The sequence below is a fragment of the Cryptomeria japonica genome, chromosome 4, assembly GCF_030272615.1.
Source record: "Cryptomeria japonica chromosome 4, Sugi_1.0, whole genome shotgun sequence".
Classification (NCBI taxonomy): domain Eukaryota; kingdom Viridiplantae; phylum Streptophyta; class Pinopsida; order Cupressales; family Cupressaceae; genus Cryptomeria; species Cryptomeria japonica.
Genome location: NC_081408.1, coordinates 305,666,065 through 305,810,243, shown reverse-complemented (window position 1 = coordinate 305,810,243; position 144,179 = coordinate 305,666,065). Strand labels below are relative to the sequence as shown.

General features: G+C 36.8%; 1 protein-coding gene across 1 annotated transcript; it reads right to left on the bottom strand.

The window, feature by feature from the left end:
* Positions 1–55,882: 55,882 nt before the first annotated feature.
* Positions 55,883–121,180, bottom strand: LOC131052121 (uncharacterized). The gene is made up of 11 exons (XM_057986720.2): positions 120,976–121,180; positions 120,779–120,849; positions 119,344–119,424; positions 119,091–119,202; positions 108,556–108,800; positions 89,265–89,387; positions 89,051–89,095; positions 73,630–73,686; positions 73,431–73,507; positions 57,299–57,407; positions 55,883–56,420 (listed from the first exon to the last, which is right to left on the bottom strand). The coding sequence occupies exons 1-11, from the start codon at positions 121,082–121,084 to the stop codon at positions 56,358–56,360; spliced, it is 1,092 nt and encodes a 363-aa protein (XP_057842703.2). The 5' UTR covers positions 121,085–121,180; the 3' UTR covers positions 55,883–56,357.
* Positions 121,181–144,179: the final 22,999 nt, after the last annotated feature.

The following is a 144,179-nucleotide window of genomic DNA, read 5'->3' as shown; positions in this document are numbered from 1 at the left end:
TGTTTTTGATTCTGTTAATTACATTAATTCTTGCATATCGGCACACTATTACTTTATGTTCTGCATGTTCTGTTTTAAGAAAAACACATTACCGGTCAGATACTGATTCACCCCCCCCTCTCAGTATCTGTGGGAACCCTAACAGTAAGATCTATTTGTAGATAATTGATGAGATAATGTATGGTATGGGTTATGGGATTATCTGTATGCGAACAATGTTGTAATCATATGCAGAGGTTTTGGTTGATCATAGGTGATCAAATTGGGTTTGTGGAAGAGGTTTAAGGCCTTCGGTATTGAGCTTAATCGAGACTGTACTCAGGCATGGGAGATGTTATACTTGCAGTTCAATCTTCATTTTGGATTGTTGTTCGATATTTTCTGTAGTCAGTGACACTCCTTTTGTGATGAGCAGTGTGCTCTAGGTTGTTGGCCTTCCTGCATGTGAAAGCCCCTTATTGTAATATTTATTCATCTGATCAGTGGATAGATATGGTGGGTCTCCAATCCCACTATGGTTTTTCCTCTTTGAGGTTTTCCACGTATAAATCTATGGTGTTATGGTGTTCATCTTTGTGGTTTCATTGTTGCTTATTGTTATATGCTTTTATGTTTACCGGTCACTAAGTTGTTGTATTAATAAGGTTAAATTTCTCCATTCTGGTAGAACTCTGATTCACCCCCCCCCCCCCCCCCCTCTCAGTGTTCTTGGATCCCAACAATTGGTATCAAAGCCTGGTGCCTCCGAGTAAGTCTAACAGCTTGAGGAAGATCATGTATCTGGAATCTATGGAGATAAGTTTAAGGAAGGAACTTCAAGTAGCACTTGAAGACTATGATGTTGAAAGATTGAGGAACTTGAAGCTACAAGATGAATTATATTCTACAAAAGAGTTCATTCTTATCTTAAAGGAGAGGTTGTCATCTGTTCAAGCTAAAAGGAAGGAACTTCTATAAAATCGGGATGATGAAGAGAAGGATGCCCTTAAGGAACAATGTCAGAAGCTGAGTCAGGAGAATATTATCATGAAGAATGAAATGCAAGCTCTAACTATGAGGATGTCCAAGGAGATTGAAGAATGAAAGAAGAATGAATAAAATCTTGTTATATCTCTAAAAAATAGATCTGGGGAATGCATTAGGTTTCCGCATGAGAATGATGTGTTCAGAAATGAATTGGTGCAATCACAAGACAATGAACAATAATTGGAAAGAATGGTAAGAATCCTAAGAGCAGATCTAGATGCTGCAAATGAATACAAAGACAAGTTCAAGGTTAGTTCTGCTAAGCTTGATGAATTATTGAAAGATCAAAGGGACACCAAAGACACTAGAGGTCTTGGATATGATCATGGAGAAAGCTCTAGTACAAGATCATACATCCAATATGCATGATGATTAAAAGGTCAACCAGAATCAGAGGTCACCGGTAAGGCAACCCAATGTAAATATATTTAATGGTAGATGTTTTATTTGCAATAAATTTGGTCATATGGCAAGACATTGTAGAAATAGAGAAAATCAGAATAATAATGCAGTTCCCAGTCAATGTTCAAATTGTAAGAAGTATGGTCATGGGACAGAAGATTGTAGAATGAATGTAAAATGGTATGCATGTGGAAATTTTGGCCATATGGCTAATCAATGCAAGTCAAGGAATGGTCAAGGTTACAGTAAGGCAATTCAGAAGAACAATGTGACTTGTTATGCATGCAACAAAGTAGGACATATTGCTAAATGTTGCAGAAGAAAGAACCTACTGGCAGGAAGTGATAAATCTAATGAGAAGGGAAAGTAGAAGATTGATGATATTCAAAAGGAGCATGAGAAGAAGTGGGTTATGAATTATGAGGCTCAACTAGAAGAATCAGTTGCCCCATATGTTTATTTGGTTGAAGGATATACCCCGGTTACTCAATCGAAAGAGCAGAATGTTCCTACACCGGTAGGAAACTCATCCGGTATCTAAGGCATTCGCCTTAGGGGGAGGCAAATTGATGACAGATCTTGCATTGCCCCTGGTAGTGGTCTAAAAGCCTGGTTCAGATCTTTGGAGTAGTCAATTTGAAGGTTAACCGACAAAGATTTGTTGGATCTTGGATCTAGTTTGGTTTACCGGTAAGTCACTTTATGATTTATAGTTTGGTCATAAATATGTAGTTAAGTATTTCAGAATCTTTGATAGTGAATTGGAAGTTTGATCCTAGATGTGATGAACGGATATTTCTTGGTTATTCTAATGAAAGAAAATCATATAGATGTTATAACAAAAGATTGCGGAGAATTGTGGAAATCTCTAATGTCAAGGTGGATGAGCGGTATAGAGGTCAAATCAGAGCAAAAACCGGTAGTGGAAATGGACTTAACTGAATCGGTAACACCTTTACCAGAACATAATATTGAACCAGTTACCCAGGCAGTATCAGAAAATTCAATAGTAACTAAAGATCAGGGAAGATGAACAGAATGTCAGAAGACTCCTAGGTTGAATCATTCAGAAGATTAGATAATTGGACAAGAAGAAGATTGGCAGCTGATGAGGTATGCTTAATTTCTTTAATCGTATCAGCATTAGTTATTGAAGCTTGTAAAGATGAATGTTGGATGAAAGCTATGGAAGAGGAATTAGATCAATTAGAAAAGGACAACACATGGCCTTGGATGCTATTAGAACTAGGCTTGATTGGATTGCAATTGATATTATCAGAAAGAAGGAATTGATTATGTTGAATCCTTGCTCCGGTAGCTAGGATTTTCATATATTTTCAAGGATTTTCTTGTATGGTTTTTGTTTTATGATGACTTTACACTTTGAGCATGTTCAGATGCAGATTGGGCTAAAGATATAGGTAACCGGATAGGCTCATCCGGTGAAGCTTTCTTTCTTGGAAAGAAACTTGTTTCATGGATCAACAAGAAACAGTCATGTACTTCCTTGTCTATTGTTGAAGTTGAGTATGTTGTTGTTGTTGTTAATTGTACACAATTTCTATGGTTGAAGCAAATGTTGAAGGATATAAAGTTGGATTGTAATGTACTGGTAGTTATTCATTGTGATAACTCTGTTGTTATTGACATATCAAAGAATCCGGTATTTCTATCAAGTATAATTTTCTGAAGGAGTAGATGGAAAAAAAATGAAGTCGGATTGGTTTGAGTAATCATTTGAGCATTTGTGAGATAGGTTGAGGTTTTTTGTCCCTCCAGTAGAGACCTGAGTGATGCTATTTGGCATGAGTCTGGTACGCATTATCAGAGCTATCATTCATTCTGGATTGATGTGGCGATGCTACTACTTAGGGGGAGCAGTTAGTCTTGTGATTCAGTGATTTATGATTTTTCTTTGATATTGATGTTAGATCTTTGGCATTGATGTAAAAGGGGAAGAGATATTGATGTGAAAAGATTGAGTTATATACATTAGGGGGACAGATATTTATACAGAGCTTAATAGAGATATCAGTCTAATGGAGAGATTATTGGCACAAGGAGGAGGAACAGAATTGCAGATTGGTTGTATCCCATTGGGGTAGTTTGGTTCAGGTCTATGGATGGTTAATTGGTACATAACCTCATTTTCATATCATTTTGTGGGAGATTGTTGGTTGTCTTCCATTAGGGGAGATTTGTTTAGCATTTCTTGGAACTTGGATGTTTTTCATCTCTAGCTTTGCCATCAATGCCAAAGGTGGAGATTTTTGGCAATTTGGAGGAATTGCTTATGTGTTGCATTGATGTTTGTCATTGATGTCAACACTAGCTACTTTGGTTGTTTATCGGTATCCGATTGGTCCCGGTAGGATGATTGGTTTCTGGTTGGTAAGATCATGTTCATCTGGTATGCTCTGGTCTTCTTTGGTCTGCAGAATTCATTTGTATTGGTTCCTGATGTGTATCATATTCAGTTGGTTTTGGATTTGATGATCCAGAAGCTATCACTTGTTCTAGTGGTCTTTTTTATTACCGGTAAGGGTTTTACCGGCAGAGCTTTGTTCAAGATCTTTTGATATTATGCATAAGTGGTGTTGGTGCGGCTTCTAGAAGGTTATCCAAATGCTGATGGTTATCATTTTCATGTTCCAGTTGTTTGTGGTGTTTCATTATGCTTATGGTGACCTATTATAGGTCCAGTGGTTATTCTACTAGGTTATGGACCAGTTTATGTAACGTGTGGGCTAATGCATTACCGGTTTGATTCATTAATTGGATTATGTTGTTTTGGTCTTAGGCCCACTTGGTTGATCATTAGATTGTCGGTTTAAGTTGTGAATTTATTTTATTATCTTTTAGGTGGCCGACCTAATTGTTTAGGTCTCAGGTTGGTATAAATATGATGTAAGATCTCTTTGTAGATCGTTGATGAGATCATGTATGGTATGGGTTATGGGATTATTTGTATGCAAACATTGTTGTAATCATATGCAGATGTTTTGGTTGATCATAGGTGATTGAATTGGGTTTGTAGAAGAGGTTTAAGGCCTCCGGTATTGACCTTAACCAGAACTGTACTCAAGCATGGGAGATGTTATACTTGCAGTTCAATCTTCATTTTGGATTGTTGTTTGATGTTTTATGTAGTCAGTGAGACACCTTTTGTGATGAGCAGTGTACTCTAGGCTATTGGCCTTCCTGCATGTGCAAGCCCCTTATTGTAATATTTATTCATTTGATCAGTGGATAGATATTATGGGTCTCCAATCCCACCATGGTTTTTCCTCTTTGAGGTTTTCCACGTATAAATATGTGGTGTTAAGGTGTTCATCTTTTTAGTTGCATTGTTGCTTATTGTTATATGCTTTTATGTTTAGTAGTTGTTAATTTTTTGTATTATAAGGTTATATTTCTCCATTCCGGTAGAACACTTATTCACCCCTCCCCCCCTCTCAGTGTTCTTGGATCCCAACAAGGAATCCATTTGGCTTATGCAGTTGTGTTCAGATATTGGGTTTGATGCGAGGTTGATTACTATCTGTTGTGACAGTCAGAGTGATATTTTCTTAGCAAAGAATCAAACTTTCCATTGCAGAACGAAGCATATTGATGTTCAGTTTCATTTTGTTCGAGATATGGTAGGGGATGGGAAGGTAAAATTGGAGAAGGTTGACACTTTGACGAATGTTGCAGATGCATTGATGAAACTAGCGAGCACATAGAAGTTTAGATGGTGTTTCAGGTCTATGGGCCTCTCGACCCCTTATAGTTGATTTATGGGCTATTTGAAAGGTCTTTGACAAGTGAGAGAATGTTGGGATTAAGGTGTCTCAACCTTTTCTAATCCTAACATTGGCTAATGCATTTATTTATTAATTTATTATTTAATTTATTGCCTACAAATATCTAGTCATCTAGTGGGATCCACGGGCTTGGTGGCATCCAAGTTGTGGGTTGTAGTTGTAGACTCCTGTTGAAGAAGCTAAGTCTTGGCATTATATTGTAAGATTTTGATTACTAGAATACAAAGTACTTTTCTTTTGGAGTGTGGTGTTTTTTACCCAAAAGGGTTTTCCCCACGATATATTTTGTGTTCTTTGAGTTTATCTTTATGCATGTTTATTATCTCTCTATGAATGTGTTTCTATTTTTGTAATAGAAGATTTGAAAGAAAATTTGCACTATCTCCCCCACTAGATTAGTGTTAGGAAGCATTTTCCACACCTTATCTTCCTTTCAATGATCACCTCTACAAAAGTTATAAGGAATGCACGCTTGATAAAGAGTATGAAACTAGAGAAAACTGAATCAACTAACAATAGCTATGACAGTGCATATATATGCATTGGACTTGTAGCTTTTGGATTCCATATGATCAACAACCAATAATGTATTGGCAAAATTTGAAAAAAAAATCATGATGGTAAAATTGATTATCATATGTTCTTACTAAATATCAACAGTTAGGTTGGATGTGTGCAGAAGTGTTGGCTCAGCTGCTTCTTCCAAAAAATAAATTGTGTGCACTCAAGTGTCATCAAGGGCTCTAGAGGATGATTTTCTAAGCTCTTTTGGCTCCTCTGGTCAAGAATTAAGAGAAGCTTCTTCCTCTCACTTTTCCCTATGAATGGGAGTATTTTGTGTGAGGTGGGTTCGAGGTCTGTTGGGGACATTTTGTGTTGCAAATACACATGTCTCATTGCAAATGGGCATCCTCTCTTTTTTTCTCGACTTTTTAGCATAGGTTGTATACTTATTTTTTCATAGCTTGGTAGTAATTTTAGTCTCCAGCTCTTGGGAAGGTAGTGATGTCTTGTCTATCTAGAGTGAATGCATGAATCAATCCATGAAGTGTGGATTTCATCCTTGCTCGAGGGATGTTCAAGTAAGGAATGGGTGAATGTCAAGTTTGGAATTCCAACATTGGATGTTGAAAGGATGAAATGATTTAAGATGTTGTCAAGGAAAAGTTGAATGAAAGGATGCAAACAAATTTCCTAAGTGAGAGATGGAATGAACAAATTTTTTGAAAGATAGAGTTACAATGAAAAAATCACATTTGAGGTGGATTTCCTAACCTCTAAATTAAGTTCTCCCCTCAAAACTCCATGTTTGAGATGTCTAATTCCATGCTGAAATTTTGAAAATCTTGAATTGGAAAGTGAAATTCCTCGTTTAAATTGCTAAACCTTACCCCATCTTAAGTTTTCAATTTTCTATCTATCTCCAAGGCGATGAAAGGTTGAAAATTATATCTTCAAGTTGTGAAGTGAAAGTAAATTCCTTGTCTAAATCTTGGAATACAAGAAATTCCCTTTCCATGTTAGCAAATTGCAAGTTAATCCACCTTCTAGAGGGAAATGTCACAAAATTCTTTCTCCTAGGCTCATATGCGCTTATCTTTCCCTCTCCAAGTATGGAAATATAATAAATTTATTCTCCTAAGTGAAATTGCACTACAAGTTCCTTGCAAGAGATGAAAATGTGCTCACAAAATCGACTTCCAAGTCATGAAAATGTCACAAATTTCTTGTCATAGGTATAAATGTGCTCCATTTATTCCTTCTCCAAGGTGCAAATGCTCTCCATTTATTCCTTCTCCAAGGTGAAAACACACTCCATCATTCCTCCTCCAATATGGAAATGTGCCCATCATTCCTTAGGCAGAGCTAAAACCCACAGCAATCCATGGTGATATGGTAAATGTGCCTATTGTCATTCTATTTATACCAAAACCCACCTAGAGGAATGCAAAGCAATCAGATGACCGACTAGTGTGAAGAATCCTCCAAAAACGTGTCTCAAAAATAATAAAATCTAAGTGCTCAAATGTATAATGCTAGTCAACCTTGAATGGAGGTAAGATGATTTAAATTTAAATTTTAAAAGGAATAATAATACAAAGTTCCCCCACTTGTTGAGAAGGAAACACTTTGCCCCATAGTGCTTATAAATGTAAGATACAGAAATCATTCAACATCAAACTCAATACATATCCAAGAGAATTTAAGCCAGAGATTGGAGCGAATTGCAAGCAGAAGTAACGAAAAATCCTCATTAAAATCAGGTCTAACACCAAGCAAGGCAAATTGTCAAGGGAATTAAGACAAATTGTCAAGGGAATTAAGACAATGCACATCCAGACTTTAACAAATTCTTTCACCGGTTTATGCATTTCAAGATTTAAAGAAAGAATTACAAGTTTTAAAAATGTCATTTCCAGACCTGGAGTCAAGTTATTTAATAGTGATTTTGCATTTCCATATTTTACAAGTGAAAAGTGTCATTTCTAGATTGTGGAGCAATTTTTATGAATTTATGACATTGTTGGTGTTGTTTTACAAGTTTCTTGAAGATTTATTATCATGAAAATTCTTTTAAAGTTCTTCAAGATGAATTGATAGTGCAAGTCTTGAATTCTCATTTTATCATAATTGCTTGCATTTCAATAACATAAGCATTTACTCGTGTTGTGATCTCCCTCGTGATGGTTTTCTCTCCATGCAACGCTAACATCTCTCCCACTGAGGTCTTGAACACTTCTACCATCCTCGTATCGGCTCCTTCTCTTGGATGCCCCCTGTTGTGGCTAGCGGTTCGGCTGGAGGTGCCTGTGTTGTTGAGGCTACAGCCTTGCCTTTTGTATCTGCGACCGGTGTTAGGGGAGTTGTTGATGTCGAGGGTTTGCTTGGCAAAGCTCCTTCCTCTGTTGTTGTGCATCGAGGTGTCAAAACACCCTAAGAGAAGGGTTTGGAAGGAGCTTTAAGTTTACCAATACATATCTTGTTCTCTTTTTCGAATTTCAAATTACAAAATTTGAAAACCTAGGGGAAATCCACAATGCATTCACCTAACTAAAAATTTTCTCAGCAGCTACTTAAAATCTAGATGATCCACTCATCATGGACTAGAGTTTAAGCCCTGGGACTCACTGGCTCAAAATTTGAAAAAAATAACAATATACATCTAAATCACCATAGCAAAAGTGAGCATTAGTAACATAAGCAATTTTATACCCATAAATTACTCCAAAAAGGGGCGAGAAGTTTGTCATCTCAGGTCCAAGGATAAAATAGAAGATATTCTAAAAGTCAAGTTCCACTTAGATGGAGCTTCCAAAAGACATCCTGGACCTACCCTTCTTTTGTTGTGGGTGTTGACGTCGGGGCCGATGTTGTTGGTGCCAAGATCCCTATTGTTGGCAATCTTTTTCATCCGAAACCTCCTCCATTTTCTCTTGGGCGTAGCTTTGTCTGTGTGGCCAGAGCTACTACTCATCTCCACAAGCCATTTTTTCATTTTCCCTGTGCCAAGACTTCCCCTATTGTAGTCTGTGGCCAAGAGGTTGCGGAAAATGTTGAGTTTTATCAACGTTGCGCTTTGGTTTGCAAATTTACTGGGTTATGGCTTTCTCTTCTGGACCTTCATAACTGGGTGAGTGACTCTTGGAAACCTTTAGTTATTCATGGCCTTGAGATTTTTCCTTATGCTAAAGGATTTTTCATTGTTTCTTTTACTTCTACTCTTGATCGAGATTCGGTTTTGGGTAAGTTGTGGGCTTGGGGAGATCACTCTCTTTCTATTAAGCCCTGGACAACTTCCTTCAACCCCCTTATCAAACCTCTTATTGTTCATCTAGTTTGGGTCCGCCTCCCTAATCTTCCTCTCCATTTTTGGGAGCCTTCTTGTTTTGAGGTCATCGGTAACTCCATTGGTAGCTTCTTAAAAGTTTATGATGCCATGACCTCCATGGGTCATTCAACCTTTGGCTATCTGTTAATCGATGTTGACATATCTATGCCCCTCCTTAGGGATGTGTTTCTAATGGTTCGGGATAGGCCATGGACTAAATCAGTGGATTATGAGGGCCTCCCCTTTTGCTATTGAAGATGCTTTTCAATGGATCACTTAGCTTCAGACTTTTTTCTCTCCCGTCACAGAGGTATTGCAACTTGGTGGAAGGATGCTACTGAATATCATTTGATGATTAATCCTTCTAAGTCTTCTTCTATCAACTCCTCTCTAGAATATGATGTCTCCTCCTAAGAATAGGTTCCCCTTACTGTTGATGAAGTTTTTGTTGATGTTACTATTGTCGTGGACTCTTCCATCGCTTTGGCTCCAACTTTTATTTCTCTTGCTCCATTGTCTCGCTCTTCTCTTGGCAATTATGCTCTTGTTGTTGTTCTACAGCAACAGTCTACTATTGTTCTGCAACAGCAGTCTGGTACTAACTTTGCAGGGTCCCCCCCTGCCTGATTTTTCTTTGAATGTTCCTTATGACAGTGTTACCTGGACGATTGTTTGTCACAAGCAGAAGGGAAAATCTACCTCCCTTTCCCAACCTCCCCCCCCCCGCTTTGTCAAGATTTGGGTGTTTCTCCCCACTCTTGAGTTGGGGTGGGTTGTTACAAGTTTGACAGGTGTTTGGTTGTCTGACTTGTTTGTTTTGGGGTTTGTACCCCTGCTCGTTTGTTTGCTGCCTTTGGGTTGTTTTTAAATTTTTTATATCTTTTTGGCTATGTAAAGAGTCAGTGCCCTAGTTAACGTTGCTTTATTAATCAAAAACATAAGCATTTCATTTATAACTATAATTCAAGGTAATTTCTTGCATTTAGGATTGATATAAGAATGTGAGTGCCAGATCAACATTATAAAAGGACTTCACCACATGTGGGAGAACAAGTCATACAAAGAAGTGACAGACTGAATACATTACAACATGAAGAGAATTACAACAAGAATTTTACAATAACCTTGGAACAAAGAAAGGATATCTTAAGACTCTCAACAATGTGAAAGAGGGAAACATCAAAATCAAGGATGCTCAAGACAAAGGAAAGATGACAACATGAAGGAAAGACAAGTTAAAGACATGGCGAGGATGACATAATCAAAGTTAGGGATATCAAACACAAGAAAGAAGATTTCAAAAAATGAAGATGAAATGTGATGAAGGAGGACATTGTGATAGTTTCAGAGGAGTTAATCAAAGTTTGAAACTTAATTGAGATGATGCAATTTAAAAATATAAGCCATCATATCAAATAATTGGATGATGTTCAGAATCAATAGATATTTGCATTGATGTGGCACTTAATCATTCTCAACCAATCAAGTGATGCCACATCAACATGTTCAAGTTCATTGAACCTAAATCATCTAAGAAAAATTAGAGTGGCATGTGGAATTGCATTTAAATATCATACCTTACCAAACCTCACTCCCCATTAGTCTGTTATAAAAAGGGAAATGTGTCCAAAGTTGTGTAATCGTGTCATTTCTCAATGAGGTGATTGTTGTAACTACCCCAATTAGGATTTCATATAAATAGCTTGGTCATTGGTTTCAAATCAATCTAGGCCCTTCATTTGTAATTAAGAAGTCTATAGATATTAGGAGCCAACATAAGAAGTAGTAATAGCAGGAAACTAGATATTGTTGCCAAGACTATATGTCAAAATGAATACATGATTTTCATTTAAGATATGGTGGATCTTTGTATGAGTTTCAACATGTTGCATGGTTTCTACTTGTAATGCCCCACCAGGAACCCTAAAGGAAAACAACACAACTAGGCAACTAAAGGGTGAAATAAAAAAAAATTAAAAATTAAGTGCATTAATTATAACCATTGCACGTCTAATAACACAGCGAAAGACTAACACATGATTTCCTAAGGGTTACCAACAAAGGTTAATTGTAGATTATATTAACACCATGGTTAATCCAATCATCCATTTAATTAGATAAAGTAAATGCTTAAGTTCAAACTACACATACATCTAAATTCCATAATGAAGAAATTAAAGTATTCCAATGCATCCAATTTCCATAAAACATTTAAACATAAGATCAAAGCAACTGAAACAACATTCATTTCACTGACATACTATTACAATATCCATAATTACATGGCTTCCAAAAATGCCACAGGTACATAGTTACAATATCAAGGTTACATAAAAGTTAATACAATGACCACAAGGTCTCAACTGAACAATGATCACGAACATGAGCTGCTACATGAACCACGAACCAAGAAATGTCAGTGAAGTCTTTCCTCGCCTGAAGATACAATCCAGAACATCCAATGGAAAGTGGCACTACCACCCGACCATGTGATCCCGAAATGGAACCACCCCACCGTGCTAGGAGATAGTAGAAAACCCTCAAGCAAGCAAAGAAAGACAAGTACAAAAGAACTATATGACTCCGCAAACATCCATGTGACTCAACTCACAACACTAGTGACGCTAAGGAGAGAGTGTGATCGCATAGCTTGATGGTTACCATGGTAGGCCTCCTAGGTCCCGGCTCTCTGTCCTGGTAACCTCTCTCGGCTTCTGGCTCCAACTAAGTCTCATTTGGACCCTACCAATCCTCTCGTGAAGATAAGGTGGTAAGTTTGCCATTCCAGGACTTCTCGTAACATTATGAGCCTTGTACAAGCACTACACCTATGCACAAGGTACATTATCTTAATTAATATTTATTTCACTCCCCCCCAATATATTATTAGGTTATCACTTTTTAACTGACTTTCGACGGGTTATCCTGTCATCCACTTCGGGCATGGCCCCCGCTCGAAAGCCACTCTCTCTCATAGGACACTAATAGGAAATGTCTCTCTATGAGAACTCTATGGCAAAACAGATAGCCATAACTAATCCTGACAAACCACAGGTGAAGGATACACAATCACTAACCCAAGATTGACCATTTGGACAAAACACACAATGGCTCACATCAATAAGGTTATACAACAACACCTGACCAAGGAGATATAATAACATAGAACTCAACCAGAATTGCAATGGAATTAAGCTTGACTGCAAACACCATTTACACAAGACCCTAATACAGGCAATCTTTTCTTACAACAGCCAAAAGCATAAATAACTTGCAAATAAGGAATCTATAGATAATAAGAATTTACAACTACACATATAAATCAATTTTGTCATTTGTCCAATAAGGATAAATCACTACAAATAATTCACTTATAATTATATTACAAAATATATATATTTAATAACTCAGAATAGAATTTCCACAGTATTAAAATAAAGCTAACATAATATAATACCCATATTAATAAAAAAAAAACTTATATATAAATATAATATATAAATACATACATATATATATTATAAATTAATTAATAAATAACTCAAAATACACAACCCCGGGCACGAAACCCGAAAGTGTTATGTCAAGGTACGCACAAAAAAAAAATATATTTAACCTCTGCCACTGTGCACGGTAGCATATGCTACGCACGGTAGCCCATGCTTCCGCACGGTAGCAAATGCTACCATAGGTAGCATATTACCGTCGGTAGTACTGCTAACGTACGGTAGCCGTACTACCGTCGGTAGTGCTACCGAGGGTTGATTTTTTTTTTTCAATTAATTTATTTTCAGTAAATTCAAAAACATAAATAAAAATAATAATTTTTCCAATAAATTCATTTTTACAAAATTTAATCTTTTACAATATATATATTTTTTTTTGTAATTAAATAAAATATTTTCCCAAAACGTAAATAACCCAATAAATTTAATTTATACCTAGAGTAATTAACAATTTCACAGTGATACAAATAAAAGATTGACATAACCAAAATCAGAATAAAAATAATCAAGAGGGATTGATTTCTCTGATAAATCCCATACCTCTCAAATCTTGCAATTTCCATGCACAACAAAATTCTTGGCAAAATTTGCCATAATAATTTTTCCCAATTTTCTCAAAATTTAATCCACAAACACCCAGAAATAACTTTTTTCCATTAAACTAGAAATTAACTTCAAGTATGGACTTTAGCTAAGAACAGAATTAATCAGACAAGATATGACAATCATCTTAACACACACATCATTCAGAAGATAGAAGAAATAGAAATATTTTCTTAAAACAACAATCAAAAGAAGTCACCCAACCTAGTATAGCTTTCCTGGAAGAAATCTGTAAAAGAGCCCTAATCTTTTCAACAAGCTTCCAAATAAATTTCTTCACCTAAATCCTTGACCTGTTTCCTGTGTATCCTAAAATAATGACCTATTCCCCTTTTTAAACTAAAATTCTAGGTTGAATATCTTTTTTCCAAAAACCTAAATTTAGTAATAAAAGCAATTTTCTTTTCTTTTCCAATTTTCTAACAAAGGGATAAGTTAACATGCAATAATTAAAAATCATTTTTCATTCTTTTCTTTTCTCATGCAAATTAATTAATTTTCTAAATAAAGAAATTAAAGCAATACTTCAATTCTAATTAATTCTTTTATTCATTTATTTATTCTTTTATTCTTTTATTTATTTAAAATTCTAGGAAACAATAAATGCAACTAATCTAATTTATTTTTCCACTAAAATTTAAATAAAATATATTTCTAATATCATGCAGCTTGCAACTTAATTTAATAACTTATTTTCATTAATTAAATTTATAATCTCAATGCATACATAAATCAACTATTAGATAACTCCATAAACTTTAATTAATTAATCAAATCCACTAAAACACACAAACTGAACAAATCTCAAGCAAATACTCATAAAAAGATCAAATGACAAAATACGAAGGTCAAACTAACTGACTAGACGACCAACTGATGACACTCACACGAGTGTAAATGAGTAACATAGGGTCAACTACTATCTCCTCCACTTCCATCGAAAAATATAAGGCACGCTCTAACCTATGAAGCCAGGTGGAAACGATACCTCGTACCTACCCGGTACTTGTACCTGCAATATCCTGCATCACCGAACCACACATGTATATATACAATATAGAAAACACGTCATACACACCGATGAAGGAGAATCGCGACGTTCCATGTCTCACCGAAATGAGGGAAGGAAAATCGTCCCCTTGCATCCAATACACTCTCAGACACACAACATATAATTCCACATTGCATAGATAAAGTAAAGTGTCAGTATATAGCAATAATCTATAAAATGCCATAAATCACAAGTACTGAGATACTGCAATAAATTACTCATCTCATATCCAGATAAAGCATGAAATAATGTCATAAAAATCTAAATAACACATCATGGTAATGTATCCTCTGAACACAAACAATAATAAAATATGAGTCTAATGAGTTCAAACGAGTAGGGGTACTACATTCTCCCCCCCAAAACTAGGCTTACTCCTGGAAGCCTAAAACAAATAAGAATACAACTCTCTCATCTTCGCTGCATCCTCCCAAGTCGCTGAGGTCTCATCGTTTAGGTCCCATAGGACCCTTACCTGGTCGATGGTGCGACCCTTGAGGATCAAATCCCGACGCTGAAGAATGCGCACGGGCTCCATGGAAAGTTGCCTGTCCTCGACCTGCAAAGAGTTCCAATCAAGAGCATGTGTCACATCAGGATGATAAGGTCGAAGAACTGAAACATGAAAGACATCGTGGATGCGGGATAGACTCAATGGCAAGGCTAGACGGTAGGCAACAGGTCCTATCCTCTCAAGGATCTCAAAAGGTCCAACAAACCGAGGTGTCAATTTAGAACCCTTTCCATAACGGATCAGACTCTTCCGCGTATGCACTCTCAAGAACACACGGTCGCCAATAGAAAACTGACAATCTATCCTATGAGCATCTGCATACTTCTTCTACCTATCCTGTGCAGCTACCAAATGCTCATGAATCTGCTCTACCTGATGCTCCATCTCCCGAAGAATATCCGGTCCTATAAGCACCCTGTCCTCTAGCCGATCCCAACTCAAAGGAGTGCAACAAGGATGACCATACAATGCCTGAAAGGGGGACATACCTATGGAGCTATGATATCCATTGTTATAAGCAAACTCCACTAGATAGATATATTCCTCCCAACGCAACTGTTGGTCCATCACATACATGCAAAGCATGTCCTCTAATACCCGATTCACTTGCTCTATATGATCATCTGTCTCTGGGTGATAAGTTGAACTAAAATTCAATTGAGTCCCCAAAGCATGCTGAAGTAAGGTCCATAATGCTGAGGTAAAGACAGGATCTCTATCAGATATGATTTGCCTTGGAATCTCATGTAATCTCACTACATCTTCCAAGAAGACTCGTGCCACCACCGCTGTCGTATAGGAAGCTCGAATAGGAACAAAATGAGAAACCTTAGTCAATATATCAACTATGACAATGATAGCATCATGACAACGCAAAGAGACAGGCAATCCAATAATGAAATCCATGGAAATGATATCCCATTTCCAATCCGGTACCAAATTAGGTTGTAAAAGCCCTGCTGGGTGTTGATGCTCTGCCTTCACCCGCTGACATTCTAAACACTTTGACACAAAATCAGCAATGTCAAGTTTCATACCAGCCCAATGATAAATCTGTCTAAGATCTGCGTGCATCTTCTTGACACCTGGATGTGTCGAATAAGGTGCACGATGGGCCTCAGTCATGATCAAAACACGAAGACCCTCCAAAGGAGGTACATAGATCTGTCCATGGTGACGAAGAAGTCCATCCGCCTCAAGGTTATATCTAGAAAATCTACCTTCTAAAGGCCTTCTAGACTCTATCACCATTCTAACATCCTGATACCAAGTATCCTGAGGAAGAACTCCTAGAATTCTCTCTCTCAAGTCTACTCCAAGGGACAATGTTGAAACTTCATGCCGCCTACAACTCAAAGCATCTGCCACTATGTTCTCTTTCCCCTGAATATAACGAACCTCAAATTCATACTCACGGAAGAATTCCATCCATCTCTGTTGTCGAGCATTCAAGTTCGGTTGCATGAATATATATTGTAGACTGCGGTGATCACTATGCAGCTCAAACTGACGCCCTAACAGGAAATGTCATCATCTAACCAAAGCATGAACTACAACTACCAACTCTAAATCATGAACTAGATAGTTCAACTCATGGTTCTTGAGTTTGCGAGACTCATAAGCAACCACACATCCATCCTTCATAAGTATTGCACCTATACCTTCCAAAGAGGCATCTGTGCCTACCATAAAATCTCTAGATGGATCAGGAACTGCCAAAATCGGAGCACTGACAAGGAGTTCCTTCAAGGTCCTAAAAGTTGCTTCACACTGTTCTGACCAAACAAACTTCTTCCCTTTTCTCTGAAGAGAAGTAATCGGGTGTCCTATTCAAGAAAAGCCTTCAACAAAGCGACGGTAATATCCGGCCAAACCCATAAAACTCCTAACTTCTAAAACGTTGGTCGGCACTGGCCAATCAACAATGGCTTGGACCTTTGAAGGATCCACAGATATACCTTCTCCCGAAACCACATGACCAAGATAGTTCACCTCAGTCTGGAAGAAGTCACACTTCACCAAATTGGCATAAAGTTGATTCTCCCTCAAGCACTGCAATACCTGACGTAAGTGACCCTCATGCTCCTCCATAGATCTAGAATAAATTAGAATGTCATCCAAGAATACAATGTTGAAACGATCAAGGTAGGTGCGAAAAACCCCATTCATTAAGCTCATGAAAACTGAAGGCACATTCGTCAACCCAAATGGCACCACTGTGAACTCATAGTGACCATAACGAGTACGAAACGTTGTCTTATGAATGTCTGCATCCTAAATGCGCAACTGATGGTATCCAGACTTCAAATCAATCTTAGAGAACACCTTGGCTCCCTTAACCTGATCAAAAAGGTCATCTATATGAGGCAATGGATATCTATTTCGGATGGTTACCTTATTCAGCTGTCGGTAATCAATGCATAACCGAAGAGAACCATCTTTCTTCTTAACAAAGATAGCAGGCGCACTCTAAGGGGAAACACTAGAATGAATGAATCCCTTGGCCAAAAATTCTTCTATCTGCAACTTCAACTCACTCAACTCCTGAGTAGTCATCCGATATGGAGCTCTCAAAATAGGTTCTGCACCAGGAACCAAATTGACGCGAAAGCCAATGTCTTGCTTCGGAGGCATACCAGGAATATCCAATGGAAACACATAAGCATACTCCCCTAGAATAGGGTGACTATCAAGAGTGATTTCTTGACTCTCTAACTCATCCACATCCTCAAGAGAAACTGCAAAAAGTTGACACCCTCTACGCATGCACCGCTTAAGTTGCATAGCAAAGATCATACGTAGAGATGTTGGCCTCTGGGTTCCAACAATCTCCACTTCTCTACCAAGGTCATCTAAACATTCCACTGTCTTCTTGCGAGAATCTACGCGAGCACTGTGAGATGATAGCCAATCCATCCCCAACACAACTCCATAAGAACCCAAAGGAATGACTCGAAGGTCAACTAAGGTAACTATGGTTCCTAGGTCCAACTCACAACTGGGAATAAAGGCATCTACAGAGACACGGACACCTATAGCCAACTCTACTGGCCACCTCCCCTAGCTTTCCTAGCCATGACCTAGCACCAAAAAGAGAAAATGGTTCAGATCTACGACAACAATAAGACAAGGAAAATATAAACATTAAGACCTAAGCAAAAAGGTCAAGTTGAATGGGCTCACTACAAACCCAGAGTACCCAGTGTTGAAACTTGGGCTCTGATACCAAATGTAATGCCCCGCCAGGAACCCTAAAGGAAAACAACACAACTAGGCAACTAAAGGGTGAAATAAAAAAAATTTAAAGATTAAGTGCATTAATTATAACCATTCCACGTCTAATAACACAGCGGAAGACTAACGCATGATTTCCTAAGGGTTACCAATGAAGATTAATTGTAGATTATATTAACACCATGGTTAATCCAATCGTCCATTTAATTAGATAAAGTAAATGCTTAAGTTCAAACTACACATACATCTAAATTCCAAAATGAAGAAATTAAAGTATTCCAATGCATCCAATTTCCATAAAACATTTAAACATAATATCAAAGCAACTGAAACAGCATTCATTCCACTGACATACTATTACAATATCCATAATTACATGGCTTCCAAAAATGCCACAGGTACAAAGTTGCAATATCAAGGTGTATATGGTGAAAATGGATAGCAATAAACAACAATATTTGAAAGACTAAAATGGATTCAACCACTAAACCCTAGCCTAACAATGAACAAAGATCCACCATATCATATGGAGATAACCTAAGACAATGCAAATAACTCAAAAATCACAAACATTATACCATCACATGTCCACTAGGGTTTTGATCTCCATTCTTCCTATCTCCATTGATCTTGTTTGATATGCTTGCTCTCAGATTTTTGTATGCACAAGAGCTCAACAAAGAACGGAATGTGGTTGCAAGTAGAATTGTAGTGTAGCCAAGTCCTCCTAAATCAGTCATTAGCATGTGTCATTAGCCATTAGGGCTTGTCAATGAAGAAAGCATCTCCTTAAATAGAAGACACAATAAGAAATGGAGGGTTAAGATTGAGAGGTGTAAAAAGAGAGGTCGGCTAGGATTAGAGGGTAGGTATAAGAAATACCAAAATAATGAAAGGGGTAGGTAGTGTAGGAAATAAGAGATGAATGACATGTGTCATGTGTAGAAAAAGATAATGAATTAATTAAATAAATAAAGATTTATTTAATTAATAGAAGAAATAGGACAATTAAATAAATAAAATATTTATTTAATTTAGGAAAGGGATAATTTAAATAAATAAATGTATTTATTTAAATGAGAAATAAGGCTAGAAGAGGATAAATGAATTAATTAAATAAATAAAAATTTATTTAATTAATAGAAGAATTAGGCTTAGATAATTAAATAAATAAAATATTTATTTAATTAGACATGACAATTTTGGGTGTCTACATTTTGCCCCTCTTTGAGACAATGCGGCTTGTCGCGTTGTTTCAAAGAAGATAAGATGAACTGATACAGAGTTGCCCCAGAATAAGGAATTATATGCCCCCTCGAGAGATTGGATGAAAATGTCTGAAAAGATTGCAGACAATCTCTCGATAAGAAAGATGGAATAGAATGGGTTGAGCGAATAATGTGACAAAGTCACAGGATAAAGAATACTGACTCGGGAAAGGAAGACGAGGGCTAGGCTAGGCTATAAGATAGACCACGGGCAAAAGACATCCTCATTGTCATCCACACCCTGAGAAGATCACAGTGCAGAGCGAGAAAAGAGCAGCAGCAGTCAGCAACGATGGCATTCGTTCATAGATTCGACCGTGTCCGCCGATTCCAGCGACCAGCCGATGCAGGAGAGCCGGTAAGTACCCGAAAACTTCCTCGTACTTTCACGCATTTCGAGTTTTGTCATAAATGCATGTTTAGGAGCAATAAATGCGCTAGGAATAGGATAGTTTAAAAGTGCAAAAACGCGCAACCGCGTCTGTGTCAGCGCCAGGCGCGTCTGTGTCCAACAGGCGCGTCTGTGTCGGGTTCAGGCGCGTCTGTGCCTGGAACCGCGTTTGTGTTGAATGCGGACGCGTTTGTGAAATGCAGATGCGTTTGTGATTTTTAGTAGCGTTTATGTCATGAAGGGACGTCTGTGTTCCCTGTTTGCGTTTGTGTCTGGCATAGGCACGTTTGTGTTCAGAAAACGCGTCTGTGTTGCAGAGGCGCGTTTGTGCAGTCCATAAGCGCGTTTATGAGTTAAAAGCACGTGTGTGTTGAAACAGTGTGTTTGTGTGTTTAAATGCATGGTTTTAGTCTTGTAGGTCAAATCAGCAGTTCTGTGATGAACATACGCTGTCGATTGGATAAGCTGCTGAGAGGATACACTCAAGCAGATCCTCTAGGAAAATTAGGAGAGATCAAGGCACTTTGTGATGAACAGGGAGCACCAAGATAGGCAGCACTTTGTGATGAACAGGGAGTGCGAATGTGAGTGACACTTTGTGATGAACAGGGAATGTCACACACGTAGTACTTTGTGATGAACAGGGAGCACTACTTAGGGTAGATAGCAACACTTTGTGATGAACAGTGAGTGTCACTAGGGTAGATAACCAGATGCATTTAGGTAGCAAGTAGCATTTTGTGATAAACAGTGAATGCCACGATAACTGACAAGATTGATTTGCTTGACTGCAGGAGTATTTGCCGATGTTGGAGTCACGGGAGAGATTCCCGTCGACTCAGAGACTGCGACCAGAGTTGTCTATCCAAGACATGATTTCCATTGAGGAGATGGGTCTTACACATATGCTCTATGTGCCCGAGTTTCGGGCAAACATGGGGTTGCTGACTGCGTTGGCCGAGAGATGGCACTCAGAGACATGCACGTTTCACCTGCCGATGGGTGAGATGACAGTGACATTGGAGGATGTATACAGGATACTACATGTTCCCATTGATGGAGAGTTGATCCCCTACGACCGTGACGGTGACAGAGAGGCCTTGAGACGGGTTTTTCAGGATCCTGAGTTGGAGATGCGAGCAGGTCATGTAGCCTGGGACACCATGACTGCCACAGGATTAGCATTGTCGGCAGTTGTTGGGGGAGTCATCAGTGGATACTTGTGTCCAGACAGGGCCACACGAGGATTGGCAGTGGGTTGGGGAGGGGCCTTGGAGATGCTGATGGCAAAGCACACTAGGTATGCATGGGGGCCATGTGTCCTAGCACATTTGTATTATGAGCTGCATCAGTTTGTATACCATGGATCAGTGGGTTTGGGCTGCGGTGTGACTCTCTTGCAGGTGTGGGCCTATGAGCACCTTCCCATCACACGGCCGATTCACTTCAGAGGCAGAGGACAGGGACAGAGTTTTGTACACCTATATGCCATGATTACATCCCAGCCTCGGATTGGGAGATTGGAGCACTGGAGGAGAGTCATTGATGACATTGACATGGTGATCTGGAGGCCGTACCTGGGTGCGAGGAGTGGGAGGACGACGCATTGGAGCTGCCCTACACCTTCCGGAGCAGGTACCTGATTGGGCGGACGCCCTATATATTAGAGAGACAGCTGGTGGACAGGGTATGCAGGCAGTATGGCAGGATCCAGCGGATGCCACGAGGCTCGGGCATGTATGCCCGTACGGTCAGAGATCAGGTGCAGTTTGGCCCACTGCTATCATATGATCAGGCAGTTATGCAGCTAGCGGAGATGATGCCGATGCCATGGGACATGTGGCCAGAGGTAGATGATGCAGGGATGGACGCAGAGTACTCTGCGTACTGGGCAGAGCATCCATTTCCTAGATTGACAGATCCAGTAGAGCCAGTGGATGGAGAGGGTGGAGGAGAGGATGATGATGGAGGAGGGGATGGAGGCAGGGGCCGGTGGAGGCGGAGGGGAGTGGTGAGAGAGAGATGGGTAGCACCTCGGAGGGAGGGAGGACAGGAGAGAGCAGCTCCAGTGGTGAGAGGACGGGGTGGACTGCCCCTACAGGTGCTAGCAGCACAGGGTCCCAGAGAGGGACAGAGACAGGTGCAGCCAGAGGGACAGAGACAGGTACAGCCACAGGTACCTATACAGGCACAGGGACAGGTGCAGGCAGAGGCACAGGGACAGGCACCTGTAGAGGAGGAGCCACAGGCAGGGACGGAGAGCGGAGACTCTGAGGAGGATGAGGTGCTTAGGCTGCGGGAGATCTGCCAGGGCCAGGCAGATGAGATTGAGGATTTGGTTCGAGAGAGGAACCACCTCAGGATCAGGGTCCGAGACACAGAGCGGGAGAGGGATCAGGCCATCCAGAGATACACCGAGGCCGAGACAGCTCTGAGGGCAGGTAGGCGGGCAGCAGAGGATGCAGGGGCAGGCTACGCATATGTTTTGTGAGCCGGAGAGGAGATCGCCTACTGGAGGGATCTATACTATGCAGCCGTGCCAGCAGATCAACGGGCTAGGAGCTTCCATAGATCGTCGCGCACAGCGACGGCTACGGGAGGGAGCCGCAGGAGACAGGCATCCAGCGGTGGAGTTATGGGGCCTCCACCACCACCAGAGAGACAGGGGGATCCTGGGGCAGGTCCATCTACAGCTCAGACTCCATCGAGGCGAGGCGGCTCCGAGGGAGGGAGTTCCTCATAGCTATAGTGGGCTCCCATTGTATCAGTATATGTACCATTATTGTATTGTAGACACCTGCGGGTGATTCTTTTGTAGCCATATGATTCTTTTGACATCATTGTGTTATGACACATTTGATTATATATGAGATGAGTCACCATTTTTTGTGGCAGCTATATGCATGTGTACCTATGTGATGAGATGTTCTTATGTGATGCTTATGATATGGATGCAAATATGTATATGGTGCAATATATTTTTGTTCTTTTATGTTGTATATGTGATGCATGATGCAAATGTGAATGTATGTGATGCAAATGAATATGATAATGCAAATGATTATTTACATAATGAAAATGTGAGATGTGCTAACATGTGTTGTATGCAGGATGTGATGCAATTGTGATATCTATATGTATATATGAAATGCTTATATGTGGTGATGCAAGTGCAACTATATGAAATGTAAATGTTTTTGGTGTGTCATTATACTCAGTCATGTGATAGCGGGTTACACGGACTTGAGAAGGATGATGGAAGTCAATCAAGAAAGGGGGATGGAAGATAGAAGATATGAACATGAAAGAGCTTCTTGTGCGTTATCATCATTGAGCTTTATTATGGCAAAATAGGTTATGACAATCGAGGCATTTGTTTGACCCAGAAAGTCATTGTACCCGTTTGCATGGAGATAAGACAGTCACAAACAAGGAATGCCCTAGTTCATACCAGACTCACAGTGTCCTCATATCCTTGGACAAGTCATAGCATTACTAAAAGACAATCCACAAACAGCAAATGCAAATAGGTGACGATACCCCATCCTCGCCTTTCTAGTCAAAGACATCCTGGAGATAGAATCTCTAGTCAAAGACATCCTGGAAAAGCTAAAAGACATGTCACCAAAAGGTAAAATCAAAAGAAAACCAAGACTCGACACCAACATCCACTGTAGTCCTCAAGTTTAGTGTCTCTTGTCACTTGTTTAAGTCTTATTCGATTGTGGTCACAATGTTCACTTTCACAAAAAGGATTGATAGCACTGAACCATATGTTGTCTGAGTCTGTTAAAAGATTTGATTTGTTGAAGCCCATTGTTGTTGCTGTGTCTCCTTGGAAACTGACTGAATCCATGAAACTGATACCTTATTGTGGAGAAGACGAAACTTTTATTGTGGATTGTGCGCGGATAGACTGAAGAAAGCTGAAAGAAACTGTACTCCTCGAAACATGTGATGTTCTCAGTTCCACACCCATTACTAGACGTAGGAATTGGCCGTAGTCACAGATAGGATCTGATTTATTATGGATGGAAAAGGGAGTGAAAGGGGAGGGTTATGGATGGCTAACCAATCTTGGGTAGATCAATAACAAGCCATGATGGGAATGGGCAAGTTTGTTGTGGGCGAATAAGTTGTGAGTGTGTGCAAAGTGAAAGGATGAAAGTGAATCCTGAAGGAGGGAGGAGCAAAGTCCCTACGCATGGCGCTGGTGACCCAGTTTTCACCATGGTACTTGCCCAGGGCGCCACCGAAGTGGTTTTCACCGTTGAATGAAATTATTTCTCTTTACTTTTTTTTTGGATTTTTTCAATTTTTTTGTTGTCACAAGGCGCCTGTTTGCCAGGTTTTCACCAAGTAACGATTTTTTTGTTTTTTATAATTTTTTTGTATTTTTGAATTTTTTGATTTTTTTGTATTTTTGAATTTTTTTGATTTTTTTGTATTTTCGAATTAGGATATTCTGAAAAGCTATGTGTAGAACCTGCGAAGGTGCATGTTGTTGATAGGATCCTCCAAGGGTTCACCTTCTGTAGTTGAGAGCTGATATGCCCCAGATCCATATACTGCTGTGATGATGTAAGGACCAAGCCAGTTGGGTTCAAATTTGCCCTTCTTTTCTCTATCTTGCTGATTCTTGGGGTTCTCTCTGAGGACTAAGTCACCTACCTCAAATGTGCGAGGCTTGACCTTGTGATTGTAACTGCGACTCATTCGTTGTTGGTAAGCCTTGAGATGATTAAAAGCAGTGTGTCGTCGTTCCTCCAGCAGTTCTAGTTCTTGTAAGCGAGAGACCCTGTAGTCTTCATCGTTGATTATGTTTCTCAAGGAGACCCGTAAAGAAGGTAACTCGACCTCAATAGGCAAGATGGCTTCAGCACCGTAGACAAGTGAGTAAGGTGTAGCTCCTGTAGGTGTGCGGACACTGGTACGATAGGCCCAAAGTGCGGGATTGAGTTGGACATGCCAGTTACGGCCAGCGTCGTCGACTGTCTTTTTAAGTATTTTGAGAATTGTTTTGTTAGACGCCTCAGCTTGGCCATTACCTTGGGGGTAATATGGTGTGGAGAAACAATGAGAGATATGGAAGCGCTCACAGAGTTCACGAACATCCTGGTTCTTGAAAGGACGCCCGTTGTCAGTGATAATGGAAGTAGGAATCCCGTATCGGCAAATGATGTAGTTCAGGATGAAAGTAGCGATTTGTTTCCCAATAACTTGTGTGAGAGGCACGGCTTCAATCCACTTTGTGAAATAGTCTGTGGCTGTGATAATGAATTTATGTCCATTGGAAGAAGGAGGGTGAATCTTGCCTATGAGATCGAGTCCCCACTGACAAAAGGGCCAAGGAGATGCAAGTGGCTGTAGTTCCTGCGCTGGTGCATGTATGAGGTCTCCATGAATTTGACACTGCTTACACTTCTTGACAAACTGATATGCATCTTTTTCCATAGTAGGCCAGTAATATCCAGTCCTGATAAGTTTCTTGGCCAAGGTAGGACCACTAGTATGCGGACCACATATCCCTTCGTGCACTTCTCATAACGCAATCTGAGCTTCGTCACTCTCTAAACATCTAAGGAGGGTGCCATCTAGACCTCGTCGGTATAGGATATCAGCTAGGATAACGTATCGGGAGGATTGGCGGATGAAAGTGCGGCGTTGGTTGTTCGATAAATCGGGAGGTAAGATGTTGTCGCGAAGGTATGTGAATATGGAACCATATAACTGGGATTCAGGACCAACAACACATATCATTTCCGTAGGAGTGCTCTCATATGACGGAATCAGCAGGTTGTCCACCAGGAACTCATAGCAGGTCTCATTTTGCGGTAGGTCAATGAGCGAAGCAATTGTAGCCATGGCATCAGCAGCACGATTCTGTTCTCTTGGTATCTGCTCAAACTCTATCTTTGCAAAGTGCTGTTTCAGATCATCTACCAGTTGTTTGTAAGGCATTAGCTTTTCATCTTTTGTTTGATAATCATCAGTTGCTTGACGGATGACAAGTTGAGAATCCCCAAAAACACGAAGTTCTTGGATCTTCCACTGAACTGCAATCCTTAGCCCCGTTGTTAATGCCTCGTATTCCGCTATATTGTTGGTGCAAGGAAATGATAAGCGGTATGACTTTGGTATAGAATCACCTTGGGGAGTTATAAAGAGTATACCCGCTCCTGCCCCACGCTGTGTGTATGAGCCATCAAAGTATAGTTGCCATGGCTTTGCAGGTGATATTGTTAGAATGGACTCATCTGGAAATTCTGACTGCAGAGGAACATCATCTATCATGGGAGCATCTGCCAGTTGATCTGCGATGGCTTGTCCTTTTATGGCTTTTCTGTCCATGTATTCAATGTCGAATTCACTCAAAATCATTACCCACTTGGCCAGTCGCCCAGTAAGTGTAGCTTTGTTGAGTAGATATTTTAGTGGATCAATTCTGGCAATCAACTTGGTCTTGTGAGTAAGCATGTAATGTCGTAATTTTTGTGAAGCGAAGACCACAGCGAGACATGCACGCTCAATTGGTGTGTAGTTTAGCTCATATCCCACCAATGTGCGACTGATATAGTAGACTGCTTTTTCCTTGCCGTCAGGTATTTGCTGTGCTAGAAGTGCCCCCAGTGCTGTTGAAGTAGCTGATATGTAAAGTAACAATGGTTGATCTTGAATTGGTGGCATCAAAACTAGCGGGTTCAAAAGATAGTCTTTAAGTGCCTGAAAAGCCTGTTGACAGTTCTCATCCCATTTGAACTTAATGTTTTTGTGTAGCAGGTGCTGGAAAGGATTGCACTTATCTGCCAGTTGTGCTATGAATCTTCGTATGGACAGGAGTCTCCCTTGTAAAGACCGAAGTTGACTGATATTCTTGGGTGGCGGCATGTCCAAGATAGCCTTGACTTTTGCTGGATCCGCTTCTATTCCTCTTTTAGACACAATGAATCCTAGGAGCTTCCCGGAGGTTACTCCAAAGACACATTTCTTTGGATTTAATCTTACCTTGTATTTTTCCAGCCTATCAAAAGCAACTGAAAGTATGTCCAAGTGTGTATTTCTGTCTATTGATTTAACCAAAAGGTCGTCAACATAATCTTCCACCGTTACATGCATGAGATCATGGAAGATTGTAGTCATGGCTCGTTGATACGTGGCACCTGCATTTTTCAGCCCAAAGGGCATGACATTCCAGCAGAAGGTTCCCCATGGACAAGTGAATGATGTTTTATGTTGATCTTCAGGTGCAATCCTGATCTGATTATATCCAGAGAATCCGTCCATTAAAGATAACATCTCATGGCCTGCTGTGAGATCAACAATTAAATCAATGTTTGGTAATGGGAAATTGTCCTTCGGACAAGCCTTATTGATATCCCTGAAGTCTGTACATATTCGGATGCTGCGATCTGGTTTGCTGACAGGTACTAAATTGGAAATCCATTCAGGATAATCAATTGGGCGTATGAATCCGACATCTAGTAATTTCTCCAGCTCTGCCTTGACTAATAATGCCACTTGTGGATGCATTTTCCTCAATTTCTGTTTTACTGGTTTTACCCCTGGTTTGACTGTTAAATGATGCATTACTAAATCGGGGTCTAGTCCAGGCATATCAGCATAAAACCATGCGAAGTTGACTTGTCGTTCCTTAAAGAAGCTTATGAACCTTGCTCTCTCGACCTCTGTCAATGATTGAGCCAAAAATATGTTGTGTGGAACCTCTGCTGTACCAATGTTGGTCTTTATAGTCTCCTCTACCAACATGGATGATTTTTCCTCGTATGATGCTGGGAGAATGTCAAGCCTTCCATCTTCGGGCGCCTCAGAGAGGTTTTCACCCTCAGATACGTCCTTTCTTTTTACTTTTTTAGAGTCGGAGAGCGCCACAGTGTGGTTTTCGCCATAAGACCCTTGTTTTGTTTTTATTTTCACATTTTTGCGACTAGAAGGCCCGACACCCTCACCAAAGTATGCCATGTTATTTAGCTCTATGACGTATCCTGCTTTATGGTCTCCAAGAGGAAGATCTTCGCGAATGCCAAGATAATCAACAATAGCTTCGTCATTTTGAAATGTATCAAACTGTGGTGGTCCATCCTGATCCCAGTCAATGAGTTGGGGGTGAACGAGGGGAAGGTCTTTAGTGTTTTTAGAGTCCGCAAGGCTAATAGTGAAGATGTGGTTATATTCAGGTATGTCAAGGTAGTCATCGAGGTCGTCAATGGCACTCTCCTCATCAGTGTCGATCGTGAGTGAGTCCAAATTATCATCACTAGTAGCACCCTCAGGGACAGGTGTCCTCATCCTATGTGATCCTGACCTAGGGCCTTGAAACGAAGCTTGTGCGGGATCCTTATGGGTCGGTTCTTGACCAACTCTGAATTTCTTGTAAAACTCCTCCTCCTCTGTTAGTTCATCTGGCTCTCTAAATGTCTCATTGAGTTCATAGTCGCTGGAGGATTTGTCTGAACCCCATTCCCACTCATTGGAGTCTGTGGAATAATTATCCTCTTGTTGAACTTCAGCCGCTTTGACTCCCCATATCTGTTTTGTTCTCTTATTGTGAATCTTGGGATTTAGAAAACCAAGCCCCTTGGAGCGTTCCCTTCTTGTAGTTAGCTCAGGGTGTAGAGGCTCCATGACACCTTCTTTGCGTAGTTCGAGAGGACTTTTTCCATCATACCCGAATCTCTGCAGAATTTTGAAACCTTTACCATAGTTTTCACAGGGTATTATAATTTGATCATGTGTATCATCTTCAGCGTCCTTATATAGCATTTTATATAAATTTTTTTCCTCTAGTTCGCCCCATTTTTGAAAGACGGTAGGATCCCATTTGAGTAGCATGATGGAGATTTGCTTATTAGGATGTGGCCTCCCATATTCCTTAGGGGAGTTCATGACTTGTCGTAAGAACATTGTTTGATTTAGAGTGTATTCTCCCATGCCTTTGTCTTGAAACTTGGCTCTAAGTTCACCTTGTTTGGATGTCGAGGGCTTTAATGACTCAGGATCAATATATGCTGAAGAAGGAGTAGCCTCACGATTGCTAGGAATGATAGTCTCAGTATGTGATCTCAAGTTATTGCAATATATGAATGGATTTGGATCACCATTGACCGTTACCTCGACTCCATTATGAGGAAATTTTATGCACTGATGGTACGTTGATGGGACTGCTCTCATTTCATGAATCCACGGACGTCCTAGCAATATGTTATATGTGAGGTCTAGATCCAGGACTTGACAAATCACGTCCTTTGTGACTGGCCCTATTCTTAGTGGTAAGATGACTGTGCCCTTGGATGAACGCTCTTCATCATCATAAGCCTTAATAGTGATTTGGTTCATAGAATTCACAGCTTTGTCAGAATATCCCAATTGTCTGATGGTGCTCAATGTACAAATATTAAGACCTGCTCCTCCATCTATCAGAACTCGTTTTATTCGGTTTTTATGTATGAAGGCTTCAATATGTAGAGGTGCATTATGAGGCTGACTTATGGAGGCGTCATCGGCTTCTGTGAATGTGAGGGAGTGTGGAACAGATAGGTATCCCACCATGGCTTGAAACTGATCCACGTTCAGATCAGTAGGGACAGCAGTATCTCTCAAGGTTTTGTCAAGGACAGCTTTATGTGCAGGAGATATACGTAAGAGCTCAAGAATAGAGATGAGTGCGGGTGTTTTCCCTAATTGCTCTACAAGATCGTACTCAGGCTTAGTTGATGGAAGATTGGTATTCTTAGTAGAGGTACCTGGCAATGTGATCTTACCTCGACGGGTTGTGACATGACATTCAGAGGTAGATGTGGACGAAGATCCCACACCTTTTAGGACAATTTTAGGTCGCTGAGGAGGATTCTCAGGATTTTTATTTTTGATAGTAATGGTAGAAATATGATTGTCCATTGAGATGTGATTAATAGTGGAATCATAATTGTAAGATGTTCTGGTGTAATTGGCTTGATCATCTGTGACTTTGCCTTTTCCCTTGTCATGTTTTGGGAATGGTTCCTTAAACACCTCATGCTCTTGGTTAGATGAATGTCCCTCAATCTCAATATCTCCTCTGTCAATGAGATCTTGTACAATGTTTTTCAATCGATGACAATTACTTGTCTTATGACCCTTGCTCTTATGAAATTCGCAAAATTCATCATCATTCCACCAATTCGGTTTTACCTTTGGTTCATATGGAGGAAAATCTGGGACCGTGATCACCTTGTTTGCTACAAGCTTTTTGAATACTGATTCAAGTGGTTCTCCCAATGGAGTGTACTTCCTTCGTGGTTTAGCAGCCGTTTGATTATTCACTTGATTGTTGGTAGAACTTGATCCAGAAAAGATGAACTTTGGTCTCACTGTGTTGTCATCAACAACGCCATCATTAACTGTATTCTTGTTCTTGTTCCAAAACTTTGGTTTGTCCTTTCCCTTAAAGTCCTCTTTGTTTTCTTTGAATAGTTTGATAACTCCTTGTTCAATCAAAACCTTTTCTGTTGCTAGGCCCTTTTCAATGACATCCTTAAATGTAGACAAACAAGCTTTTCTGAGATCATAGCCAATAGCCTTGTTAACATTTTGTGTGAACATTTCCACCATTTGTTTTTGCGGGATTTCACAAGAGCATCTACTAGCTAAGTTTCTCCATCTTTGTAAAAATGAAGCAAAAGATTCTCCTTCTTTTTGTTTCGTATTGCACAAGGTAGTAACTGAGACATCTGTTTCAATGTTGTAAGAAAAATGCTGAATGAATGCTTCTGCTAAGTCGCCCCATGACTTAATACCAGGAGGTAATTGAGAAAACCATTCCATAGCTTGGTCACCTAAGCTCTGTGGGAACAACCTCATCAAGTATGTTTCTTCTGCCGCTACCTCAATGCAAGCTGTGAAGAATTGCCTTATGTGTGCCTTGGGGTCTCCTCTCCCTCTATATTTGTCGAATTTTGGTGTCACAAAATGCGGAGGAAACGGAGGCATTGGAATGCTCTTATCGAAGGGATAAGGGCACATATCTCTCATAGTATATGTAGGTTTTGATGTACTCATGTCCTCCACTTTCTTTTGTAGATCTCTAATTTGTTGTTCCAAATTATTCTTGGGAGGAGATGGATTTCTTATAGCATGTCCCATGTTTGAAACACCCATTTGAGGAGGAACTTGTTGCATATATGGATGATATTGATCGTAGACATGTCCATATGGAGGTCTATATTGTTGCGACATGTATGGAGCACTTGGCATAATTTCTTGTTGAGGGACCCCATATCTGTTTTGTGTATATAAACCATATTCAATGGGCCTTTCATTTTCCATTGTGTTGCCCCCAATTTTGGCATGAGGTCTCCTTATGTCAAAATTTTGAGGAAGTCCTTGAGTATCCATTTGTCTTGGTTGACCCATATCTTGAGCATGTGTTTGAACATAAGGCCTCCATGATGGTCTTTGAGCGTAAGTATCATGCATTTGAGCTTGTGTATGTGGGATTGCTGGTTTCTGAAGCAAAACTGATGGTGACTCCGGCATCATATTATTTGGTCCTCCACTATTAAGCTGAGTTTGTTGTGAAGGTCTGCTTTCCATAAGTTGAGATAAGTCAAAATCATGTGGTATTTTAGCTCCACTTTGTGCCATCATGTTTAGGAAATATTGACGATCTCTCCTCATTATCTCTTCAACCAATCTATTGAATTGAGGATCCATTATAGATTCTTGTATGTCTGCTGATAGTATTGAAGAATTGTCCACATTATCATTGTGTGTAGTATTGTTGTTTATAGCGTTTGCGCTTTCCACATTTGGATTGTGTCTATAAACATTCATGTCTGGTAATGTAGTGTGCTCAGGATTGTAGAAGACATCATTGTCATACTCATAAGAGCTCATGTTTACGGACCCTTGAGCTTCTTTAGCTTTTCTCCTAGATTTTTGAAGACGGGTTTCAACCATGAACTAGGTGTTTAGCAATATGTGAGAGACTGGACGAAAATGACAAGAGTATGTAAGACCAAGAGTTGTATGGAATGTAAATGAATCCGAAGTTTACTTGCAATGTCCAAAGTGTAAAACCAAGTATGTATGTAGTAGAGTAGGTGTAACTTCCAAAGAGAGGATAGTTTCTCTTGATGAGGTAAGCTGACCTTGACTCTAAGTAAGACCAAATGAGACCCAAAGGTAAGAAACCTTGATGAGGGACCACTTAGCAAAGTGTTGTAGTATGTAGTGTGTTGACAAAGTATAGTGAGGACAAGCAAGTGACCTTTTGACTCAAGTTTAGACAAGTATGAATGTAAAATGAGGTATGAAGCAATGATGGACTGTGTAAGACCTTAGAACAGGCTGAATGCTAGATGAAATCTGAAGAGACAACCTAGGAAGCTCAAGTATGCCGAAACTGATTTCGTTGTTTGCTTGACTGTTAAACTTTTCAAATCCTGACACAAACGCCCCTGTGTACTTCACAGACGTGGTTTTAAGACACAGACGCTATTCTGTTTGACGCAGACGTGATTCTGAGATTTCCTGTTTGATGTTTGCTGGGACTGTAACAGTTTTTTGCAATTGTGGACACAGACGCGCCTGTATACTTCATAGACGCGATTTCCAGACACAGACGTGTCTCTGTTCGACACAGACGCTGATAAAAACACAGACTCTATTCTGTACTTCACAGACGCGTTTATCAGACACAGACGTGGTTTTAACAGACACAGACGCGTTTCTGCAACCTTAGTGCAATCTTTCCTATCTGTGAATTTGTTTTGCTGTGACCAAATCTGATTTTTCGACTGTTTTTCGTGACAAGAGGACACATTGTTGATGACCCAATGTTTGCAGACTGTTTAGACTCCAAAAAGTGTGTTGTTTGATGTAAAAAGTTTTTGCATACACTTGAAGACACAAAAGACACAATATTTTGCTGTTTTGTCTTGATTGTTTGAATGTTTATCATAAGTCAAGCACAATTCTTATGGCTGGCCAGGACAATAATTGTTGATCCCACATGGGGTTTTACCCCCGAGGCTATGCTATTCAGAGCGGATACTTAGATGCTTGACCTCACTGGCTCCACCCTCGGCACTCACTTCTCGGGTCAGCCAAGCATCAGTCCCCATGAAAACTCCCCATGGCGAACTTTGTATCTCTACTAAGAACCGTATGTGTGTGGGCCGCTACCAGAGGTCCGACCTCCTGCCTCAACAATTAGAAGGATTTGGGCATCTAAAACAAAATGGTGCTAGTAAGGGCATCCGCTCGTGTGGCCATACATGCGGCACTTTCAGCTCTGTAAATACAGAAGGCTCCCAGCCAGTAGGGGTTACGCCCTACAAATGATCAAATAAATTTGATCAAACGGGTTTATGGGGAGACATAGTGTCGGTATGAACTAATCAGCACACGTTATTCATAGTTTTCACCATGAATACATTTGATTATAGTGGCTTGGAAGAAGATGGCTTTTCTTTTGCTACCACTTGGGTCGTTCTCTTCTCACTAGTAGTCCTAATGACCACACGGGAAGACAGGCCCTCTAAAGAGTAAACAAAAAGAGCCTATTGCTCAAGACACAAAAGACAATGGTTCAATTTTAGTGCACCAATTGAAGTGTTTGCTAAGCTATGAAAACAAGGCACACAATAAAATTACAAAAACCCTAGCCAAGGCCCTGCAACAAAATTGTTAGTAGTTTGGGTTGTTTCAAGTGATAACCCCTTCCTGCAAGCACACAAGTTAGGTAAATTTTAAGAAAACCCAAAAAGACTTTGTGAAAAAGGGGCCTTCAACAAAAACGTATTTGCCTCCAAAGCAAGCTGCACAAACCAGGTTAGCTAGATCTGCAAAGGTTAGCCGAAAATAAACCAGATCTGAAACCCTAAGTACAAAATCCGAAAACCCGAATCGAAAAACTTGAAAAATTTGCAAAACAAAATGCACAGACGCTGTTATACCAGACACAGATGCGTCTGTCTGACACAGACGCGGTTCTGTGATTCGCAGACGCGATCTAAGAACACAGACGCCTCTTTCTTCTACAGACGCGATCAGATGGTGCACAGACGCGATTCGGGATCACAGACGCGACTTTCGGAAACCTGCAAAAAAAATAGAAATGACAAAAACACAGACGCGATCCAAGATATCACAGACGCCTTTGAAATACAAAAACGCGATCCGAACACTCGCAGACGCGGAAAAAATCTAAAATGTCGTCGAAATCGTCCGATCTGCAACTTCAAAAATGCCAAATCTGCAACAAAATGTTAAATGCAAAGGGACAAGAGTCCCACCGGGCGTGCCAAAATGTATATGGTGAAAATGGATAGCAATAAACAACAATATTTGAAAGACTAAAATGGATTCAACCACTAAACCCTAGCCTAACAATGAACAAAGATCCACCATAACATATGGAGATAACCTAAGACAATGCAAATAACTCAAAAATCACAAACATTATACCATCACATGTCCACTAGGGTTTTGATCTCCATTCTTCCTATCTCCATTGATCTTGTTTGATATGCTTGCTCTCAGATTTTTGTATGCACAAGAGCTCAACAAAGAACGGAATGTGGTTGCAAGTAGAATTGTAGTGTAGCCAAGTCCTCCTAAATCAGTCATTAGCATGTGTCATTAGCCATTAGGGCTTGTCAATGAAGAAAGCATCTCCTTAAATAGAAGACACAATAAGAAATGGAGGGTTAAGATTGAGAGGTGTAAAAAGAGAGGTCGGCTAGGATTAGAGGGTAGGTATAAGAAATACCAAAATAATGAAAGGGGTAGGTAGTGTAGGAAATAAGAGATGAATGACATGTGTCATGTGTCATGTGTAGAAAAAGATAATGAATTAATTAAATAAATAAAGATTTATTTAATTAATAGAAGAAATAGGACAATTAAATAAATAAAATATTTATTTAATTTAGGAAAGGGATAATTTAAATAAATAAATGTATTTATTTAAATGAGAAATAAGGCTAGAAGAGGATAAATGAATTAATTAAATAAATAAAAATTTATTTAATTAATAGAAGAATTAGGCTTAGATAATTAAATAAATAAAATATTTATTTAATTAGACATGACAATTTTGGGTGTCTACACAAGGTTACATAAAAGTTAATACAATGACCACAAGGTCTCAACTGAACAATGATCACGAACATGAGCTAGTACATGAACCATGAACCAAGAAACGTCAATGAAGCCTTTCCTCACCTGAAGATACAATCCAGAACATCTGATGGGAAGTGCCACTACCACCCAACCATGTGATCTTGAAATGGAACCACCCCACCTTGCTAGGAGATAATAGAAAACCCTCAAGCAAGCAAAGTAAGACAAGTACAAAAGAACTGCATGACTCCGCAAACATCCATGTGACTCAACTCACAACACTAGTGACTCTAAGGAGAGAGTGTCATCGCATAGCTTGATGGTTACCATGGTAGGCCTCCTAGGTCCTGACTCTCTGTCCTGGTAACCTCTCCCGGCTTCCAGCTCCAACTAAGTCTCATGCAGACCCTACCAATCCTCTTGTGAAGACAAGGTGGTAAGTTTTTCATTCCAGACCTTCTCATAACATTATGAGCCCTGTACAAGCACTACACCTATGCATGAGGTACATTATCTTAATTAATATTTATTTCACTCCCCCCAATATATTATTAGGTTATCACTTTTTAACTGACTTTCGACAGATTATCCTGTCATCCACTTCGGGCATAGCCCCCGCTCGAAAGCCACTCTCTCTCATAGGACACTAACAGGAAAGGTCTCTCTACAAGAACTCTATGGCAAAACAAACAGCCATAACTAATCCTGACAAACCACGGGTGAAGGATACACAATCACTAACCCAAGATTGACCATTTGGACAAAACACACAATGGCTCACATCAATAAGGTTATACAACAACACCCAACCAATGAGATATAATAACATAGGACATAATGACAACTCAACCAAAATTGCAATGGAATTAAGCTTGACTGCAAACACCATTTACACAAGACCCTAATACAGGCAATCTTTTCTTACAACAGCCAAAAGCATAAATAACTTGCAAATAAAGAATTTACAGATAATAAGAATTTACAACTATACATATAAATCAATTTTGTCATTTGTTCAATAAGGTTAAATCACTACAAATAATTCACTTATAATTATATTACAAAATATATATATTTAATAACTTAGAATTAATTTCCACAGTATTAAAATAAAGCTAACATAATATAATACCCATATTAATAAAAATAAAAAACTTATATATAAATACATATATATAGATTCACACACACACACACACACACACACACACACACACACACACACACACACACATATATATATATATATATATATATATATATATATATATAAAACTCAAAATACACAACCCCGGGCACAAAACCCGAAAGTGCTATGTCAAGGTACGCACAGAAAAAAAAACATTTAACCTCTGCCACTTGCATGGTAGCATATGCTACACAGGGTAGCCCATGCTACCGCATGATAGCACATGCTACCGTAAGTAGCACTGCTACCAGCGGTAGCATGTGCTACCGCCAGTAGCACTGCTACTGTAAGTAGCACTGCTGCTGCCTACCGTAAGTAGGTTGCAGTGCTACCGCATTGCTACCGTAAGTAGCACTACTCCCGTCGGTAGCAGATGCTACCATAGGTAGCATACTACCATCGGTAGTACTTCTACCGTACGGTAGCCGTACTACCGTCGGTAGTGCTACCGAGGGTTAATTTATTTTTATTTTTTATTTTTATTTTTTTTATATGTTTTTTTTTTAAATTAATTTCTTTTCAATAAATTCAATAACATAAATAAAACAATAATTTTTCCAATAAATTCATTTTTACAGAATTTAATCTTTTACAATTTTATTTTATTTTGTAATTAGATAAAATATTTTCCCAAAACGTAAATAACCCAATAAATTTAATTTATAATTAAATTTATTCCTAGAGTAATTAACAATTTCACAGTGATACAAATAAAAGACTGACATAACCAAAATCAGAATAAAAATAATCAAGAGGGATTGATTTCTTTGATAAATCCCATACCTCTCAAATCTTGCAATTTCCATGCACAACAAAATTCTTAGCAAAATTTGCCATAATAATTTTTCTCAATTTTCTCAAAATTTAATCCACAAACATCCAGAAATAACTTCTTTCCATTAAACTAGAAATTAACTTTAGGTATGGACTTTAGCTAAGAACAGAATTAATCAGACGGGATATGACAATCATCTTAACACACACATCATTCAGAAGATAGAAGAAATAGAAATATTTTCTTAAAACAACAATCAAAAAAAGCCACCCAACCTGGTATAGCTTTCCTGGAAGAAATCTGTAGAAGAGCCCTAATCTTTTCAACAAGCTTCCAAATAAATTTCTTCACCTAAATCCCTAGCCTGTTTCCTGTGTATCCTAAAATAATGACTTATTCCCCTTTTTAAACTAAAATTCTAGGTTGAATATCTTTTTTCCAAAAACCTAAATTTAGTAATAAAAGCAATTTTCTTTTCTTTTCCAATTTTCTAACAAAGGGATAAGTTAACATGCAATAATTAAAAATCATTTTTCATTCTTTTCTTTTCTCATGCAAATTAATTAATTTTCTAAATAAAGAAATTAAAGCAATACTTCAATTTTAATTAATTCTTTTATTCATTTATTTATTATTTTATTATTTTATTTATTTAAAATTCTAGGAAACAATAAATGCAACTAATCTAATTTATTTTTCCACTAAAATTTAAATAAAATATATTTCTAATATCATGCAGCTTGCAACTTGATTCAATAACTTCTTTTAATTAATTAAATTTATAATCTCAATGCATACATAAATCAACTATGAGATAACTCCATAAACTTTAATTAATTAATCAAATCCACTAAAACACGCAAACTGAACAAATCTCAAGCAAATACTCATAAAAAGATCAAACGACAAAATACGAAGGCCGAACTAACTAACTGGACAACCAACTAATGACACGCACACAAGTGTAAATGAGTAACATAGGGTCAGCTACTATCTCCTCCACTTCCATCGGAAAATATAAGGCACGCTCAGACCTGTGAAGCCAGGTGGAGACGATACCCCGTACCTACCCGGTACTTGTACCTGCAATTTCCTGCATCACCGAACCACACATGCATATATACAATATAGAAAACATGGCATACACGCCGATGAAGGAGAATCGTGACATTCCCTGTCTCACCAAAATGAGTGAAGGAAAATCCTCCCCTTGCATCCAATACACTCTTTGACACACAACATATAATTCCACATTGCATAGATAAAGTAAAGTGTTAGTACATAGCAATAATCCATAAAATGCCATAAATCACAAGTACTGAGATACTGCAATAAATTACTCATCTCATATCCAGATAAAGCATGAAATAATGTCATAAAAATCTGAATAACACATCATGGTAATGTATCCTCTGAACACAAACAATAATAAAATATGAGTCTAATGAGTTCAAACGAGTAGGGGTACTACACTACTTCTCAAGTTTTAGATTTGTTTACATGGAGTTGATCGGTTAAATGGAAAATTTTATTGTTGATTAATGGTGAAGCCTATCTGTTCATACAATTTGAAATGTGTTGATTGCAAAATACAGTGCATGGTTAGTATAAACTCTTATTGAAATCTTAACTTCAATTTATTTATGATCATTGTTCATGGTGTTGATGTGCAGAAGTGATTTGAAAATCATTTGTGTACCCTTTAGAGATTGCACCATCTTTATGTAGTTATTTCCTCATGGCAAAGAAAACCTTGGTTTGGTTCTACTAAGTCAGCAATTATTTCTTCCATTGTTAGGTTCTAGATTAGATTCTCTATCCCTTTCCTTTTGATCTAAGTTGTTTTGGTAGAAGTTAAATTAGTTCAAGTTCCAGTTAAGCATAAGTCCATTTGTGATATTTGCATATCACATCATGTCACTGAGACTATCCAATTGCACGTCAAGACTTAACTATAGAAAGCTTGGGGTTGCCTTATTTAATCACATTGTTTAGCATTTCAGATTTCCTTGTTCAATAGAGGATAGAATACTTAGTATTTTATTTTGTGTTTGAAGCGTCGTACAAAACGCATCAATAAGACTCACTATCTATGTCTGCTCCGAATGTGGCTCCTCTTCCAAAGGTGGCAGATGGTTGGGTTGGGCTCAATCATTTCAGTCGTGTTTGTGGCTCGGAATTCATATGTACCCTCTATCCTTATGGCTTCTACAATAGTTGGTCCTATGTCTCCCCAATCTCAAGGGACTGTCTTCTCACAAAACTATTCTTCTTCAATGTTCGAACAAGAAGGATGTATTTAAATTCTTGACAAGACCATTAAAAGATCAACCTCCATGTGGGTGAATACTCTCATGGGGAGTTTCTGAATGTGAAGTCAAATATGGACAGTTTCAGATCTTCGGTGAAGAGGAAGAGAAAAACCATAGATGTGCCAAAGATTGTTGTTTTATCCAATGGCTTCATCACCTCAATCTCTCTTATTGATGATTGTCTTCAAACCTTGAAGATCAATCCATAGTTTCTTGAGAAATCGTGCCTCTTCCTCATGAACTGGGAACCAAGTTTGGATCTCAACTATGTTGGCTTTAAAAATTCCTAGTGTGGATCAGACTTCCTGGCCTAGTGTTGGAGCACTAGGGCAAAAAGTGTGGACAGCCATAGATTTATCTTTAGTTGATCTCATTATGTTTGATGAGGTGACCAGATCTAGAAAGTGTTTCATATATGTTGGATTTTATTTCAAAATTGCAATTGACAAGCTACTCCCTTCCTCAATCACTCTTTCTTCAAACCTTGGAGATTGGGTTCAGCAAATTGATTATGAGATATCCTTATGATGTGCCACAATTGTTACAAGATAGTATATAATATTCCTTTGTGTGGTTTTTCCTCAGGTAACCACAAACATTCTAAGAATATGTAGGTTTATTCCACTCCTAGTGTCCGTGTTGAGGTAAGGTGATGCAGATTGACCTGTTGTAGGCAAGAATGACCGGGTTGTTTGAAATAAAAATGTAATGTAATGTTCAAGCTACCATCATGTTCCTTCTTTTGGCTCTTTTCCCTTTGGGAAGGAAAACAAACACATGTGACCTTTCTAATCCCATCCAAAGACGGTTTGATTCAAAAAAGCATTAATAAGCTCAATCAAAACAAATCTCTCTAAAGCTTTTCAGATTTAAACCACTGTAGGTGGTGATCTTGTTCTTTGTTGACATCTTGTCTGCTACTTTGTTGCCCCCCTACATGGGATGTTGTGGCTTGATGTAGTGTTATAAATATTGACATTACATGTTGTTCTAGGTTGTTGTAGGGTGATTTTCTCACTTCTTTTTATGGGATTGGTCCTTCAAGTTCATAGCTTTAGTCAAAAGTGTTTATCATAATAAAAAACGATCAATCCTCACTCCACTACTCCAAAACATGTTGATTCCTATTAACAACAATAGCATTATGTTAACTTCTTCCAAAAGATACAGATAAACAGACCCATCAAAAGAGTATGGAAAGAACCGATGTTTATCAACCATATATCTACTAGAACGTTATGTTCCCTTTTGTAAAATGCCCTAGTTTACCCTAGATTACAATTCTTAGCTATTAAGGGTGGGTTAGAGATGGGATACCAATATCTCTTTGATAGAAAAACCCTGCAAACAAGTTAGGAAACTAACCTACCAATTATAACATATAAGTGACTAATAATTACAAACCATACTAACTATGATGATACATAAAATAAAGAATGATTGGTTATGATCCATAAAGTAAAGAAAGACTAACTATGATTCATAAATTAAAGTAGAAAGACTATTAAGTAAAGAAAGCAATTATTGATGAAACTTAAAGCAGTTTGCAGTTACAAACAACTGTAAATGTAGAGATCATAATCATAGGTCATAACAAAAGGAATCCCAATCATAGCAAGCTAGGATGGGTAACTCCATAGGGTGTCTTAACAACCATTCTCCCCCAATCGAGCCACACTTGATAGGGTGTCTTATCAACCATTCTCCCTCAATCAAGCCACCTTCTCCTACTCAAATGATCCCATCATCGGGGTGGAGAGAACAAGGATTTCCTCAATAGGGTGTCCTAAGTCTAACCCTCCTAAGCCCAAAGACAGAGCACCTTCACCCCCCCTTTGGCCTCATGTGGACCCTACCATGCATGTGCCATACATATGAGGTGGTGTGCTTAGAGGTGACCCCAACAATATCCTCCCTATTGCAATCCTTCATCTCCCAACCATGGTTGATTACAATAATCAGACAAAATACATGTATATATAAAACATCATATTATATCACATATCTCGTGTTAAATAGCCATAAGCAATCTCATAGTATGAATAAAAAATGAGCAGGTTGGAGATAACATGCAATATACTATATTAAATAATCATAACAACGATAAGCTATTAATAGTGGTATGCAAAAAGTATTATCAGATATATGCACAGAAACCTCATACTAGAGTATCACCTTGTCTTAATGATAATTATAGATTCGATCTTTCCTTTTTATGTTCTCTTCTTCAAGGACTATTCAATGTTTTTCATCCACCCCAAATCGATGCTCTTGACAAAATATGTATCCACCTTTAAATAGGATGTGAGGAGGTATGTGGTGAAAGGAGATGTCTCTTTACATGACCCTTCCCCATAACTCATCATTCGTACCTCTTTAACTTAACTAATATTAATGAGAACTTATCATTTTCATTGATTAACTATCTTTCATTTGTTTATCATTATTGTCCTTTCACAATTAATTATTATGTGATTTCTATTGTGGCCAAGTAATCATGGTTATATCCATAATTTATTTCCTCTTAAAATACATTCATTTCAGTAGGTCGGATGGTTCTACATTCTGGTTCGATCATGATTATTAATAAAGTCATATTATTAATACTATAGTGTCAATCATATATTATATTTGATCAAAGGAAATATGAAGGTTAGGAACGGGGTATGACAATCTATCTAAGATAAAGATTGTGATCTAATTGATAAACAAGCTACAGTCTATCTTGTTAGAGCTATGATAGTCCCCATGCATACCACCAAGAACAAGGATGTTACTGCCTGTAACTTGATAACAGTTATGATCTGATCTGACCGACGATGATGTCACCTAGATGCTTTGATTCATTTCCTTCATATCTCTTGATGTGAGGGAGAGGCCACGTCTCCTTATCATGTATGCCTTTTGGCAAGAGACACGCCCTTTCGCCATTAGCACCCTTTGAAAGAGTGCAACTCTTCTTTATTTTTGCCCTTTGGAAAGGGATACAACCTTTCACAATCAGATCTGTATTTCTTATTTAAATAAGATCTACACTTCTGATTCCCCAAATTCTCTCCCCCCTTCAAATGAGTTCTCTTCTCCCTTGTATACCTCATATTTGGGAGAAACGCATCTTATCATTTCAAACCTTTTGACCATTCATTAACTTAATTAAATTATCAATTATATTCATTTAATTTTTATTTTTATTTTTTATTTTTTTTGTTCTTTTGAATTTGAATTTTATTATTAATATTTATCATTGAATTCTATTTCAAAGTGGGATCATTACAATCTGCCTGACTCAAGATTGCTTGTCCTCAAGAAATGATCATGGAGTGTTCAAAATGATGAAATTGCTTTGGAAACACACATGGAACAAACGTGTCGAAGACCATCAAACATGATGTGAAGCATATTCAAGACACAAGACATGCATTAGGAAGGCACACACACCACGACAATCATGAGGCAAACACATAAATGAAGGTAAGGTATTAAGCATATATACAAGACACCAAGCACTAATGAGAAAGGTTCACATACAAAATAACCATGAACTTTTCATGTTGAAGACATGAAGCAGGCGTATAAATACACAGACATATGTGAGGCATGAAGAATTTACATGTAGCAATACATGTAAGGCATGAAGTCGGAATACATGTAATACACATGAATACACACAATGCATGAGTCATATGCATGAACACATAGGAGGCATTGAGCATGAAATGTACACATGAACATACATAAAGCAGGAATCATACACATGAATGCATGTAAGACATGAATTAAACACATTATTACACATAAGGCATGAATCATACACATGAAGACACGCGAGGCATGAATCCCACACTTGAATACACATAAAGCATGCAGCATACATGTGTAAAGCATAAAGTATACATTTGAAAGGTGCTCATCGAGTAAACATGTTGAAGACACATCAATTGCAAGGCGAGCACATAAATACAAGTAAGTCACAAGGCATACATATAAAACACACATGCTGAAAACATATCAGGTCTGAAGCAACACAAATCATACAAGACCAAAGAACTCATATAAAACACACATGGAGTAAGCATACTCAACATACATTACACATATATGTAAGCATACTCAACATACATTACACATATATAAGAATGCATTGTTGTCCTTAAGACAATAATTGTCAAAGTAGTTTTTCCTCGTAGGTTGGCAGAATCATGCTCTAATACCACTTATAATGTCCCCTTTTGTAAAATGCCCTAGTTTACCCTAGATTACAATTCTTAACTATTAAGGGTGGGTTAGAGAGGGAATACCTTTATCTCTTTAATAGAAAAACATTACAAACAAGTTAGGAAATTAACCTACCAACTATAACATATAAGTGACTAATAATTACGAACCATACTAACTATGATGATACATAGAATAAAGAATGACTAATTATGGTCCATAAAGTAAAGATGGACTAACTATGATTCATATAGTAGATTAGAAAGGCTATAAGTAAAGAAAGACCAATTATTGGTGAAACTTAAAGCAATTTGCAATTACGAACAATTAAAAATGTAGAGATCATAATCATAGGTCATAACTAAAGGAATCCCAATCATAGCAAGCTAGAATGGGTAACCTCATAAGGTGTCTAACAACCATTCTCCCTCAATCAAGCCACCTTCTCCTATTCACATGATCCCATCTATCATCATGGTGGAGAGGACAAGGATTTCCTCAATAGGGTGTCCTAAGTCTAACCCTCCTAAGCCCAAAGGCAGAGCACCTTCACCCCACTTTATGATGTGGCGTGCTTAGAGGTGACCCCAACACCATTCTCCCTATTGAAATCCTTCATCTCCCAACCATGGATGATTACAATAATCAAACAGAGTACATGTATATATAAAACATCATATTATATTGCATACCCCATGTTAAATAGCCATAAGCAATCACATAGTATGAATCAGAAATGAGCAAATTGGAGATAGCATGCAGCATACTATATTGAATAATCATAACAGTGATTTGCTATTAATAGTAGTATGCAGAAAGTATAATCACATATATGCACAAAAACCTCATACCAGAGTATCACCTTGTCTTAATGATAATTACATATTCAATCTTTCATTTTATGCTCTCTTCTTCAAAGATTGTTCGATGTTTTTCATCTACCCCAATTCGATGATCTTGATAGAATATGTATCCACATATAAATAGGATGAGAGGAGGTATGCAATAAAAGATGTCTCTTTACATGACCCTTGCCAATAACTCCTCATTCCTACCTCTTTGGCTTAACTAATATTAATGACTACTTATCATTTTCATCAATTAACTATCTTTCATTGTTTATCACTATTTTCCTTTGACCATTGATTATTATGTGATTTGTATTGTAGTTGGGTTATCATGGATATATCCATTATTGATTTCCTCTTAAAATACATTCATTTCAATATTGATCAGATGGTTCTACTTTCTGGTTTGATCATGATTATTAATAAAGTCATATTATCAATACCATAGAAGCAATAGTCTGCAAAAAATCGTGATTATACCCCATTAATCCTGAATCTTGGAGCCATAGTCTGCAAAAAATCGTGATTATACCCCATTAATCCTGAATCTTGGAGCCAGCCAATTTATTCCCCAAAAAAAATCTCAATTCACAAAAAAATCATTGACCCAAATTTCAATATTTTTTGCGTTTAAATCACACTATAATCGTGTTAAAAAACCCCCAAAAAATGGCAAAAAAAAGTGAAAAAAAATCATTGTAAAAACTTACAAAACCCTAGAAAAAAAACTTGTGAAATTACTAAATTGCTTAGAAATAGGGTTGATTTGAAACATAATCAAAGTCAATGTGGAACCAACGTTGAAAAAGTTTGCTATTTTGTCCATTTTTGGGGTGGGGGAGGGGGTTCATCATTCCCCACACTTCACTTGTTCAAATCTTGTTATTTTGTCCATTTTCGGAGGGTTCATCATTCCCCACACTTCACTTGTTCAAATCCATGAGCTCAACAACCCAACAAAAGCAGAAAGCCCACGAGCTCAATGGCCTAGCAAGGGTTTGAACCTTGGTGGTTGTCTCACCAATGGAGTGTTTCTACCACAAAACTAAACATCTAAAGACATATATAATATATATAGATATAGATATATGATGTTTGGTTTATAATTGATATAGTTAATTTTTACTCAAACAAAAACATACAATTCATTATGTGAGCAATATATCCAAAGTGCTCCACGAAATAAATATGAATGACAACAAATAAGCTTACATAGTTCTAATAAAAGAGCCTCCAACACACAATCATTAAAATTTGTCTCTACCTAAGATAGTAGTTGCGAGCTAGGTATTGCCAAAACCAGTGGCTCGCTAATCTTTTACTTCAACTAAACAATTGCCTTTTGTTGAATTCTACCCCATATAAAAGACTTACCAATTGCCATCAGGGAATGTAAAGCATTGCAACTATGGAATATGATTTGATAAGCTTTCTCAAATATTGAACTACCCCTAGAAAACTCCTTGCCTCAATCACAATGAAAGTCTTGGATCACTTCGAAATGGCTTCCAATTTTACTAAATTCCTAACAATAGTTGTATCTCTGTCTAATAATTTTCTATCTCAGCAAAATCAAAGACAGGTAATCTTTGATCTCAAACTTAGATAAGTATTTGGTGTATTTGGTGACTACCCAAATGAATATTTGCCTACTTAACCAGCAATATGAATATAAACAACAAAAAATAATTTTCTACAATCATGGTTTAAACTCTATTTTATTTACTCTATATATCCCTATGCTATGGAAGTGTCCTTAAGTTTTAAAGAAAGTAGTTTGTGTCTATTTTTCTACAATTTTTATGATTTTTTACTACCTTTTTTCAAAAAAAATCTTGTACTTTTCGTTTGCCAATTTTTTTCCCAAATGATTTTTTGATGCTATGATATAAAGCATTGCAATTGTAGAATATGATTTGATAAGCTTTCTAAAATATTGAATCAAACCTACAAAACTCCTTGCCTTAATCACAATGAAATTCTTAGATCACTTCAAACTGGCTTCCACTTTTACTATTTGTTTGTTAGTTTTTATGTTGACTTTTGATCTCAGTTACTTCATAGACTTGGCTAATATTTGATCTCAGACTTAGACAACTATTTGGTGTATTTGGTGACTGCCCTCTTAAAAAGTTAACTAAATATTTACATATGTAATATGAATATAATCAACAACAAAAATTATTTTCTACAATTCATGGGTTAAACTCCATTTTATTTGCTCCTTATATCTCTATGCTATGGAAATGCCCTTAAGTTTTTTAAAATAATAGTTTTCTCTTTTTCTACAATTTTTTATGTTTTTTTTTGTTTGGTTTTTTCAAAAAAACTTATACTAATGGTTTGCCAATTTTTGCTACTATGATTAACGATGTAGTGCCAATCATATATTATATTTGGTCAAAGGAAATATGAAAGTTAGGAACAGGGCATGACAGACTATCTGAAATAAAGGTTGTGATCTAATTGATAAACAAGCTACAATCTATATTGTTAGAGCTATGAAAGTCCCCATGTATGCCACCAAGAACAAGGATGTTATTGTCTGTAACTTAATAACAGTTCTAATCTGATCCAATCAATGGTGGTGTCACCTAGATGTTTTGATTCCTTTCGTTTATATCTCTCAATGTGAGGGAGAGGTTACATCTCCTTATCATGTATGCCTTCTGTCAAGAGAGACATTTTCACTATTAGCATGCCTTATGTCAAGAGAGACACATCTTCACTATTAGCACACTTTGAAAGAATGAAACTCTTCTTTATTTCTGCCCTTTGAAAAGGCATGTTGAACACAATGTACCACTGAGAGGGGGGCGAATCAATGGTTTCCAAAACTCTTAAACCTTGTCATACTAAGAGAGAGTATCGGTTAGTAAAACAAACACAAGTAAACCTACATGACACCGGTATATACAAAGAAAACCCAAGATGGGAAAAACCTCGATGAGAAGTGTTGTTGGAGTCTACTGCTCCAATCCAACCTCACAATGAAAACCTTCAGTTACAACATTTAGGGCACCAACCCAAAGAGTACCACTCTTGCTTTAGGGCACCAACCCAAGGAGCACCAACCCCTACACCGAGCTCCAACTCAGTGATCTATCATGTACATAATCAATTACAAAATTAATAGTCTGATTACAAATGAATCTTGTAAACACTACATACAATTTACCCTGTCAGTTTCTCACCTCCTCTGCCTCACTGGTTGACTTCTACTCTTCCTTATATATCTCTCTCAATCTCTCTTCTCACCTTCACTTGTTGATGCAGACACACCAGTTCTACCTCTGCTTGTTGGATGATCAGTCAGAACATACACATGTTGTCGATTACTTTGCTCATCGATTTATCCTTTCTCTTCTCACTACATGTCGGATCTTCTCTCACATACACACATGCAGTTGCTTCACTCTTCACTACCTTCCAGTTGTCTTAAACGTTGTTAGTTTCCACCTCTGCAACTCACTTTGCAGTTTGTTGGTTTGTTTGATCTTGCCGGTTTAGCCATTGTTAAACCCTCTCACCGGTTTAACCTTCCCTGCTAGCTCTTTTCTTCAGATGCAGAGTTCATTGACTCTTCTCAGTCTTATCTCCTCTTTTCTTTGCTCAAGATCACTCTCATTCACCAGTCAGCATCACCGAATACGGTCTTCTGCTTTCATTCTTATTACTGAGCTTTCCCACCAAAACGCAGCTTCAAACTCTTGGCGCACAAGGGTTTCTTCCACTGAACACAAGGTCAATCAGATCTCGTTCTGTAGGAGGATGAAAAACCTGCAAGCAATCAGGCATCACCTACCATATCTTCTTCCTTCCAAGGCACGTTTGCTAAACTTAGCAAACACAGACAGTCCATTGGCAAGGCTCAAGATCAATCACCAAAAATGGTTCTGCAGATTGCATTACCAACTCATTTTGCACTTGGACACTCTGCATCGATCGATGCATCCCATTGATCACCTCTGCTCAACCTTCCTCGAGCTACACACCTCTACAACACCTCCCATGATTTACGAGGTCTGTAATTAATGTTGACCGACTCTTTAACAACCTCGTCAGTGCACACTCCATCTACCGCTGCTTGCATGTCCGCCACCTTGACTCCATGTGGTACCTTTGTCGGCATCCACCTTAGCTCACCAACTCGGTCCGACTTGGTCACCGACAAATTACACAAAACTGGTGTGTGCATCATACCACTGGTCCCTCTTTGCCTACTAGTTAACCTTCTTGCCTTATCCTTCCTTGTGTCGGTGGATCTTGTTAGCCCGATCATCACTCATGTCAGTCCTCAACATCCATATAGGATGACTCACCACATGCATCTTCAGCAAATTGAGAGCACTTCACTTTTGTCTCTTTGTTCACTTGGTTGTATGTCGATATCCACCTTGTTTACCGATTGGCAGGTTTTTGCCTTCATAACGGTTATGTGTATGATATCTTCATGCCATCCATCTCCAACTGTTATGCATCTGTGGCAACACCACTTTCCATCTGCATATCGATAACTCCATGTGTGCAACTGCAAAGCCTTATCTTCATTTGACTGGTTCTCTTCTCAACCAGTTTTCCAAGGAGGCAAACTCACCGTCTTAACTTTTCCTTCTCTTCCTTGGTAGCACATCATGTCTTCACATGTTGATCTGGTGCACATCTCTGATCTCAACCTCAAGAGGCAACCTCATCTTTCAATTTAGTCATTTGGTTTATGCATCCAATCACCTACCTTTGATTACTCTAACTAACTTATCCCGGAGATTCATGATGTATGTCATGTATGTTGTGGGATAAGCAAGGTATTACCATTCACCAGAGGGGAGGAATAGACAACTGCACTTCAACTGCTAAACACCGGTGGAGGAAGATCTATGTCACCTGTCGGTAATGATGTGACTTCACTAAAGAGAGGATACCTCTTCAACTTGACATATGTCCCAGTAGCTTTTCCATATGTCATATTTTCTTACTGAAACAACACACACTCTGTCAACCTTCTCTTTCTCGGTGGGAGTCCTGCTAGTTGACCTCATACTAGCATATTGGTTGCACTACTAACCCTTCATTAGATCATACTGCAGTGAGCTCTATTGGTCACACACTTTCTGATTCTCGTCACTCACCGGACACTTCTCTATCATGCTTGTTTAGCATCAGCATGCATACTCACAAATCGGCTCTTTCTTCCCAATACTGATATGTAAACCGGTTACTCCAACATGCTTACAAGGTGGCTTCACTGTCCACATGCTTACCAGGTGGCTTCAGTGTCCACAATACCAGTTGATAGCACTAATAGCATATCAATTATTCTCCCATACCGGTTGTCCTGCTTTATGCTATACCGGTTGACATCAATGACAACACACTGCCAACAATCTCCCTCTTTGGCATTGATGTCAACACATGTAGTATCTGGTATAGTACAGATCCTTTCTCCCCCTTTGACAACAATGGAAAAGGGTCTTGACAGTTGGTATATTGCAAGCTCTCTCTTCCCCTTTTGTACTGGTTGCGTTTTCCCTTTTTACCACTATGCTCTACAACCTATCAGCTAGCAGCACTTGAACCGAAGAGCTGACACAAATCTATTTGACATATTCTCCCCCTGTGCAGGTAACTCACATCTTTGTTCACCTATCCTTGTATACCGGTTCACTGTGCAGCAACAATGACACTTGATCTCCACCTATGTCAAGTGTATCAGATACCAATCATAAAATATGACTGTGAACTCCCCCTGAATCACAACCCTCTGGTCTTCATTTTTTTGTCAGGTCCTAAACCGGTACCCCAAACTGCACATGTACTGGTAGAAGTGAGCATCTATGAGTGTTGATGGTCTTTCACTTCCATGACATCCATCCCATCTTTGTGACATAAACGTACCTGACCACAATGCCAAGTCACATTGACACCATGTCAACTCTCACACCAATTGACATCATGATGTCTTATACAAATGGGATCGGCTACTAATCCAACACACTATCATTTAGAACAACTTTTGATATCATCAGAGACATAAATTCATCTGTCCAGGCCACCAGAGCCACTGCAACACAACCGGGACACATTGACTCGCTTATACCACTATACTGAATAATATCCATACCGGTAACACACTTCACACACCGGTTTACACTACAGGTTCACTATCTTCACCGGGACACCTTGTCCATTAGCCTTTGTCTTCTTGTGTCACTTGTCTCTTATCCCAATTAGACTTTGAACTATACATTGACACAAGTATGAGTGTGTAGTTACGGCAGCAACCACACATACACCTATCTCACCTTTTTCCTTCTTACTGGCAGCAACCTGGCTTCTCCTTTGTCCTTATCAAGCATTTGGGGATGAATGATCTGATCAACATATAGCTCCCCCTAAGGATCTACATCTCATTTAAACTTTAGGAGATATCACATGTGCATTGAGTGCATAGTGTCGGTCCATGGTCATGTTCTCTTCCTTCTTCCTCAATACCTGCTTGGACTCCCTCCTCTTCTCATTTGTAGCCTTTGGATCAGGTCTCATCTTCTTCTGCTAATAGGTCTTTGCTTTACCAGGTTCTATAGTATGACAGGATGTATTGCCATAGAAGCATATTGCATTCATCCCAACTGAATGATTGAAAGATCTTCTATTAGACCGATTTGATCTTCTTCTCAGGGACATGCCATTGTAGTTCGCTACCGGTTTCAACTGATATCTTGATCTTGTAGGAGCATCTCTCCTTTGGGCATAGTTGTTATGCCGACTGCCATGTGCATGAAACATCTTCTTCCTGCACTCATTACTTCTATGGTCAGATCCATTGCAGTTATAACATATATAATTTATATTTCTTGAAGCAGCAAATGGACTTTGGTTAGCATAACCGAGAGTGAGCTTATGCATGTTTCTACATTTTGATGTTCTATGCCCAAATGCATTACATCTTCTACAAACTGAATTGCTATTCCTAGGAAGAACAACTTTTCTATTCCTAGACATCTTTTTTGCATTCCTTTGCCCTATGGCCATATCATTTACAAGCAACACAGTAATCGAAGAATGGAGACATATTACTTACAAATTCATTTTGCCAAACATGAGGTGATCTGACCAGTTTGGCTTCTTCGCTTCTACTTCTATGGGGTGTTGCATCTCTTTGTCTTCCACCGGTGGCAAATCTCTTAGGCGACCTTCTTGCATTCTTGTTTCCGGTAAACCTATCTTCTCTCAGCTTTCTTTTTCCTTTAGGATCTGCATTATTTCTTCTTGTTGCATCGGTCTTCATTTTTAGCCTCAAGTCCTCACCGGTTTTAGCTGGGTCAACCTTCTTTCTTGGTGCACTTCGGACTGTGAAGGTCTGACCCCTGTTATTTCCATTAGAGGAGACAAACTGAATATCCTTGTGAGAGACATCCTCGCTTGTGGAGCATTCACCAGCAGCATATCCTAATCCTCTGCTATCCTTGGAGTATTTTTGTTTACTCAACATTTTGTCCAAGGCCTCAGTGCTACCACCATACCAGATCCTTACCTTGAGCTCATTTTGACACTTCTCAAGGTCTTTCCTGATGTTCTCCATTTCTCCTTTTAGGTCCAGACATTCTTTGTCCTTTGTCTTCACTTCTAGCTGGAGTTCCTCACATCTCTCCTTAGCATCAAAGATTGATTTCACTTCACTAATCAATCCTTTTGCCTCTTCTAGTTGAGATGTTAATTTGTAGATATTATTATTTGATTCTTTAAGGCATGTTCTCAACAGGTTGCATTCTTCATGAACTGAATCTTTATACCTCTTAAATTTATTTCTAACATTTTGCAACTCTTCTAGTGCACATACCAATTCACATTCAAGATCAACTTCGGCTTCATCTTCATCATCACTTCCAAACACATCTTGCCGGTAGGAGTGATCTGCATGGTTACTCTCTGATGTGTGCCTCTCATCTTCTGATTCTTGAGCCATAAAGAGGTGAGTTTCCTCTTCATTGTTTCTGTTGCAGCTAACAGATCTACCTTCATCATCTGTAGACACATGTGCTTCATTTCTTTTCTTGTTTCCACAAACCGATTTCGCAGTGCAAGGTTAATTGCCATAAAGTTTCTTCAATATGTCCCATAGGCTTTTAACAGATATGCATTTGTCCACATGTGAGGAGACATCACCGAATAGCCCACTGAGTATGGCCTCCATAGCTTCATCAATACATGTGTTTCTCCTTTCCTCTTCAGGATCGATGGGAGGACTAACTTTGCTAGGGCAACCACTTACTACTAACATCCATACATCAAACCCAAGGGAGGACAGGTAGACTTCCATCCTACGACTCCAACCAGAAAAGTTTGAACCATCAAACATTGGAGTAGAGGGTCACACTAAACAGACCATTGTGTTCAAATACCAGAATCTACCCAAGCTAAAGAAAGCTTATCAATCGGAACTGAGGCTCTGATACCAATTGTTGAACATAATGTACCATTGAGAGGGGGGTGAATCAGTGGTTTCCAAAACTCTTAAACCTTTTCATATTAAGAGAGAGTATCAGTTAGCAAAACAAACACAAGTAAACCTACCGGTGAGATAATGCAAGACTTCAAAATGCAATCACACTAAGGCACATCACATGACACTGGTATATACGAGGAAAACCCCAGATGGGAAAAACCTCAATGAGAAGTTTTGCTGGAGTCTACTACTCCAATTCAACCTCACAATGAAAACCTTCAGTTACAACATTTAGGGCACCAACCGAAGGAGTACCACTCCTTTAGGGCACCAACCCCTGCACTGAGCTCCAACTCATTGATCTATCATGTACATATTCAATTACAAAAGTTAGTCTGATTACAAGTGAATCTTGTAACCACTGCATACACTTTACCCTGTCCATTTCTCACTCTTCACTACCTTCCAGTTGGCTTGAACACTGTCGGTTTTCACCTCTCCAACTCACTTTGCAGTTTGTTGGTTTGTCTGATCTGACCGGTTAATCCACTATTAAACCCTCTCACCGGTTTAACCTTCCCTGCTAGCTCCTTTCTTCAGATGTTGAGTTCCTTGACTCTTCTCAATCTTATCTCCTCTTTTCTCTGCTCAGGATCACTCTCCTTCACCAATCAACATCACTGAATACGATCTTTTGCCTTCATTCTTATTACTGAGCTTTCCCACCAAAACGCAGCTTCAAACTCTTGGCATGCAAGGGTTTCTTCCACTGAACACGAGGTCAATCAGATCTCGTTCTGCACGAGGATGAACAACCTACAAGCAATCAAGCATCACCTACCATATCTTCTTCCTTCCAAGGCACGTTTGCCAAACTTAGCAAACACGGATAGTCCATCGGCAAGGCTCAAGATCAATCAGCATTAATGGTTATGCAGATTGCATCACCAACGCATTATGCACCTGGACACTCTGCGTTGATCGATGCATCCCATCGATCACCTCTGCTCGACCTTCCTCGAGCCACACACCTCTGCAACACCTCCCATGATTTATGGAGTCTGCAATTAATGTCAACCGACTTTGTAACAACCTCGTCGGTGCACACTACATCTACCACTGCTTGCATGTCCGCCACCTTGACTCCACGTGGAACCTTTGTCGGCATCCACCTTAGCTCACCAAGTCGGTCCGACTTGGTCACCGACAAATTACACAATCGGTGTGTGCATCATACCATCGATCCCTCTTTGCCTACCGGTTAACCTTCTTGCTTTCTCCTTCCTTGTGTCAGTGGATCTTGTCAGCCCAGTCATCACTCATGTCGATCCTCAGCAGCTATCTAAGATGACTCACCACATGAATCTACAGCAAATTGAGAGCACTTCACTTTTATCTCTTTGTTCACTTGGTTGTATGTCGGTATCCTCCTTGTTTACCGATTGGCATCTTTTTGCCTTCATACCGGTAATGTGTATGATATCTTCATGCCATCCATCTCCAATTGTTATGCATCTGTAACAACACCACTTTCCGTCTGCATACTGGTAACTCCATGTGTGCAAAGTCTTATCTTCATTTGACTGGTTCTCTTCTCAACTGGTTTGCCAAATAAGCAAACTCACCATCTTAACTCTTCTTTCTTTGCCTTGGTAGCACATCATATCTTCACATGCTAATCTGGTGCACATCTCTGATCTCAACCTTAGGAGGCATCCTCATCTTTCACTTTAGTCATCTGGTCTATGCATCCAATCACCTGTCTTTGCTTACTCTGACTAACTTATCCCGGAGAGTCATGATGTATGTCATATATGTTGTGGGATAAGCAAGGTATTACCATTTACCAGAGGGGAGGAATAAACAACTACACTTCAACTGCTAAACACCGCTGGAAGAAGATCTATGTCACATGTTGGTAAAGATGTGACTTCATTGAAGAGAGGATACCTCTTCAACTTGACATGTCCCAATAACTTTTCCATATGTCATCTTTGCTCACTAAAACAGCACACTCTATCAACCTTTTGTTTCTCAGTGGGAGTTATGCTAGTTGACCTCATACTAGCATACTAGTTGCACTGCTAACCTTTCATTAGATCATACTGCAATGAGCTCTACTGGTCACACGTTTTTCGGTTCTCATCACTCACCGATCACTTCTCTATCATGCTTGTTCAACATCAGCATTCATACTCACAAACCGGCTCCTCTTTCCCAATACTGATATGTAAACCAGTTACTCCAACATGCTTACCAGGAGGCATCACTATCCACACTACCGATTGATAGCACTAACAGCATATCAACTATTCTCCCATACTGGTTGTTCTGCTTTATGCTATACCGGTTGACATCAATGACAACACAATGCCAACAAGGAACACAACCTTTCACAATCAGATCTGTAATTCTTATTTAAATCAGATATGTACTTTTGATTCTCCAAATTCTCCCCCATCTAAATGAGTTCTCTTCTCCCTTTTATACCTCATATTTGGGAGAGTCACAACTTATCATTTCAAGCCTTTTGACCATTCATTAACTTAATTAAATTAACTTAATTATATTTTTAATTATATTTAATTATATTCTTTTTATATTTTCATTTGAATTTGAATTTAAATTTTATTATTAATATTTACCATTAAATTATATTCAAAGTGGGGACATTACACAGAATGTATGTTAAATACACCCATTGTCTTCAACCTCCACCTATGTACCATGTGCCAAAAAAACAGAATGTGTGTTAAATGCATTACAGGAAGCGCATAACTTTTCCCAAAATCATATATATGTATATTAATTAATAATTTGTCTAAAGTCCTTAATAATTTGTCTCAAGTACTCTTAAGGAAACACTTTTTGAGGCTCGAGTAATAGGCTTTCATTTAGCAGCAAATCATAATTGACATGGTAGATGGGTTCTTTAAATTATATGTCATGGCATTTACAAATATAAATACTTAAAAGCAAGCAGATAACATCTTGAGTTCCAAGGCTTCCACGTTTCATAAATATACATAAAAAGGCTTCTAGACAAGATGTCATTCATTTCTGGAAAGATAACATCTATGTAAAACAGGAAAAAAATATAAATAGTTTTTTACCCAGAGTCTCAGAAGCAATTGCACCATGGAGAAAAGAAAAAATTAAATAATATTCAATAATAAATATCAAATTGCAATGGATGGAAATAAAAGATATTTTCAGTGTCATAAATGACATATTTCTCATGCAAAACTTCTCAGCAACTGTTCATTTTTCTGGCAAGAAAAAATGAAAATTGAAGGTAAATATTTCCATTAACATACAGTAAACTTGAAAAACATCTTATCATGGAACAAGAAACTTGGCAGCATTTCGGCCTGTGAAATTATATGATCATTATAATGTTGTAAAAGATATTTGTCACATTATAGTCTTCTCATTTCTCATGAAATAAACTCCATGAATGCATACGAACATCAAATGGACTAAATTTAGTTTTTGAGCAATTTCAGAATACAAGTATCAAAAAGTAAATTAGTGAAAAAATCTCACATGAATCTCAGCTAACCTTGGTAAGCTGCATGATTAAAAGCCTATAAGGTTTGCTTTCATAATTGTAACAGCGGACTCTAAAACTTTGGTGTGTGCCGTGCCTTTTATAATACAGATAAAAAACAGCTTAGCAATCAGTTTTAGAACTGTCACTTTACCCACATCTAAGCAACATCCATATTCTGCCCAAAAACAATTTCCCGCCAGGTCCTTCAGACTGCACCATCTTTTATCAATGACAGTTGAGGGCACCACTCTGGACATCATACAAGATCATATATTGATGAAGCCATCTTTACGACCCTCAAAACCAGGTCTCAAAAGTTTCTTTTCTCTCTGCAAAAATTGGAAAAACGTAAACACCCTGGCCAAAACTTATTTTCATAATAATAACCAGACAAATTCACAAAGCAAAAAACATATGCCGACTCTATGCTAGATTATTTTTACTTTGGATAAAAATGTATGTACTTGGTTTACAGTCTGAAAGCGTATTGTTTAGTAGTATGTTTAAGTATTTCAACAACTTATTTTCTCATTAACCCATTCATCGATAACACACAAATTAAAACTTTTCTGCTACTTAAATGGCATAGATGCCTAGGAGGGGTTGCTAAAAAGGTATTAAATGACCTTTTCTTTGCAAACAAATAGCCTAATGAAAGGTTCGAAAAATTAGATGTATACAAGATGTTTACAGCAGTTGGAGCAAGATAATCCATGTTTATGAAGTAGATTTTAAATCTCTACTGTAAGTAGACCCCTCCCAACAAAAGTTTGGCTCCTCTAATTAATTCCTTTAAGATTGTCCTTGTTTTTTAAATTATATGATGTCCCCACCTGAAGTAAGACTGTAGGACGCATCAATTTGAATTCAGGTTGAGCTGCTCAATGAAGTTCAACTAAGGATGGTAAAGTACTGTGATTTGATCTTTAATAGTTAAATTACATTAGAATGCAATCCCTTTAGAAAGCCAGTATGTGAAGAAAATAAAACCTCAGTTTTAAGTCTTAATGAATGGACCAAAGAAGCAGAAGCTTTATGCTATTATGGTAGATAAACCAAAGCTATCAGTTTTGGAGTTAAACAGGCACCAGGACCCATACATTTGAGATAATTTATTAAGTCCCTATAAATTCTAACTTATATTGCCATTTCCACTTTAATGAAATAAAAGTGTACAACTACAAGTAAAATCTTTGGAAACGCATACCTTAGCAATAAGCCGTTCCTTCTTTTGTTGATTCCGTTGGGCTATATGCTCTGCCCGGGTTTGTTGTTTTTCTTCTGAAGCTTTTTCTTTAAGTTCAGTTCTCTCCTTCCTGCAAAAGTTGATGGAAAATATCCCCAGCACATTGCTGTGTCAGAGCTTAAGGCTATACTAGAATTTCACATCACAAGCACTGCACAGAATATACGTTTACAATTACATGCAAGAAATTTGATACACTTATATGCTAATCTTCCATCCTTTGGGCAGAAATATTAATTTTCTCAAGTGTGTATAAATTGCCCTGCAGCTAAGAATACACCTTTGATAAACAGTTCAATAAAAAAAGAGATCAAAAGTTAATTTTTCAGAGATAATGTTAGAAAAATAGCAACTCCAAGTTTTGAATATCAAATGATAGCTTTGACAGTCTTCGCATAAAATATAAAAAATGCATCTGAAAAATAATTATATAATCTCATTCTATAATATTTATTTATTTTTATTAGTTCACTTGTATAATTTTTTTAAAAGCAACATATTTACAAATTTGGAACCTTGCTAACATGAGGAGTGAAGACTTTACCAAGCCTTGGTCATGAATGCAAAATGCAAATGTGGATACTTTCTAACATTAGCAGTGAATCGGAATGGCATCACATGGAAGCAAGAGGAAGAGTGGAAACGGAAATGGGAAAATCATTTTGATCCAAGCAGAGAGTGAGAACAGGTTTGTAGTGGATGAAGGTGCTGATCAAGATGCAAATGATGACATAGACATGGATGAAGTGGGCTATCTCTTATAATGACGACAACAACAAGAGCCTCATGGCAATCTTGTTGGAGGTAATAGAGATCCATAATGTAGGCATGATCGTCTTCCAGCTTGCTAGTTTTGTCTATCTTTGTGGCAAGTGATCTTGGGAGTACTCTTTCAAGGGGTTTTCTGCTTCCTAGAAACTCCTTTGATAAGTGTGGCATCTTTGTAACAGCATGCAGTCATTTCTTTTGAGACAAAGGTCCTTGATAGATCTCTCTATTCCGGTGGCTAGGACATCCAAGGATACAAATGGTTTGAGTTTGCTGGACGATAATGCTTGCAATGTGGTTATGAAGGATGTTAGTTGCCCCGGATGTGTGTGGGCCTATTGCTCAAGCTATGGTGAAGGAGTCCTTCCTCTTTGATTGAGTTTCTCCTTGAAGGCCCTCCCAAGGTGTTGTATATTGCAGATGTTGTTCTTGCCTAGAACATAGGAGTGGAACTCGCACACCAGATCAACATCCCTGACTCTCTCATTGATCAGTCAACTACTTGGCTCAAGAACTCACTTGTTGGAAGATTTTGTGGTAATCATCCAAAAATTGTCGTTAGAAGATGGGGGCTTAAGAAATGGAAACTAAGAGAACATTGAGGTGGTTGCTTTGCTGAATAATTTTTTCTTGTTCACATTTTCCAAATTTGGATGACAGATCAAGTATTCTTGAAGAAGATCCTTGGTTTCTAGGGCAAAATGACCTTTGTCTAAAAATTTGGTCTCCAAGCTTTAATCCAATGAAAGAAAGCATTATCAAGTTTCCAGTTTGGGTTGGACTGCCAAGGCTGCCATTGGACTAATGGGATGAAGAAATTTTATGGGCATTGCCAATACTTTTGGGTATTATATTGTAGTGAATGCAATAACGAAATCCAAGAAACATTTGCTGTTTGTTAGATTATGTCTTCTTGTGGAAGAAAACAAGGTGCTCCCTTCACCAATAACATATCATCCAAGCTAGGTGATTGGGTGCAGCAGATTGAGTTTGAACACTTTAATTATTTTCCATTGTTGCTCCAAAGTGGGCCATGTTGTTGTTGTTTGCCCAAGCAACAAGAAATACCATTCCATTTGGAGGAAAACAGAACAAGCCCCAATTGTTGATGAGGATTGCAACACCACCATTGTGGGGGCACAAAAGGAAGGAAGTAGTTGCAAAGCTCTGGTAGATTATACTATGATGGAGAGCCCTTTCCAAAGAGGAGCTTTGGGGTTGGTGGATGGGACAGCTTGTGGCCCTATGGATCTTCCTGGGTCTTCCAAGAAAAAGAAGATTAGTGTGGAAGGATTTAGCACTAAGAATAAGATGGTTGAGGTTAAGCAAAAGATCACTGGAACAATTTGGCTTCAAACCGCCCTGACTTTGGGTTGGTTCTTTGTCACATATCATATTGCTCTTAACTTTTTAGTTGTGGTCTAGCTGTTTTGTTGCTGGTTTCTGATGGTTGCTCTTTGTAGTTTAAATGAGCTTAAATGCTTTATCCTCCTTTCTATACAAGGGTCTGGCCTTTTCAAATCCCTGTTTACCTTAATTAAAAACATTATGGGTGCACATTTACACATTAGTGCCAATTGATGATAAAAATTGACATGTATAGAACTTAGAGCTTCATTATTTTATATCTTTTCTTGGGCCTACAGCTAGCACTATTTTTCCATGGAACACCTGTTATTTTAGTATGGATCAAATGTTCAGTAGAAACCCCCACTGTCAAAACAACTGATGAATGTACAAAGTTGTGATGTCCCCATCTAAACCTGAGAATGCCCGCTCTAAAATAGGATTTAATAAAAAAAATAATACAATTAAAATATAAAACTATATATATATAACCAAATAAGTGAATAGAATGAACTAAATAAAATCTTAATAATAATAATAATAAACAAGATATGATATATAATTTATATTTTATATTTACTAAATATTAATATTAATATTAATTTCATATTTATCAAATAATAATATAAATTTTGCAATATTATATTATTGAGAAAATAACAAAGTAATTAGAAAACAAATATAATAATAAATAAAATTCAGAAAAACAACTATTCAATAAAAATAATATAAAATAGAATAGCAATCATTCTAATCAATAAATAAAGTTAATTATTATACTAAATATAAGTAAACTGCTGGTGTCAGTTTGTCCCCTCACAAAAGACAGTGATATTCAGTAATATAATCAAAACTAATCATCAATTAGCACCGATTGAAGGGAGACATCAAAAGAATATTGATTAAGGACTTTATCAAACCCATTGTCTAGTTAATCAAATACTTGATTATATTAATCAAGTAACTACTGTTTACAAATGATCATGAAAGAGTTCAATTAGTCATATATAATAATCATACTGATAGCAATCGATGATTATCTGGTGGCAGTCCTTGGAGATAATTAAAGAAGTTATTAGATAATGATTTATCAACAGCGATCACTATAATTAATACAGAAACTCATGAAGATCTCTTAGGTATCGATCATACACAGTGATAAACGAAGATTAGTAGGTGTTGTGACCTTTCCACACATCACCCCATTGCTAACGGGGACCCCCTCTTTTCATGCTTTTTGCGTTGTTAGGTTAGGGTTTTGGCTGCTTAGTGGGCAGTTTTGAGTTCCTCGTGCCCGAGTCTCAGAGTTTTGACCATGCCTAGTGCCGTTTAGGATTTTTGAAGTTATAGGATCAAGTGCATAAAATTGAGATTTTAATTATCCTAGTTTTGTCTAAGTGTTGACCCTTTTGGAGCGTTAACGTGTTTTTAAATATCCTCATCAGTGATTTTAAGTGCTAAGGTGTTTTCAGACCTTTTGGAGTTGTTTTCTTGCTCCTGGAGAATTATTCAAGTTGATTTCGCACTTTGTCCCGATAGATTTCCTTGTGTTACGCTCCAATTTTGATAAATATGCCCAAGTCCAAATGAGTTTTATTGAAATTTGAAGTTTCTAAGTGATTCTGAGTGGAAAAATCGTCATTTTCCGGAGTAAAATCCATATTCTAAGAGTTAAAAGGTCAAAATTCCATACTAGAGGTGCTTTTCCCCTCATATTCCTGACTATCCATGGTTTTCCCCTCTCAGAATCCAGACTGGACATGGATTTCCCTTGAAATCCATACTTGCTCCATTTTCCCACCACTGTGAATCCATACCGGGGTCGTTTTTCCCCTGGAAGCAATAAAATTGGACTAAGTGTCAAGATTTATCCTGACTACCCACGTTTTTTCACCAAGGAGGTATGGATAAGTTGCAGATGACGTTTGCATTCATTCCACACCTAGGTCGATTTTCCACCAGGTCTTTTGTGACAAGTTTTTGGGGATTTTTGTCCGGATTTTCATCCAAACTCATATCGATTTTCCACTGAGAGTATTTTTCATGATTTTTGAGTCCGTATTTTCATCCAAACTAAGGTCATTTTTCCATAGGAGGGGTATCTTTGTCCGATGACTTAATTTTAAGTGGAATTTTTCATTCCACACTTATATCGATTTTCCCCTAGCCCCATTTTTATGCACGTTTGATAATTTTGAGTATAGATTTTCATCCAGACTGAGATCGATTTTCCCCTAAGGGGATATTTGATGATTTTTTTAAAGTAATTTTGTGAGGATTTTTAATCCTTACTAGGATCGATTTTCCCCAATTGGCCCATTTTGGATTTAAATTAAAATATTTTAATAAATGAGCCCCATTTAATTATTTTTTAATAAAAGGTGATGATTATTTAAAAAATGAAAAACAATTAATAAATGATTTGCAATAAGCATTTAATGTTTTCAACCTTCTAGAAGCAAGTCAATTTTACCCAAGCAAGTATAAGAACAAGTGTTTTGTCCCACATTGCTTGTGTGGTGAGATTTGATGATGAAAGCAAGTTTAAAGGGAGGAGTCCAGCATTATTTTATTATTTGAGTTTGCCAAGTATGTTTGTGCAAAGGGCGATTTTCTCCATAGTTGGCGATTTTGGAGCAAATGTTCAAGTAAAGTGATTGATTGTAGACTCTTCTTGCTGCCATTTTTTCCCATTGCCATTCCATTTTCCAGCTAGACGACATGATTGGTGGCTGCATTGTTGATCAAGTGCCACGATTTTTGGTGAAGTTCGCCATTTTTTGTGAGGTAGCGGTTTTGCTAAGGAGGGCGATTTTTTGTGTTTGGAGTTTCTTTCTCCAACTTGCACGATCCTTGTTGATGCTGCCATTCTTGCTTGCTATTCTCAGACCATTGTTGGCAGATTTGAAGGCCATTGATGACGTTTTCAGACTTGTGTGAAGTGACACCATAGCTGGAAAATTTCGATTTTAATTTAGTGCCATATTTTGGTGGATCCCTTCACACTTGGTGGCTGCCATTATTCCTACTTCTTGTGGTAACTGCAGATCTGAATTTTGACGCCATTGCTTCAGCTGGTTTGACCTCCATTATTGGCTGTCCATCAATTACCATTGGAGGGCTGTCTCAGGTCTGCAACTGTGGTATTGGCTGCTTGTCCTCAAAAACTTATCTTTTACGAGCCATACCTATGCTCCCGAGTTTGATTGTTTTCATCATCAAAACTGATTTTTATCAAGTTTGTGCATATTTTTGAATGATTGCAACTTGTTTTAAGAGGTTGATTCATTAGTCGAAGGTTGTCTTCAGATTTGTGATCTCCATTGTTGACTGCAGAAGGTATCTTCAGACATAATTTTTTGTGAAAACACAACCTTTCACCCCTTTCCCTAGTCACTCTTAATCCGGTATACTCCTTTGCACTGTGATTTGCACGAAATTTCTAAGTATAAGGAGGTGTTGATTTCATGAGGGTTTCATACCCTAATCTTGTCACATTTTGTATTTAATTGTTAAGATTTACCTAAAGTGTCGACTATTTTCTTGACTTCATACCCTAATTAGCCTAAATCATTAAGAAGTCAAGAATTCTATTACGAATATTATATTTTTCCTAAGTTCTAACTTCAAGCTTCATACAGGTGCCATGTCGAAGTCCAGATTTAAGGAAAGAAGAGAACAACAGAAGATACTGGAGACTAGATTCTATCTAGAATCCAAGATGTCATCCAGATGGAAAGAGATTACGGATACAAACATGCATTTCTTGAGCCTGAACCTGATGCGACAGCGGATGTTCGGAGTTGGAAATCAGATTCCTTCCCCAGTGTATGTAAACATTATGAAGAGTGGTATTTTTCAAGCCGCTGGATTCCTACTGTCCATACAATGTAGTGAGTTTATCTTGGAGTGTGCACGATGTTATGATCCTTGCTCGCGAATGATCAAGACTCCTAAGGGCGTTGTCATTGCCTACCTTGCTGAGGATGCGATTGCTGAAGTATTTAGAATCCCACATGGAGCAGATATGAAGAATGCAACTAAGGATGAATATGAAGAGCGGTACACGAAGAAGATGGATGCGTGTAAGAATATAATAAACAAAGAGTGGATGATCGAGCCTAGGCTTCATCATTCCAAGGCTCCCAAGACACTCGTGTGCACAAACTTCAAAGAGGAATATAGTGACTTAGTATTCCTACTCAGCTAAGTGATGGGGATGTCACAGGGTGCAATATGCGATGGATGGATGTTCTACTTCATTCAGGATTGTCTTAGAGGGACATTGATAAATTGGTCTAGAATCATAAGTGACAATCTGGACTTTCAGCTGAGAAATGTAAAGCAGTCCAAGTCATTCACCATGACTTCCTACTTGGTATACCTGCTTGCACGGTTTGTTTCATACAAAGGATTGATATGCAGAGGTGAATTCAGGAATGGGCAAGGACAATTCAGAAGTCATGAGTGCTATCCCCGACTGAACATGTATAGAATTGAAGACTATAAGAGAGTGAATGACGTATTCACAATGTACATCACGCGGATGCTGCAAGGCGGAATCCACAGGAGGTTGTCCAAAGAGGCAACAAAGCTAATAGAGAAATATGGATCGTGGTATATTCACTTTCCCACTTTCACATACCTTAGGATTCATGAGTTTCAATTCAAACCCTATAGGCTTCCTAAGAATCCTTTCGATAGAATCATCTTGTTGGAAGTGGTGAGACAACTTCTAGAGTTTGATTCCATTCAAAGAGAAGAGCATAGGACAGGCATGACATTCCCTATTTCAGTTGGGAAGACGTTGGAGGTTTGCCAATCTACCTTAGCCGCCAGCACTGCAAGTGAGGAGCTTGCATTCTATCGATTTGCAACCTTCAAGAAAAGAGAAAGATTTGATCCAGATAAGAAAGTTGGAAGTATCAAGGGAGAGAACTTCATCCACAAGGTAGACATAGAAGATTATTGGGCCAACCTAGTGGACGAGTAGGCAGTGAAGAGACGAATGTGATCCAAAATGTCAGTGGATTTCATGAGGAAGTGTGGACTTTTCCTCATTCTTGATCAGGTGTTAGATGACAGGGATCATACGCATCCACGGTATGAAAATGAAATGAAGAAGGCAATCTTATTGCCTAATTGGTCAGGATCAGAAGAGATTGATCTAAATGTATTGATGAGGGAGGTCTTGAGTTTCTCCCGTACATGGGTAGATATTCAGATGAATAAGTTAGTTGATATGGGTGTCTCCTTCACTTATGAAAAGATGAAGTCGGAAGAGTCTACTTCCGAGGATGATCAGAGGACTATCAGTGAGGTCAAGATTCATACAGATGAAGAGAGTCAAGCTCCCAAGAGAAGGAAAAACACGTCAGGAGGAGTCAAGGCCAGAGGGAAGAAGATTGAGGAGGTCAAGAAGAAGAAACAAAAGACTATCATTCCTTCACCACCTCTCAGTGTCTCATCAGTTAAGGAAATTGAAATAACAGAACAAAATAAGGAAACCCAGCAATGTTCCAACACAATGATACTACCAAAGAATATTCAGGAGTTACATGCCACAGCGACATCTGCTCCACCAAATGAGAATGATGATCAGTCGGGATCCCCTACTATCCTTTTGGAGGTTAGTTTGGGAAATGAGATATATGATTTGACCAGGAGTAATCCTAATGATGATGATGATGATGATGATGATGATGATGATATTATCTCGGCATTGAGAGGGCTTGATCAAGATATGTGTCTCGATGATGGTATGGAGATGGCCGCTATTCCTGATTGGCTGATGAAAAGTATGGAAAAAAGTAAGAAAATGATAGAGGTACAGCCTATTGATAACATTGATGACTACTTAGCTAGGAGCAATAAGGAGAAAGAACCCAAGAGAGCTGAGATTTTGTCGCACATAGCTAGAGATGAGACAGGAATGTGGATTGTGCAGATGGTTATTCCTATTGGAGGTGTGACAGCGGACATTGCTACTCCTATGGATTTCCAGAATTACTTTAGTTGCCCTTGGCCGTACTACAAGAGAACAAGAGTTTTAGGAGGTTGGTGATAACCTTAAGGCGATCAACGCAAGGCTAGATAGAGAAATTGAAGAGAAGGAGAAGTCCAAAGAAGAGAATATCATACTTAGAGAGTATATTGCGGGGATAAGGCATGAGAATCCCACCCCTATTTCCCCTATTGCAATTGATCATGGACTACATTCACACTATGAGGCAGCGAGAGATACACTCTCAGAGGTGGACAAATGGATTGAGAGTGCAAGAAAACAGGCAGATGATTTCCTTACTCAGTTTGTCCAGGCATATGATAGGACAACAGGGCTCATATTTAGAATCCAGTATTTGGAGGGAGTTTGGGAAGAATTCCGGCCTATTCAAGAGAAGATTATTCCACGCCTCAGAGCTTTGAAGAAGATTCCTAAGTCCACATTGATCAACGAGAGCATTGTGCACAGTGGAGGCAGATATGATTTCCATGGCTGGTATTGTTCATTGGCCATGAAGAAATCAACTTATGAGAGCGCCTAGTTGAGTTGTACAGAGATGGAAGGATTGATTCAGGACATTCAGATGAAGATCCTTGCCTCAATTGTTGGGTGTTGATGTTAGTGATGCTACTGGTTTACACTTAGCCGAATTAAGAGACAAGATGAAACTTATGTATTTTTGTCAGTTAGACTCTTTGAGGAAGAGTCAAATAGATGATTTGGTCTCTTTGTTGATTCATGTTCAAAGTTCGCAGAAGCTCATGCCAGATTGGGAGAACACTTTGGACGCTTGCTCGGATTCATTGGGCGTGATTGATTTGCAACAAGATACCTTGCCTAGCATTTCCATGGAGGTGTTAGATTCTGTATTGGCTAGATTCTTGAAGTATGCTAGGAGAGAGAAAGAGAGAGATGCAGGGAGGAATCTTCTAGAAGATTCCCTATTTGATGACTAGGTATCTTTTTATTGGGCCATATGTTGGTGGCGCCATTTTTTATGTAAACCCTAATTAGGGCAATTCTAGGGTTTTGTTGGCATGATCTTGGCCCTTGATTTAGTTTTAATCTTGGCCATCCATTTTGTAAGAGACTCTATATATACCTCCTTGTCTCTCATTTGTAAGGGAGATTTTTTGTAGAATTATCGATATATGTTGCAGCTATTTGAATCTAAATCATTGTTCAATTGTTGGTGATTTTGCTCTTCAAATGTTGTCTTTGCATTCATGGTTCTCAATTCCTCCAAGTTAGATTAGAATTTCATATTAGAGTTTGTTTTCATGTTTGTTAGATTGAGTGAAAGATTTGTTGAATATATTTGTGTGGAATCCTTAATCCATACCACTAGCCTCTTGCCGTTGGTAAGTGTGCCTTGTGTGGTCAACTGGAAATTTGAGTAAGCTTAACTTCAATTATTATGCGTCCCTTGACAAGCATCAACTTGGATGGTGTCAACTTTTGATAGTGATAGTCTGAAAATCCTTTAGTATACCTTAGACGATTGCACTAAGCTTGTGTCAATACCTGTTTGTGAGCCCTTGCCTAGTTTGACTCCACTAAACTTGTTCATCATTTCCTACATTCTTAGGCCTCGAATAGATTTCCTGAACCCTATTCCTTTTGCCCATTTTTTTTAGTAAGAACTAAGTCCGGAACTACATTGCTAAATCCTAAGTTGTCAGCACACCTATTCCACATATTTCATGATCCAAGAAGATAATCCTAACATTTGTGTAAGTCCCCAAGTGAATACAGCAATTCACATCGACCATTGAGTTACCCACTCGTCAAGACCTGACATGTAGAAACCTTGGAATCATTTTAGTTGATCTTACCCTTAGCATCTAAGGTGATTTTGTTCAAGAGAGGGTAAATTACTTTGGTATTTTATTCTGAAATATTATGTGCATAAAACACACATCAACAGTAGGTTACGATTCAAATATATGATATGGCAGATGGATAGAGATGGCTAATCGATAATGTCAATGATCCTACCAATCTTACGTGGCTAAGGAGGTGCGGTTTGAGAACATAAATAGATTCAGATTAACATCGAGCATCACTAGTTATAAGACTACAATTATAACAAACACCATTAAGGATAAGTTGATGACAAGGATCAATTAGACAGCGGCCATAATGGAAGACTAAATGAGTAGTCATGAAGAGGTACGATATTAAGAAAATGTTAATTAATCCTTGACAAAGGATACGTCTACTCCTGATAAGATACAACCTTTCGATACCCAAGGATATTTAATGGAGGAATTGGTATCTCTTTCATAGATATAGAATATATTGGATGGTTTTATATACTGTTTCCTATCACAATTTGAAGAACCGAGAGGAGGAATAGAATCATCACAAGAAGATCATACGAAGAAGAAGATTATCTTATGCAGTTGGTATGAAAAGTAGTAAGATGCAGATTTGAATGAGAACTGCATCGGGTATGATTTCAAAGGCAGCCATTATGAGATCATTCTTTGCACTGTAGCCTTATCAGTATAACATCAGAATGCTGCAAGATTATAATTCTCCATCTGAAATAGCAACCATATCTCTTTAAGCGATATTACTGTATTAGACATTGCATGTACTAAAGTATAATATCTGAAACAGCAATACTGTAATGAGTGATGACAGTGTCATACCTTACATTTAATATATTAAGGGATTGAATCAGAGATAACACTTCAGTCATAGTGAACCTAAATAAGTGCGTGGCATATTCCCCATTGTCTAATTCAAGATAAGTTATATATCCCGAGCTATTCATAGATTTAATTTTAGTTAAATATTATAATAGAATGTATTCAGTTTTTTGATAAAATTATATTTATTAATATATTACAATTGTCATATTAAGTTGGAATGATTGTCAAAGGTCTGAATACATCAAATCCCAAAAGGGGACATCACAAAAGTGGTGCCAACTTGGTATAAAATATTAATATATTACAATTGTCATATTAAGTTGGAATGATTGTCTAAGGTCTGAATACATCAAATCCCAAAAGGGGACATTACAAAAGTGGTGCCAACTTGGTATAAAATAGACTATTAATACTCAGTGAATTCTTCCATGTAGTTCACTCCAATATATTAAATATTCTTGTGCAACGTAGTTTTCATTCCAAGATGCCCCATTACATATATTTATTCTTTTTGCTTGTAATACACACCACCCAAGTTCAATTTCAGAATCTTTGTAACCCATGGAATCTGTCATTTATGTTATTGTTAAATGACTCACCAAAGATTGAAGGTATGTGCAAAAATCAATTTTATTCTCAGACCCAACCTTTAGAATTTCTATGATAACTAAATCACATATCATGGTACTTCTTAAGGATCCAAAAACTCTCCTGAATATTTGAACTTATGGCATCCTGAGTCCACTCTTTGGAGTTTCCTTACTGTCTCAGAAACATTTGCAGATGAGTATCTTCATCTGGAAAATTTTATATTTTTAATTTTCACCAATGAAAACGATTTTTCTAATTTATGTATTTTAGCTTCATGAAAAATTGACTACAAGGTATGAACAATATGCAGAGAACACTTATGATATTGACCATTTATTTATTTTGCTATTTACCATTGTCAGATATAAAATATTAACTTGAGATTATCCTCGTCTATGTTTTTTTTCTTTATCTAAAGTCAGTAAAAAGTCAGTTTTTCTGGTGCAAAAATAGCATTACCACTCACTATCTACCAATTATATCTACTTTAAATTTTTATAGCCTAGAACATGACTTTAAATTTGATCGTACTGGAATTTGAGTTTTGTAATGAAGTTCATTTTTTATTATAAAAGAATAATTTGTTTAGAGGTGCGTGTACAATATATATGCCCTTTATATTATGTTTGAATTTGTTTGAATAATGTCTTTCCTAAAGAAACCTAGAAAACTTTAGTTAAAGATGTTTAAATGTGTTATGCATAAGTTTCAGGTTTCTGGACAACTTTACAACAAAGCATGGAGTAATTTCAGTCATAGCAGGCAAACTTTGCAAGCACTCGTCGACTTAGTCACAGGGTTCGCCAAATTTCATGGTTGAAGTTCGAAATTTGGCGAACACTTTTTATTAGGTTTTTTTGAGAACAGAATTCCTCCTGCTCACAGCTAGGGCACAACATATTTCTTCAAGGCACAACAACAGAGAAACTGTGGGTTAGAGGAGATGCTTTGCACGACAAGCTACGCCACCACGGGATCACATAGCATTTAAGTATGGCATTAAATGGAAACCCACAAATTTGAGCTGTCACGGTGCCACAATGACTGTCTCGTCGACCACCAAGGCCACAAATCCTGCAACTCTCTCCATACATCATTGTGCTCTTTTTCTTTGTGTGTATTCCTTCTCCCTGGTGGACAACACTTTTGTTGCAGTTTGCTTAAAGTTGCAATGGCCCTCTACAAGAGACCGTCACAACTTCATCTGGATTTTTTTTCTTTTATATAGCTGTTTTAAAGCTTTTCTATAGTTTTAAAAATTTTAAAACATATATTTTATATTTTCATAATTTACATTCATTAAAAGATTGATATTATGTTATTTATATTAACACTTAATATATTCAGAATTTGGACAATAATACTCTGGCCCTCAAATACAAGGACCATGAGCTGCGAGATCGCCTAGAAAATATTGGAATGGATAAGGAAATTCAGAATTTGAAGGAGGAACTAAGGGAGATAAAGCACAGATGGGACATCAAAGACAAGCAGCTGGTCAGCATCAACAAATTCTGCATGAGAATCATGCACAGCTCGGTGATAACCCTTTGCCTTCTGATGATGATGCGAACAAACAGGCCTGCAAGGAACTTTACAGGTTCTTAAATGAGCACTGGGACAATGTCTTTCAGATGGCTGGGCTCAGTAGGCCAACCCCCTATGTCTATGTGTGTTTTTTTTGCTTTTGATGTTGATTAATGTTTCTCTGGACTTACGGGGTACACCCCTACTGCTATCTTTACTACTACGAGCCTCTCGATCTAAGTTTTGTTTTGTTTTGTGCTGATAAGATGCTGTTAAAGTGCTGTTAATAGTCACTGAATTATGTTAAGGGTCAGCGCCTTAATTAACGCTACTTATATAATCAAAAACATTTAATATATTTAAGCTTAAAATTATTTTACTTGTTTATTTTTAATTTTTTAATATTAATATTTAATAATTAGACATTTTTAAATATATAAATTCAATTATTAAACTTATCAACTTAATATAATACTATTTTAAACTTTAGTATTTATAAATTATAATTTTGTGAATATATTACTTATATTCACAAAATTATAATTTTGTGATTATAATTTTTTTTTTTTTAAATTATAAAAGGTGAATTTAATGCTGAATTTTTACCCTTGCCAAACTTCATCCAAATTTTATGGTTTCCGAACTCAAATTTGAATTCGAACCCAGTGACTTAGCTCATCGAGTTGCTGGGTACTCGCTGTTTTTTACTGTGCAGGTTTTTACAAGTTTAACTCACAAGTTCGGAGGGACAATTTTCTGGCAAACACTCCCAGGTTTTTTTGGCAAGTACTCACCAAAACACAGGTTAAAATGTCTTTTTCACACTTTTTTTTGCTATAAAACCATGCATTGGCACCTCCATTAAACACGCAGGAGCAAGCAAGAAGATGTTTTAGACAACTTGAAGAAGAAATTTTCAGAATTTCAGATTTGCAACAGGTTAGTTTCATTTTCTTTTTTTTTTCTAAGCATTTAAATTTGTAAAAAGAAATATGTTGAATTGTCAAAAACTGCCAAACATGTGACCAAAATTTAACAAAAAAGTTATTCATTAGTGACAAAACCAACCTATCCTCTTAAGTAGAAATAGTGAGTGACTGAGGAATGGGCTAGGAGTGTACTAACTTCAAATGGATTATGAATAATTAAGTAATTAAGTATGACTCTCATACATATTGCAGTCTATATTAATATTACTACTAAATTCTGCATAAGAACATTATCAGGTTTCATATATTTAGCACATCCACATGTATACAAACAAGAACAAGGATGTTATTGCCTGTAACTTAATAACAGTTCTGATCCGAAACTGATCGATAGTAATCTCACTGGATGCTTTTAATTCCTTTCATTTATCTCTCAATGTCTGGGAGAGGTCACACCTCTTCATCATGTATGCCCTTTGGCAAGAGACACGCCCTTTCACCATTAGCACCCTCTGAAAGAGTGCAACTCTTCATTATTTCTGCCCTTTAAAGGGGACACAACCTTTCACTAATTGACATTGTATTTTTTGTATTTTTAAGGTAGTTTTGTTTATTATACAATATATGATACTAAGTGAGTGTATTTTTAACTTAGTACTGCTACAAACATGTATATATTTCTGACTTTCATATGTTTTTGTATGGACGAACTCAACCCCAAAATAAATTTTGACCAAATCCTGAAGCCAAACCCGCACCAATACCAAGACTGATAACTTAGTCATTGGGGTGACAAGGAATTCTAATCTAACTCTTGAGTGTGCTGACTTAGACACTATTGTTGCACAAATGAAAATATCATGTGACAGCTTCTACATATGACATGGCTAGTAGAAGTTGCATTGTAGCTGATTGTAGTTGAAATGAAATTGAATAAAATGTTGACTTTGATTCTCTTGATGAAGAGCGATGTGAAGATAATATTGATTGTAACTTTCATTGTGTATTGTCAATTGAAAAATCACTGAATTAAGAATTTATGAGCGTTTTATTTGCAAATTATGAGGAATTTTAATATTTTGTTTATTGGTAATTGTGGGTATTACTGTTTTTATAATTTGAATATATATATATATATATATAACTTCAACACAAAGTTTAGAAGATAAAATTCCAAAAAACTTTGCAAATAGTGGCAAAAGTTATTTAAAACAATGAAAAGCAATTCTCAAAAGCCTATGTTATCACCATTGTCAATCTTAGGTCTCATCCATTCGGAGGGCAATCTAGCTCCATAACCCATCCCAACCCAAAACCCCAAACCCATCCCCATACCAAGACAGGCGACTTAGGTCTCATCCATTCGGAGGGCAATCTAGCTCCATAAATGTTGACAATGGTGATAACATAGGCTTTTGAGAATTGCTTTTCATTGTTTCAAATAACTTTTGCCACTATTTGCAAATTTTTTTGGAATTTTATCTTCTAAACTTTATGTGTTGAAGTTAGTAGCATTGTTAGTACTGGTTGTCAGATTCTGTGATCCAGTAAGAAAGAAGGGTTTTGTGAGGCGGATGTGGATGCAGAATTGACAGCTGATGATTCCTGAAAATGCAAGGGGATTATAAGAATATTTGATTAAGAAATTTGAATGATTTCCACAGAAGGCTGAAGGCTGATGTACAGTGGTACTGGTGAAACTCTAGGTCAGGACAGTCTCAAACATTATGAAGACAATCTAACTCCATATATCTTTCTTCTAGCTTCAAATATAACTCTACAGTAAAAGGAAATGCAAATGAAGATGCATCAGACCTGGAAGAAAAATCCAAAAGTTGAGAGTGAGCTGTTAGTAACTCTCCAACAATATTGGAATCTCCCATCCTGGATAAAAGAGAATTTGGTACTCCAGTATATTTGTGTAGCCCCTCGGATATGGACAATATATATTAGCAATCATGAGTTGAAAATGGTAATATAAGTGCCTTTCCAAGAAAAATAAAAATAACTTTACAATTCACACAAGCTAAAGACAGCCAATAGATCTTTGTAACCCAATATAACCCAATGAAGCATACAGCTGTACATGAAATTCCTCACCAAAAGAAAATAGCAAATAGTAAATACAAGCATTTCTACAAAGAAAAGGTCACACCTCAAGCACAAATCCCAAAATCAAGCTGGAAAGACTGATAATTAATCACTTTCGCGGTCAGATACTGCTCTTCTAATAAGTGGCAAAATCAAAAAATTAAATAGAAACTAACCATTTCTGTACACTTTTCTGGTGTTGCTGTTTCTCCTTCTTTGTGCTTTGCTTCAGACGTCTAGGATCATCAAAGACCTACATACATGTGTTAGTTGTGAATATAAATAAATAGTGAAGGCCCATAACAAAAAAATACAGTGATTGAAAATGCACTTCTCTTATTACTTTAATAAACAAAAGGTTGGACTTAAACCTACTTTATTTCCAGCTGCCCTACTTGCCGCAGCACTCCAAGAATGTTCCGTGGCAATCACCTAAGAAATCAGTCACATATTTAGATTTAAATCAAATATCAATCTGAGACCAAGCCCAATGCGAAGTAGTTAGCTACTGCACTCTGTTCAATGTAAGAACTTTTTATCATCTGGAATTTCCATTATTATTATTAGTTTGCTTAATTGCAAAAGATGGTTGAGCAGTAAATATGTTTCAGTTAAATAAAAGCTCAGCATTCAAACAGAATGCGTTTTTTAAGGCAACCTGCACATCGGCAAGACCTACATGTTAGAAAGAGAAACCACATCAATCCAAGCTCCAAATTTAAATTCACTAGGTGCTGAAAGAACACACAGAACATGCAGACTGCAGATTACAACTCTATTTCAAATTTTAGATTTATTAAGCATTTCCAGGAATAGTATTAAAGATTATCACGGCCAGTGACCAGAAGTTCAGTGCTGTCTGAAAGTGATTCATAGGTGATGTAAGTACTATTGCCAGCACCTATGTTTGGTGATTGCCAAGAGTATAGAAGCTTGGAGTCTAATTCAATATATATGCTGCAGCTGTTTTCATTTTGATGTATGGAAGTTCTCCATCTATGTTGAGGTCAGAAGAAATATATACATCCTTTATATGTTTACTGAATGTTAAAATGCTATGTCAATGTTTTGATTTCATCTCAGAAATTAGCATGGTTTCAATTCTTGTCATTTCGCATTTATATGGAAGTAATTGAATGTCCTTATGTCACTTTGAAAACATTACCATTTTTATACAAACTATAACTAGGCCAATCTATAAACAAGACTTTTTGCCTATTCAAGCCAACAGTTCGACAAAATTTTGGCAAAAACTAGCAGGGTTATTACAGTGGTATCAGAGCTGGTGATCTTGCCAGCCTGTTGGGAAATTCGGAGTTTTGATTTTCAAATCGAAGCATGGCATCAAAAGACAAACAGTGGTTGGTGAAAGTTTAACATAAAAGCAGTAGCAAGCTTATTAAAATAATATTGTAATATTGATATAATGGTCATCTTAGTCAATTAGTAAGTATTTAGAAATTTCCGTTTATGTCTTTCGTCTTTAGTTAGTTTTAGGAAGTTTCCTTTCTGTCTTTCATGTTTCTATTCTCAATAGTTTCTGTTATGGAAAGATCGTCTTGTAATTTTCTATATTAGGAGTATTCCTCTCCTACAATTAATTACAACATCAAATTATCATTTCATGGTATCAGAGCTTAGATTCTTGTTTGACAAAAAAATTTAGTAAAAAATTCATGGATTTTTTGGTTTTTCCCAAAAAAAAAAAAAAATCATGGTGGGTTTTCTGATTTTTTTTTTACAAAATATCATGGAAGGGTTTTGCTTGATTTTTTCCACAAAAATCAGGGAATTTTTATTTCTGTTTACTACTCGTGATGGCCACGAGTAAAGTTTTTGAATAGACTGGGGGGATTTGCATGATTTTCTCCTAAAAAATTGTAGATGGGTTTTCTGATTTTTCTCCACAAAAAATCATGGAGGGTTTTGCACAATTTTCTCTTCAAAACTTGTGGTTTCTCTATTCATTTTTTGCACAATTTTTTCACACAAAAATCGTGGTTTTTTTTCTCTATTGGAGGATTCTTTTATTTTTTCCACAAAAAATTATGAAGAGTGTTGCTATTTTTGGGGTTTTCTGAATTTTTTTTCCAAAAATAATCATGATGGGTTTTTTGCGCAAGTTTTGAGACGCTTATCTCAGTGTCTTTGGATAAAGGGAGGGATGGCTTTGTTACCCAACATCGTGTTGGAAGGATTGGGGTAGAAAGATTATGGTAAACTTGATCATATCCAGAAGTTCTACAAAACTAGGGAGTGTCTCAGCAGCCGGCTCATGTCACAAAGCATTTTGAGGAGAAAGTGGCAGCCTTCTATGCATTTGTGGCCAAATGACTTGCAGATTATGTCACATCTTCTGTAGGGTAGTTAGTAGAATGACCATTAAAGGAGGGTATTAAAATAATATTGTAATAATGATATAATGGTCATATCAGTCGTTTAGTTAGTATTTAGAAACTTCCGTTTGTCTTTCATCTTTAGTTAGTTTTAAGAAGTTTCCTTTCTGTCTTTCGTGTTTCTATTGTCGAGCGTTTTCATTATGGAAACATCATCTTGTAATTTTCTATATAAGGAGCATTCCACTCCTTAATTAATTACAACATCGAATTATCATTTCAAAGCTTAGAATTTGACATCAACCCAGGGACGATGTCTTCAACACCTTGAATAAATTAGATGGATGCTTGAGTATAATAGAGCAATCACCTTCAGATGTGTTGCAGCTAGCTCTTGTTCCTGTAGTGACTTCTTTAATGTTGGTTGTTGAGACATTCTGATAAGGAGATCAAGCTAATGGCTGATTATGAGAATATTGGCACCTCAAGTTCCCTATGATGATGACACAATGTTATTGCACCTAATTGTAGATAGTTTTGAAGATCTTAATGATATCAGTAGTATTCATTATTCAAGCAGGGTTGCCATACTAAAAAGATTTGCAGAATTTAGAGTGAGTAATCTCTTGTTGGACTTGGGCTTGGAAGATTTGATCTACGATATGTTTCATCATTTCTTGGTCACAATCAGGAGAGAACATGATACAGATGTCATTGCAGCCATGAAGAATATTATGGCTTTGTCTATCAATGAGAGTGTTGCTTTCTCCCAAACCATCTTATCTATGCTATAGGTTGTTTGGAAACAAGAATGACAGATTTTGTCATCTGCATAAGCATTGGTCCACGGTGTGTTCAAACTTCAAACAATGTGAGGGGAAGTTGAAGCCTCACTTGAATAAAAAAGAGCAGATAAAAGAATGTGTTGAAGAGAATACCTTGCTTCATGTTGAATGTGTCACAGATTTCCAGGAAGTTTGCAAAGAAATATGGGATGAGGATGAAGATGAATCCTCATGCATTTCCTGTATTACAAATGAGTGCATTGATAAGATCATAGAATTTGATTTCACTAAGCCAACAAAGGAAGGGGTGCTCCAGTTTTTATGTGGGTGATTTAGAAACCAATGTTGATTAGTGTAATGAAGAGATGAGTTTTGATCATAAGGCCATTCTGGCTTCTAAGGATTATATGGTATCCTTAAGTAAGTCAATTGCATTTGATGAGGGGAGTCTTCTTACAAATGAAAGCAAATCAGAAAATTCGTTGTGTTTAACCACTTTGATGAGAACAAGCAGAGAATTTTGGCAGGACAAGATTTGAAGGAACGGTTAGTTGTCACTGATGAGAAGATTGTTCAAGTGTTGACAAGGATGGAGAATATTCATAAATACATTGAAGATCTTGAGTGGAAAATTCAAATGGACGAGAGGCAGGAACGAATTGCAAGTAGAATGACTGGCGCACAGTTGCAAATAATCAAAGAAGCATTAGAAACAATGAAATCAGATTACCTGCAGCTAATTAGGGATAGAGATTTAGCCATCAAGTTTGTTGAAGATAAGGAAAGAGAGGTTGACGAACTTTGCTGCCAACTAAGTATGGCTCACTATTCTTTATACAAAGCAGAAAATCAAATAACTACTGCAACTATACCTAAGGAACAGAAAGGTAATTCTAGGATTAGGGAAATGCAGCTAATAATTGAAGGGATTGATGAAATCCATAGGGAAGAACTGTTGCAACATCGAGCAAAGAATTCATATCAGCCAAATGAGGGGAAAGAAGATAAGGAGATTGAAGAAATACTTGATGAATCTATGAGAGGCAATGACACATCAGTAATAGACAAAGAGCCAAGGAAGTTGATGGATAGCATTGAAAATGTGGACGAAGACTCTACGGCAGTGTGACGAATGGATGGAGGAAGCTAAGAATGCTAAGATGCTAGCTATTGAAGCAAGACAAAGCCTGCAAAATATCAAGAGACAACATGGATACCTGGATCTTTCACAAGTTAGTTTGCTTGAAATGAACACAAGCAATGATGGTTCACATATTGAGAAAGTTGCTAATGAGTTTGTAGTTTCTGGTGATGCAGAAGAAGACCTCAAGGATGACAAAGAAGTACACTTATTTCTTTTTCTGGTTCAAGATATGAAAAAATTTCAGATTTTAGTATGGAACCGTATATGAGTTTTCAATTGCATGACTACATCAACATTGACAATTAGTAATTACTATGCAATTGAGTTTTGTGATCCCGGTATTGTATTGGAAGTTCAGCAATTGCATTTACATGATCAATGTAAGCAGGTCTTTGAGCAGGGTGTGTTGGAAATTTTAGTGGAGGTTGCTATATGTAGACATGATGGGGTTGCATGGGCAACCTATTTTACGAGTTTTCCCTGCTATATGTGTTAAATCATGGAGTCAATAGAGGTGTGACTACTGTTGATGATTTTATGAGCAATATTTATCCTTTTTCTTTGAGGATACATGCTGAGGATGATTTTTCGACTTGGGATCCAGAAAATTGCAAGCTTGATGGCAAACTGGCAAACTGCAGATGGACAATATTGCAAATTACAGTTATATCAGAGTAGCACAGCAAATTCTCGGTGCAGTATTTATAAGACTGATATGGTATCCTGGTATTTTGGTTGGATATACAGGTAGATTGCTCGAGGACAAGCAATCTCGGGATGGGAGGACTTATAATGTCCCATTTTGGACAAGTTTGGGAAAATTAAAAATTATTAATTCCCTAGACTTAAAAGTATTTATAGGGGATTAAATTATTTAACACTATGCTTAAAAGTATAAAATAATATCAAATAATTACTTCACGTTAGAAATTAATTAAAGTCACCAAATAATAACTGTTGTATGGGGAAGGAACTGAATAATACTATTATAAATGGAGTCATCAAGAATTGACGTGGTATGGAATAATATATATTTTCTTACATTAAAGTCTCTGAGAAGACTCTCAGATTTGAAGGTTCGAGATGGAAACCTGAAGGCACTATCTTCAGCAGTGAAACTATCTGCCCTAGGTAGACTTGGAAGAATCACTCAGGTTCTTCAGTTGGGCTTACAATGGAGTTTTGAAGTTTGCAGAATTAAGGAGTTGCATAGGTATTTTATCACCTTTCAGAGGAAGAATGGTTTTCAGGCAATATCCACATTAATTATTCTTGCTAGAAAATATTATTAAGCTTGAGTGTATAGAATATTATCTTATTTGCATTTCTGGAGATATTGGTGCCACTTCAATATCTGTGTAAGATTCCTCTTGGCATAAGGTCTTTTTCTGTGTTATCTCCTTGTATCTTTCAGTTGGAATGATTGATTAATGGAAGGAACCAATTATATTTGACTTTGTCATGGGAAGGAAACATCATGGAAAATTAAGAAAGCTTGGGAGGTGCTTAATATATACATACTTTATTGTTGGTTGTCATGTCCCCGCCGTGACACTAGACCAAAACAGTAAGCAAATACTAACTGTAATATGAAATTGTCTTACGCAAGTAAGACGTCACAATATCATTGATCATAGAGCATGCTACAATCGCCTATCCTCAGCAGTCAGAAATATTGCAGGGCAGATATGATAAGATTTTATATATAGTAAATAATATTTATTTGAAGGAATCGATCCTCTTCCCTTCTAGTAGCAATCTCCTCTAGGACGGAATGGGGGATTAGTTAGAATAAACAATAATGCATTAAGATGAACGATTAAATCATGAAGAGACATACAATTGGTAGCAAAGTAGCACATCAATAAACAATAATGCATTAAGAAGAGTGATTAAATCATGAAGAGACATACGGTTGGTAGCAAAGTAACACATCCCATTCCAACAGCCACCACTTTGAAGGTAGGTTCTAACCCTCCAACCCCAAAGGAGTATAAGAAGACAACACCCATGCATTCAAGGCATCATCGATCAGATCAGACTTGGCATTAATAATAAATTCAGTAAATAGCAGTTCAAACATATATTGTGATTTTTGGTATGAGTTCCCTATACATAGCATAATGGATATTATTTATATCTGCTCATTGCTGATTAATAATTTGTTGTTGTTTGTGACTGATTAATTTAATATATATATATATGCAGAATACATGCATAATATTGGATTCTTTATATATTCTGTTTAGTTATTAAAGTCAGCCATGATAGGGGCAATGAGGGATACAAGGAGGGGAAATAGCGATGAGGTCCTCTCCTAAGTACGCAACCTCATGGTGGTGACCAAATGGTGTCATGCGGACAAGGGGGCACAAGGAGTGTTGCCCTTGGGCTTAGGAGGGAAGGATTCTCGGGACACCCTACTGTAATCATCCTGACTTCCCTATCATGATTGGCCATGAGATTAAGGAATTCAGATCATAAGGGAAGATAAAGGAAGGATGGTGAGGGAAACGGCTACGGGAACCCTCACTAGGTACACCACCTCATGGTGGTGACCCAATGGTCCCATGGGTCCAAGAGGGATTGAATATCCACTCTTGGGCCTAGGATAGAAGAACATTCAGGCACCTAACATACCTTATCTTAGCCTCACTGTGGTTGAGATCCATCATTAAGTTATGTCTATCTTATAATCAAGTTAATGTTCCTAAACCCTAGGAACGAGATCTATGTTTTGCTTACTATTTCTAACAAAGATTTGTTTAATTATGTTTTCAATGATTATCTAACATTTTTGCAGGACCTCAATTTGGGTGATCTAAGATGAAATGTAACCCTATTCCATCTCCTACTTCCTTGGAAGTTTATGCTAGGGCAAAACTAGGGCATTTGTGAAAAAGGACATTACATTGGCGGTGCCTTATGAGTAGAAATCAATTAAAATGCTTCAAGAAATGATTATTTACTGACCCTTGTTTGACTATTGTTTGAATCAAATATTTCCTTTGAGCCTTGGAGCCAGAAATAAGAGGAAGATGGAATAAATTAATCTGAAATCTTTTCAAATGCCTTTTCTGTAAATCAAAAAGCCAACTAGTGTGTATGCGAATTCATGGAATAAACTGGCCAGATATAGTTCATGAGATATCGCATCTATTCATTTTGAAGTATGAAAATGTTTGGTTTTGATACGGAAAGTGTAATAGAGAGAAGATTGATATCGGGTTATAGTCTTGTTTGGGGTGAGGATTGCTCTTGAAGATTGGACAGAACTCTCTGTGAATATGAACATGTGAATTGACTATTGATTGTCATATGTTGAGCCTATGGCTATCAGCAATATTATCATCAGATTCTTCGTATTTGCTGAGTGCGACTACATTGCATATTGAGAAGAACAAGTTAAGTTGAGATTAATTTCAGTATGTGGAAGACTCGGCAAGGTTGAATTAGCCTTTATGCTACTCATCTGGCTGTGCAAAACTTATTTTCCATCACTTTTGGCTTTATACATGTGGCTTTTGCATCATACCATGGTCTTCAAAGGAGATGTTCATTAATGTGATTTGACCACTCCCATACATCAAAATACAAACTGCTGCAGCATATATTGAAATAGACTCCAATCTTCTATACATACCCTGCGAATCACTTTCAGACAGCACTGAACTTCTGGCCACTGGCTGTGATAATCTTTTATACTATTCCTGGAAATGCTTAATAAATCTAAAATTTGAAACAGACTTGTAATCTGCAGTCTGCATGTTCTGTGTGTTCTTTCAGCACCTAGCAAATTGATATCTTCTCACTGAGACACCACGCACAGAAATATAGAGCTCACACATAACCTGAGTCAGCATAATATGTATCGTAGCAAGGAAGAATACTTGCCCATGTCAATAAAATGAAAGCTTGCACCCAGAATGGTATGTGTAGCTTTTGAGTCACCATGATCTTCAAAGGAGATGTTCATTGGTGCGATTCAACCATTCTGGGCGCAAGCTTCCATTTTATTGACGTGGGCATCTACTCAGGTTATGTGTGAGCTCTATATTTCTGTGCGTGGAGTTTCATTGAGAAGACATCAATTTGCTAGGTGCTAAAAGAACACACAGAACATGCAGACTGCATATTACAACTCTTTCAAATTTTAGATTTATTAAGCATTTCCAGGAACAGTATAAAAGATTATCACAGCCAGTGGCCAGAAGTTCAGTGCTGTCTGAAAGTGATTCACAGGGGATGTAAGTACTATTGCCAGCACCTACCTTTGGTGATTGCCGGTACTATAGAAGATTGGAGTCTATTTCAATATATGCTGCAGCTGTTTGCATTTTGATGCATGGGAGTTCTCCATCTATGTTGAGGTCAGAAGAAATATATACATCCTTTATATGCTTTCTGAATGTTAAAATGCAATGTCAATGTTTTGATTTCATCTTAGAAATTAGCATGGTTTCAATTCTTGTTATTTCACATTTGAATGGAAGTAATTGAATGTCCTTATGTCACTTTGAAAACATTACCACTTTTATAAAAACTATGACTATGCCAATCCATAAACGATACTTTTTTCCTATTCAAGACAACTGTTTGACAAAATTACCCTGAAGTGGAAAGGTGAAAATTTTGGCAGACACTAGTGGGGTTATTACATGTAGCTAGCTCATATCATTTCCCATTTTAACTGAAGTTTCAGGGGATGCCCCTCCCCCTTGATACCCATTAAAATTGATTTGATCTGACTTCATGGTCGTTGGTTGCTCCGAGAAGTTAAGCAACAGTGAAACTCATGCCCCTCTCTTACAGTTCTCTTATGTATAAATTCCATTTGAAGCTTTATGTGAAGCATTGGATTTTGGAATGGAATAACGAAACTTTTGGTTGCATCTTTGTCAAGAATGCTAAAATCCTTTGGACCTCGAAATGGTATGTAATGAGATTTAATATTCAAGTCATACTAATGCTCTATTGGAAATGGAAAAAGACCTTTTGTGAAGACTAAAATCGATTCTAAAGAAAGAGATCTTCTAGAAGTATAAGTCAAGCAATAAACGTGTTTATTAGGGGGGAAAAGTATTTCAAATATCTTCGCTCCATTATCTTGGTGATAACCAAGTGAATGGAATCGCTTCTATCTCTTCAAAGGATGGTTCTCTATTAACTACTCCTTTGGAAATAGATGCAAAATCTATTTATTTCTTCTAGAAAAATGCTTTTAACAAGCGAATCAAAGTTGAGATATTTGTTATTGAACTGAACCCCTGATTTACTCTTTAACGAAGATATACTGCTCTTTTGGCTCCTCTCTTCAAGGAAGAAGCTCAAAACATGGTCTTTGCATTTAAGGGGAATCAAACTCCTAACCCTAATGTCTTACCAGACATTTTCTCCAAGTTCGTTTAGACATTGTTGGAAAAGATTTAGTTTAAGTGATCAGTGATTTGATGGCATTAGGTAAGGTGTTAAAGCAAGTGTACATTTCTATCCATGATTCCACAAAAAACAATGTCCTCTTCCTTTTCAAAGAAGATTAATTTCAAAGATAGTGTTCAAAGGTTGAAACTTCTTTATCCTTCTCCATCACCAAATAGATATATCCAACCACTTCATTACAAATAAAGCGGATACAAACCATTTCACAAAATTTCTTGTCTACATTGGTAGACTTACATTGGTGGTTCCTCAATTTCTTTGAAGCAAGGTTCCTTTATTCATTGGTGTCAATTTATGGATGGAATAATTATAACCCACAAGTTTCTACCTCTCCTTAACTCTTTCAAACATAAATTTATGGGGGCAAAATTGGATATTGCAAAACCCTATGATAGTGTTTGTTGTTCCTTCTTGGTTATTGTTTTAAAGACTTCTGAGCTCCTGAAAAGTGCATATCATGGTTTATGCGTACAATTTCAAGGGTCTAGTTTTCAGTTCTTTTCTATGGTACTTAGGTTAGATTCTTTCATCATTTGAGAGGCATCACATAGGGGGATCCTCTCTCTCAATATCTATTTAATGACTAAATCCTTTTGGATATTTATCTCTTCTAAAAGGTTAGATAATAGTCTTTCATGATTTAATTTAGCACCCCTTTTGTAATGTCCCCTACCGGAAGGCTACCTGTTTCCCAATAATCATAAAACATTATTATGTCTTAAATTAAGTTATTGAGATTAGAAAACATCTAATTCCTCATAATACAATAGATACTAATTATTTTAAGGGTTTGCCCTCACTTCCTCCCTAACACTGACAAAGGATGATGGAATTATTGTGCTAGGGCGCTTGGAAACTATCTACAAGTAGGCTCCCTCAAGGTTTCAGGAACACATGCCCATCTCGAGACTTCTCCCTCAAGGCTTCAGAAATATATGTCCTTACCCCATCTTGGAACATACCCGTCTTGTGACAGAATTACTCTGCCTCTCCCTACACAAACCCCCTATCACTACGTAGGCATTAGCAGAAGACTAAGGACTAGATAATTAATTTCTTTATGTATTATAGATGTTAATGCATGCAGTTGAAATTAAGTAAAAAATCTGAATATGCAAATGGTTGACAAGAATCCTAATGTGTTATAAATATAATTATAATATTATAGCTAATTATTTCTTATTATAAATATTTCAGACCATAAATTTGCATATTTCCCTTAATGCATATTTGAAATAAATCATACCGATATATTATTTTGCTGCCACTGGATTATAATGCCCAATCCTCTTCTTTCAGTTTTATTCCTTGATCTCATTCAATGCGTATCAACCCTTAATCTCTACACCTTCAATGATGACAAATAAGAGTCTCCAAAACTGTTTCATGCCGCTAGAGATGATTGTCCTTCCCATGGATGCCCCCCTTGCCTTGACATGAAGGAGGGTCTCTTATATCCTTTGTATGTTGCTGTTGGGTCGTGACTCTTCACCATGAGATGCAATGCTTTGAATCGCCACCTTTCCCCAATTGTAAGGATTAATCAAGGCCCCTTTAATATATTCAATTTTAATTAACTGTTTTATCTTGGCGGTGAGGCTTCAGCAATGATGATGAATAATTCACATGATAATAGGCGATAGAGAGCTCTCATGAAATCGTGAAGTCTTAACTCCGTAAGACTATTTCACCTTCAAACTTTAATTGGGTGATGCATCTGCTCGAGCATGACATCGTTTCTGTAATTACAATCGCTGGCTTTAAGTGGGATTGAGAAGGTCCTATGGCAAGGACATGACACCTTTTACAACCCATCACCCATCTCCAATCCGTAGATAATACAATTCTCTTTGGTAAAGCCCTCATCAAGGAGGGCTCAAGCACTTAATTATATCCTAGATACCTATGGTGAAGCTTCTAGACAACTTAACAATTAGGCAAAGTTGAAAATCTTCTTTGGTGTTGCCCCTCACTCCCAAATCAAGATTTGTGCTTATTTCACAATATGCTGCAATCTTTCCAAGTAAGTATTTGGGTATCTTGTTTGTTAGTAAGTGTAGGCTTCAATTTTGGAAGGAAAATATCGATCATATTCAAGATAAGATGGCTTCTTAGAGTGGCAAATGGTTGAGTTTTGCTGGTTGAATATTGAAGATCAAGGTTGTTCTTTAGGCCATTCCTATCATTTTGCTTTCAGTTATGCCTATCTCTAAATCCTCTTAAAAGGTTATTTCTAAAATTTGTGGTGACTTTCATTGGCAAGAAATTAGTGAGGAAAAGAAGTTCCATTTGATTATACAGGAGAAAGTTTATCTTCTAAACCCTCAATGGGATGTGCACATTAAAGATTAGGCATGAAGAATATAGCACTTGGTGCAAAGTTGAATTGGTGCTTCCTTGAAGATCCTACTCAATTATCAAGTTCTATTTGACATTTAAATATTTAAATAACCTTTCACCTTTGGGTTTCTTTGTTGAGGATGACCCTCCAAAAGGTTTGGAATCCAAGACATTTGATAGTAGGTAAGGCTCACTTGGGATGTGGATGACAAGATATGGATTTTTGGCTCGATTCCTAACTTGGCATCTCATCCCTCAACAATTATCCATAACTAGCCAAAGCATGAGAAGTTTTGGTTTATTCTTGGGGCTCTAACCTAAAATATTACTAGCTAGAGTTGGAAGCAGAAGGTTGGTATCCAAGAACTTAGAAAGACTTCTCATCTTTGAATTTACCGCACAAGAAAAAATTCTACATCTCTTCTCTGCTCTCAGGTATGTGTGTTGCAATCCTTAGGCATCTTGATGAACTGCAATGGACTAGTGGCCCCTCTAGCTCTTATAAGGTTGGGATTGGATATCTCTGAAACTGCAATTTTTTGCCTCTCCAAGATTGGCCCTTATAATTGATATTGGAATTAGATATTGGCTTGTGACAATATCATTAAAAGAGATTTCCATGGCCTTCAATTTGTGTACTTTGAATGTTGATTCAAAGTCAATAAATCATCTACTTTTGCACTATCCTTTTACTTCTATTTGGAGGAATATAGTCCAAAAATTAGAAATGAGTTGGGTTTTCCCAACTACCCTCCATCAACATGTCTGCAATTGGTCCATTGGCAGAAACATGTTCTCCCCAGTTTGGAAAAATGCTTCGGTTTGCACCCTTAGGGGCATTCAGCTTGAACATAATAGACATATCTTCCACAATGTGATGCTTCTCCTTAGATTCAGGTTTTGGCTAAGATTGAAAGTTGCATACTTAATTATGTTACTCTTTCCTTAAACAATTAGGCTACTTCTTTTTCAATAAAGGAGAAAAAGATTTTGCAACAATGGAATTTCCAAGTTTGGCCCCTCATTAATGGAGTACAAGACAAAGGACGTGCCAGAAAATATAGAATTTGGAGGTCACCCCAATGGGGCTATTTGAAGCTTAATTTTGTTGGCACCTCTAACAATAACCCTAGGTTGGCTAATGGAGGCATTTTAATTAGAAATTCATTAGGTGGTCTATTTTAAATAGGATCCTTTCACTTTGGGTATAAATCTAACAAAGAAGTTGAATGGCTCACAATTGTGGCCATGTTGAAAATGGCTAGAGAAAAATATTTCAGTCAAATTATAGTTGAAGAAAATTCACAAATTGTCATTTCTAGTCTTATAAATCACAATGACTGAACTAGAAGCTTCAAAGATTGCTTGAAGAAGCTTTAATGACTTCCCTAGCATTTCCTATGTTCATTGATTCCATGAAGAAAATAAGGCAGCTAACATGCTAGCACATGTTGGCATTAATCAAGACCCCTGCTCAAACCTCTTTAGCAATGATATAGCTTCATGGCCAATACTTGGCAAAATTCTTTTCGATGACATGCCTCTTTCAAATTCATTTCATGTAGTGGCTTTTCCTTAATGTTGGCAATGCCCATTTCAATTTGATTCATTTTGATGTGATAGTATCTGTCATCCTCGGATTTGGCAATATAGGAGGCATGTGTTTTAATAAAGTCCTTTTAATTTGCCCTTGGTCCAACATACTCACACACCTTGCTCCTCTTTGTCATGGCAAAAGTAGATTCCTTTGTGTTGTGTTTGGTTGACATTTATGCAAGTTTCTTGATGCGAATGTTTTGGCTTCAGTCAATTGTCACAAATGTTATCCTCATATTCATCCTAATGGCTCTAAGACACTATTTAGTTGTTGCAAGAGACCATCCTCTTAAAAGCAAAGTCAACTCTATTCAAGGACTTCCATTATAGTAAATTGAAACAACATATTATTCTCTTTTGAGGTATTATGGGTTGGATAGCTATGCTAATGCTACACTATGGATATATGGATTAGTGGTGCCATTAGGTTCCCAACTTTCTAGAGGATGGGTTATTTTGGGGGGACAAAAACATACAAAGGGAGTATGCACTAAGGGCAGTTCTTTTCAAGGTATGTCGGTTCCTCTTAAGGAGCAAAATTCTAGTGCTTTGCAGAATGATATCCATGCTTTGAAGAAGGATTTCCATCAATTGTCTTCCTTTTGCAATGCCCTAAGGATGGCGGTCAAAACATCGTTAAAAGTGTCAAAAAACAATAATCTATTGGTTAATCTATTGGTTACAAATACCTTTTACACTCCCCTCAACAGTTGCAATGCATTATTTCATAGTCGGAAAAGGTAGGAGATAATTCAGTGGGTATGCTTCAAGTTCTTGGCTAACACTGGTTCTATTGGCAGCTAAGCACCTAAACAAGTTAGCATCACCGCTGAAGGCTTGAATGTACTATCAGGAGTGTTGGAGTCTTCTCATGATGATGTCAAGGTAAGTGCTTGGGGGGTGACTTGTCTGTGGTAAAATGGCCTGGTTCAAGGTAGCTCATTCCCTGAAATGGGTTTGGTGATGGGTATTTTGGTTCCCTTATTTTCCCTCCCTGCCTTTTGGATTTTGTAAGGTTCTAGTTTTGTTTCTGTTGTTCAGTTGAATCTTGCTGGTGCAGGCTTTTGCAATGCTCTTTTATTGGTCTTAGTTAGACCATTTTTGTTACCTTGTGCATCCTTGATGTACTTTTGTTTAGCCATTTTTTGATATAATCCAAGGTGAAGGCCCCTATAGATCCCTTTCTAATAGTATCAAAAAAATATATTGTTTAATGATGGATTAAGTCTTTATATAAATTATATATAATAAATCAATTGAATTCCTCTAATTTGCAGATAACAGGCAGGCATTGGTATCAAACTTGAAGTGAATGACTCTTACATCTAGTTAAAATTCAAGGTTTAAAAAATAAATCAACTATTGTTGGAAAGAATTTTTTTGACTTTTTTAAAATCAAGACAGAATGAAGAGGATAGTGTAAAGATTACAGAGGCATTGTTGCATAATACATGGCATGGGGCTGAAAGTGAGAGGCTACACAATACAAGAAATGGAATATAATTATTCTTTTTGTATATTTTCTTATACACTTTCACTTCACCTGCTTCTGAGGAAATAGTAATGAGGATTCAGAAACTTGAAAACATTTATGAAAAGAATATCAAAATTAGAGAATAATTTTATTTTTTTAAATTAAACGAACTTTGGTTTTGAATAGCGTGGTGAACCTACCCTGCACTGCAGGGTTGTCCCAGGGATGGCCCCAATCATAGATGGTGCCCAAAGGGATGGCAGGGGGCATTTCATCCTCATCCTGCAGTCCCAGATTGCTCCCACTTTGGGTTTACTGGCTTTTACCCCAGGGAACATGTAATTATTCACCAAAAGCCAATATCAAATCAAAAAACAAAAATATTTTGAGTACAAGAAAAAACTTTATCCAGACATACAGAATCCCAAATCAAACCTAAAAATAGTACTAGTTGATCTATTTTGGCAAGCAAGAATCTTATTAACAGATGGCATATTATAATTTCAATCAAAAGCAATGTGCAGCAAATAATTGGAGGACAGAGTTAATTTAGATTCTTAGAAACATCCATTAAAAAAAAATACAATACTATAAATAAATTTACAAAATTAATTTAAGCGGTCATCAACTTAGATCAAACACTGCTTTGGCCAAAGCTTCCTCAAAGAAACAGAGATTGTACCTGGCCTTTCTCAGGATCTTGCATTGTTGATTGCAACTGTTTTGCCTGAATCAATAGATGTAGAAGCTTCGTTAATTTAATGACTGTCAGGCAATGGTAGTCCATCATATAAAAATCAAAATATGTTTAGCATATGTTTTTATTTGGTAAAAATTCCAATTGCAGATGAAGAAATTCAGTGGGTAACCATGAGAAGTGCTCTCTAGTTGCAAACCTTTTCAAGAAGCTGAACTTTAGACTCCTTTCGCTTTTTTTTCCTTTCTTTACTGTTCTCATTCCCAACACTAATTTTCACACGTCCAAATTCGAAGTTGGTTGAATGGTCTTCCACTGGATCCTGAATATCAGATTTGAACAAAATACATATCAAGACTCACTATTTTAAACAAAACAAGAAATGTAAAAAGAATCAATAATCATAGACAAAGTTGGTGATAAACAAAACTGAATGAATGTCAAACCAAACTAGTTTAAGGTGGAAAGTGCATCTATATAAACTACAACTGCTTAAATAATAACAAGACTTATTACTACCAAAAAGCTGGTGAATAAAGACTCATTACAAAAATTTACAACACATCAAGACTCTAGGAGTATAAAAATAACAGAAGTTGACCTAGATTGATATCAAGACCTATTAAGAAAAAGAATAAGGCAAATAACACAGACCACTTTAAATAATTTATAAACAAAATTAGAGAGCATTTAATTACTAATAATGGGAAACTTAGTTGAAAATAAATGTTGTGGACTTTAACCATACATGCTAAATGAAACTCTGCACTGACGGTCCTAAGGACCTAAAGATTTTACTTCATTTCATTGTTGAGACAATTTAAAAGGACTTTTTGTTTCTGCATTTTTTCGTTCCCAAAAATGACATAAAAGATTGTACTTTTATTTCATTGAACTTAAGCAATGGAAATATGCATTTCAATAAGAAGCATGCACTCCCCAATAAGGGAAAGCATTTCTGTGTAAGTGTAACATATTTTGAAAAAGTGAATGTATTGTCATTATCCTAAACCGAAGGTCATTTTACCCTACTACTAATCTTCTTATAACTGGTTGTACACTGCGTCTAAGTGACCTTCTTTGGTCATTTATGGAAATCAGTATAATGATTCCTTCTTTTCATCTCTCACACCTGTTTCAACAAATGACGATATCCAGTGTACCAAAGTGTTGGAATTTATATTACATAATATAGTGCATAGGTGAAACAAATAATTAATAGTTAGTTTAATAGTTAGCAATAAATAGCGTTAGCCATGGGAAATTTCCATATGGAGATTGCATAAGGTAGTTTTAATGAGAAAACAACGCTCTATAAGCCAATGTAATGTAATGTAAAAATCTATGAATAAATCCCCAACAAAAAAGAATATCATACACTATTTTACATGTAACAATGGTGTAATTATCTATGTTTGCTCTATCGATTTCAATACAATATCAGAGCAATATCAATATTCCACAATGTAATTAATTGTAGACTACAGGTAGTGTGATTTCACAGAAGAAGTAGCATCAAGAAATGATGTCGCATGCATACCCACCCGAAGAATGAACACACTGCCACATAGCATGATAAAGAGATAAGTGTTTGCATTCAAATTTGCAGAATGGAGGTTTTTGGCCAGTCTGGAAATAAAGATACGTTTGCACTACAGCCCAAAGCATGGAGAGATTTGCTGCAAAAGTTGTGCTCCATGCAGTATTGCTGTTCTGTTTCTTAATGTTCTAGGCAGAAATAAACTAGTATTATTGTATGTGAAACTACAGAGGACTCATCCAAATCAGAGTTAGACACAGCAGTGGTGGAAACCTTTATATGAATGAAGGTGCGACTGGTTGAAAGGAGAAATCTAAACCAAGTGGCATTGAATGCTTGGAGTGCAGAGAAAAGCATATAGGCCATCTGCAGTTCTAAATGGTGCAAGAGTTTTCTGCTGTTTGGCTGTGGAATTACTGTTCATGTGCTTCCATGGCCTGCTCAGAGAAGGCAGAAGTTGGAGAAAACAATTACAATATGGCAGTTATACATATGATATAATGTATGTGCTTTGTCAAACAAATAATTACTGCAAGTATATTGTTTTATTATGTTCTCTTTACTTGTCCATGCCTCATGATGTTGACCCTCTAACAATCCACCTACAATACATCATAAAGAAGCATCAACAAACTGAAGAAGTTTGAATGCAATTTGATAGATTAAAGGTGGACATTTAATAGAGGGAGGATCAATATTTCAATATGGTGCATTGTTAAGTCATTCTCTAATTATTCTCTAATATATTGGATAGAGAAGTCAAAAATCCGAGTCTCATAGGAAGCATTGGTTACTTTTGTATTTATCAACATCTTACAACATTTTACAAAATCTTACAATATAATATAATTAAATTTTACCATTTATACTTCAACGTATTATATTTTAATCTGATATAATAATTTATATTAATATAGTAATATGTCTTTATGAATTTAGTTTCTATTTTTAGACTATATTTTATCGTTTCAAAATTCAAAGTTAAACTAAGTTTATTCTGAAAAATAATTGAATGAATGATTCAATAATCAGAAAATTACATTGAACGATATACACATGTTTATAAAGAGGTTACAAGACGATGTTCTATAATTAGAACATAACGTTAGAGTAAAAGACTATAGAGCTAAACGCTAAATTAAGCGTAGAAGCTAAATTAAGCTTAAAAGCTAATTACATAAAAAATGTAAATGACCATTAACCAAGGAACTAAAAATAGGTGACTAACATAGAATTAAATATTCTAATATATTCTATATTTATTATTTTTAGGTATAATAAAATAAAATAATAAACATCTCCCAATGTTAAACTTTACTCTTGTTCTTGTTTTCAAAGTTCTAAACTTATATATCATGACATTTTTTGGAAATCATTAAATTATATTTTAGAAAATTGGCATCTCTAAGTACCCCCGTCTCCTATTTTTTAAAATTCGTCGTACCAGTACCGGTACTAGTCTCCAAGTACCCCCATCTCCTAGTAAACTTGTATAATATATTAAAATTATTAAAATTAAAATGTATTATGATCCCAAACCATGGATAAAACACATCCATGGCATATTTGCTAGCTCATTCTTTATGTTTTATTTGATTTCATGGTGTAATCCACTTTGCGACTCATATTTAAATGATTGTTTTTGGATGCCAAATTAAACAAGTACCCCGTCGATAGGAAAATGGCACATAACTAAAAAGTAAAATATTAACTGGCGGCTAGGAAAATGCGGATGGGAGATATAATTGTAGGCAGCTTCTTGTTCATGTCCTATTCTAGTGATCGCCCGAGAGTAGAGCAGAGTAGAGCAAGGCAGAGCAGATGATAGCAGACCACGCGAAACAATGGTATTGCCCTCTCAATAAATAGACGAGGGGATTAGGGTTTGTCTAGTGTCCATCTCATCCCTGGTTTTTTGTGCATGTTTTAGCAATTTTTTTGAAACGTTTCCATCAAGAGACACCCCAGTTGTGGCGGTAGACGGCGCGAAACTTCATATTGAGTGTCCAGACATTTCTTGACAATTCCAAAAACGTTTCCACATTTCGGTACCTGTTGTGACGTATTCACACATCGCCCCATTGCAAATGGGGACCCCTACTTTTTGCTTTCTAGGGTTAGTTTTCTTTGCTTGGTTTTTTGGTCTTGGCTATTAGCCTTTGCATTGGAGGATTGCCAAGGGGTTCATTAGGATAGCAGGCTCTGCTTGAGTTGAGGTAGGTCAGTAGGTGGTCCAAGTCAGGGTTTCTTTGAAAGCCTTCTCTAGGTCAGGATTTGCTCTTGTTGATAGGTTATGTCTTGTTTGAGTTTGAGGAAGTCAATGAAGGTTTATGAGTGAGTATCATCAAGGATTTTCCCTTTGAGGTATTGAGATTGGTCCAGTTGATGAATGATGAAGTTCTAGGCATTGATTGATGTGAAACTGACCTATTTATCCTTGAAAAATGCCTAACAACCAAGTCTACACTTGAAAATTTGGAGAAAGGTCAAGAATTTGAGCATTTTTGCAAATTTCGCTCCTGACCCTTCCAAAGGGTCCAGAGCGAAATCTTCCTTGACTCCCTTCTGACTCCTATTCTAGACAAAACTTTCATTTTAAGGCATGGATTGGGGGGAAATAAGCTTGAGTTCACCTTTGGAGATGCATTGGATAAGCTCGGACATGAAAATTTGATAAAAAGGTCAAGATTTAAGCCTAAAAGACAAATTTCGCTACTGACCCTTCCAAAGGGTCTAGAGCGAAATTCCTAGATAGGTCCTGACCTTCCAAGGGTACCTAGGCGAAATGGTTAAAATGCACTTTTCATCCAACTTTTGAACTAGGAACTCCTTTAAGGTGGTTTGTTACCATGTCTTGAGGTAAGAGCAATGTGATTGAGGGAGAAGTTCGAATGTTTGAGTGATATCTAAGGCAAATTCCTCAATTTCGCTCCTGACCCTTCCAAAGGGTCCAGAGCGAATTTCCTAATATCTCCCTTCCTGGTCCTAATTTGCAAAAGAAACCTTGTCCTTATGGCGGTATGAAGAGAGCATTGATGTTTGCAACAATGGGAAGTGATGAAAAGTGAGGAATTTGGACATGATTGCAAATTTCGCTCCTGACCCTTCCAAAGGGTCCAGAGTGAAATCCTCCTAATAGCTTATTTCTTCACTAGGAACATTGAATGATGGTTATGCATGGTAGGGAAAAGGATCAAAGATCAAGTCTAAAGCAAAGATGAGTGAAAAAAGGATGAGAATTGAGCCTAATTGAGCAATTTCGCTCCTGACCCTTCCAAAGGGTCCAGAGCGAATTTCTTCATGAAGCATTATACCTTGCTCCAACCTACAAAACTAACTCATTCCCAAGCATTTCTTCAAGGCAAAAGACTTGTTTTTGATGATTAAAGGGTGAGAGATGAAGTTTTGTGAAGGAAAATCAAGCAAAATGCAAATTTCACTCCTGACCTTTCCAAAGGGTCCAGAGCGAAATTCCTAGCAAGACTCTTTATTTTGCCTAAGGACCTTGTTTTAAGCTAAATAGATGGCAAATTGACTTGATTATGGTAAGAGGAGATTTGATAAGTCAAGTTCAAGGCAAAGAAAGGAGAAAAGAAGTGTGAAATGAGCCTAAGGAAGAATTTCACTCCTAACCCTTCCAAAGGGTCCAGAGTGAAAAATTTTCAAGCCCCTGACCCTTCCAAAGGGTCCAGAGCGAAATTCCTAAAACCTCCTTTTGCTCCCAATTTTGCATCAAGCCTGGTGTCGATTGAGGTGGATTAAACTTAGAGGCATCCTTAGGCATGCATTTGAGTAAGTTATGGTCACAAAATGTGAAGAATTTGTCCTAAAATGCAAATTTCGCTCCTGACCCTTCCAAAGGGTCCTGAGCGAAATTTCCTAAAAACCTCTTTTTGCTCTTTGATGAGACCAAGATCTTGATTTCTAAGGCATGGTTGGGAAAGAATTGATATGTACTTGCCTTTGAAAGGTGATTTAAGGCAATGAAGTGATAGAATTGAAGCTAAATCACAAATTTCGCTCCTGACCCTTCCAAAGGGTCCAAAGCGAAATTCCTTATAGGTCCTATCCTTGGCCAAGGTCCAAAGCGAAATTTCTTAAAACACTATTTTGCTCCTTGTTTGAAGCCTAGATTTTGTCCCTATGGCGTAGGATTGATGTATTCTTGCCTTAAGAAGAGATCTGAGGCAAATAAATGATGAAAATTGAGCTAAAATGCAAATTTTGCTTCTGACCCTTCCAAAGGGTCCAGAGCGAAATTCCTAGGAGATCTAAAGTTTTGACTAGGTCCTTGAGCAAAACCCATTCCTAAACAATTTTGGAGGCGAATGATTTGATCTTAGTAAGGTAAGGTTGAAAATGAGGTCTAATTGAGCAACTTTGTCCAATTTTGCTCCTGATCATTCCAAAGGGTCCAAAGCGAATTTCACTATAGGGTCTGTCCCTGGAGAGGATCTTGAGCGAATTTCATTCTAATGCCTTCTTGTTGATGATTTAAGGTGATAAATATCATGTTAGAACAAATATATCATGTATACTTAATCATCCTTTGTTTGATTTGGAGATTAATAATGTAATGGTACTTTTCCCCTATGATTAATTAAGTATTTGCAGCGGATTAAATAAATCAAATATTAAATTAAACTTAATGTAATTAACCTTTTACTTAAGATAAATAATTTAAAAGAAAGGTATATACATCAATAATCAATAATAAAACATTGAGATAATAATTTGCAGCAATGAAATATTAGGGCAATGACAATATGAAATTGATTAATACATATCTGTAAATCACATCACGGAGAGGCTGCTTTCCTGCACGCAGAGGATTAGTTATAGGTATAGGGTTTCCAAGCAAGGGAGCACTCCAAGAGGACACAGTTCTTACACAAAACCCCACATGCCTTCACGGCATGAAATAAACACGGTTCTTACACAGAACCCCACATGCCTTCACGACATGAAATAAACACAGCCCTGGCCAGGACACTCCCGAGTGTACGTTGTACCCCGAGTTGGACACACATTGTATGCCCCTTCTCCAATGCCCAATGCCCACCCACCAGACCATAACTTTCCCCTCTCTTGTGCTTCCTTTAATTTATCCTTCTCTTCTCTTCTTCTCCCATCTCCACCTTCTCTATTAATTCATAGGTTTATATAATTTCACAAGGGTGTTTACCAAAAATCACACCCTTTCATTATAATAATATTTTTTAATTGCTTTGATTTATATATTCTTTTATTAAAAATTCTTTCAGGGGAAAAAGTCCCATAACATTTCTCCCCCTGTAATTTAACTATTGTCCTCAATAGTAGGAGATGCATCTACATCAGAACTCAAAATAAAGCGTGATTAATAAATAAAATTACTAATATTGAATATTTGTATACTCCATTATAATTACATGTTCTATTTTACTCCATCTATATATTTTGATTCAACGAAATTCAGAAGTTCAATAATCATATTTCTAATTAAAATTATGACAAATTTTCATACATGTCTTATGAAACATATCATGAGTTTTTTTTTGTTTTTGTTGAAGAGTCGATCATAATTTATACATTTTCATCTCCTATATTTTTAACTTTACCACTTTACTCATTTATTCAACTCCTCTTCTTTTTATAAACTTATTATCACGTGGTCACACAACACTCATCATGGATGTCCTATATATGGTCACTCATAATTTATAGAAGTGTAATCTTTTATTCAACACACATGCCAAGATGATATTCATGCATTCCGGACTACATGAGCATCCTCTTTTACTATAAAATAAAGCACATGTACAAGGTTATTGGGTTGATCAAGTCCAATAACAAGGTACAATGAAATAAAACATGGTAATATTGCTAGGCATCTCAACACTAATAGAACAAAGGTAACTATTAGCATGCATTGAGAACTTCATAAAAATTTGGTCTAGTGTTTCCTTTATAAAAAATGAATAATTATTTAATAAAAATGATCATTTGATCAAGTAGTAATGGTCCACTCACAATTATAATTATGTAGGAAAACTTTCCATGAAATAGAATTGGAAACTATTAGATTATAATATATATATAACATGGATTACATGAGATATAAGACAAAATAGTGGAGGATAAGGATTTTAAATTTACCTAGCCATATGTTCAAAAATATAATGTAATATGTATTTGGAGGTTTGTGTACCCACTTGAGATCATACGAACCCTTGATTAAACACATTTCTATTATTAAGTGAAATTATTAACACCAACCTAAAACAACATTTATGTTGAATACAATGCACCTAATATATGTAACTAACCTATCCATTATTATTGCTTAATATTGTTGCTACTATAAAATCTTCAAAATGCATATCATTAAATGAAGTTCTAAATATATTTGATAAATCTACCCCACATATATTATTTTAGAGGTGGTTTCTCCCCCTATAAAAATTGTACATGTCCCCATGTCTAAGCGTAATAAGAACATTTTAGTTCTGAAACTTTTTAGCCATTGTATTATTTAACTAGCATATTCTAGTAGCTAAAGTATTTTACCAATTTTTAAAATGATCTTAGGACCTATGGGTTATGGGCCCACAATGCAACCTAGGTCAGACTTAAGTAAATCTAGATGCAATATTTTATTTTTATTTTTATTTTTCTAACAATGTATGGATTATAAATACCCTTTAAAAACACTTGTCAACTTCCTAGATACAAAAACTCAAGGTTTTAGTTTTTATAATCCTTTTTAATTTTATAGCTAATAAGATCCCAATATAGATAAACTATATTGGATACAAATAACTCATTGATTACTTTGAGTATGACTTATATCCTTGACTACAAAATATAAATCCTTCAAGTTTATTCCAATAGAAGTGCATATGCATTAAAGAACATTTCTAGTGAGATTTAGGGAATAACCCCTTGAAACTAGATGATAGATTTATTTTAACCTTGGCAAGCAAAAAAAATAGAGACAAGGTACTTGAACCGTTTAACAGATCGCCTCAAAAAGTTATCATCTCACCAAAATGGAAATTGTATGTGAAAATGACTATGTGGTTATGGTTGAGGGCGAATGTCACATCAAACACATTGAAATTGATATTTGCCACTGACATTGCACAAGAATTTTTTTATCTAGAATTGGTTTTCAAATAATCTATGTACAATGATTCATGCCCCAGCCTAATCAAACCTGGCAACTATGGTTGTATCCGACAAGATGGAAAAAATTGCAGCCTTTTAAATGAGAATACTAATTGCAAGTTGAAGTTTGTTTAAGGCATGGGGTAAGAATTGTTCAGCTATTTTGAAGTTGTTTTTGCAACCTGTTAAATGAAAATTTTGGTTCGATTTGAGATTTGGTTTCAATATATTCCTGTCTTATATTGTTCTTTTAATACTTTCTTGTGAATTTGTATGCTAACAGCTATGAATATTGAGATGAATTTACTGGTGTAAGTGAAACCATATCATTCTTGTTGTTATAAATACGAGGGTAAATTATGTTTTTTTTAAAATTTGATGAGAATTTATCTCATTCATTTTCAAGATTAAAATCTCTAGGGATTCGCTCATTCACTAAATCCATTGACTACTAAGAACGAGATCTATACTATCAAATGCACTAAGGACTTACGTTCTATACGTAGTCTTGATTCCTGTTCAATTATAAAATTCTTGAAATGCAAACTAGACCTTAAGAACACGAAACAAATTTAAATTATAAATTTTAGAGCTCTATTTTGGGGATTGATAAAGGAGGATACTTTTGTCAAACTTTAAGAATGCAACACCGTTATTTTTCTTATGACAACATGGTGTGCAGAAATGGGTAACGGACATGATTATAAAATATGGAAGCATGTATAATACAATGTATAATGCCTCAAAAGAATGTAGTCACAACTTTCAAGCATGAGGTACTACGAAATATAGCCTATTAAAAACAACTACTTTTTTTTCCTCACTGAGTTTGTAAGTATATTGCAAGGGCATTCACCAACATATATAATGTGCAGACTTACTGCAACCTCTATACCTACATTTTCAAAATTTTCACTAGATGATTCCAAATGTGATAAGTTTTTAAATTTTTTTTTTTTTTTTTTAATTTAATTTCTTTTTTTTCTTCTTCTTTTTATGGTTTCTAAAAGAAAATTTGTCCTCAAGTGGAATTTTGAGTCTTTAGCTTTAAATCTTTCATGAAATAATTTTATTTAAATTATATCATCGAATAGAAATCTTTATGCAACGGATTAGGGTTCTAATTTGGGTTGGTAAAATTTTATATATAAAATAATAGTAACCCAAAACTAATAACTAGTAGAGTAAAGATCGTTAAGGCTCTGATACCAAAATGTAATGGTACTTTTCCCCTATGATTAAGTAAGTATTTGTAGCGGATTAAATAAATCAAATATTAAGTTAAACTTAATGTAATTAACCCTTTACTTAAGATAAATAATTTAAAAGAAAGGTATGTACATCAATAATCAATAATAAAACATTGAGATAATAATTTGCAGCAATGAAATATTAGGGCAATGACAATATGAAATTGATTAATACATATCTGTAAATCACATCACGGAGAGGCTGCTTTCCTGCACGCAGAGGATTAGTTATGGGTATAAGGTTTCCAGGCAAGGGAGCACTCCAGGAGGACACGGTTCTTACACAGAACCCCACATGCCTTCGCGGCATGAAATAAACACGGTTCTTACACAAAACCCCACAGGCCTTCACCACATGAAATAAACACAACCTGGCCAGGACACTCCCAGGTGTACGTTGTACCCCGAGTTGGACACACACTGTATGCCCCTTCTCCAATGCCCAATGCCCACCCACCAGACCTTAACTTTCCCCTCTCTTGTGCTTCCTTTAATTTATCCTTCTCTTCTCTTCTTCTCCCATCTCCACCTTCTCTATTAATTCATAGGTTTATATAATTTCACAAGGGTGTTTACCAAAAATCACACCCTTTCATTATAATAATATTTTTTAATTGCTTTGATTTATATATTCTTTTATTAAAAATTCTTTCAGGGGAAAAAGTCCCATAACAAATAAAATCAAGATGGAAGAGGATCAAGCTAGGACAAGGAAGACCTATTCAAGTCCCATCATCATCAAGGACACTTCGAATGCATGGAGGAGGACTCAAGGATGACAGAGAAGAAGGATCTTACAAGCACTTCAAGGCGAAGTTTGCTACCAAAGGAGTGACTTGACCGTGAAGAGGCCTCATCAAACACATGGGAGTCAAGGAGGTACATCATTCATCGCATCAAAGACAAAGGAGGATCAACCAAGGCACAAACGCCAAACAAGGTGCCATCCCAATCACTATTCCTCCGGTCAGATAGCTCCACCTCAACATGTCCAAATTCAATGTACCTGACTCACCAATGATGGCACAAACTTCAAGGCACTGTTGATGTGTTTTTTATGCACATGCGAACACAGAATAAAATACCCAAAGGTACCTTATCCTCTCTTGAGTAAAGCCTCCGAATGCTGAAGATGTCGCGAAAAGGATCAATCGGGATGACTTCAAGGTTCTTTTCTGTAGGATCTCTACGTGTGGATAAGCTCTCTGTGGTATGATGTGATTTTGCTGGAATCACAAGGGGGACTTACACTTGATGACTAAATGTCTGATTTGCTGGAATCACGAGTCCTATTTACTAACTAGAAGACAAACAAATGGCAAAAGATGCAAGGTTCGAGAAGTCTACTCTACTACCTAGAATGCGAGAAGATGGATGAATGACTAGGTGGAGTCCTACTGGGCTGGGTCTCACCATCAAGCTTGAACAATTCAACAACTACTCAATGCGATCTTCTAAGGGGTGCTTCCAATATGTTCAAATCGTACACCATCAGACACTGATCACCATTCAAGGTAATGCATGAACAATAGACGTGTAACGACTTAAGATTAAGCTCATTTTGTTCCAGTTGACCACGCAAGGCGCACTTACCATCAGCAAGAGGCTAGTGGTTTGGATTAGACGGATTCCACACAGGTGCATTCAACAATTTTCTTCATTCAATCTAATCATCTACCATCTAGAATTGAAGATTCAACAAGAAACCATGCATATTGCAAGAAATGACACACTTCACCATTACTTCAATGAAAATGGAGTTTATTTACAATCAATGGCAACAATTTCTTGCCTTGTCCTCCTATTCTACTCTAACTGCTATTCTATTTGCTATTAATCATTAGCTATTCTAACCTCTATGAACTAACTATTCACCTTCTAACTACTCTCTATTGACTAACTCCCCTCTATTAGCCTTTACAAATGAAGAGTCGGGGCTTATATAGTGCCCTTAATACAATTCAATGGCTAAGATCAATTTGAGATCAATGGCCAAGATTCTACAATGAAAACCCTAATTAGGGTTTGTTACAACAAACTCAATTCTGACCAATGAAATAATTGTATTAATTGGACACATGTCTTCTCTGGAATATTCGACCAATGGATAGTTGGGGTAGGTACATCGAAGTTTGTGCCACCTTTAATGAGTCAGGTACATTGAATCTGGACATGCTGAGGTGGACCAACCCGACTGGAGGAGTTATGACTAGGATGCCACCTTGTCTGATACTTGCAACTTGGTAGATATCCAATTCGATGATGCTAAGAAGCTAGCTTTAATTAATTTATTTGAAACTATCTGCTTCTTCAACGAACCCTTGCTCTGACTTCTTTTGTCTTTGATGTGCAGGATGATGATGTACCTCGCCTTGGAATGCTGGATTGGAAGAGGTTATTCCTGATGATGCTTGACCGAAGAAGGCCGTCCTTGTCGATGTTAGACGGGAGGAGATCGCCCTTGTCCTTGCCCGATCTTCTTTGATGATACTGAGCTGGAGGAGACCGTTCTTGATTAGGCTCGATTTTCTTTGACGAGAGTCTGCAAAGTAATAGATCTTCCGATTCTGGGGTCGTCATTTGATGCCTACACAAAAGATTAAAGTTAATCTATGAGCATCAAACCTTAAGGCATAGCATTTAGGACCTTCCAAGAGAATGATTTAAAATATCAATTTGGAAATGACATGATAAATCCAGAATTCTAATTTTCAAATTAATGGCAATGAAATCAAAATAAATCTTGAATAAGAACTCCAAACAATTTGATTCTTCATACCTTCCCTTGAATGCTTAACTATAAAACCTTTGGAAAATGAAGGAAGAAGACCGCATTTTGCTGGACAAGGGTTGAATTGTGGTCTTCCTTTGGATGAATTACGCCTCCATTAGCCTTCAAAAGAGTTTCTCCTTCTTTAGCCTCCAACACTGTTGGATTTCGCTCCTCAAATTGCTCCTCAATTTCGCACTTAGAAGGATGAATGAATGATTTGAAACTTGAAGCAATACTCCCCCATTATATAGAGCGCTCACCCTACTTAACCATGAGGCCGACCTAGGTTTTTAACAATAAAATAAGATAAAATCCCACCTAAAAGGAGGCCGACTTGCTTGTAAAAGCAAATAAATGCTCTTGAGCACTCACCTTTTATTTTTTTTGAATTTCAAAATTAATTACAAGGCCCAAAGGTGGATTTTTCATTTATTTCAAGGCCCCAAAAATTAATTTATTAAATTAAAAAATGCCTTAATTAATGCGCATTTAATTCAATCTTTCCAAATGTTTTAAATTTGGCAAATTTGGCGAAATTTGGGAATATCAAGGTTTGTTTGAGGCTTAGCGAAGTTTCTTCAAGATTTCGCCCTAGACCCTCTAGAAGGGTCAGGAGCGATTTTCAATTTTAGGCCGAAATTTCACCTTAGTTTGATCATTAAACTCCTTCCAGGCGATTTCCAGGGTTCATTCACATCCATCATTGGGCTACCTCATCAAAAATTTGAAGGAAACATTGCATTTTTGGGAATTTCGCTCTGGACCCTTTGGAAGGGTCAGGAACGATTTTTCATAATTGGGCTCAAAATTTTCATCTTCCAAAGTTCAAAAACCTCTTCAAGGCATCTCAAATGGGCTTTTTCATTGCATTCCAAACTTAGTCTCATTCAAAACTTGGAGAAAAAGGTGGATTTAGGGTTTTTCGCCCTGGACCCTCTGGAAGGGTCAGGAGCGATTTTTCCTCCTTGGGTTTACTCTTTCATCATCTCAACTTCAATCCGCTTTACAAAGCTAGGAAATAGCCCTCTTCATTCACCCAATCCAAGCTTGGTTCATTCCTACAAGGCAAAATAGGGGATTTTCAAATTTTCGCCCTGGACCCTCTGGAAGGGTCAGGAGCGAATTTCCCTTTGGGCATCAAAATTTGCATCTTTAGCAATCCAACCCAACTTCAAGGCAATTCAAATGTCATTTTACACCCATGTCTAAGCTTGGCCTTGCTCAAATTTTGGAGGAAAAGATAGGTTTTAGGATTTTCGCCCTAGACCCTCTAGAAGGGTCAGGAGCGAATTTTCTCATTTGGGCTCAATTCCTTCTATTTTCACCTCGTCCCATACTTGCCTTAGCAAAACTTGATAGCAAAGAGTGATTTGAGAAAATTTGCTCTGGACCCTTTGGAAGGGTTAGGAGCGAAATTTTCATTCTTGACCAAAAATCATCATTTTTCCAACTTGAAACTTCTTTGCAAGGTGGGTTTTCATCTTTCATCATGCTAGGAATAAAGTCTCATGTCCAAGGAAGGCCAAAAATGTGGTTAGAAGGAATTTCGCTCTGGACCCTTTGGAAGGGTCAAGAGCGAAATTGCCTTTCCTGGACAAAACTCCTTCATTCTTTCATCTCCATACAGGCTTAGGGGCTTCCTCATGTTCATTTCACCTTTCATCACGCCTTTGATACTCCAATTTGCCCAAACTGAGCAAGAAATGTCCCCTTTAGAGATTTTCGCCCTGGACCCTCTGGAAGGGTCAGGAGTGAATTTGCCTTCTTTGTCCAAAATTCATCATCTTGTATGCTTCCAAGTCTTTGAATGATGTCCAATCTTCACTCCAAGAGACCCTGCATATCACAATTTAGCCAAAGTCAATAAAAAATAAGCTCAAATAAGATTTTCACTCTGGACCCTCTGGAAGGGTCAGGAGCGAAATCTTCATTCTAGGCCAAATTGCTCAATTTTTTAGTTTCAAACCATTTCACAGGGCAAGGTTAGATCATTTCCAAGGCCAGGAACAAGGTTTCAAGCTCAAACAAGATGGCAAATGAAGTTTATGATGAATTTCGCTCTGGACCCTTTGGAAGGGTCAGGAGCGAAATTCCTAATCTTGGCCAAAATCCTAACTTCATTTTCACATTTCTCCATCCAAACAAGTGTTTTGCCCTCAAAGATGGCTGGGAACGAGTTGGTTCTAAGTTTGGGCCAAACTAGAATGTCTTATGAAGAATTTCACCTTGGACCCTTTGGAAGGGTCAGGAGCGAAATTCGCTTTGGACCCTCTGGAAGGGTCAAGAGCGAAATTTGACATTTTTAGACTCTCCGTCAAGATAATTTTATGGAATATAACATTTAAGTATAAGAAATCTTTCTTCTTTCTTATACTTTATGTTATATTCCATATATACTTTCAAGATGTTTGAGAGTGGTTTCAGACCTCCAGGAGCTATATTGCAAAATCTAGTTTTTGGAGGATTTTCAGTTTTCCAAACTTAGTCAAATTTCAGGATCAAGACATTCCAGACTTAGCCAAATTTCAGGATCAGGACATCACTCAAGCAGGACCTGCTATCCAGGTGATCCCCTTGGCGACACTCAAAATGCAAAGACTAACAGACAAAACCCTAAAAGACCTAGAAAACAAACCCTAGAAAGCAAAAAAGCAAGGGTCCCCATTTGCAATGGGGCGATGTGTGAATACGTCACAACAGGCACCTACCCCGATTTCCTATTAGCTCACAAATATTGAATGTAATTTTCTCATTGGCTAGGGGAGTTTGTTGTAACAAACCCTAATTAGGGTTTCCATCTTGTAATCCTAGTCATTCATTCTAAATCAATCAGGGCCATCAAATTGTAAAGAGCTTCCCATATAAAGCTCTGGCTCTTCATTTGTAAGGGGTTAATAGTTAAGAGTTAGCTAATAGAGGTTAGAATAGCTAATAGTCAGTAAAATAGAATAGCAAATAGGATAGCAATTAGAGTAGATCAGGAAGAGAAGGCAAGAAATTGTTGCCTTGATTGTAAATGAATTCCATTTTTCATTGAAGTTATGGTGAAGTATGTTGTTTCTTTGCAATATGCATGGTTTCTTGTTGAATCTTTGTTTTAGATGATAAATGATTAGATTGAATGAAGGAAATTATTGAATGTACTCGCATGGAATCCGCCTAGTCCAAACCACTAGCCTCTTACTGATTGTAAGTGCGCCCTATGTGGTCAACTGGCATCAATGAGATTAATCTTGAATTGTTATACGTACCTTGTTCATGCATTAACTTGAATGGTGATCAATGTCTAATGGTGTAACGATTCGAACATATTCGAACGTCCTTAGAAGATTGCACTGAGCTGGTGTTGAATTTTCAACCTGATGATAAGACCTAGCCCAGTAAGACTCCAACTAGTTATTCATCTATCTTCTCACATTCTAGGCCTTAGAGTAAACTTTCTGAGCCTTTCACCTTTGGCCTTTTCTTTATCTTCCAGCTAGTAGATAGGATTCAAGCTCCAGCAGATTAAACACTCAGACAATCAAATGTAAGTCCCCTTGTGATTCCAGCATAATCACATCAGACCAAATTGAGCTTATCCACACGTAGAGACCCTACATATAAGAACCTTGGAGTTATTTCGATTGATCCGTAGGCAAATCTTCATCATTTGGATAACTTTGTTCAAGAGAGGATAAGATACCTTGGTATTTTATTCTGTGTTCGCATGTGCATGAAAAACACATCAACAGTACCCCAGACGCATCCCAAGGGTCTAAAGACGCATCTCCTGAGAACCCTGATTGATCATAAATCTCTCACAAAATGATCTCAATCTCCTCTTCAAAATCTGCTTATGAACTCATATTCTTCTTATCAAGTCTAAAATAATCTTCTCATACAATGCTCTCTAGATCTGGTGTATGTACTTGATCTATCTGCTTTTTCTACACACACGCACAGTTCTCAAACTCTATTTCTGATCTCTATATATATCTTTACTTTTAAGAGTCATGCCCTATTGGATGGAAGAGACATGTCTTTCTGTTTGCTAATTGCTGCTTCGAATCCTTTCACTTACAAATTGCACCTCTTCTAAACACTTAATGCAGATCACACATTTATTTTGCCTTGAATCGGCTTATTTTGTTTTATTAGGAACAAAACCATGCACCTCTTGGATGATTGACCAGCCTGTGAGTTCATAAAACACCACTTCAATGTTTATTACTATAAGCATATTAACCATATTACTTAACTAACCAATTGCTGTTTTAGGTATTTCTTTTAATGCATCGGTCAAAATATTAACTAATCATATTAATGCATCGGACAGAATATCAATTTGTTTGCTATGTAACTGATGGTTTAGAACATAACCGATGATTAAGAACATAACCGATGCAATGATATACTTACTATGCTTTTCTGATCGCTGTTTACAGCATTATCCTATGCTTTTCTGATCGCTATTTACAGCATTATCCTATGCTTTTCTGATCGTTGTTCTGCTGCTCATTTCTTAATTTATAGAATCAGCTATCATCAAATTCTGATCAGTCATCTTGATGTTTGCAAGGCCTGCTCATGGATGTAATTCTAATTACCAGATTCGTATTGCTTTCACCAATGACATCAATGACAAACTTTTCAACAAGTTCATCACCATTACATATCCACCAATTGGTCAGTAATGAAGATGTTTGGCTCTACTATTGTCATACACAAGAGAAGAATACTCACATAATGAGAAAACCCCTTGGAAGAGATAAATTTCATATTTATCAAATTTAGATATATAATCAGGATTGCCTCTGACTCAGTAATTAAGGTATTATAGGATATCTTAGAATAATTAGCAAAAGTAATGATTTGTGTTAAGCATGCTAAACTGTGCAACCAGTTGCAACATTAGCTTAAAGATATTTGTCTGTTTATGAAATTGGTTGTGTTGCTTGATCCTCTATACAGAAACCATAGAATGTAATGTTATGGATTGCACAATAAAGCTTTCAGATTCTGCCTTCTTTCAGCTGAAAGATAATTGCTTCATAAATCCTTTTCAGGACACACTTCTGCGCAAGATCTACAGAACCCTCACCTCTTTACTGTAATCAAAATGATAAGGCACGTTGTTTCTATGTCCAGACAACAAATGTGATATATGACTTATAAATAATAAATAACTTTAAACATCTACAACTCTCCAATTCACTTGGGATTGTTCAAGACATGAGAGAAGCTAAGAGGACCAGTTCTGGTGTATTTTCAGGAAGAATATATTCTTAGAAGTTAGAAACATTGGCAAATCCTTTTCAATATTGAATTCTTATCTCGGTAAATCTTTAAAAATGTTTCCCTAATTCCTTAAGATTATATATTAATTATATATCAAATAAGTTACATTTTTCAAATAATAGGCATTGATCCAAATCCTTATGAACAATAATTGAACAGCAAATAGCTTTTGCTGCCACTTAAAGATTCCCTAAGTAGCTTCTGTGATATAGCTTAATCGATAACTCCTACTAGTCTTCTTTTGTTACGAATTTCCAATTATATTACTATCTCAAACTTGTGGGTGATCACTTGAGAGGATTTTTATATCAAATCCTTCAAATTAAGCACTGTGCCTAAATAACAGAGCTTTGGTTCTCAGATGAGGGCACAGAAGTTTTGCAGTGTTCACCACGAATTCATTCCTGGTGCACCTGCCCCACTCCCATGGCATGAGAAACAAGAGGATGAAACCAGTTGCACGACCCAGTTAGCTTTGACAGAGCAGCCCCTCAAGATAATTTTATAGAAGATTCCCAAAAAGAAAGTGCAGTGTTGTGGGATCCCTGTACATGTACTATGCTTGCAGTTGTGCTCAAATTAATGTTATCTTGCAACAGTCAAATCTTGGCTTAGCGAAATTGAAATTAATCATTCTAGAACTTATTTTACTTTTCTCGAAGAAATCTTAGATGTGACTCGCATAAAACAAAAATGCTTTTAGAAACACTACGAGTGAATTACTGTCTGGAATGTGCATTTATCATTCATGGCCCTTTCTCCATGTCTAAATTCTAGCTTGACTTCTCAACTTGTCTACTGCATCTGTTGATTTCAAATGGAGCTATCAATTGCACAATTGTCGTACATGAAATATCAAATCCAATGAGTACTTAGAACTTCTACAAGACCGAAAGTAACATCAATCCGAGAATAGTACTACTTTTGTTGCCCCAAATCAATTCAATCATTTAGCAATTAATCAAACTATACCAAAGTGAAGCTGAAAATGAGAAATATGGAATCATTTGCAACTTGCAACACTATCAACAAACTAGACTTGCCACTGAATTCCTACAAAATGATATGTATAGTATATGGAGTCTAAACAACTCAACAGAGTCGACACAAATGACAAGAAAGCATTGGTAGTATTTCCTATCTGTGACCATATATCCTCTTCTGCTTTGTAGTTTAGGTATTACCATTCTGGAAAGAATGAATTTTCATAACTTAATTGCATAACAATAATTGATGCATACCTGCCAAGAACTACACCAAATTACAAGTCTTCTTTGCCCCAGCTTGTTAGCTCTTATCAAGCATTACATTTCTTTTAAATTATTATAACACTGGTAGAGGAACTCATCAATTTACACACCTCATGAAAGAGACCATCACAAAACATAATTGTTTCACTTTCAGAAATGCTAAAAATCTAATGATGCAGGTACAGAAATCACTTTTTAATGGAATAGATGTACAAACATGAAGAATGCAACTTTTTGATGTCATTCACCTTTCTCATTTTGTCGATGCCTTCCTTCCCTCGTTTCGCAGGAGGTGCTTCCTGATTTACAGGCTCACCTGAAGATTGGGGTGCTACTGCAACTTCTCGTTTCCGCTTCCCTCTATGAGAATCTCTTTTATCTTTTTTAATATTAGTAGCATTATCAGAAGCTGATGCATGACGTCTTGCTTGTAATTCCTCAATGCGCTGTTTTAACCTTTTCCTAAGCTCCTCATAAGTAGCTGATTTATCGTCTGCACTAACAATACCAATTACAAATTAAGTGTCCTGTGTTATTTTCCTTACAGGTTTTAAGTATTAAATAATGTACAATTTATAGAACAGTATTACATTTGCTTGAATTATATGGTAAGAAAAATAAACTGTAAAGCTATGAAACTTTTTCACATCTTTGGATGCACCATTCATGTCTAGTCTAGAATAGAACAAAGAAAATTTTCATGCAATAGCTGTCGAATAAGATCCTAATGCTGAATGAAATTATTTTACAATATCATTTAACAAAAATTGTAGAAAAGATGGACGGGGGTGAAATACTAAATAATCACAGCACAGTAGTCTCCAAGTTGTACTGTAAGAGCCAAAATCAAACATCGCCAGGTTACAATGAGAACCAAATATACTACAAGAACTGAAGCTAGCTGACAACACTATTAGCAATGTATATGAAAAGGCTAGATTGATGAAATGAGAATGAAAGTGCCATGTCTGCAATTGATTACAGCATATTCATCTGATGCACCTCTCCAGCCCAGCATCCATAGTTTGCACATATTTTAACCCATTTCACCATGCAGAACCTATAACTGGGCTTTATTAACAGCATTTTACTTCCCTATTCCTCATAGACTTTGGACATTTTGATTAATGTCTAGGTTGTGTATAATAATACTTTTATACTTAAAAGGCATGTTGAGACATGCTATATAGGACTTATACATATTCATAGGCTACATGAATATCAAATGTTTATATATGGCATTTATCATGGTGTAGCATTTTAAAAGCTAAGAATGTTTGATTAATTAATGATGTGCAACAATTTAATTTATTTAAAAAATTATCATGTGAACACTAGAGATTTGATCATAGCATGTTGTAATTGAGGTAGCATGATGCTATCTGGTTCGCGCAAAAATCACAATAACTACACTAATATTATGCAGGTTTGCAAAGAGGTGCAAGTTCAATGAAGAATAATTGATTCAATCCAGTCATGGGGCAACTTCAGAGGCAGAGTCACTTTGAGACAGCAAAGACATCAACATTAATATCTGTGGTGTATATATTTATTTATTACACCTTAGGTATATTCATATTGCTTAGGTGGATATTATAGAGATAAGATGCATTTATTTCTAAATGTTCTTTAGATAATTCTATGATTATTTTGCTATATTTTCTGATTTTGTCTAGAGAGTCTTAAGGGAAAATCTTGCATTGTTTCTATTTTGGAGACAGTCTTATCCTCATCTCCTACTGTATTCTCTAATAAAATGGCATTTCATAATAGTTCAGTTTGATGAATAAGATAGTGTTCTGTTCATTTGTCATGTCTGTAAGTTTTATTTATGCACTCAGTAGTTTGATTTTTATTTAGATTTGTTCCTAAGTTAGATTTAGGACAAGGCATGATTAGTTCTTACATGGCATCAAAGCAGATCAGATTAGGTGAACTTTATTTTTTGTGCGAAAGATGTTTATCTCTTAGGATTTAATAGTCTTTCTTTAAGGATTCAACCTTTGCAAAAGGCACCTGAAAAAAAATGGATAGCACCATTGTGATCAAAAGGCCCAAAAGGTTTGGGAATGCCTATCAATTGTTCCAATTCGGACAGTTTGACCTGAGGCCCCAAAATGATTTTTAGAGCAACCGTACAACATGCACTACAAGACAAATTCTACATTAGTTGCAAATCGTACAGCCCCTGGTTTGAAAAAGCTTTTTTGGGGGGCACTAAAGGTGCGTCTAAAACCTTTTAAAAAGAAAATCAAAACAAAAAAAATTAACGTATGTTCCACGGGGCTGCATCCCCTGGGAATTTCCACCCATAACCACATGGGGGCATTTCAAGGATGCAGAGATAGGTAGGAAACATCTCTGGGACCACCCCCTACCAAAAAAATCAGAAATGTTATCTAGTACTTGAAAAAAATGGTAAGAGATGTCTACAGCCCAAGCTACAAAAGTTTTATTTTATTTCCTTAAAAAAACACAAAAAATAAAAAAAGGGGGGCTGAGGGGGGGCACAAGGATCCTCACACCCCTTTAAAACAACCCAAAACTTAAAACAAAGACACTAACACGAGTCCCTCATTTTGCCATTTAGCATTTTGTGAGAAAACAATGAAATAGAACAGCAGTGAAAAGAAGACGACAGAGCATCAAAACTATATCATTTGAGGTATGTTTACTATTCATTTGCACAAATCCCTTCTGATTTTTTCTGTTTGTTTCAAAGTTTCAAATACTTGGGGATTTGTGTGGCTTTTTGTTTTATGATTGCACTTGCAACTGTGTATTCAATGAAAAAATAAATGCGCAACAATGAGGGTTCTGAATAGCACTCCAATTAGACGGGGAGAATGGGGACTACTACAGCCTACCAAGACCGGATAGAGGATTTCCCCATCCCATTTGTGCAGCCCCACCTCCTTGCCTAGCTATTAAAGGGGGGCAAGGGGGAGTATTGGTACTATGGGCTGCTTCCCCTCCCCATTCATATTGATGCTATGCAAAGCTTTTCCATTCCAATCGGGTACTGAAGTTGAAAAGGTTGAGATTCAACACAGAACCCAAAGAGGTATTAGAGGTTCTTTTGGGTGTGGGAAAGTTGCAGGTTAGATTTAAATAACCAATTTGACACCCTTGTGCTCTCCTAAAAATTACACAATGGGCCCATTTAATACTAAAAACTCCTTTTGCAATTTGCAACAGTCATAATGAAAGACAGAAAGAAATTCAAAGTAGACTACAGTTTGGTTATGTTATTTCTATATTGAGGATTATGGGGGCATTTACAGGAGAGTTTACACTCACCTGTTGTGCATAGGTGGAGAGGAGTTGAATAATGTGAAAAGTAAGCCTAGCTAAGAAAGTAAAAGCATCTAGATTGTTCATGGAGGGTGAGACAAGAGACAATGGAATGCCAATAGAGACTATGCAACATAGTATGCCAGTGCCTACCCAAACCATAGATGTTTAGACTCAAAAGAAGAGGGTTCTACCCAAGGAAAAAGAAGCACTATTAATGTTGCAAGAATGTTCAATATGCAGTCATGGAATGTAGCAGGTTCTTCAATACCAATTTATTTTTTACCCATCCCATCCCATTTCATGTAGCACATACTCCCTACTTCAAACAATGTTGAAAGATACAAATGTTAATGGTGCCTCACATGCCCCATTGGAGAATATAAACTATGCAAGAACCTCCTTGACAGAGACTATTTTAAGGTGAGTTTGGTGACAGAAAACATGAGGCAAACTTGGCTAAGGGCAAGCTATATTATTATCATGGATGGTTACAAAAATATGAGACATCAACCATTCACCAATATCCTACACAAATGTGTAGCTAGATCTTATTTTCTTAAAACTATTGACTGTTAAAGGAAGTGGAAGGATGCAACCTTACAACTTCGGATTTTTAAGGGCACCACAGAGGAAGTTGGGACCTCAACTGTTGTACAAGAGGTCACTAATTCAATATGTGTGTAAATTAGCTAGTATGATGGTGAAAGATGCTTGCAAGCAAATTTTATGGACCCCATGTTGTATTCATATGAAAAACACATCAAAAGACATAGGTGAGATGGATTAGGTGATGATATGGTAGCCCAAGTGAGAGATAGAAAAATATTCATTTACAACCATCACACCTCACTAGCTCTCTTTAAAACTTTTTCAACAACAAAAAACCTGAAATATGTGTAAACAATTTATGCCAACTACTTTATTTTGTTAAAAAGTGCTTGAGGTGCACAATCGTCTATACTTCAATGATGGTTAATGAAGAGTGAGTAGATGCCTAAATGTGAACACGGTCCAAGAAAAAAAATGATTCTTGGTGATGATTGTGTTGGCAATTGACACTCATTCGGTGGATACCAATGCATGTATAATGGATTAGGGTTGTCATTGATGGCAACTCTTCATGGAAATCCTATCCGGTAGTCATGGTTTTTGGTAACCGGTAAAAAAAGTGGTCCGGTAATCTATCACCGGTATTTCAGGATAAGCAGAGCACTTTTGGTCTAGAATCTTTGCGGTGATTTCGGTGGATAGATTTGTGCATATGCTGCTAGGGCCAACATGTAGAAATCATTTTGACATCATTTGGTTAATCCGCATATGTTTTTGTGATCCGGTCTAAGCCGACACCCGGTAACACGTTATATTGCATAATATGGATGGCCGACTTGATGAATGTTTTATTTTGTGATTGCGGATATATATGACCGATGTAGAAGATGTTTTTGTAGTATGATATGAGTGAGTAGTGATCGAGAAACCTATTTGGCACAGTTTCACGTGCGCATTCTTGATCCAATAGCTGATTGAGAAGCAGAACAAGGCAAAGTTGCAAAGGTGTTACAGTCAGACTTTTTGCACTTAACCGGAACTCATCCAAGCATAGTTTGATGCTATTTTGTAGTTCAATCATTGTAGTTATCTTTGTAAATGATCTATAAGTCAGTGAGACTTCCATATTGTAATTGAACCTTTGGTTCTAGGAAGTGTGCCTGAATGCAAGTGCATTCTCCTTATGTAATATTTAGGTACTCCTGATCACAGTATATGAATATTGTGGGTTCCAATCCCACCGTGGTTTTTCCCTTTTAGAGTTTCCACATGAAAATCCTGGTGTTATGATTTTGTGGTTGATTATCTTGAGTTTCTGCATTTTACTTTCTTGCATTTGCTTCCGATGGTCTGAGAATAAGTTTGAAAATTTATTTACCGATAGAACACTGATTCACCCCCCCCCCCCCTCTTAGTGTTCCTTGATTCCAACAGATTGGTGGTCCATAGTGATGTAAGATTTTATATTTTATAATTAAATATGAAATTGTTAATGTTTATAATGTAATTTATTTTCATTTTTTTGTAATAGCATTCACTTTGTCATTGAATCTTATTCTTTTTTGAAAATTTTGTTTGCAGATACATTTGCTCCCACCTATTGTTCGGCTCATTAGCTATGCTGAAAGAGACTCTCCTTAACATGGAACAAAAGTAATGATTTGTTATATCTCACAAGGCATTTGACAATATACTTGGACAAATGAAACAAGAAATTCATTACAAGGATTTTGATTTAGGATTATACATGGAACATGTTTTGGCCCATTGTTATGCAACAACCTACTTCATATGGTAGCCTATGTTCTGAATCCCAAATGGTATGCACCAAGTCCTTGATGATAAAGAGGTGAAAGAAGGGCTCATGAAGGCTCTTTGAAATATGTATAGCAATGAGGAGACAACTTTGCTTTAAATGCAATGGCTAACCTTTGTCAATCTTTAAGGTCCAACATTTAACAAACTAAAGGCAATGATAAATAGGACTAAAATAACTCAAACCAACCCTTTTGGATGGTTGACATGGAATTGCAAGGATGCAATAGAGAAAAGGGTGCTCATCATTCACTTCCTTTCACAAATCACCAGTTTGTACATAAAGTAAACGATCCACATATAACTTCATTTAGTCATGTTGACTTGGTGGTCAGCACCTCCTTCGGGGTTCACGACATGCCTTAACTGCCTCCCATGGATCTGGGTAAGTCTGGTGTTTGTAGTGGGTGTTGATAGCTTGAGCTTTTGGTGCAATGGCAAACACACCAACAATTGGTATCAAAGTCTTGGGTCACGGGTTCAAATCTCGGGAGGTCTCCTTCATTCCGTTGGTGCGGAACCCTCAATCGGTGCTGAGGGGGAGATTGTTGACTTGGTGGTCAGCACCTCCTTCGGGGTTCGCGACATGGTTTAACCGCCTCCCATGGATTTGGGTAAATCTGGCGTTTGTAGCAGGTGTTGATAGCTCGAGCTTTTGGCGCAACAGCAAACATACCAACAAGTCACTCAAGAGGAATATGCTTACCTTTTATATATACCTAACTCCTATATATACCTAATTATGCCTTGATTGGCACCCAGGCCATCTTAGATACTTAATGATAACCCTTAGGACGACCTAAATACCTATATATGATTATAATAATGATTATGAAACTTAATTAAGAGTTAAGGTATCCACAAGCCAACTACTCATAACCCCATATACACTATAGGGTTGGGTCATAGCAATGCCTCAAAGAACATTTTTCAGAAAAAAGAGATATTCTGCGAATCAACACCTTGCTAAGATGATCTCCACAGACATAAATAAGCAAACTACTAAAAATGGTGGACAAGTCACCATCATTCTGGATGAGTATTACAAAAATGATGATGCTCTTTTGCATGTTGCTGCCCAGAAATCTGAAATCAGCAAGAGTAAGCTTATTGCCAACAGTTCATTTGCACCAACTCCTAATAAGCTATGCTCCTTTGTTACGTGGCCCATGAAGATCTCCAACATTTTATGGTTTGGTTTCCAAGTCTGCTTACTTTCCTTCGCAAATCTCCCTGACATTCACTATCCACTTGCCTACCACCCTCAATGCCAAAACTGCTACTTCTCCTTTCTGCCCTCAGCCTTTGAAGGTAGGGGACCATTTATGGCTATGTGAAATGCCTTTTGAACCTTAACTCCTGTCCCCCACCAACTATAATGAGCAATCTCCAAAGGACCTGAAAGCCACTCTGCCAAAAAATCAGACCCCTCTAAACTACCATCCATTTGCCCTAGCAAAAATGAATGACAGATTAAACAACCTGATGAGTGTTTTTGAGTTGTGGAATTAGCAAAGAAACTTTAAGTCAAGAAAACACTGATCTGATACTTCAAAACCTTTAAGGGATTAAAAAGAACGAGTGAGCCATCACAACATTTCTCAATAAGCAGGAGGGCATGGCCATTCTAAGGCGCTGCTATGAGAGTTTCTTCAACAGAACTGAAAAAAAAGAATGGATCCAAAGGGCTGAGAGATCAGGGGGGGCAACATATTCACCAACCAGCAACAAGAGCAAATTTACACCTCCAGAAGACAGTCCAACTCAGGAATCTTTCTCAAAGGTTGGCTAGGGCTTTTGAATTCAACTAGTTCTCTCTACTTTAGTGGCAAATGACAATGATTGATCAGCTTACTCGAGAAGGAGGTTACCTTTGCCATTTTAACAAGTGCTAGAATGAGTATAGGAGCTCCTATAGTCAGGTGAAAGCCACTTGTGTGAAATTGCTGCCCAAGGAATCAAAATACTTTAGTGACAAATGATAATTGATTGATCAGATTGCTGGAGAAGAACGTTACCTTTGGCATTGTAACAAGTGCTGGAATGAGTATACGAGCTCTTATAGTTAGGTGGGAGCTACTTGTGTGAAATTGCTGCCCAAAAAATTAAAGCTTGTGGTAGGCCAGCCAAAAATGAGTTGGCAAAGGGACAAATTTATTGCTATATCAAAGAGCAAGAGGAAAAACACAAGAAATATAGATTAAAGTCGCATCCTTTGGCCAAGAAAGGACTACAAATCCAACAAAGAGTATTCTGATAATGGCTGCTATATGTCCTTGCAACACCATCTTTCACGGAAGACAATAGCCTCTCTTTCACGCAAAAGAACCAAAGTGCAAGCCCATTTGATTGGGCATTTCAAAATGAGGCAAGGGACAATTCTGATGAGCAGAAAGCACATTTTTATTTATGCCAAAGGTTTCCTTCCAACCTCACAAGATCACCATACTAGCAGTAAATGATGAGGGAAATACATGAGGTACCTACATAGTATACAACTTTTGGCTACAAAAAGGTATGCAGCACCTTATTAAGGAAGAAATGAAAGTTTACAGTACTTCCTTGCAGCAAATTAAGGACTCGTGGGATGAAACAAGGGCATCCATCATTTCCACTGGATGGAAAATTTGAAAAAATAGGCCACTAACTAATGTCATTGCAATGTACCCTAAGGAGTAATGTTTTCAGCACAATTCATTGTGAGGTACAAGTAAGGCAGTAGAGGCTCAAAATGTTGTCCAAGGCATAACAGACAATGCTAAAATTTGCAAAACTGCAAGGCAAGGTGAGATACAAACACACACTTGGACACCATGTGTCATCCACTCGCTATAACTTGATGATGCAAAAGCTTCATACACAAACCAAGTGAACGAACCAATTCTGCATTAAGGCTTATGAGATTCAATGTTTGTGACTAATTATCACATGTCACAAGGCAACTTCAAGTTCTTTTCCATGTTTGAGCTATTGAAGGTAATCTTATGAAAATTCAATATTTTATATGTTTATTTACTTCAGATTTAAAATATTAATCTACATTTTTTTAATTTAAATTTAACATTCATCTATTTAGTTTTTGAAATTTGAAAAACAGAGCAAATGGTGTGTTGAGTTTTTACATTAAAAAAAAGAATATTTGTTTCAATTTGTGTGACACCATATAGGTTATTGAGACTTTTCCTCTCGCATGCAATCATTTTAAACTGACTTGTGAAGGTGCAATAAGCATTGAGCATCACTGGTAATTGGCAACCCTTGAAATGTGTGGAGGCAATCTAATACAAAAAGGACCCAAATGGTCCATGCATTGATCCTAGACAATGATTGATGGACTTGTGTTAAATGTCTGTTTGTTTCTCTAAGCCCATCATGAGTATGATCAAGTTCACTGATACAAATCAATGATGTTTGGCCAAGATATATAACAGCATTAACTCCTTGACAAAAAAGAATAGGGGCATAACAGGTAATAAGCAACACACTTTTGAAAGATTTTTCAAACAAGTGCAAAAAAACATATTGTTGAATAAAGGAACAAAACAGCCACCTGACCAGTCTCCTAGCATTTGCTTTCAGTCTTTGACCCTTAAGTATTATAGCACAAATATACTTTCTTTGTTCATGAGGGTGCCACCATACAAAGATGTTGAGGTTGGTGGAGGTTGCAAAGCAGCATTTATTAGACTCTTCCCTGATCCAGATTTAAGGGGCATAGTTGTGGGTAACTTTGTAAATAGCTTCAATGGGTCACAACCTTAGTGCTCTTTGAGACGAGCACAGAAAAGATGATCATACATGCAAGTAAATCCATGGTCAAGAATTTATTTACCTGCAGCCTCTTGCCATCAAAGTTTTATCACAAGCATGTATTTTTATTTCTTTAACTTTCTACTTCTTTTTGGCAACTATAGTTTTAAAACAGTTGTATCGACTTTATGTCAAATCTCAACATCTTGCAAGTCATTTCTCAGCCAAGCAAAACTGGAGTACATACTCATTTATGCACCCAATTAAGTGTAATTGATGGAAAAGGAAAAGAAAGTTACTGTATGTGCATTCCAACTTGTGCTTCCTCTTCCACAAGGAAGATGAGTAAAGGGAGGGGACGAGAAGGCATTAGAACATACCCCTTATGCATCTCAACTTAAATGCTTTGTTGCACAACTTACCCTAGCCTCAATTAAGGAACACGGTGCTACACAAGACTTGAATACTGCAGCTAGTAGGAGTGGCACAAGCACTACTTATAGTTCTAATGAACCAGCTGATTTATTGATACTCTCAATTAAGAGTAATATGATGATTATTGATTTGTAATATTTTTCCTATGCAATTGCCCAACTGCACTAAAAATAAACCATTTTAATTTTATCTTTAACATTTATGAGTTGACAATTGACATTGCACTATCAAGTATCAACTGTTTTTTCAACTATGTATTTAATATTGTGCATTTTATGCAAATTACGGTTATTTTTAGATTTTTTTAATATTTTATATATATGATACAGCCAAACCCAGTCATACCGCACCCAGGAAAAAGAATAGCAAACCACCAAACCAGATCCTGAACTGACAATATGGTACTAAGATAGAGATGCCAAAATTAGTGGCTACTGTAAGTTCAACTGCCTGTGAAATCTACCTAGAAGGTTCCAACCTGTAAAAAATATCATGAAGCTGCTTCCTGAGCAAAAATGCAAAGCCAGAGAAAAAATAATAGACTAGTCCAAACTCTTGCTCTAAAACTAAACTTGCATTAATTTCAAGTTACATAATCTAAACACCAACTCTTCTTTCCCCCTTCCCCTGCTCCCCACATCACAACCCCCAGTTTCAATTATAATATATATTTCATGTGCTTTCAGATTTTCATAAAAAAATTCTAATATCCCTCTTGATGCTTAGGAACAGAGTTGCATTCATCTCAGTTCCTGTCTTATTCTGTAGAACTTGGTTCCGTTCATAATTAGGTTTATAGGTGTCACAGGCATGACCTACTATGCATGAATAAATCAACAAACTTTAGCAAAGTTCACATAGCAACCACGAAAGTGCAAAGTGAATATCTGGCAATTTTTACTATATTGCTTTCTGCATAGTTTTTAACAATGCTTACCTTTAGGAATAAGCAAATTTTGTTCCCCACCTATCTCTTTATGTTTTTCTTGTTCTTTTTCCGCATTCCTTTTCACAAGCTCCAAAGTACTAGCATAATTTTCAGGATCCAGCTGTGACCAGCAGAAAAGATAGGTGTCATGAATATGCTAAATCAGACGGAAAAAAACTATGTTGAATTAAGTATAAAGATTTTTAACAATTTTTAATGAACGAAAATAATCAAAAAAATGAGTTGTATTGACAGCACTTACCCGAGCTCGACGTGCTTTCTTAAGATTTGCCTTTGTTACTTTTCTGGCTGCAGCTTTTGCTTTCTTGCTCATGCCATAATACTAAAAATATAACAAAACCTATATGAGTGAACATGTGATTTCTATTTTGCTTTTATTAGTGTATGCAACAGTCACATGCACAGCACTGTTTTCCTAACTCAAAAAAGTTCATACAGGCTATGCACAGCACTGTTTTCCTAACTCAAAAAAGTTCATACAGGCTATCTTTTTAATGCGAAGGGCATAAACATTTATAACTACTCTACATTGAGAAACCCATATAAATTCATTTACAATGATTGAAAAATACAGACATGCAAAGCACTGTTCTACTGTTTCAGAAAAAAGCCTGAGGGCCATTTTTATTAACGAAAATGTTGCTTAGATACTCAAAATCAAGAAAATCTGTACAAATTTACACAATCGTTGAAAGGCATAGACATGTACAAGATTATTTTCCTAAGTCAAAAAAGTACATAAAGTAAATCTTTATAGATTTTAATGAGAAGAGCATGGATATTCTTTCTCAAGAAAAATTAAAAGTTCAAAAACTAATACAAATTCAGTAATGAACTCATTTGTTTTTTATTCATACGAAATTATGCAAATGTGTCCAGCCTGCAGATATGATTATGAAATTAATAGTTATTGTTACTAGTCCATAGGTAAAGCGTAGCAAAAGCCATAATGATAACCATGGTTCGACAAACGCTCCCCATTTTAAAGTGCTGTGATAATGTGGACCAAACCTAAATGAGACCGGATGCATATCCAAGTTAAATCTTGCAAGAAAAGATATTGCTCCAGTACTCTTAAATTTGTAGACATAAATACTTAGCAATTTACCGAGGGAAATATTAGGAATAGGTTTGAGGCATCCTGAGTGATGGTAATGCAGTAAACTAGGTGTAACTCTTCGCTAGAAATAAAATTCAAATTGTTGGGTATTGCTGAGATTATTGAACTCGACTCTTGCAGTTGAGGATCTGTAAAGTGTTGTGTTTCGTTTAGTGCCTGGATTGTACCAAGTGCGCAAACTTTCTTTACCGTTGAAAAAGTATTTCTTTGTTTACCAAGTACAGCTGACTTCGTACAGAAAAACAAACCCTAATATTCTAAACAACACAATCTAAGCAGGGGTTTTAAACAGCATAACAACTGGTTCAACTTCAATTTTCATTGTAAACAAAGAACTAACAGTCTATTGTAATTTTGTAATTTTAACAATCGTAACCGAAAGCAAGACTCTAGCCTATACTAGGTCCACTTGATGAGCTAGAATCATCTCAACGCTATTCAGCTATCCAAATAGCAACTCACCCACCCCACATTGATGCCCCAATAAGCAAAATAAAGCTGAGATTTTAGGTTTTCTAAAATTGATTTTTTTTTTTCAAAACAAAAAAAAACTCACGCCGGGATGTGGTGTGTCTTCGCTGGGCAGGTAAAATCTGGCAGGAATCAGGTCCACGAGCCTGTCAAAAACTGGTGTACAGACATTTCCAAACATCAGCCATTTTTATCATATCGAAAATCTCTACAGTAGTTTGATTCATTGCTTAAGATATATAGAAACTATATACATTAGTTTTTTTCTGTATAGGTACTGACATAAGCTGTTCTCGTGAATTATTGTTTTTAGGGCTTTATCAGATAAGCGTGGTGACACTGTTGGCTTCTTTGAACATTGCTGATATTCTTCTTCGTCCGAGTCTGCCATTGCTCTCACCTCTCCACCCTCTGAGCAGAAAGAACCGCGCTTATTTAACCCTGGCTATTTATTAGTAGCTGCCTGGCAGATACTATTTTGAGGAGAATTGTTTATATCGAAAAAAATTTCCATAAAAAAAAATCATTTTTCATTTTTTTTTTCCGTTTTGTAGAACATTTCGGAAAAAAATGAAAATTGTCATTACTAGAAAAATTTGTAATATGAAATTTGATTTATATTATAATGTCAATTAAAGTGGTTCTTTGGTTGATAGATTACAATTGTTAATAAATAAAAATAATAATAACAATAGCTTCAAATAACATTATAATAATAAATAATAATAATAAAATAATAGTTTGAAATGATAAATCTTTAACATTAACAAACATGAGACATTTTTCTATGCTTGTTGGAGATGAGAAGGTAAGCACTCTTGAGGCAAATAAAGGTTTCTTTATTTGCAATTTTTTCTTTTTATTCAATATTTGCAATTCATTGTTTCCTAAAAAACAAACTCTGTAAAAGTGACTATAAGAACATTTTTTTTGTTTAATATTCAATTAGCTTTAACAACTAGTTATCTTCAATTAGAAAATATTGCATTATGAGAAATTATTATCTACTAGCATACATATATTAAATATCAATATATATAAAATATGTTGAGAGATATCTTTGTCGAGGCACCTTTTGCATCTTAGAAATTGAAGAAAATAGGTGCCTCAAGAAGGATATCTCACAACATATTTTGTATATATTAATATTTAATATATATATATGCTAGTAGCAATCGTGCCGCAAAATGTAAGCACATTAAATATAATATTATTATTATTAAAAGATTAAATATTATTCAACCCTAATCCCAATTGTATACTCATCCTAACTCTAACAGTCTTCACCTTGTTTTAACTCTTACCCTTATTGAACCCTAATTGTACCCTAACTATAACTAAATAGTTGCTCTTATTGAACTCTAACCCTAATTTTAATTAAACCCTAACCCAAATTGAATCCTTACCCTAACCCTAATTAAACTCTAACTCTAACCCTAACCCTAATTAAACCCTAAACCCGATCCTAAAATTATTAGGGTTAAGATTAGGAATAAAGGTTAGGATTTAAACTATAGTTAGAGTTAGTTTTATGATTAGGGTTAGAGTTTGTGTGAGAGATAAAATAAAGGTTAAGGTTATGGTTTGGGTTAGGATTAGGGTTAGTGTTATAGTTAGAGATGGAATGGTGTGGGTGTAGAGTTAGGGTTGGGATCATATAGGAGTTGTCAAAGGAATGGAATGATTAACGTGACTAGGAAGTTGTGTATAACCTAGGTTTTCAACACAGCTCTTCATAGGCATGATATTAGAATCAACAATATGAGCAATACCACACAAGATATCAATACCATGTTTATCACTTTGAATCATTATTTTTAATTCTTCAATCAATGGGAGAGCTTCACTTTCCGGGTATTCTTGACTCATCCATTGTTAAAGATTGTCAAATTGATTATCCATCTTCACCAATTGGTCAACGGATACCCTAGTTAGTGACTCCTCCTCATTATGAGAATTATCAAGAGGATAAACAGGAATATTTGTAGGATTAGAAGAACCACCAATATCCTCATTGAAAAAGCTACCCAAATTAGGCTCCATTTCCTTGGTATTTAAACCTTGGGTGGTCTTAATTCTACAACTTCTCCTTACGAGGATACTATAAGTAGGGCTAATAGTAGTAAAACTCATGCACTAAGGGAGGGGAAATGGAAATCTGAATTTTGAATTTTAGAATGCAAAATTCTAGGAAAAATGATTGAAAGAATCAAGATTAATAATGTAATCTCCTAGGAATTTGAAATTTAAAATTAGGGCTTTGTTAAAATAACCTCTTAATTGAAATTTAAAAGTATCTCTTAGGAGATAGAAATTTAAATTTAAAATTAGGGCTTAAAATGACCTCTTAATTTTAAAAATTTGAAGGAGGGAAGATCAAAATTAAAATTAGGGTTGTCCAAATCTAACCTCTTAATTTTAAAGTTTTGAAATTGTGTAATCTTGAAATGTTGAAGAAATCAATTTAATTTTAAAAATTAGGGTTTATGTAATTAACCACTTAATTTTAAATTTTAAATTGAAAATGGAAATGTTGAAATTCAAATTTGTTTTCGACCTTAGGGCGACTTAAAATCAATAAAATTCCACAAATCTCTGGAATTGAGCAATAAAATACAGTCAAAACAGGCTCCCGAAATTTGAGGAGAAAAAGTTGAGACCAAGTACTTGGTTCAACCAACTTTTTTCCAAATTTTCATGGAAGCAAGATATTGTGATTTTAATAAAAATTCCAGAAGGATATGGGAATTGGAGATGTCTAGATATGCGAAAATAAGCCTTGAAGGTCAAAATAGGACACACTGAGGATGTTCGAGAAGATGATTAATTAAAAGAATAAAACAAAAAAGGGTACACTTAAGGGCTGACTTTTATGATGTTTAGAAGTACAACAAAAGGCTCTAGATTTAATTGAGTCAATTAAGTGCTTAAAGAAAATTTTGAAATTGCACAAGATTGATTTAATTTTAAAAATTAGGGTTTGTTGCATAAACCACTTAATTTTAAAATTTGAAATTTGAAAATTTGAATGTTGTAAGGTGGGAATTTGAATTTTGAAATTGAAGCAAGGACTCAAATCTGAAAATTAATTCAAGATCTACACAACCCACAAGTTCAATTTTATAATTAAAAATTAAGGTTTTTTTTATTTAACCACTTAAATTAAAAATTGAACATGTAAATGAAAACTTGAATTGTAAAATTGAAGAGTTCACAAATCTAAAACAATCAATCCAATTTAGACAAATCACAAGCTCAATTTTGAATCTAAAAATTAGGGTTTTTGTGAATTTAACCTCTAAATTTTTTAAAATTGCGAGAAAATTAAACTTGTAATTGAAAATTTTAATTTTTAAATTGCATACACTCAAATCTAAAAACAAAAATCGGAATTAAGGGTGTAAGAAGTTGGGTTCACCAGAATGTAAAGGGAAAATTAGGTGACTTGGCAATTTTCAACAATGAAGAAGAAATCACCAAATCACCTATTTTTGCTTTGGAGAGGAGATGCCTCTGCATTCAAAAGAGGGGGTAAATCCACTAGATCCATTTTTTAATCAGATTAGGACAAAATGCTAAGTAGATTGATTTAAATGGAATGTGTTTGACCCTATTCTATAAGTTGACTAGTTGAATTAAGACTAAGTGTTGGGAATCAAGACAAATATGAGAAAACAGTGAGCTACAGATTTGGGATTTCATCATGCACCTGGATCTGAGAAGTTTGAGATGATTCGGAGTTTCTCTGTGAAATCTGCCAAAAGTTGCAGGGATCGTGTGTCCGGACTAGGTCGCTCACCCTCTTGGTCCTCTGAACTTTTCGCGCGTCGAAAAGGGTTTTTCTGTCTCTGCAAATAAATCTTGATTCCAAAGGTATAGTTGCGCACTTGCTTCCTGCACACCGAAGAAAAGGGAAATATTTTGGGAATGGGGGTTTGCCTTTAGGTTCAACCTCGGTTTTGGAATTAACCAAGTGGTTGAAATAATGTAAATGAAATGACTGAAAGTAGAAATCCTCCTCTGTGAGGGGATGTTAAATTGATTGAAAATTAAATGCTTATACCTCCTTGTGAAGTTTTTCTTGCCTCCACATGGAATTATGATTTCATGGATTAGAATGATGATCTCCTCTTCAATGCTTGAAATCTTGACTCTATTTTTGCTCCAAAACTTGAAGGAAGACTGAAAATGCTTGATCTCTTAAATGCTCGGATGCTTTGATTGAATTTTATGCTTATCAAATGAGAGGGGAAATCCCTCTTATATAGTTGCCCGTAGGATGAATTGATTAATTTTTCGACATGAGCCAACATAGAGGGGTTTTCCCGCTTCAAATTTGAGATAGGTTAGGGGGAGGAGCCCAAGGATAGGTCCCCATTAAGGGGGACCAGGGTGCCATGCCCTAGTCCTGCCCTAATTTGGGGTAGGATCAATGTGGCATTTGGGTGCATCATTGAGTTGAATGAATTTTTTGACATGTGTGAGCATAATTAGGTCTTCGATCAAACCGAGGGGAGCAAACACTAAGGCGAAGACCCAAATGCGGTCAAAAATTGCAAGGGGTGCAATTTTAGGGCGCTACACAGATATGGTGTTGATCGATTGTCTTCATGTATAACTTGGTTCCATTCCTATTTTGTTGCATTGGGCAATGGATTTTGGGTCTAGATTAAGTTTGGAATTCGAGGATGAGTAGTGACATTGGTACAACATGTGAGTCATGATTTGGGTTTGGAATTTATAATATATATAGTCTTTTAATCTAACCAATGATGTATGTTGTGGTATGGTCTACTTCTCATTCCTTCCCACCACTGAAATGTTTAGTGTTGATCTATTTTAGATATTTGTCTTGATCGACTTAGAATATTATGCTTCTCGAAAGACTGTGTGTGTGTGTGTGTGTGTGTGTGTGTGTGTGTGTGTGTGTGTGTGTGTGTGTGTGTGTGTGTGTGTGTGTGTGTGTGTGTGTGTGGATGATCTGATTATGTTAGTATGGAAAAAGTGTGGCATTGTTATTGGATATATGTGAGATTGAAAAGGAAGGATTTGATTATTGATAATGTGTGAAGTGTGTTGGTGTTGAGGCACTAGAAATAGTTTTGGTTTTGTAGTGTGTGTTATATTGGTGGATTGCCTTTCTTTCTTTCTTTGATAATGAGCCTTTTTAAGGGCAGTGAGCCCTTCTGCAGTGTGCATTCTGGTAGTGAGCCACCCTTTGTATAAATCACCTTAATGGATGTCTTATATTAAGAACTAACATTCTCCGTAGTTTTTCCTTTCTTTGGTTTTCCACGTCATATATGGTGTTTATTGTGTTATGTGTTGTGTGTATGTTTTTTTCATGTTATATCTACTTTAATTAATTATGTTGGTTATTCTGGATGTGTGAAAGCATTGAAGAAATGATTTAAGTTGCCAACCGATTCACCCCCTCCCTCTCAATTGCCCGAATATTCAACAATTGGTATCAGAGCTTTGGTTCCTTGGAGAAGAGCTTAACCACTTGAGGTAGATCCTTATCCAATGACACATAAATTGACTATTTCTATCTTTTAAGGATCCGACTATAGTTTTTGGAAAGTGAAGATGAGAGGTTACCTGATCTCCTTAGGCTACAACACTTGGAAAGAAGTGGAAACTAAGTATATTCAGCCAGAAAATGGTCTTACCACTCCGAATCAAATTCAAGCTTATGAAGAGAATGAAAAGGAAAGGTGTGCTATCTTTGGTGCTTTATCAAATATTGAATTAAAAAAGGTTATTTCATTGAATATTGCTTTTGAGGTTTGGGAAAAGTTGAGAGATATCTTTAAAGGAAATGACAAATTTAAATTATCAAAGAAGCTAATAGCCAAGCATAGATATGAAAATTTAAAGATGGAAGAAGGAGAATACATAACAAGCTAATTTCAGAAGGTTGAAAGTGTAGTAAATGAAATTAGATAACTTAGAGGCACCTTGATAGTTGAAGATATAATTCAGAAGATTCCGATGTCCCTACCGGAAAGCTACAGTGACAAGATCTCTTCTATTGAAGAAACTTATGATTTGAAGAAGTTTACTAGAGAACAACTGTATGGTACATTATTTGCATTTGAGATAAGGAAGTTTAGAAAAGACAAAGATAAATCTAAGTCTACCTTTAAAGTCTCTGAGGAAGATCTGGAAGATGTAAGTTCAAATGAGATGGAAGCAAACTTTGTAAGGAAACTAAATAAAGGCACCAACAAATATAAATGTATGTTACCTTTTAAATGCTTTAGATGTGGAAAGATTGGTCATATTGCTACTAGGTGTCCAAAAAAATGTTTAAGACAAAAGTCTAGAGATGGTAAAGTGAAGTTTATTAAGAGAGCCTATTATGTTAAAGATAATGATGGCATTTCAGACGATGAATCAGATTATGAGGATGATGATTGTTTGCTTTTGGTAGAAAGAGATGTACTAAAAATTGATATTCCTAAGATTGTTGCTACTGATTTACATGTTAGAAGAGATAAAAATGAATGGTTGATTGATAGTGGATGTTCAAATCATATGACTAGTGATAAAAGCATTTTTGTAAAACTTGAAAAGTATGATGCAGGTTCTATTAGGTTCCAAGATGATCAAACAACACAAATTGTGGGAATTGGTTCTATCTATTTTGATGGAAAGCATAATACTGACAATGTTTATTATGTGAAGGGTTTGCAGCATAATCTTTTGAGTATTTGACAGATGTGCAGAAATGGTTATAATATTTTTTTTAGGATGATGGTTGTGAGATCTGGAAGGATCCAGATTTGTTATTGAAACAGAGAAAAAGACTGGTGGAAACATGTATCTGCTAGAAGGAGCTACAAAGCATTGCTTGTTATCTTAGATCAATGATAGTTGGCTCTAACACCAGAGAATGTGTCGTATTAATTTTGACAACTTGGTGAAGATTAGCTCATCAAGTGCAGTGAGAGATTTACCTAGGTTGGCCACACCAGACAACAACATTTGTAGAGAATGTCAAGTTGGAAAGCTGATGGAAGGAAATTACAGAGGAAATGAGCATTCATCCATCAGATTGTTGGATTTAGAGCACACAAACCTATGTGATCCTACCAAAACAAGGATTATACAAGGTGTGCAGTATTTCATGTTGTTGATTGATGATTATTCTAGAATGTTATGGGTTGCATTTTTGAGAGAGAAATCAGAAGCATTAGAAAAATTCAAGATATTCAAGGCTAAAGTAGAAAATAAAGTTGATAGAAAGATTTAGTGTTTGAGGTTTGACAGACGATGAGAATTTATTTTCAATGAGTTTAACAACTTTCATGAGAAACATGGTATTAGAAGACAATTGGCTATCCCTAAGACCCCTTAGTAGAATGGTGTAGTGGAAAGGATGAACCGAAGTATACAAGAGGCAGCCATAACAATGATCAAAGGAGAAGAACTCTTAGAAGTCTATGAGAGAGAAGAAATTCCTACTACAGTGCACACTCTTAACATAATTTTATACCAGAAAAGACATGGAAAGACATCATATGAACTATGGCATGGTAGAACTTCGACAGTGAAATATTTCAAGGCATTTGGAAGCAATTACTGCATTTGGAGAGATGAAGATAATCTTGGAAAGTTTGACAATAGAGAAGATGAAGGCATATTCATAGGACATTCTACAAGGAGCAAGGCATACCGGGGTTTCAATAAAAGGTGGAACAAGATTGTTCAAAGTACAAATGTGAAGGTTGATGAAGATACTTCTAAAGAGTCTAATAAAGTAGCAAGATATGAATATGATGAACCGCATGACAAAAAAAAAGGAAGAGAATAAGAGAAGGAGAATGACAAAAGGAAGCTCAGTAAGCTCTGAAATCTACATCTAAAACCCTAAGATATGTTCAGAAGAATCATTCATCAAATTAGATTATTGGAGATAAGATCAAAGGAATCATCACAAGAAGCAAATAAACTCAATAAAAAGTTTTGTTATGTTTACTATCAAAGACTGAACCAAAAATAGTAGAAGAAGCATGCAATGATTAGAATTGGATAAAAGCAATGAGAGAAGAATTGGATCAGATTGAGAAGAATCATACATGGGAATTAGTTCACATACCGACATATAAGAATGTGATTGGAACAAAATGGGTAGTCTAGAACAAGTTGGATGAAGATGGAAAAGTTGTGAGAAATAAAGTGAGGTTGGTTCGTAAAGGTTACACTCAGGTTGAAGGGATTGACTTTGAGGAGACATATGCTCTTGTTGCTCGGATGGAGGCAATCAGGATGTTTCTTGCTTTTGTATCTTTTAAGAATTTCAAGGTCTATTAGATGGATATGAAATCAACATTTTTGAATGGAGAGTTGAAAGAAGAAGTTTACATTGAACAACCAGAAGGATTTAAGTTGAAATATTATCCGAATATTGTTTGCAGATTGAAGAAGGCCCTGTATGGATTGAAACAAGCTCCTAGAGCTTGGTATGGACGGCTAGATAAGTATTTGACTGATCAAGGTTTTCATAAGGGATCAACTGACAGTAATTTATACTTCAAAATTGACTCGGGTAAAATTTTTAATTGTTGCAGTTTATGTTGATGACAAAATATTTGGAGGAAATGAAGGCATGTGCAAAAAATTTGCTAATGAAATGCAGAAGGAATTTGAGATGTCCATGATTGGTGAGTTAAATTTATTTCTTGGTTTGCAAGTGAATTAGAGGGACAAATGAATTTTCATTTCTCAATCTAAATACATTAAGGAATTGTTGAAGATTTTTGGGTTGGAAAATTCCAAACCGGTGTGTACACCTATGACCACTAAATGCAAGTTGATAAAAAGATGATAAGTCCCTTGAAGAAAATGCAATTTAATACATATTAATGATTAGAGGGATTGTTATATTTGACTTCTAATAGATCGGATATGTTGTATGCAATGTGTTTGGAAGCTAGAATTCAGCAAGAAACGAAGGAATCACATGTAGCAGTGAAAAGAATTTTCATATATCTAAAAGGAAAATAAGAGTTTGGCTTATGGTATCCCAAAAATTTAGACTTCACTCTGACAGCTTATACTGATGCATATTGGGCAGGAGGTATTGATGACAAGAAAAGTACAAATGGTGGAGAATTCTTTCTTGCCTCCCGCTTAGTTGCTTGGTCAAGTAAGAAGCTGGATTTTGTCTCTTTATCTATAGCTGGAGAAGAATATATTGCAACATCTTCATGTTGCACACAAATTCTATGGATGAAGCAAACTTTGAAGGATATTGGTGTAACATTCAATGAACCCATCTCTATTATGTGTGATAACACTAGTGCAATAAACATTTCTAAGAATTTGGTACAACATTCCAAAACAAAACATATGTCCATTCGGTATCACTTCTTGAGGGAAAGGTGTTGGATAATGAAGTAAATCTTGAGTATCTACATACAAAAGAGAAGAATGTGGATATATTCATAAAGTTATTATGTAAATATACCTTTGAGTATCTCTAATAGAAGTTAGGGGTATTACCTCTTCCAAGTTTGAACTAATGTACATTTGGATGTGTATTGGTCCAAAAAATTGCTTGTATATCATTATTTGCATTGATGGTTGGGTGCCTCCTCTTAAGGGGAGCATGAGTGAGCTTCATAGGGGGAGTTATGCCTACCTTTTCCCTTGATGTCAAGGGGGGAGAGATTCAAAGAGATACTGAGTTGATGATCTGATGCAGAGTTGTGCAGAGAGAGTTTTGTGTTTGTTGTTAATGGATGTTTCCATCAATTAAAAAGGGGGAGATTGTTGCAAATGTGTTGTTGATGAGTATGATTGATTTTCACTGATGTCAACATAATGATTGTCATTGGTGTCAACATTTGATCTTGGTGTTGGTAACCTTTGGTTCTCTAGAAGATGTGTTTCAGTAAGGATTAGTTGAGTTGATGGTGATCCAGATATTTTTGTTTATCGGATATGGTGTTGATAAATTGTATTAATGTATATCTTGGTTCTATTCCTATTTTGTTGCATTGGGAGATGGTTTTTGGGTCCGGATTAAGTTTGGAATTCGAGGATGAGTAGCGGCATTGGTACAGCTTGTGAGTGATGATTTGGGTCTGGAATTTATAATGTATGTAACGTGTTGATCTAACCGATGATGTATGTTGTGGTATGGTCTACTTATCATTCCTTCCCACCACCAAAATGTTTAGTGTTGACCTATTTTAGATCTTTATCTTGGCTGACTTAGAAGATTATGCTTCCCAGAAGATAGTATATATATGAAGATGATTCGATTGTGTTAGTATGGGAAAAGTGCGGTACTGTTATTGGAGATATATGAGATTGAAAAGGAAGGATCTAATTGTTGATAATGTGCAAAGTGTGTTGGTGTTGAGGCACTAGAAGCAGTTTTGGTTTTGCAAGGTGTGTTACAGTGGTGGTTACCTTTCTTTCTTTTTTTCTTTGGTAGTGAGCCTTTTTTAGGGAAGTGAGCCCTCCTGCAGTGAGCCACCCTTTGTAAAAATCACCTTAACTAGTGTCTTATATTGAGAAGTAACATTCTCGATGATTTTTCCCTTCTTGGGTTTTCCACATCATATCTGGTGTTCATTATGTGATGTGTTGTGTGTATGTGTTTCTCATGTTATATCTACTTTAATTAATTATGTTGGTTATTCTGGATGTGTGAAAGCATTGAAGAAATGATTTAAGTTGTCAACTGATTCACCCCCCCCCCCTCTCAGTCGCCTAGATATTCAACAAACCTTTTCCAGCCATGCCCATATTCTACTACTAGAGCTGCCATGAACAACATTATTCCCCTTATTATCCTACACCTTATCACCATCATTGTTTTCAATAATAGTGATAGAAACATGAGATTTATTCATATCCTTCTTATTGGTTTTCCTTGACTTTAAGTTTCCCACCAAGTCCAATGAGGGTTTACATTTTTCAGGAGTGATTTTAAGAAGCTCTTTCACTTCATTAGGAAGAGGATTTGGTTCTTGGAATGTTATTAAATATGTTTACCAAATAAAATACCAGCCTCCTTATTATGGGGAATACTGCCAATAAGTTGAATTCTAGGGCGGAAAGGTAGAGTAGTAGGCGGATAGTCACAAATTAATTTAGGGTTTTCACGAGGGTTTAGAGTCAGGGCATACTTATACAAAGTCATCATAATCCCCTAATGAATTAGGGAAGAAGCACCTTTTTCAAAAATTGTTGAAGTGAGGAAAATAGATAAAACGGAATATCAACTTTTTCCCCATTCGTAACATTATTTAAAAGAAAAAAAATGATAACCATGGATAGTCATATATCTTCCCTCCAAACTGAAATATTGCATAATGTGGAGACTTACCAGGGCATAAGGTGGAGGAATATTTTAATAGTCATACCCATTTTGAAATCTACGAAGCTTCTCCCCTTCCTCTAGGAATTTATCAATGAAAGTTTGATACTTCCCTGAGATTTTCTTGACAATACGTAAATCGCCATTCTCCAATGCAGTCACATTAGCAATCATCTAGGTTGACACAGTGAAATGCAAACTCCCAATAGTGACCCACCCTTTAACCCAAGAATTAGTGAACTAATAAGTTAAAGAGTCATTATATTCATGTATAGCTCGAAAGAAAGGAGACAAGCTCGCCCTAACAAACAATTTCCATAGACCAACATTATTTTTCAGAGATTCATAACTGATAGGCTCCAACCTCTTACAAGGACCCCTCATTTTATAGAGTCTCTGCCAAGAACACGTAGAATAACAATTGCCAATTTTATAGAACTTCTCCCAACAACCCTTGAAGTGAAAATTGACAACTTAAAGCCTACAAATGTTAATTCCACGAGATTTAATAATCAAGTTTCTATGCTTTCTTCGAGAATTGAGGATGTTCATATAATCATTAACTTTCCACTTCCTCTCCAACTCATACTTCAAATTTTTCACATTTTTATCCCTACTCGACATGAGCAAGGCCTTTGGAAGATAGTTTTTCTAACCTAGCCATGCCACTAATTAAATAAATTTTTCTAATAATAGTCATAATCATTTCCCTATTCTAAATCATATTAGGCATGGTGAAAGAATTAATTTTCTCTATTACTTATTTACTTCTTTGTCTTCTAGATAGTCATAATAATTTCCTTATTCTAATTCACATTAGGCATGGTGAAAGAATTATTTGCCCTATTACTTGTTTACTTCTATGTCTGCTAGCATCTTGAAAGGGGTTGCCCCTCCACTCCATCAAGGGATTATTTATGCCCTATACCAGTATGGTTTTGACTGTTGCCCTCACTATAGTCGTTTGCTAACCCTGTCTAGGCATTATGAGTCTGTAAATGAAGCCCCTCGCTCCTCTGTGCATATTGAGCTCATTGAAACTAATCTCTTGTCGTCGAATAAGGAAGCCCTTACCTCTAAAATTAAGGGCAAAAAAACCCAAATATGAGCTTGTTTTTAAAGTCCTTGAGATTGCCTTCCTCATAAAGACCCCTAAAAAATGAAAAATTGCAACCCCTAAATATAGCCCAGCTAAAGCTAGAAAACCTGGGAAGGACTCTAGTAAGAAGTGAATAACAATTGATTTGGACTTGCATGATTCTGAGGAAAAAGAGGAAAACTTGTATGATAAGGAGAAACAAGAGGGAAGCTCTAGGGAAAGGCGCTCAACTCACCTCCTCACTAAAGAAAAAAAAGAGAAATTAGAAACGGAAGAGGCTTCCCCTAAAACTATGAAGGTTTTTACCCCTGAGGAAGATAATGACTCCTCAAAAGATGATTTGGAGGATGATGAATTCCAGGATGTTGAGGAGGAGAAAGCGGGTGATAGTAGGGAGGACTCTAAGGGTTTAAGTGATTCATAGGATGAAAAATATAACTTAAGCAATAATTCCCCATCTTTGATGGCCTTCGGAGATGAAGAAATGGTACCTTGTTCCCAAAACTCCCCAATCGAGAATGAAGAGATTAGTGCCAAATAGCTGAAAAGTTAAATTATTGATCTTCAAGTCAAATTCATGAATCTTGAGGCAAAGGTGGAGGAGTACAGATAGGTTTATAGGCTTATGGGGGAGGCCCTAAATTCTCTAGGTGTTATTAATGATGGGGTTATGTGAAAAGAAACCATGGGTTTTGTTTCAGGACAGAGCTATATGAAGAAGAAAGACAAAAAATTGAAGGGAAAAGACAACATGGAGGAGGGTGAATAGAAGGAGGACATGTCAAGCCCTCAGGGCTGATAGGAGCAAATAAAGAGACTGGTTAGGAATTGGAATCTCACCAGGGATGATTAGATTGTTTTTGGATTGTAGCAATTTTATAGTTTTAGATTTTAATTCTATATTAGCTTTTTTTAGGTTTGGTCTTTATCGGTTTATTATGCTTTGTTTAAATACTCTATACTTATGGTTAATTGGGCATGCGTTCCTTCTTAGTATGTTAGTATTAATTTTGAATATGGGTGCTGCTATGACTATGAAATTTTATCAGTTAAATGTTGTTAAATGCTAGTTTTTTTAGATTTGGTAGTGTTGATGGGTCTTTTATACTCAGCTAACATGCAAGCTTTGTAAAGCAAAGCTTCTCCTGAAAAGAGTAAGTATTGTGAAATCTCCACTCCTCAAGGTCATGTTCGTTGGGTCACAACTGTGCAGGGATAGCTCAAGGCGTATGCGACCTATTCGATCAAGGGGGTATGTTGATTGCAGAAGGAACTTATGTAGATTCAATTAGAAACAAAAATGCAAAAGAGATAGGGTGCATAGAGGGAACAAACATAATCATGCACAATTGTTAAATTTGAAAGTAATACTTCAAATGAACAGATATTATCAATAACAAACTAGATAGCAACAAGTGAGACTTTCTATCCACATGCAAGGTCTATGATCTTACATACAGAAATAACTGACTATCAACTTTGCATATCATAATCATGAAACCCACATTACTTAGAACAACTATACTATCCAGAATGAGAGAAGATATTAGATCAAAGAAATACCTACTTCAATCAACAAAGATCATGAAACATGGGATCCATGAAGTAGATTGCATTGATTAATTAAGGAAATAATAGGTACCAACGAGCACTGATACTAAGAAATTTCAACAATGTTTGAAACTTAAAGCTAGAAATGAAAATACTATAAATAAATTCCTATCTATGGCCTCCAATCTTCAATTTTTGAACCCTCAAAATGGCCTAATTTATTATATTTATAGTGTCTTAACCTCTATAATCCTAGAGTGACTACAGTCTATGACTTGGTTACAAAATAATGGATGTTGTGCAGTTTGACTTACAATTCACTGCTTTTGAACCTCACTTAATTGATACAAAACAACAAGCCTTCTTCAAGTGTGGTAGCAGTTGCAACTCCTATGTGCACTGTAACTATCCTACAATGATGCACATGTTTGACATGTGTCCTCTCGATCTCCTTTCAAAAATGCTACTTACGGTAAGATCATGCTTTCTTCTTTATGACAATTGGGAGTGTATTCAAAATCAATCGCATGTTTAGTGTTTGTTCTTCCTATAACTATGGTATTTTCCAACATAACACTCCACTAAAGTTTGAGGCAAGTGTGGCACATACTAGAATCGAAACTCTGCAACTCTAAGATTTTCTTTTAGTTCATCCATTTTATCAACAAGGTTATCCATCATTTGTGTGGCTTGGTAAGACTAGAGAACTAGGTGCATATACCTATCCATAGTGGTTATACCAAACTCAATAGTCAGGGAGAAGTACTCAACTACATATGCTTCCATTGCTTAAGTATTGATTCTTGGTAGAGTGTACCTAATTGCATCACATCCTTTCCATATTTTCCCAACACCTTTGTTACATATTTCTCATAATGCTCAAGCAAGCTTAAGAAGGATGGGTGTTCTTTGAGTGCCTTAGCTCTATAATGATCTAAAATATCTATCTTTAGCTCCAAAATATCGATGCAAGACTACAAGCCACTAAGGTCCTCTCCTCCTAATAAATCTTCTTTCCTAATCACATCTTCTCCCAATCCATTGATCTTTTTGAGCACCTTAACTTTCTTTGAGAACTTATTAGACTGAGTTTCCCACTGTGTGGAATGGAGAATGAGGCCTTTTTCAAGGAGATGAGCATCTTTGTATATCTCCATGGTCTCTTGTAGGAACATTTTTACTTTGCTCAATTGATCCTCTTCCCAAGTTTAACAGTAGTTTCTACTTTCCTCATCGCACATAATGATTTGACTTCTTCTTGTGGAAGTGTTGAGGTAGAAGGTTGAGAATCACCCAACCTTGAATCTAGTGGTCTTGCCATTTCCATAAGCAATTCCCTGTAGTTGCATAGCTGATCTTTGGCCTCTTTCTTGGATTTATGTTCCTTTTTTATCCTTGTCTTTATATTAGATGTGGCGACATCCAAGGAGGCTATTTCTCCTCATTTGATTTGTTTCCCCAAGTTCACCTAAGAGATTTGATACTTTGGAGAGGCTTGTCCTTCTCCTTCCATGCCTTGTATGGGAGCAACTACATTGGCCATAACATCCCCAAAGTCACTTCTTGAGAGATGGTGGAGAGTCTTGGCTCTCTTTGTCCTTCTAGGTGACTTAGTGACTGCTTCGTGTAAGGTGATGCTTGGTAACACAATCTTCTTCTTCTTTTGGAAGCTAAAGTTGAGCCATTGTGGCATACTATAATCTTGTTGTTCACCTTGAGTGGTCACTTGAACAGTTACTGTGTGGGTTTGAGGTGGTTGCTCTTGCTCTTGTTGCTATTCTTCATTTGGCTCTTGTTGTTGTGGTGGAGGTTGGGGAAGTTGTTGAGCAAGGTTTGCTTTCATCACTTGCTCGAAGTCTTGTTGTTGTTGTTTATAAAACTCCTCTAGCTTTTCACCTACTTCTTGTTCAAAGGCTTATTTATTTTCTTCATCTTGTTTCTTATGTTGGCCCTCCTCCAACTTCTTAAGGAGTTGCTCTTGATCATGACGAGTAAGTACTAAGCGGTCATCTTTCTCGTCAACCTCCATGGCTTCTTCTTGTTCTTCGTACACCCGTGTTTGGGTGGTTTCCACTATTTGGTCCTTGGGCTCATCGGCAAGTGTTTGAGTAGGCTACACATTTTGAGAGATAGTAGGCACCTATTCTAACATTGTTTCTTCTAGAACATGCTCAGAGGTAGCCTACCTTTGCATGAGACTTTCTTTCTTTATACAAGATACCACTGAAATAGGTTCACCATCTTCATTAGAATCTGACTCAATGTTATGAATAGTTACCCTTTCATGAGTCAACTTGGTAGTTGTTGCAAGAGATCAAGAGGAAGGAGCAGGTTGTTCAACATCTTTTTCTTGTGATGTAGCTTCTCCCAGAACAATGTCAATCGTGATCACAATAGGTGTGATTGATGGTTGGGTTACAACTGTTGGCAATTAGAGGAATTGATTATGTGTTGCATTGATGTTTTGTCATTGATGGCAACACCAACTGTTTTGGTTGTTTACCGGTTTTCGATAGGTTCTGGTAGATCAGTTGGATTATGATATTGATCCAGTATGCTTTAGTTTGTGGAATTGGTTTGGATCTATCATTCATGCTATTCAGATGTGTATCACGATCAGTTGATTTGGGATTTGATGACTCAGGAGCTATCATTTGTTCTAGTAAGCCTTTTGGTCACTAGTAAGGATTCTATTGGCAGAGCTTTGTTGAAGATCTTTTGATGCACGTGATAAGTGGTGTTCGCACAGCTTCTAGATGGCTTTCGGGATGTTGCTACTTATCTTGTTTGTGTTCATGTTGATATGTGGTGTTGGATTTGGTTCTGGACCTAATTTGCTATCTTATTCGGCTAGGTTACGAACTGGTTTATGTAACGTGTTGGTGGATGATCTTGATGCGTTACCAGTTGGATCTATTGATTGGATTATGTTGTTTCGGTCTTAGGCCGACTTGGTTGATCATTGGATTGTGGGTTTATGTTATGAATTTATTGTATTATCTTTTAGGTGGTCAACCTAATTGTTTAGGTCTCAGGTTGGCAAATTTTATGTGGATTATATTTGTGCTTAACTGTTATATCTGATATTTTGGTATTTGGTTTATGTATTCCAGTAATAAGGTTTTAATGCTTAAAGTTCTATAATCTGTTAACAATTGATTCCCCCCCTTCTAAGTTGTTCACCGGATATTTGGTTTGTCTAACAATTGGTATCAAAGCCCAGTCCTATCTGCAAAACCTTAACCACTTGAGGAAGATCTTATGGCATTTAATAGTTCGAGTTCATCAAGTTCATCAGCAGCTGTTTTCCGAAGAGAAATTCCTAGGCTTGATGGAACAAATTACAAAGTATGGAAGATTCAGATGGAGATTCATCTGAGATGTCTTGGCAAGGAGATTTGGGAGATCACTGAGAAAGGATATATACCGCATAATCCGGCATCTGGAAATCCTCCTCTGACAGACTTGGATAAGGACATTGAAAATGATTGTAGAGCTAGAGAAGCCCTTTTGTGTGCACTTTCTAATCAGTAAATTATGGGACTAACCGACAAATCAACTGCAAAGGCTATATGGGATAAACTGGAGACTCTGAATGAAGGTAACCCTACTGTTAAAATTGCTAAAATTTATGGTTACCAGGTGAGATATGAGAACCTAAAGATGGAAGAAGATGAAAAGATTGCTACTTTTATGGAGAGAGTTAATGAAATTATTTTGGGAATTTAGTGTTGTGGTGGATCTCTGAGCGAAGATGAAATAGTTTCTAAAGTATTGAGAGCTTTTCCACCAGCTTATAAGATGAAGGCGATTGCAATTAATGAGTTGAGAACAATGGCAAACGACTCTGTTAATAGAGATACCTTAGTTGGGAAGTTATCTGCTTTTGAGCTTGAGGAATTTGGTTCTTCTGGAGTTGCAAAATCTGAACCTTCTTTTCATGCATCTACATCATCTACCGACAAGAGTGATTGGAAAGACTTATATGCTAAGGAACTTAAGGAAATGAAGAAAGAAGATGAAGAGTTTGAGCAACTTGAAGCCCTATTTGCTAGAAGAGTACCTAAAGGTCCAATAGGAAGTAAGTATGAAGGAAAATCACCTTTTAAATGTTTCACATGTAATAAGATAGGCCATTTTGCATCTAAATATCTTGAAAGGAATTCAAGATTTGAGGAAAGAGCTAGAAGATCTTTTAGGCCTAACCATGATTATCAGAACAAGCATAAGTACAAGAGGAACAAATACAAATCATACTACCATGCGGATGAGGAAGGTGTGACTAATTCTGATGATGAATCGACACAAGATCCAGCTAGTGGATCCGACAATGGAAAGGAATGGGTATTCTTGGCTATTAAAGAAGATGATTTGGTACCTAAAGAAAAGGCCCTTGCTGCTAAAGTTGAAGACAAGGATGAATGGGTAATAGACAGTGAATGTTCACATCATATGACTGGAGATAAAGGGAAGTTTCTATCTTTGCAAGAATTTGATGGCAGTCTGGTTAGATTTGGAGATGACAAAGCATACATGATCAAGGGAAAAGGAACTATATCATTGGATGGTAAGCATAATACTGATAATGTTTATTATATCGAAGGTTTAAGGCATAATATTTTGAGTGTAGGACAATTGGTGGATAAGGGATTACAGTTATAGTTCAAGGATGAAAAATGCAAGATTATCAACAGATTTGGATTGGAGATTACAACTAGTACTCAGACTAAAGGTACATCTTTCATTTGAACTCCGGTGAGAAGACATGTTTGATTGCACACATTGATGAGAGCTGGATATGTCATAAGAGGTTGTATCATGAGAATTTTGATTGCATTGTAAATATCAGTTCTACTAAGACAGTTAGAGATATACCTAAGATTGTGAAGCCCTATAATCCGGTATATAAGGAATGTCAAATGGGAAAACAAGTCAGAACTTCTTTTAAGAGTATACAAGAAAAATCTAATGATGTTTTTGATCTTATTCATACTGATTTGTGTGGTCCTGCTAGAATCAAGAGTTTTCAGGGTGATAGATATTTTATGCTAATCATTGATGACTATTCTAGAATGATGTGGGTTACTTTTCTAAGGGATAAATTTGAAGCATTCTAAAAGTTTAAAATATTTAAAGCTAAAGTTGAGACTGAGAAAGGATTGAAGATTAAATGGTTAAGGTCTGATTAGGGTGGATAATTCACATCCGGTTAATTTAACGGTTATTGTGAAAAGAATAGGATAAGGAGACAATTATCTGCACCTCAGACACCTTAGCAGAATGGAGTTGTGGAAAGGAAGAACAAAATTATCTTGGATGTGGCTAGAACTATGATTATGGAAGCTAATCTTCCACATATCTACTGGAGAGAAGCTATGAGCACAGCAATATACACATTCAACAAAATTCATATCAAAGGAGACACCAATAAGACACCTTATGAGTTATGGTTTGGTCATACACCTAAAGTTAAGTAATTTAGAATCTTTGGTAGTAAATTCTATATCAAAAGAGTTGATTCCATTGAAAATTTTGATCCTAGATGTGATGAAGGGATATTTCTTGGTTATTCTAATGAAAGCAAAGCATATAAATGTTATAACAAAAGATTGCAGAGAATTGTGGAGAGCACTAATGTCAAGGTGGATGAGTTGAAAAGAAGTCAAATCAAAACTTATGAGAGAGAACCAGCACTGGAAATGATCATAATTGAACTGGTAGCACCTACACCGGAACAGAATGTTGAACCAGTTACTCCAGCAGTATCAGAAATTTCAATAGTAAGTGAATATCAGAGCAGAGAAACAGAAAATCAAAAGACTCCTAAGTATGTTAGGTTAAATCATTCAGAAGATCAGATCATTGGAGATAAGAATAAAGGAGTGATGATAAGAAGAAGGTTGGGAGTTGATGAGGTATGTTTAATTTCTCAATCAGTAATTGAAGCATGTAAAGATGAATGTTGGATGAAAGTTATGGAAGAGGAATTAGATCAGATAGAAAAGAATAACACATGGACTTCAGTTCCTCGACCTAAAAATAAGAATTTTATTGGGACTAAATGGGTTTTTAGGAATAAATTGAACGAAGATGGAAAAATTGTGAGGAATAAGGCTAGATTGGTTTGTAAAGGATATTCTCAGAAGGAAGGAATTGATTATGATGAAACTTTTGCTCCGGTAGCTAGGATTGAAGCTGTGAGATTATTTCTTTCTTATGCTGCCCATTAGAACTACAAGGTTTATCAGATGGATGTTAAGTGTGCATTATTGAATGGAGATCTTGAAGAGGAAGTTTACATTGAGTAGCTTGATGGATTTTCACTTTCAGATGACAAAATTATGGTTTGCAGGTTAAGGAAAGCTTTATATGGATTGAAACAAGCCCCCAGAGCTTGGTATGCAAGATTGGATAAATATCTTTTGAAGATTGGTTTCACTAAAGGTAATGCTAAAAGTAATTTATATTATAAGATCACTGATGATGACATATTTATTGAAGTCTTTGTTGATGATATCATTTTTGGAGGTGAGGATAAGTTATGTATGGAATTCTCTGATAATATGAAGAATGAATTTGAGATGTGTATGATTGGGGAGATGAAATTTTTATTAGGTTTGCAGATTACTTAGACTGATAAAGGTATTTTCATCTGTCAAACTAAGTATGTTAGGGAGTTGTTGAATAAATTTGGTATGGAAAATTATAAACCAATTGGTACTCCTATGATTACAAGTGAGAAATTGACTAAGATAAACGCATTAGCATCAGTAAATCCTACAAGGTACAAGTCTATGATTGGAGGTTTGTTATATCTGACTCAAACTAGACCGAATATAATAAATGCAGTTTGTATTGTATCAAGATATTAGAGAGATCCTAGAGAGAATCATGAGAGTGCGGTGAAAAGGATTTTCAGGTATTTGCAAGGAACCACTGAATATGGTTTGTGGTATCCTAAAAATGATGATTTTACACTATGTGCATATACAGATGTAGATTGGGCTGGAGATGTTGATGACTGAAAGAGCACATCCGGTGGAACTTTCTTTCTTGGAAAGAAACTTATTTTACGGATCAGCAAGAAGCACTCATGTACCTCTTTATCTACTGTTGAAGCTGAGTATGTTGTTGTTGCTACTAATTGTACACACATTCTATGGATGAAGCAAATGTTTAAGGATATAAGGGTGGATTGTAATGAACTGGTAGTTATTCACTGTGATAACTCTGCTGCTATTGACATATCAAAGAATCTGGTATTTCATTCTAAGACAAAGCACATATCTATCAAGTATAATTTTTTGAAGGAGAAGGTGGAAGCAAATGAGGTCAGATTGGTTTATGTGAACACTAAAGAGCAGATTGTAGATATCTTCACTAAACCTTTGCCTAAGGAATCATTTGAGTACTTCAAAGACAGATTGGGGGTTTCTGTCCCTTCGGTAGATACCTGAGTGATGTTGATTAGCATCAATCCGATATGCATTTACAAAGCTACCATTCATTCGGGATTGATGTGTTGGTGCTACTACTCAGGGGGAGTAGTCAGTTGTGTGGTTAAGTGGATTTATGATTTTTCTTTGATGTTCATGTTAGATTTTTGGAATTGATGTCAAAGGGGGAGAGATATATGTGAAAAACAGAGCTTAACAGGGATATCATTCACAAGGGGAGTTTGTTAACTTCATTTTAATATCATCTTATGGGAGATTGTTGGTTTTCTTTCTTTGGGGGAGACTTGTTTGGCATTTCTTGGCACTTGGATGTTTTTCACATCTAGTGTTGCCATCAATGCCAAAGGGGGAGATTGTTGGAAATTGGAGGAATTGATTGTGTTGCGTTGATGTTTTGTCATTGATGGCAACACCGACTTTTTTGGTTATTTACCGGTTCCTAGTAGGTTCTGGTAGAGCGGTTGGATTATGATATTGATCTGGTATGCTCTAGTATACTTCAGTTCATGGAATTGGTTTGGATATATCATTCATGCTATTCAGATGTGTATCACGATCAATTGGTTTGGGATTTGATGACTCAGGAGCTATCATTTGTTCTAGTAAGCTTTTTGGTCACCAGTAAGGGTTCTACCGACAGAGCTTTGTTGAAGATCTTTTGATGCACATGATAAGTGGCATTGGCACAACTTCTAGATGGATTTTGGGATGCTGATGGTTATCTTGTTCATGTTCCTATTGATCGGTGGTGTTGAATTTGGGTCCGAACCTAATTTTATCTTATTCGGCTAGGTTATAGATCGGTTTATGTAACATGTTGGTGGATGATCCCGATGCATTACCGGTTGGATCTATTGATCGGATTATGTTGTTTCGGTCTTAGGCCGACTTGGTTGATCATTGGATTGCGGGTTTATGTTACGAATTTATTGTATTATCTTTTAGGTGGTCGACCTAATTGTTTAGGTCCCGGGTTGGTAAATGTTTTGTGGATTATATTTGTGCTTAACTGTTATATCTACTATTCTGGTATTTGGTTTATGTATTCCAGAAATAAGGTTTTAATGCTTAAAATTATATAATCTATTAAAAATTGATTCACCCCCCCCCTCTTAGTTGTTCACCGGTTATCTGAGTTGTCTAACAACAACAAGTAATCCAATAACTATGTCATGCTTAGTTGTTGTCTTTAAGAGTTGAGACTCCTTCATTTTTGTATCCAACCGTTTCATAAATTCTTCTTTTTTGATGGTAGGCATGGGGGATTCTTGGTCCACCAGAGTATTTTTCCTTGATTTTGATCTTGTCATCCTCACATATTTCTTGGTGGATTTTGATTGAGGATTTTTGATGGCCTTGCCTTTCTTCTTCTCTCATGTGGTACTTGGAAGAAGTCTAAGATTTAACCATTGTCGTCTTCTCTCAACAAATTGCTCGGAGACATCTTCAATTTTTACATTTTCTTTCTTTGACTATCTTATTGGTGAATGAGGCCTTTGGTCCACTTGCATTTCTTTGTATGCCAGTTCCAACAGGTCTCCATCGTCCTTGAAATCCTTAGGAATATTGTGTTCAAGATCAAATTCTCATTTGGGATGTTGTCAGCTTGTAGAATCCCCTTTGCCTAGCTTAGAAATTGTCTTGCATACCTGCCCAAAAGTCTTTCAATGCAGGTATATGTCCCTCATACACTACCAACATCATTCCTTTTAGTTTTCCAAATGGATCATAGCTAGGTCGAGTGCAATCAAATTCTTTAAGGCACGTGTCTTGTAGCTCATGAACTGCTATTTTTGTTTTCTACAAATTGTGACATTTATAATACTCCAGGGATAGTGGGAATGTCACTCCTATTTTATGTTTTTGAGTCACGAGGGCTTGCACACCTACAATCTATCTTGCATATTGTAAAAGAATGGTTTTGTTGTTGAAGTAACAAGGGAGAAGGAAGGGGTTACCTGTGAATCCACTCAAGCAGATGTAGGTAGACCGTTGTATATGGATGAACCATGTTCCCCATTCTTTGATTAGTTTTATTACC

Coding starts and splice junctions, on each gene's coding strand:
- LOC131052121 (XM_057986720.2), bottom strand. CDS start 121,084: ATGGCAGACTCGGACGAAGAAGAATATCAGCAATGTTCAAAGAAGCCA. Junction 119,425..120,778: donor AAGACACACCACATCCCGGC/GTGAGTTTTTTT, acceptor TTATATTTTTAG/TATTATGGCATGAGCAAGAA. Junction 89,096..89,264: donor AAGTTCAGCTTCTTGAAAAG/GTTTGCAACTAG, acceptor CTATTGATTCAG/GCAAAACAGTTGCAATCAAC.